This window comes from Halichoeres trimaculatus, unplaced genomic scaffold (assembly GCF_033239565.1).
Source record: "Halichoeres trimaculatus isolate MK-OKI-2021-1 unplaced genomic scaffold, fHalTri1.1 fHalTri1_scaffold_19, whole genome shotgun sequence".
Taxonomy (NCBI): domain Eukaryota; kingdom Metazoa; phylum Chordata; class Actinopteri; order Labriformes; family Labridae; genus Halichoeres; species Halichoeres trimaculatus.
In genome coordinates this window covers 10,260,481-10,382,376 of record NW_027437197.1, presented here as the reverse complement: position 1 = coordinate 10,382,376, position 121,896 = coordinate 10,260,481, and the positions used below count along the sequence as shown (strand labels likewise).

The following is a 121,896-nucleotide window of genomic DNA, read 5'->3' as shown; positions in this document are numbered from 1 at the left end:
GCTGTCGCCCTTCCACAAATGTTGCATGTGTCATCATGTGTGTTCATTACTGATGGCTGACTGAAGCCTCCTCTTCTCTGGTTTTCTCTGGCAGGTCTGCAGGGCAGCGTGCAGGATACATTGCTGGGTTAAGTGGCCCAGAATCTAATCACTCTAATGTCTGTGTCAGTCCTAAATCACACTCTCTGGCTGCAGTGAAACACTCAGTCTGTCCTTCAAAAGAGGGGAAGCTTTTCATGACTCCCTCCGTATTGTAATTATTCCAATTGGATATGAGCTATTGCACTTATTGGCTAGGGCAAGGCACCGGCTGCCTCCACTTCTATTGGCTGCCTGGACAACCCTGAGCTGCCTCCCATTGGTGGCCTGGAGGAGAGTGGGTGGAGATCTACCCCCATCCTCCCCCTGTGGCAGAGCGTGTAAATGTAAAGACTCTTTCTCTGCCTATTATCTGAGTGACTCGGGGTTTTGGTGTCTGCCTCCAAGCCTGTGCATGTGTGTGTGAGTGTGTATGTTGGAGGAAGAAGAGAGATAAAGAGAGAGAGAGTAAAGGGAGGGAGAGGCAAGCAGCGTTTCTTCTCCCCCCTTTAGCCTCCCCGTCTCCCTGCTCCCTGTCACTCCATCCTTCCTCCCCTCTCCTGGACCACCCTCCAGCCCTGCTTCTAGCCAAGAGCGAGACCCCCCTACCACCACCCAGACCACCCCAGGACCCTTTGACTCTCCTCACTTCTCCGTCCCACCTCTGAGCAGGTAAGACTCAGCTTGTTTTAGGCTTTTAAAAAGTACTTCCTGCTCTCTCCTCTTCTTTCTTCTTCTCCTCTTGTTTTGTTTTCAAACACTCAATTATCCCCAGCCCCTCTGTCTTCTCTTCATGCATATTTCAAGTTTTCCTCGCAGCACTTCTGTCGCTCAGAAAAGTGACACAGTTGCAGGAGATGGTATCAGTGAGGTCACTGGATTTCTCTTCCTCCTATGATATTCTGCTTTGATAACAACTTCCTCCCTCCTCCCTCTGTGTTCCTCCAATCTCTTCATCTTCTCGTTTCATGTCTTTGCCTTCCCATCCCCTCTGGCTTTTAATGTGTGCAAATTCAGTTAGAAAGTGATTCAAAGCTCTTGTTTTAAAGTCTGCCTGGAGCCCAAGTTTATGAGAACAACATGGTGTGTTTTGGGTATGGAAACGGTAGCTCTAATTGATTTCTTTCAAAGTGTTTGTTAGTTGGTAATGGCTATTTATAGGCGCTGACGCACCAGACACACGTGCTATCGCTAGGCTACTTCCCTAATGCCGGGACAGAACACAGGACCGTCCACTGGCTCCAGAACACATGACATTGCACAAAGTGTAATGACTTTACAAGGCAGTGAGTTGCTTGATTGAATCAAGCAATCGTTCCAGGAGAACTCCAATATTAACATGGCCCATAAAGCATTCCTGGCAACAGCCGAGGAGAAAGAAAAACTGCTTAGTTCTCTATCCGCACATCCTGTACTTTACCAGGAAGGGGAAGTGGATTGTGTGTGTGTCTTTGTGCATGTGTGTGTTTGTGAGGGAGACAGAGATACTGCTAAAGTGCTTTAGACATCAATACTGGCAGACAGGAGTTTTTAAAGCTACTCCATCATATCTGAAAACTGGACCTTACACCAGGAAATGTTTCTGCTGATGAGCTCTGATAATTTTCAAGAAGGTTTTCAGGGAAAACTGATGAAATTATATTGCTTTTAATCTAGTGTATTTATTTATTATGCTATTTAGACATGTGAACAGCACCTACATTCAAAATCCATCACTATAATCCATCACATTACACAACAGGTTTTCCTCCTCCTCCTCTTCAGTACCTGTCTTTACATGTAAACAGTTTGAATCATACAATATTATCAAGTTCTTCTGGGACTTAAAACTTCAAAAAGCTCCATCACCAACTGTGACCTTATCTCTTACTCATTCTCTCATTTAGAAAAAAAAAATCAGCATCTGTGACACAAAGCCTCATGGGAACCAGGGCTTCTCAATAGTGCTGCCTTGAGGGAGAGCACCAAAGGCTTTTATTTTGACAGTCTGAGTATAGAGTATCTTAGGGACTGAGGATAACACCCGTGTCACTTCAAATTTAATTCCAAACATCGCTTTCATTTTGCATATTTATGATGTTTACCACCATAAATATGTCATTAAAGAGCAGATTTATGCTATTGTTGGCAGCATTTGAGGGCTGGATCACGCAGGTGTCAGGTTGCTAGTTTATTAGGACGTGTAAATTGGCTGTCTCCACTTCCTGAAGAAACATGAAAGTGTTTGTCTGTGCTGCCCCTCTCAGATACTCAGCTGGATTGAAGCCAAAGACAAAATACCTCACCGTCCCTGTACTAATCAGAATATAATTTAAAGATATTATCAGAAAAAAAAAATGACATGACAGAAAGCTTTTAGACCTGAACACTAAGCCCAGGCTGGATGTAAAGTTTTGTTTCTCATGGATCAAATACAACAAGTGATGGTGAGAAATGTAGAAGTGACCTGCAACTGCAAAGCTGGAAGACTAACTTGGATCATTCACTCAGTTATAGTTTTTGAATTAGGTTCAGAATCATTTTCGCAAATGACTGGATGACAAATAGTCTCTGAGGCTGACAGATTTTGATACCAGGGCAACTCAAAGAAAATGGGGAATGTACCTGTTTATGGAAGCTGTCAACTATCAGCCGAGGCAAAACCTCAGCATCATGATATTAGAAAAACAAACATGGCAGCCGCAATAAGAGCATCTTACATCTAGGGCAACAACGAGTTTTGTTTTTTGCCAACAGGAACAAGTTAACTCCATGACTATGACCGCCTTCCACCCAAGCGGCAACCTCCGGTCTGAGAATATGAGACAATGCGGAAGTGCTAAAATCTACTGTTTCTGGAGTGTTCTCTTGAGGCTGGCTCCAGAAGTAGTGGAAGTCACATACACACCGAGCCAAAAAAAAGCAGTTTTCAAAGCAGAAATTAACCTATTTACAGCCCGGTTCAAAAATCGTCTCCTGTCTGACTCGCCAATTTTACTACCGGCACCCACTGTACGGGGGTGATTTTTTTTTAAATGCGGAGGATATTAAGATCGCAAGCTCCCCCAATAAAAGGCACAGCTGAGGGTCACGTGACGGCCGGCGCCCTATGGCTGTAGGCGAAGCCCTTGCCACTACCAATATGGCCGCTACAGCCGATGTGCTTCATTTTCCGTTTCAGAAACAGACGGGTGACGTCGGCGAGACTACGTCCATGTTTTATACAGTCTATGGTTCCACCATTCCAAAATCAGTCACTATTACATTTGCATGTCATAGTGGTAAGCCTGCAATAAGACACAGATTTCAGAACTGTTGTTGGATTTTGTAGCAAGTTGTCTTTACAAACCATCCACATCCTCACATATTTTGCTAAATCATTAAATGTGGGATAATATCAGTCTAAAACACAGCAGGAAGCAAAAAAAAAGTTTAATAAATATTCTTTCATGCATGCATCTCCATTACCACACAGCTCCAGCAGCTCTTTCACCGCCATTTTTAATGCACTTACAGCACATCAACTCTCCCAGCGTAAGCTCTCATAAGAATGCATACGTAAAATCCCTTGTACTATGAGATATTTATGAGCCTCTGCGATGTGGTTGCACACTCCTGCCCGTGCACTCACACGCCTTTATAAGCCACTGCTGTGAGCATAAGCCAAGCTGCACGCAGTTTGTGCAGACAATGAGTGTGGACCACCATGTCAGAACAGTTTTATACTTTCCCGTCATACTGTGCCACACGTGTCAGTCGAGGTTGTGATAGTAGAGGTGGAATGTCATCTGAGGAAAACACACAAATGAAGTGTTGAGAGCAGTATGTGAAGGGATGGGCTTTTGTTTGATGAGAATTGAGAAAAGGCGTTAAAAAACACTGAGGAGGAAATATGATTCACCAGTTATCAATGGGCTACATTCTCCAACAGTTATTTCAACGATTTCAAGAAAAGTTTATTCTCTTTCTTGTAATCCATTTTCAGTGTCTTCCTGCCTCTGCTGCTAATTTTCCATTTGGAACAAACATACTGTAAAAAGATGGATCACATGCATCCAGTACGCTCAGTCAGTCAGGCTTCCTTCCATGTCAAGCCAATGCTCTGCAAGCAGCTGGCCCTTTGTGCTTTGGCCTCTTCGAGCCTTTCCGGATCTCCCGCTGGCCTGGCTCGGGGCACGGTGTGTGCCGGGAGTTGCCGGGAAGAGACTGGCTCACAGTGAAGGAGGCCAATGGACACTGACTGACTTTTGTATCAGGGACTGTCACAGAACAACACCGTTATTGACGGGCAAATTCAAACTGTGTGATCTGAAAACAGACCAAAAATTTGTTATAATGATAATATTAAACCATAGTTTCATCATACAGAGCTTCAGCAGAAGATAGTGATGCTGCAGTGAGTATAAATAAAACATTGTGATGACCAGGATGTGGTCATGAGCTAGCTTTAGCTAATTGTAGCCTTAAGTGTTTCCAAAGCACAGATCAGGAAAGAAGTACAAGATAACACAGTTATCTCTTTAGACGAATAAGATCATCACAGCATGTGAGAGCAGAAGTCATGTGGTTTGAATTGACTGATTTTAATCAATGATTATGAAAAAACACTCATTAATATGTTTGATTATTGAATATGAGCACAAAATTTAAAAATTACATTTACAGTTGAGTATAATTGAATCTTAGTTTTGTATTGGCTTTTAAACTTTCATTTGGCAGTGAGTCACACAGTCATGTGTGCACACAGGAGACTGAATTATTTATATATTTCATTCCAAGGTTTTATTACATTGTATTTTCCTTTGATTTGTATGAGGAACAGGATCATTTTTCAGATTTATTTCATCTAAAGCATCCCCACAGTCCCAGTTTGGCGTTTTTAGAGTCAGATTTTTTTGTAAGATAACTTCTCATTATAAAAGTCACACTTTATAGCCCCTAGGTGGAAGTTTATTATTGTGAACAAGCCCCTCTCAGCATGCAAGTTTTGTGTTGTGCAGGCATGGCATGACACTCCTACACAATTTATGAGCCTGATTTGTATGCATACTGTAAATGTGATCACCTGATTCATTATGTTGACCGCCTGACTAGAGGCACAGCATGTAAGGGCTGCTAAGCTGGTGTAAAGAAATCGAAATTAAAAAGGGTTCACTGCCCCCAGTCAAGGCTCAATGCAGACCTTGATGGGAGCCTTTATGTTCAGGGTCACTGACGCCTTCATCCCCGCCTTTTTCAACATATCATGTCACCAGTTCTACAGCACAGGATAACAGAAATGTGTCATCTTAAATTAAACCATAGCAAGAAACATTTTTTCTCTTTTTTTGGTCAGCAAACTTACACATTTTTTTTCTAGTTTTTTCTCTCTTTTTTTGGTCAGCAAACTTACACATTTTTTTTCTAGTTTTTTCGAGAGGCCTTAGGACACCAACAGCGACTCAAATAAACAGCACAAAATTGCGAAAAATTTGGAGGCGTCATATTCAGTCTCCATAGCTATTTTCCTCCAAAAGTAGGGTTGCCACTTTTGAGGCTGAAAAATAAGGGACACCCTCAGCAGTGGGGTTGGGGGATGGGGGGGACGCGAACGCATGTTGAATTCAGGCAAAGTGGTGCTGCGTTCAAGGCAAACTCGAAATATGGGACAAATTGCGCCCCTAAAACGGGACGCAACATTTAAGTGCGAAATATGGAACGATTCCGTATTCTACGGGACGGGTGGCAACTCTATCCAAAAGATGTCTTTGTAATTGTTTCCTTTGCTAGTTTTTACGTATTGTCCCAAATAACCGGGTGCTGGGACATAAACACAATCAATGCTGAATGTTTTGGTATGTGACTTGTCAACAACGAACGTTTTGATTGGTTGTATGTGTACTAATCGCAAGCAAAACTTTGGAAAAATCAACCTCGGTCCGAAAAAATAAAAGCCACAATTTTGAGTTGCTGGTGTGAAAACTTGCATCGAAAAACTTTAGGTTTAAAAAAAATAAATAACGTGCAAAATATTAGCACGAACAAAGGGGCTTTACCCAGCCACATCTGCCATTTTTTCTACTTTTTCATTCACACAGATGTAGCCTGATCACTAACTTGGTAGATTTTTTCTCTTAGAAAGACTTTTTTTTTAGTAGAAAAAAAATGCAAAGATTCAAAAAAAGAAATAGGAATAAAGAAACTTTAGGTGTTCTTGAAATTATATGATGAGGTCTATTTTCAAGAGAACAACCTCTGAATTTGCAACACTTAACACTGTGAGCAACTCATCTTGCAGAGCGTCACAGCTAAGCAGAGGATGGTCAGTTCCAGATCTGGTTAACCATTAATGAGATTAGAAAAAGGTTGGTAAAGGAGGTTACCATGAGAGCTTTTCTAAATCAGTCACTGAAATCAAATAGCTAGTGTTTGATGTTATTTCAGCTGTTCATTTTAACCGTTTCTACTGTTACAGGGGATAGATTAAATTTTACGAGAAAAATACACTTCAAGAGTGTCGTACTAACTTGTCCATAAAATCTTGTACTGTGAAGACAGCTGCATTAATGCATGTTGTCTTAGATGTATGCTGCATTTAGCTATTACAGAAAAAAGTCTGTTAATCTCAGTAGAGGATGAGTAATGTTCCTCAGAAAGCTAATGAAACACAGGCACAAAGAGAGACTGCACAAGTGGTTTGTGCAGAAAGTTAAAATGATTGATTCTCTTTAGAAGTTGTTGCTTTGCACACGACACACAACTCTGTTCTGATTAACCGCATCAGGGGATATAAGGACAAGACCAAACTGGATGATACTCAGATCAAACAATGACCTGCAGTCTTAAATTTAAAAGATTTCTTTCAGTACATGTTTGAATAAGTTTGGTCTCTCCAGAAACCTGGCCTGACATTGCAAACTAAACAAAAATTCATTCTGCTCTCCTACAGCCACTCTGTGTCTTATATCTCTTACTCCTTCCTTCACACTCATGCGATTGGGAAGCATTTCTTCGTCACAGAGCTGGGCTGTAAAACTTAAAAAACAATCTATTCTGAGTCATAATTCATAACTGGATACGAGGGTTGGGGGTTTGAGGCATTGCCCGAGGCTGAAATTGAACACAGCACCTTTCTGAAATCTGAAGCTATTGGAGAGAATTATGATATGTGAAACCTGAGGGCCTTTTTGTCTCTGTGCAAAGCCAGTGGCTGATGTAATTCAAGCTGGCGGAGGGTTATGGGATCAATCAGCAGAGGATAGAAGGGAAAATGGAGAGAGGCTGGTGGAGAAGGGAAAGGTGGAGCAGCAACAGAGCTTTAACATTCCCTGCTGCTTTCTTAGCATCACTCTGGGTGGTGCAGTGTGGTCATAAATAGGCAGCCCCCCTGCCCCCTGTGTTAGTGCTATTTTTATATCCACTAATACAGGGGGGGTTAGAGAACCAGCTGTGTGCTGAAGTGACAAGGAAATGTTATTGTTGGCTCCGAGTTAAGAGAGCTGTAGCGATCAAAGAAGCATACACATACCCATGGAGGGGTGTTTGTGAAAGAATTAGCCCCGTGTTGTTGTTTTTTTATGAGATTAGAGTTTAAATGTGTTCGTTTATGTCACTGGCTGATATCCAATGGGACATGTGTTGAAGAATTTGAATGTTAGATCTATTTCCAGATCGTGAAATGCCATCGTGTTCTGATCAAACAAAATCTGGATTTGAGGTCAAAAGTTCACCATCAGGTCAAATTACTGTGAATTACAGGAGAGTAATCTGACAGGAATCAGGCAGTTTGACACTTTCTTTGCAATGAGGAAACAAGGGTTATAAAGTTCAGGTAGACTTCTAAATTCAAGACAAAAAATGAGACAGCAGAGGAGGGCGGCGACTCTGGCCAAACTGGTCACTCATCAGTAGACATGCACAGTCAGACATGAACACACAAAGCTCGGTTCCACCTGCCTGCTCTGCCTGCGCAAAGTGATCCCTGCTTTCCCCCGTAACACCTTTCTTACTACCTGGGATGCTGGCACAGTGCTGAGCTGAGACTTGATTCTATCATCACGCCCCCATAACATTTATACAGAGAGCAAGATGTTACAGGGATACAGATAAAAAAGGAGCTGTAGATTTGGATCCGCATTCTTAGAAACTGAGAATTATTATTATTATTTTTTTTTTTATGGCTCATAGATTATTTTTCTTTTTTTATATGTTGACCAAACTTTCAAGTCCCACTATTTTGATAAACTGATGTGTGTAAGGGAAAGTATCTTTGACGCTATACATGCTATACATGTGGAAATGACATCATTGCTTTATGTTACATGCTGCTAAAAAAATGTGAAATATGATCTCCTCCAGGGAGATGAGTAATTGCATCATCCTGTTTGAATTGATCTTAAACACACTAAACCATTAGTTACAAAACCTTTAACCTGTCAGGAATGTAACGGGATACTTGAAGATACATTAAAGATTGACAACCAGAAAGAAAAAAATACAGATATAGGAACTATAACCTTTAACCTGATAAACTTATATCACTTAACTGTGGTGTAATGAGTTTAAACTTGTATAGTATAAGGAGCTCAATTTATCATTGTCTTGGTTTATTCGCTAATATAACATTTTAACTTTATATGTTCAAATTTTGTAGATATTAAGGTTTTTAAAATTATTTAAGAAATAATTTCCTTATACACACACCAGTCTATGCACAAACAGATCATTTCAAAACTCAAAAAGCCCATCATGCATCTTCTTTTCCTGTATTCCACTTTGTAATCGAGAAGCGTTGTGCACACTTTCTCTGTGACTGCAACATGTGATGTAATTAATTATTTAAAGACTTGAGTGGGACTGTTTTTTAATTCCTGCACCCACCTGCACTCTCAAAAAATTGGACCACGCCTACCCATCTCTGCAGTGATTCAGTCCCGTCTGCAACACTGTTGGCAAATCTGTGTCACCATCCTGCGGGCGAAATAATACACAAGACCCCACATATGCTCCGTATCTCAGCATGTTTGACCTCTATGTTTCCTGCTGGTGTATACTATGCACATGTTTCATTATTTATGCCCTGTAAGTAATTCCATCATGATTTATTTATCCACTAATTACCACTTTTGTTCTGCATGGTGGCTTTCATATTCTGGACTGGAAGATAAAAAGTAATTTTTTGACTGTAAGTCAACGCTGCTACTGATGGTTGTTGACATTTTTTAGAAAATGATGATGATGGAGATGACTGTTACAATATCTGCTTCTATAACCTTTTGCATTGCCTCTGTGTAGTCTGTTAATTTCTTCTCAGAAATTACTTTTGAGAAAAACTTTTTGCTTGATAAAATTGCAACATTGGATTCTGATCATTTAATTTTCACTGTTTACAACCCTTCTTACAGAGAAGTCAACATAACACAGGCTGTACTCATTTTGCCAGGTCAAGGTTCTATTGACCTCCTTAATGTCTCACTTTCCTTGATGTCATAGTAGTGTCTTGGTAAGGAAGTAACAGAGGTGTTGCAGGGACAGGACGATGTGACTGAGTATGCAGGGTTGAACAGCAATGTATGACAAGCTGTAATCTCCAGTCTTGAGGAATGAAGCTAATGTGGAAGTACTAAATAATGTACAGGAATCCATATACACTTCAATTTCAATTTCATTTTAATTTAGCTGATCTTTTGGTAACACTTAGCATGTTTATACCCTGGTTCAGAAAGAGATTTTGATCCAAATAGACTATTTCTCCATCCGCACATGATTACATTTTGAAGATCTCATGTTGAGTGCATGTCTGAGTCTGTGCATATCAAGTTCTGGCTGATCTTGAGCTTCTCCAACTTTGAACACAATGTGGAACACCAATAATGTTGTTGGATCAATATAAAAATACAAAGGCATGACGTCAGTTGAGCTGCATTAAGGCCCTGACAGAAAAGTACCATTCGACGTCATAGGAAGTCCTTAACTTGATTTTAATGGTGGCCCTACCATGGCTCAAAAAGAAAAAAACAACAGATTTGGACAAATCAAGCACCAAGAATCAGCTGTTACTGCATTAAAAACAGTCTTTCTGATTAATATAATCAGTTACACAAAGTGTGACATGTTGCTGATGAATGCTCCATCTGGGATGTTTTTCACCATTTAAACTATGATTTAAAAGCAAAAAACAGAACTTGACAAAACAGATCCATTGGCACTGGGTCAATAATAGGACATTCTCCAGATGGAGACACAGAACAGGCTTTATTTCTGTCGTGCCTCGGCAGGAAAAAAAGCTGACTCGTTTGATTTTGTAATCAATGTTCATAATCAAAATCAGACTCTTTGACACTTCAGCAAACCTGGCAGCTGCTGCTGACAGACGGGTCTCAAATGTAGCGCAGTGGGTCATGAAAAACGCACAGTAGGCTGTATTTCACCAAAACAATGCAGATTACAGCTTCATTCACAGTGAATGTGGAATCTATTTGTAGAGCTGAGAGGCAGTGAGACTGAATGTGATGATTCACATTAAGTTAAAGCCTGCAGAAAATTCACTGTGTCCTCTTCAAAGCAAAATAAAACAGACGTGTCTGCAGCTTACAGTGAAAATTCACGTCTGGTGATGTCAGGGGAAAGTGTAACAGATATTCTAAAGCTCATCTCTTAGCTCGGGCTCTTGGCACTCGCCGCTGCCTCTCAGCGTTTTTGCTTGATTAAAAAGCACCCAGGAGTTTGTAAGCGTGTGGTAGGTGCGAGCGCACACCCTGACAGCTTAACATACTGATTATTCAAGCCTCTTAGGCTAAGCCACGGCACTCGAGTGATGAACGTCGACTCCCCTCCCTCCTCACACAGGCTCCATTTCTCCCTCTCTCTCTTTTATTCATTTGAAAGAGTGGAAGGCTTGTGACAGCTTGCAGAAGGCAAACCTGTTGTCTGGGAAGCAGAGGGGATCAGTGACACAGTGATTCATACACTGCTGCGGCTTTATTTAGACATAATCCACACAGTGCAGGGTCCTCGCCTGCAACTTCTTGTATGGATCTGGCTAGCAGTAGTCAGGCTGTGTTGTCCCATTCTGCGGACCACAAGGAAAGTCCCAGCAGTGGGGTTTAGTGCATTAACAGTTCTGATGTCCTCCAAGAGGGGTCAAAATACCACAGACCCACAAAGCACTGCTGTGACAGTGCAGCAAATTTCATCATGGTTTGTTTTTTCTATGGGTAATTATCCAAAGTATGTTTTCAGTGTGTCTTTTCTGCTCTGTACGCAGGTTAATTCACTGCTACAGTAAAAGCTTTTCTAACTTCTCTAAAGTTATCTTCTAACTTGTTCATATTATATTTATTTACTTTTTTAAACTAGTAGGGATTATAATTTATAGCTGGTGTATATTCCTCTCACAATCTTAATTGTATCCTGTTGTAGAGTGCTTCTGTATATATTTTATTCTATTCTAATGTATTCCTTTTTATTTTTATATTTTTCTACTGACTCCATCAAGTGCTGCTGTTAACACAACAATTTCCCAGTTTGGGATCATTAGAGTAATTCTATTCTATTCTATTCTATTCCATCCTATTCTATTCTATTCTATTCAGCTCACTGGGGCTGTTTGGGTTTCTATTTTAACGTGATGATATTTTGTATATGTAGTGTATTATGGAGTTGGTGTAAACCAGGCTGTGTTTGCTTCCAGCTGGCTGCTGAGGCCCTGACTGTTACCACTGAGCCACACCTGACCAACAGATTGGTCCCTGCTGGAGGCTGAGGGAGGAACAGACACAGCAGACACTTACCTAGAGATTTGGCCCGCTTCATGGATTATGTACAATGGAAGGGTACATAAAAATCCACTTTGTCTGTGTTTTATTAGCCTGAATATGGTATAGCTCTGCGACTTAGGTTTTCTTAGTGCTGCAATATTTTCCAAACAAAAATCAAGAGGCAAATCTGAAAAACACTAGATTTATCATTCTTTTTTGTTCTCTATAAAAAATATCAATGCTCTTAAAATGTGTTTATTCTTTTATTTTGCATCTTATCCTTGAAACATAAAGACAGATTTATCATCCAACTAGTATTACCAAATAGGGCATTAAAATAAGAAATAGGGCTGGAAATTCTTACTAGATATCAGTATTCTCAACAAGGAGTAGGTAGAAAGTAGTAAGAATCAGAATGTTGAGTTAAATGAAAAATACTCAAACAACTGCAGCAAAAGCATTTGGCAGGAATCCAGCGAATAACTGAATAAAGACAGATTTCTTTATTCCTGACCGTTGACCATGCTGTGAACTTGTAAGCGTGCCTTTTGATACGTCTTCGTCTTCAGTCCCTCCCATCTGAGTCTTCTTTTTTTTTCGATCCTCCTATCTTCAAGATTAAAGAAATCGTAGCTGTGCTCTCTGTTTCCCTGACACACTTTCCCTGACGACATATCGTCATTACTTCTTTATTTTTGTACTTCTTTTTTTTTTGTTGCAGATCCCAAAACATTCTGCAGGGGAGGTTGCTAAGTCAGCAGAAAAACCCAGCCGCGTGTGCTTAAGCAGATGTAGAAAAGAAGGCAAGTGCTTCAGGAGCTTGTGAAAACAGTTCCCGGGGTTGCTGCCGCTGGCGTGTGCTCAGACTCTGAGGCAGTTGGTTTGACGTGGGAGAGAAGCTGTAATGAAACGGGGCAGGTCTGAAAAAAAGAGAGCTTAAAATCCCATTAGCCCTCCTTCTCTTATCCATCCCCCATATGTACAACCTGATTCATTAATCACTAAAAAATTAAGTTGAACGGTCAAACACACGTCACCTTACAGTTGTGTCTCATTGGACACTCCTTTCCTCCTCTTTGTATCTTTCCACATTAGTGAAAAGGAAATGCTCTTAACCCTCCTTTCTTCCTCCATTATTCATTTAATGGAATACTGAAACTGTGTCAGTGCAGCTGTTCAGATATTGTAACAGGCCTGGTAGCAAGTCTCCTGCCTTGAGTCTTTCCTGTGTGCACGCCCCTGCTGTGTCTGCTTACCGCCTCTCTGTCATGTGTCGTCATTCCATGGGCTTAGAGACGTGACTTTTAGGGGTTTGGGTTTTTTTGGGGGAGGGGTGCATGACATCATGATTACCACCTGCAATCTTCTCACCACCCGTGATCATACTGCTGTTGCCACGCACAAACCTTGTTACTCCAAATTACTGGGGGGAGTCTCTACATGCAGCAAGAGGAAACCCTTTGAAATGGTGGGATTAATCACAGATGCAAGGACTTTATGCTACAAAACACCACAGAGTACAGAACATGTCACAAACATGTAAAATAATGTGCAGAGAAGGAAACCATGAAGGGGAGCTCTTCATTCTCTACTCCTTTTTAGGATTAAGTGGTTAAAGACTCTGAAACATCAAAGAGCTTTAGTGTCGTCTCTGTGTTATAGAAAGGCTCTTATGCTGAAGGTGTGAAGACGTCAAACACTGTTTAACTATGCACAATGTTAAGCTTCCCTTTCTCTCCCTTTCACACACACACAAGATGCAACTACATATTTTCACTATATACATTAAGCCTCATTCATGCTTGCTCTTTCAGCAAAGGGGAACATAATTGTGTGTTTCTGATCCTGCATAGTATCAATTCAGTGGTGCATGGGAAGACCTGGAGGTTTGGAGAGATTTGAACAATTCACCTTTGATGTGTTTTTCCATTCATTTACATTTAGATCAGAGCACAGGAGCTGCTGAAAGGTCTTCATAGGCTGTGACCTCATTAATGTGGTTAGATCAAACAACCTTTTATCATATTTTTCTGTGATTTAGCAACAGGATTCTGCATTGCAGGGTCATAAAGCCACAGGAGGCTATTTGAGGATGAGTGCTACCAAAATGGGAAACCTACCTTCTTTTGCATTTTTTTTAGCTTGTCACAGTTTTTATTAAATCTGACAATCGTTTTGCCTCAATTACATCATACAACTGGAAAAGCACTCAGAGAGTGCAGACCTCTGTCAAGCATATTGTGATTGTCACACAACACTTTAGTCCTACTTTAATGTTATACTCCCTTTCAGCAGACTGTCTGCTACAATTTGGTGTTAGCTGCAGGTTTGTATGCTAATTTTTTTACCTGACTGTGTTGAAAATTATAATGACCCAGTACACATTTCATATCCCGGATCTTAGTACCCAGAATATTTCCAGGATCTGGATCCTACTTTTACATCCGTCAGAAATTATGGTGACCTTGTCTTGTATTGTTTTACAGAGCAATCCAACCATTTACTGTGGAGTTATATACACATATGGTGAAAACGGCCCTATCTCACAATTATAAAGAATCCTCCAAAAAATCCTGGATCCAGACAGTGATCCAGATCACGTCCAAAGTGTAATCACATCTTCCTTGATCCATTTTGAACATTTCCTGAATGTTTTATCAAGATCCGTTCATTACTTTTTGAGTTATGTCGTTTACAGACAAACATAGAAAAAACTCTCCCAAAAATAAAACCTCCTCGGTGGAGGTAATAATTTCACAAATGTCTTCTTACCTATATGGTAGCACTTATATTTTAAAAGTGCTACTGAACAGTTTGCTTTTTGGCTAGTACCCCTTCTAACTTGTTATTTTAATGAAATAGTAGGACAGAAAAGTGAAGAATTGACACATTCTAAATGCAGTGTTTTGACATTAGTGTTTGGTTTGAACCAACAGTTCATGACAAGTATTCTTAAAAACATGGTAAAATTGACTAAATCTGCAGTATTCGATAGCTTCAGTGATGGCTTGATTCTCGAGAAAAGGGCCAAGCTCACTAATCTACCTTACCATGGAAAGGTATCTCAATTTGTCTCCACTTTTTTAATTTTAATCCAACCTATCCCTTTCAATATTACACTGCTTGGGAGTAGTTCCAATCCAGGCCATTTCTATTAATTTTTCATTTTGGCCATTTTCTCTTGGTTTAATAAATAGGTTAAAGAATCAGAGAGTGGTACTCGGAGAAGAGACAGGGACAGAAAGACAGAGGAAGCAGGAATGACAGCTAGCAAAGGGCAAAGAGTCAGAGTTGAACCCAAGGTTGCTGAAGTAAAGACCACAGCCTCAGCACATCATGCGCACTTCAATCCCTGAGCTTAACAAGTGCCTCATCCATGATGTTTTGATGGAGCACTCCTATATCACTAGTGGAAGAGATCTGTTTTCTTTTGGTTTAATAAAGGCTAACACTCTAGAAAAGGTTTTTAAAGAGATGAGGATGCTACAACAATCAGGGAAGACAAGGCGGCTGTGGTTTAGCCCCTAAGATCAAGCTCTAATTACTAGTCATGTGAGACTGTGAACCCATAATCATTGCTTGCTACAAAGACCCTATTTTAGAATACTGGTGCTTTTGTGTTCTTTTATTTACTTGTGTTTGAGAGAGGGAAAAGAGTGAAAAGTGCACGAAGCAACCAATTGTTCTTCAAGTGAGCAAAATCACTTTTAAAAAGAGGAGTTAGGTCAACATCATTTGATATGGAACTCTGCCTCATAGGGAGCGATCAAGCTCCATTTGCAGTGTTTCTTCACAAAAGACAGGTAACACAGGCTGTCAGAAAAAAACTGACTGGTCAACTGTTTGCTGCTGGTAATTAATCAGTTTTATTAAATCTGGCACTTTTCATCTGCAGAAAAATTGTACTAGTAAGGGGAAAAGCAGCTGTGCAGTTACCATGCACATAAGGCTGCATGTCTCATGATGCATGAAACTCATTTGGCTGACTGTGTATTTATAGAGAATCAGGATCTGTTAGACGGCTTAATAAAGCATATTACAGATTTCCACTTCCCTTTAATAAGAAATATATGAAAGTAAAAGAGAAATACTTGTGCTGGACATTAGTGGAGCAATGAAGACATTTACATCTCTCCTTCTGGAGACACATGCAGGATTAATAAGGCTCATATTCTCTGTTGCAAACGGTACATTAATGTTTCTAATGTGGAAATGAGGAATAACTTTGACTATAATTAGATTATTCTAATGGTTTACATAAATTTGTGCCTTAATGTAGACGATAGGCTCTTTCTTTGTCTGTTCAGATTGAACTGCTCTTCAGTAGGAAGAGAAACATCAAGTCTGTTCTTTTAACCAAGGGTAAATACAGTCAGGTGATCAATAAATAATGTAAATAAATAAAGATAATATCAAACAAACAAACTCTGGAAATCTGTTTGCAAATAAAGCAAGATGCTTGTAGGTTACATATCATCCAGCAAGAAAGAGACTTGAGACTGTAAATCTAACAAATGTTCATAAAACTGATTTAGCTGGCCCTGATAGGATGTCGATCTTGGGATAAATTGGTTGTGTAACTTTATTTATTGAACGAGATTCTCGTCACAGCTGATCACACAAAATCCTCATTGCAGTTTGCAGAAAACAGTGAGCTGCTGGTGACCCCCAACTGTTGGAAAGAGATACTGCACTCACTTTAGGTTTATAAATGTGGGAATCAGGAGGTAAGAAGATGACCGACAAAGCAAAATGTAGAAGAAAATCATCAAAATCAAACCATTGCATGTAATACAAGACAATACAAGACAGAAGAATACTGCAGAGATATATGGGTATTTGCATTTGTCCTAAATTGATGACAAGATTAGACAGTTGTATGTCAGAAGAATACAAACTGATTTCTCTCACTTTAGAGGACTGTGTGATTTGTATTTAGAGCTCATGTCTCACTGCTCATTCACACAGATGTCACATTGGATAACGTGATTGGAATGAATTGAAGGAAATGTGATTGATCTGACGGTCCATAAAGTGATCCTGACAGGCCTCGGTTTGAGCATTCATTTATCTTGACTGCCTATTTTTTTACATATTCAGTGGTCATTCAAGTTACATTCACACAAAACACATGGTCGTTGTTTTTAAACACAACACTATGTCTTAATAATTAGCTAAATATGGCAACAGTGTAACTCCTTGACACTGCTTTGCGTCCCAACAGAAAGATTTAGAACTAATCGTTTCGAGCTACTTACCCAATAATATTTATGTATTTGTCATGAGGCACAAACTAATAAACACAATTGGTAAATAGGGCTCTCCATGCACAGCCAACTTATTAAGATTCTGCATTTTAAAATATGAGAGTGAAATTTGAATCTTATTTGACATCTTCTTGCTTTCGCTTATCATGCACATCTTGACATCAGTATTGGTGTTTGGTAGATATTTCTTATTAGTGATTGGTACCTCCTCCCAAAACTCAGCCTATTAACCCCTGCAACATTGCCAAAAGGCACACAAGACAATGTGCAAACAGAAAGTATGTACATGTCACCTTGTCACCCCAAGCTCACTAACACATAGCAGAGACAGGCCATATTTACACACACACGCACACTTAACCCCCGCCACATTGGCTGTGATGAGCAGGCAGAAAGAAGGGCCGCTCTGGGCATAAATATGTCCAGCGTCAAGATATACAACTGGCAATTCCATCTCCAGTTGAAGCTTCGTCGATTGCTTTTTGCCCCTTCCCTGCAACTCATGCAGGCGTGCAACACACACAGACAAAACAGTGGCCTTGCACATGTGCACTCACAGCGTGGGCACATAATACACATGAGCAGAGGGTCAATTGGGGGATATCTAAGGGATGAAGGATGCAAACAAGGTTGTTCATCCTATACTGGAGCTTTTGTGCAGCAGAGCAGAAACCCACAGTCACAAGCCTGGTCTGGAGGAGAGACCAGAGCCAGTGTGCTTTGTCTTCAATCTCAGACATCTTTGAGAAAGACTAATTCTAAAGCAGTGATGTTTACAAATCATGTGAATATTTTTAACAAAATCATCCTCTCAGTTGTCTAAAAAAAATCCAAGCTCTTTGCAAAGGCTTCAGAACCCACATAGGTTTAAGCGCCACTGGTTTTGGTTGTAGCTCCACGTAAAGGACGTTAAAATGCAACCATACTGCTTTTACTGCTTGATACAAACCAACACTGTTGACAGACGGCTTCTTGTAGCATAGCACAGTATTGCAATATCTTAATCTAGACAGCAGAGATGTAGTCAAATGTGATCTGTGTGTGGTTAAACTAGCATATCACCTCCTGGCCCTAAGAATCCAGCTGTAACCAGCACAGGTATGGGATCACAAAGACAAGTTGTGCTACCTTTGTAATTGTAAGAAAGCTTTAAACTACTGTGTTTTTTTTTTTTTTTCAAAAAGCAAAATAATAATTAGTATTTGTTGACAAACATACTGAAATCACATTGATAGAAATTGCTGTTCTTGGTTAGCTTGGTAAGCTTTTGCTGCCAGTGTGGCAGTTTGATTGATGGGTTGATATTATTGTTTGGAAATGGCTGAGTCAATCTGATCACACCTCATTTATTTTACTAGAGGAAGAAAATATTGTGCGGAGAAATTACCCCAACACAGCAAGAATACCCATCCTGCCTCAGCCATGAAATAGACTATCAAAATGATGTCAAGTTTTGAGACTTGTTATAAGGGCCTGACTCATCTAACAGAACTGTTGAGTGCGCATTCACTGAAATGATATCAGAGTAACATCACTCTTAAAGTACTATGCAGAGCTGCCCCTGCTCAACAATGATTGCATTGAAAGCAAGAAATACAAACCTGAAGGTCTCATAGGACATTTACTCCTCTGAAAAAACTAACATGTCCCTGCAGGCTGTTTTCAAGACCAGCAAGAATTTGTCAGAGTGCAAATCAGAGTTCGAGGAACTTTACCTCTCTTGAAGGCAAAATGCAAAGTTTGCTTGATGCTTCAGATCCTTTATATTGTTTTTACCCCCAAACTGTGTGCAGTAACTGACAAATAAAAAAACCACCTCTGAAGCAGAAATCCCTGAAACGCAGCAGTCAAGAGAGCTGATGCACCCTCTTCAATAAACGTAGCGTTACTAATCCCCCTCACACATGACAAGGCCTAGTCATCTTACTCACAATGAGTGGTCTCCCTCTAAATGACTTCAAAGCAGAGTGTTTGCCACAACACAGACTTGACTGATGAAGCTACATTTCTGACAGAAGCAGACAGGGTTAACTAAACAAGCAATTTCAGCACAGCAGCATTTGCTAAAACGCTGGATGGGACCAGCTAAGCTCCTGTGATTGGCCTTTGTGTGAGAAAGTGACCACTTAAGTGCTGTGCAGCCCCTCTTGAGTATGTTTGGAAGCATAAGCATTTCCTCCGACTTTCTGCCTGCTCGCACTCCCCGTGTGTGTGTGTGTGTGTGTGTGTGTGTGTGTGTGTGTGTGTGTGTGTGTGTGTGTGTGTGTGTGTGAGTGTGTGTGTCCTTGGGAGGATGTTGATGTGTACCTACCTGCTCACTGGTGCATTAGTCCTTTTTTTGCTGTATGTGCATGTGTGTCAGAGTACATCTGTGTTTTGTAAAGAAGGATTGTTTGTGATGTGGTTTAGAGTTTTTGACGATTACAAACAAAATGGAGTGAACATTGTCAGGTTTACAGGGAAAAGTTCCTACCTCAAAAGGTGTCAACTATATACTCATGTAGCAGGCACATACTAAGGGGTTTAGAGCTGAAACGATTCCTCAAATGATTCGAGGTACTTGATTACAAAAAATACTCGAGTAATTTTCTCTGCCTCGAGGAATCATTTAATTTTAAAAAAGATCAAAGAGTGGTATTTCAAACAGAGCTGAGGCAATATTAAGAGAGTTTTCAGACCCCTCAAGTGACCTCTTATACAAAATAGCAACTAGCAACAAATCTAGCTTCTTTTCTGGAGTTTGAAGACTAATGGGTCATTCTACAAAATGGGTGCCATTTGGGTCCGCAACATTTGATGAGATGTACAAGGCACAAAAAATGTGTCAAAGTGTGTTTACAAATTTTGGAGCTACCAAAGCAAGTGCTCTTATTAACATGCTGTATCAGACAATTCTATTTCTGAAAGAGAAAAAATTTCATTTGAAGAATCACTGCGCCTTAACTAAACAAAAATGTATTTATCCGATTCCTCGATTAATCGATGGGATTTTCAGTAGAATACTCGAATATTAAAATATTTGATAGCTGCAGCCCTAAACGGGTTATTTGTTTATCTAAATTTTTGATATTGTGCAATTTTGCAATTGATCTTATGTGTAAATCAAGCGTCTGTCTGCAGTATCTCATTTTAAACCTTTATGTTTATCAAGTACTTTGGTCTATGTTTTATGTTTTGTTGAGGTTGATAAAGACTTCACAAAAATATATTTTATGGAACTAGAAACTTTTTTTCATTTTCTGTATTCTAAACCTGACTGCACTGTGAAAACATCAACATTAACTTGCAAAAACAAGAGATCTTCACATTCAAGAACTCCATCAAGCTGGCAAAGAGTCTAATGACTAGACACTACAATGACACTCAAATGACACAAAAATGACCCCAACATAAAGAGCTTAGTGATTTGAAAAACAGACCTGGATCAAACATTAGAGTTGTAATTGGTTACTGGCTTTGCTTGGTGTGTGGGACAATCATTTTGTTAGGATTCATGATGAATTTTTCTGTTTTCTCTGTTTGTAATTAAAGCTGGTCCTCTGCTGCTCCACTCATATTTCTTGACGTTAATCTTCAGTGTGTGCATGTTTTATGTGCTGTGAGACAGAGAGAAAGGGAAAGCAGAGGGAGAGGAGAGGTGCATTTGCCATCAGAAAAGGGCGAGTCCTTCAGTGGTTGGGGTCAGCGCTCTAATCTGAGGAGGTGAGGATATTGTGTGAGGATATTTAATGAGAGGATAAAAGCGGAAGGGGGAGATGAGTATTAGCCTTTTTAGATATCATTAAACATTGATAGTGTCAAGGGACTAGAGCACACTGGGGTCCTTTCATTGACTTTCATGCTGCGTGCTAATATAGTTTCACCTCTGGGGACCTCCAACCCCCCTCAGTTCCCCATCCTTAGTGCAGCGCTGAAGCTCGAGAGAAGATCAGATCTCCACCCCGCTTCTGAGGATAAGATTAGTGGCTCTGCTAGTGTGTGTGAGTGTGTGTGTGTGTGTGCGTGTTGTAGATTATATGAGGTCATGCACTCTCCCTTGCTCACTTCTGTCTATTGCTCATGATGTATGATACACATATATTAGAACTGTGATGAAACTATCAAAGGCTTGCAGAGACTTCCACATTTTAATCCCATACTTAATCCTAAGAGGCACTTCAAATACTTAAATGTTATTACTTAGCTTTTCATTTCCAGAGTAATATCTAAGGTATTTTAGACCTCAACTACCTTTGCTCTCTTTCTAACCTTTAGACCACCAAATGTTTCTAAAATACAGGATAAATTCAGTGTCGCTGTGCAGTTTGCTGATTTGTGAGTAAAGAAGGAACAGACTTGCGAGTAGTTTTCCAGATGCCTGCCCACATCCCCGGTATAATACACCTAATATTTGTACAGCTAATTAACTTACAGATTTTTTTCTATATCTATTATGTTTCCACATATTGTGAAAAGTGCAAAGGCCAACGACTGTTTCCTGAAGCTCAATGTGGTAATTAACTGCTTGTTTTTCTCCAGTTAACAAATGAAAACTCAGAATTAAGAGTATCTTCATTAAAAGAGATAAAAACTCAAGACATTGCAGTTGGTATTTTTCAAGACAATGATTTAATTAATCAAAATGTATTTATTTAGCAGTGATTCTTAATTTTTCTCGTACAATAAATCACTTTAGTTTTCGCTTTTCTAGCATTTACACTGTATTTACTTAAGCCGAGTCAAAAGAAACACTTGTGGCAACATTAGTGTTTTTTCATGGTTTAAAGCTTGCATATTTTGTTATAATTAATTACATTTCACCTACAGCTGGTCACTAAAAAAAAAAAATCAGCTGAATCCTGTATGTCATGTAAGGCACCAGCAGAGGGCAGTCATGCCATGCTAAAGGATAGAGGCTCATCAGCATTCATGGGCTCCAACACTGAGTATTGTATGTATGTGACAGTGAATGTGCTGAATAAAGGGTGTGGCAAGGGTCACTTACCAGGCAGATAGTGATGGAGGGGCTGTTACTGTAGAAAGCTGAAGTTTTCAAGTCTGAAATGACTCATTTCTTCTCATTTACAGGAACTCGTCTATTTTCCTCCCCTGGAGTTTGTCCTTCAGCAACTCACCTGCACAATGTAAGAAACATATTAACAATAATTCTAGCTTCATTCTGAATGTATCCCTTACATCATGCTTTGTGAAACTGTAAAAAACTGTATATAGTATTTCCTTGTTTCCTTTCACCAACAGATCTGCTCAACTTCCAACCTTCGACAAATTACTGATCATAAGGCTTCTGCGGGTCAGGTGCAGCCAAGTAAGTCGTGTCTCTGAATCGAAACACAGCGAAACACAGCCTATAATGAATGAAAGGTTCACCCTTTCTAAAGACTATCTGTATAATCAGAGCTATTTTTTTATTTGATTAAAACTTGTAGGAAATGTCATGCACAATGCAGGCTAATTGAACTTGATGATTCATAGTTATATTCTGTCATGCAGCATATAGCAATAACACACATTCAATTGTTTTAACTGTGTTAATTACAGGAAACAAAGCATCTTTGTAAATTTAGATGATGCCACTGACTCTTTACTTCAGGTTTAACTTAAAGTGATACTCCAGGATGGAACAAGTTGGGTCCTATCACAAGGTTTAGGGCAGAAATTACCCCTACAGCAGTGATTTTGTGCAGCAGAAGCCCAGAGTGCTCGCACCAAACACCCTGCTCATCTGCCGCTTTCCTCTGCACTCAGACGGGGCCATTTTTTACTTGACCAAAAACACAAATAAACGGACTCCCACCAGAAAAATCTGATATCGGTCTGCATTCACGCTTGATTTAGAGAATTTTCAGCGCGTTACTTTCACACAAAGATAAGTAAGGCTCTAGTTCTCATCGTGTCTCTTCGTCCTGGCAGACTACCTGCATTTGTTAATATCTGGCAGGCTGCGCGCGCGGACTGATAAACTAAGCGGCGAGCGCCTCGTAGCCAGCTGTGGCTCTGCAGCAGAGGTAGGGCCGCTTTATGATACAATGAGAACTAGAGCCTCATTTAGCGGTGTTTTTGTGTGAAAGTAACGCGCTGAAAATTCTCTAAATCAAGCGTGAATGCAGACCAAAATCAGATTTTTTCGGTGGGAGTCCGTTTATTTGTGTTTTTGGTCAAGTAAAATATGGCCCCGTCTGAGTGCAGAGGAAACCAGCAGAGGAGCAGGGAGGGGGTGTTTGGTGCGAGTGCCCTGGTCTTCTGCTGCACAAAAACACTGCTGTAGGGGTAATTTCTGCCCTAATCCTTGTGATAGGACCCAACTTATTCCATTCCGGAGTATCACTTTGATTGTAACAAAATAAAAACAATGAAAAGCGAGTCAATGATGTACAAAAAAAATTAAAGAAGAGAAAAGTTTGATTTTGCTCTCAGCTTTTGTCTCAGCAGTGGCAAAAAAATGCAGTCATGACAAAGACAGCAGGAGACTTGATAATCACAACTTTAGGAACTGTCTTGATATCATTAATACTGACAGCTGGTAATATTGTCAGCAGTGGTTAAACTGAACCGAGGCATATAGGGTCGAGTTCACACATTATTTCTTCTGACGCATGAAGTGATGATAATATATTTTTAACATCATTTATTTCCTGGCCGACTTGTTTCTCAATCCTTCATGTTATGAAACGACCCCTGTACATTTGGTTCAGAGAAGATTCAAAGTAGTTTGATTAAGAACTGCTTTTAACATCAACAGCATCAAACACTAATTGCAAAATAAGACTCTGCACGGGGAGCCTTCACATTTATTAAAAACATTTTACTATAGAGATCATTTTGGTTTAATTGCTGCTGGATGATATAATGTTCTAATAAAAGCCTGAAGGTGTCGGTGGCTTTGAGGAAACATCAACCAACCCTTTTACAACACATTGCTTTGGCAGTACATATTTATTGTAAGTTTAGCTTTTATCAGCTTCCAGAGGGTAAGGGTTGATCATCACACAATTTTGTCATCAATCTATTAACACAATCCATTGCCCACAACACTCAATTGATTCTAATTTAGGAAAAAATCTGTGGTCCTAAGTTTTATTATCTCACTCCTTATCACTTTAGGTGAGCAAGCTAAACGTTTGATACCCCCATTCTGCTGGAAGGCTGCCAGCCACAGGTCACATGACCTGGAAGAAAAAACCAAGGAGACTTTTTGGATCCCTCTTCGGTAAGTCAACTGTTATTTATTGCTATTGTTATTTTTATTATCATTATCACTGTTATTATCATGGACCCTGCAGTAAACATAGCTGTCTATGACAGAGGAAGCTCTCTTAAGAAAATTTAAAAAGACAAAGTGGTTCTTGAATAACTGGATGCACATTAATCTGGCAAAAGCCTTTTGGTATTCTGTGCACCAGCCTACTTATATGTATCTGTCTCTGGGCTTTAGCGTGGGCTGGCTCTCAACCTGAAGGGAAGTCCAAAGGCTGATGATCTGACGTTGCTCTGGTGTCCTATATGCCCTGAGAACACGAGCAGCGCTAACCTGGTGAGTAACGGCGCTCATTTGATCTGTCACTAGTAAACTGATGGGATTCACAGGCTTCCATTACAGAGAATTTTAAAGAGACAGGTGTCCTCGCTCGAACTTTTACACTTGATGATGGTCAATGCGGGCTGTGTTATTGCCGACAGCCTTGCTTTCCATTCATGCATTCTAATTGGTTGAAGCACAAGGCAAACTAATGATGTGGAAAACAATGGGAATAAATAGAGGGAGTGTTTATTGTTCATGTCGAAAAATCAAATAACCAAATAGCTGGTCATTGTTTCCATATTCTCCTGGCTCTTCTTTACCTTCCTTTAATAAAAAAAAAATAGGAAACAGCTGTACATTGAAGACCTTTACAGTGCAGAATGTGAAAAAAATATTCAGAGGCAGATTTCTCTTTGTCAGTGAAACAGCTTCTGAAATCTAACCATGGGTCAGGGGTTATACCAGGCAGGACAGAAAAGGTGACATAACGGCTCAAGGTGGAATGAAATAACATTACCCCCCCACCCACCCACCCATTGCCTGCTTTTGTACTGTTTTGAAGAACTGTTGAATTCAAAGAATGTGTTTACTAAGAGATTCATGGAACAATCTGCTCAAAAATGAACATTCCTGTCTGAATAGACAGTCAAACCTTGAGGATTTCAAACATTCCTCATGTCACATATTCCAAACTCAGGAGTGAAACAGTAAATTAAAAAGCAAGAATTCTGAAAGCACTGTAAGTTTTTAATCGTTCAATGCTACAAGAGATGCACAGATAAAATACCAGGGAGGTAAACAATTACATTGACTGACCTGGGTGTTATGAAACATTATTGCGTGTTAAGTTGTGAATTTCTGACTGGTTTCAACTGCACAAGAACTTTTTATTTAATTATCAGTAGCAAACTGTTGCTATGGTTATGGCTCTAATCATAGACTCCAGCAGGCTAACTGTGGTCATGATCACTGTGAAGGAAGTCTACTGTGGAAAGAAAAGGGAAAGAAGAAGTTGAACACTTGACGAAACACAGCACGGGGGTGTCTAAGGACTGATAATGGAAAAGAAAACGTCAACAACTGACAGTGACAAGGCCAATGAAATGAGGTGCAGCGCTGAGTCACGCAGTCCTTTTCATGTTTACTCAAGAGGAAATTTTCAGTTTAATATAAGCAAATAAAGTCTGAGTCAGCTTACTTTTAGAGGTGCACAGAGTTAACAGCTACAATAATTACATTTCCAACTTTGAGTGTAAGGGATCATTTTATCCAAGGTGAGCAGGAGCCCTCTGCTCTGCATTGGGATCCAACATTTATTTGTTTATTTTTAACATTGATTTCAGAATTCTCTCTTTTTTTCTACTGTAACTGTTTCATATGAAGAGTAAAATCACAACATTGCACAAGCTCAACTTCAAAACTACAAATAATATGATAATACCTCAGAGTAACTGGATACATTAACTTTGTAATTGCCTGCTTTCTCTCCCAAACTAATATGAATTCCTGTGAGTAATACTGCATAGCTTAAACTTTTTCTTTTCAAGTTCACGTATGCTGTCAGTGGAGCAGTACTGTGTTATTTGAAGGTGAAAACATCAATACAGCGAGAGGGAAGAAAGAAAAAAGTGCACTTTCATGTTTTTCTGCATGGACAAGTTGGTCAGTCTCTCAGCATGTTTGAATCCAAATCCTTTGAGCATGTTTGTACGTGCCTGCTCATCGACACGTTTGTGTGTTTTGAATATTAAATAGTTGCAGCAAAGCTTTGCAGATTGATCCTTGGAAGAAATATTTAAGCCCTGCTTCAGACTGATAGGACTGAGTCAGCAGATGCTGGCTTCTTTTCATTATCCTAAAGGGGAGAACACTGCTCGTCTTCTGCCTCTGGACATAATTTGGAGAGTACTACACACCTTACAGATAGATTACCAATTCTTTATAAGAAAGAAAAAGCAAAAGCAGAGGAAACCAAAGTATCTCTTAGGCTTATTTAATTCAAGTTAGAAAAACTGCTGGAATGCAATGCTGCAGAAGCTGCTCTGAACATTACTCTCAGGAGACTGAGTGGGGATCACAATTGTGGAGCCCTGCTGTGAGACCAAAAAAAGAAAATGTTGGACATTAATGCAGCTTACATTATTTTTCCATTTTCCTTGAAATTCTTGTTTTTGATGAAAATTGCAACTGGACTAGACTGAATGTGGAGGGATCAATCCAGAGTGCTGTGAGGCCCAGTAAGAACTGTGAAACTAACAGGCAGAAACACAGCTAACAGTCACATCCTGTTTAAATCACCTCACATGTTGTCGTCAGAGACCATGCTGAAATGCAGTGTTGAAAAGCAGGATGTACCATGGGTCAAGGGGACGGTATCTCTCTACCTTGAAGGTTAGCTGCTTGTCCCAAACCATCGATTCAACCACCTTCTCTGTGAACTTTTTTTTCCTCTTTCAAGTATATTTATCCTTCTTTTTCTCAAGTGCAGTTTTCTGTTTCAGAGTGGAAGGTTTAGGATTTCTGCTTCACATTTTGTTTGAGATCAGAATAGTAGGTTTGAATGCAGCTATACTTACACTACATTGTGAATTCATCATGCATAACATAAGTGGCTGTTGGTTATGGGGTGGGTGAAAAAAACAAACAAACAAATATATATATAAATATATATATATATATATATATATATATATATATATATATATATATATATATATATATATATATATATATATATATATTTTTTTTTTCCAAATCCAAATTCTTCATTTCAGTCCTTGTTTAGAAACTGGATTGCAAAAAAGTTACCACGTTTCTCCAGCAGAGGGTGAAATGTTCCTCTCTGACTCTTGCGATGTGCATTTTATGGAAAAATATGGCTCCTGTCCTAGTCTGTAGACATTATCATCATCACTTAACTTTTTCACATGGTCTGGTGTTAAAAAAGCAAAGTAAAAATTGTAAATATCAAAAAAGTCACTATTTAAATCGAATCGAGTCCCCAAAGGGACATCCCTGTGTGAGTTATGAGGGTTTTCTCTGATAATATCCCTGCAGTAAGCACAGCTGGCTTTGAGCTGGGACTTGAAACTTGTTTACATTTTTTTCTGAACAGGATTTTATCTGATTGATGACAGGATTAGTCTGACCCTCTTCCACAAAGTGAACACTTCAAGCTGAAACAAAGGTTAGGTTGAAGCTACCATAAAAAGAGCAGTCAACCACATTCATTCAGGGGTAGTTATAAAGGACACTCATTCTTAGCAATTTCATGCTTCACTTTGATACACCTGCTCACAGTGCAACCTGAAATGGCCTGTTTGACTGTTTGACTGCTGTGGTCATTGAGCGGGTCTACTGCGCCTTTCACGAAAGAGCTGCAGAAAGTTTTTTTGAGGTCTTTAGGATGAATCTGTAACTGTACATCTCTTTCTATTGCAGAGACAGTCATGTGTTCATGAAGGTTAGCAGGTCATTGAAGGGGGTGTGTTAGGTGGGTTTATACAACAATTAAATCCCATAAAGATTTAATTATAATCATAAATGAATCAAGTGTCTCTGATGAGTTTATAAATAGAATTAGTAATCTAGCAATCACTTCAAGCATGTCACAAAGTGCCTACACCCTGAAGAGCTCATGGAGACCAGAAGAGTCGGCACTCTGAGGGAACATCAGCACCAGATAACACTTAGATGAGAATCTGTTCATCGTTAGTCCCCTCAGAAGATGATTTGTTTTCTTCTATTTTGAGAAAACTTTTGTCTCACAACAGACTAAAGTTTAACCCACATCCATCACATGAGGCACTTCACGTCTGTCAAGCGATGCACAGACGGAATGACTCATGAAGACAGAGGAGCAGTCTGCAGAACAGAGGCGGGGTTATTCCGATTCACCGAGCAAATGTGTTAAAATTGCAGCTTTTCTAGAAAACTGACAGATGTCATTTTGGGTTGACGTGCATCACAACACAGCCAGTGTGGGCTTACATGGGCAACAAAGGACATGAATGTTTGAAGGACATTATGTGCCCAAGTGTGTTTTTAATTCTGTGCCAACTGACAGTGTCTGGACAGAAATTGACGGTGGTGCAAAAGTGTGTGTTGTTGATTATCATCATACTGTGGGAACTGTTTAGTCCAATCAGAAATGTAAACATCTGACCATCTGAATCCTAAGTTTTTAAAGCAGCACACCACAAGCACTTGGGTCTTGTAAAAACAGTTTAGTTTTAACAGGGTCATGTAGGCCTGTCACAATAATCAATAAATCAATTAACCAAACGATAAATGTAAAAACGTAAACGTCCTCGGTAAGTTTGCCAGCCTCGATAAACTGACACGTGCATGCACGTTTGTTTTCCTCCTCTCTTTCGACCAAAGAGGCTGAATGAGAAGATGGCTCACTACATCTATCTTTCCTAACATTGGGGTGCATAGGTTCTATAGCGGATTTAGCGGATTTATAGCGGAGTGAGCATCTGTCAAAAATGTGATCTTTGGGGTAAAGACGGGGCTGCTCGCACGTACACATGGAGAGGGCTGAAGCGAGCGTCCTGAGGGGTAAGGAGGAAACACACGCTAATATGAGTGATGACACGAAAGATACGGTTCTTAAGCCGCCTGCCACAGTCCAAGTGTGGGAATATTTTGTTTTTTATCAGAATGAACAAAGTGTGAGCTCATGAACACAAACGAGCTGATATATCACATTTGTTTGAAAATAGTGGCGACGAAGAAGAAGAGGGAGGTGCAGCGGAGCCTTGTTCTTTGACAATCCGCTCTTACTGAGGCTTTTGGTCAGCAAAGTAAATAGAAATAAAAGCGCCAAATGGTGGGCGCTCAAAGACAGCTACATTGCCTAAGAAATGCAGCCCTTCAATACGGTTGAAATCCAGAAATGTTAAAAATGTTTGACAGACAGTAGGGATTGACTGTGAAAAAGTACATGTTACAAACAAATCAGGAACTGTATAAACTCCCTTTTATTTAGGCTATAGTTTGTATCGGGTTTTTTTTGGGAGTTTCATTTTTTTCTTTAGAGACAGGGTTTATGTTTTATTGTTTTTGATTAGTATTAATGGTTTTCATTGACATGTATTTTTTTCTAGAATAAAAGAGTCCATTTCATTCTCATTGTATTTTTTTTTTTCTTTTTCTTCTTTGTTAAATTTATTATATTTTTTGTTTAAAAGATCCTGACCTTTTAATTACAGTTAAATACTCTTAAGAAAATAAAGTTTCTTGCTTTTGATATGATGTGCTCACTTTATTATCCCATTTATCATATAACATCAATAAAAAAAAATGGAAAAAAAATCTAAATAATATTGACAATAATATCATTTATCGGCAATAATATTTTGGAAAATTATCATCTAGCAAAATTTGTTATCGTGACAAGCCCAGGGTCATGCAACATCTTGGTGTGGCCTCCTGTCATTTCTCCCCTTCTCTGTTTTCAAATTAAGAGTCTCTTGTTATAGCAAAGTGTACTTTAGGTTTAGGCTAATTAACATAGTTCAGCTGTCATCTTGAGCAGGGTAACTTTAATGAACTTGCTGCTGTCTTACACTGTTTCTGTTAGAGCTCAGTTGTCATCACACACACAGACTGGATGTGTTGCTTGGTATCAAATACACAACTAGACAGGATGAAGCAAAGGACTGACCACAGAGTTGGTAGAACCAGCAGTGTCTGTTAGATAAATAACTGCTGACAACTCAGAAGGTTTAATTACACAAAAAGTCAGAGTGCAGCTGATTTCCCTTCACTTTTAGCTTTGTGTCTGTTCAGAGTGTCAAAGCTGCATGAAACAGCTGTAACTAACAGTTTGATACTCCCTATATTTCAATGAAAGGATACTCTTTCGTCCCAAAGACATGAACTGAATTAAATATTTAACTGCTGTCGTCTTATCAACTGCCAGGAAAAACTGCATCCAGAGCAAACTTTTTTTGCTTACTTCCCTCCATTAGCTCCCTTTCATATGGACATCAGAGAACAGTCAGTACAGCCAACATGATGTGACACGGGTCTGGGTTTTGAAGTCAAACTATTTCAAACATTTACCTTCTGCTGTCAAAATAGCTTCAAAGTGGATATTAAAAGGGCAGAGGCTGTCGCACGGTTATTTAAGTATTATCGCTCAAAACACATTTCCCAATGTATCATATGAAAAAAAAAGTCATTAGAGTAGCATCTGCTAAAAAGAAGCATCTGGCACTTTATTTTTCCTGCTCTTACACGTGTTCACAAGTATAATTACTCTATTAAGACTGAGGCAGGAAAAATATGCAAATGACAACTCTAAAAATAAGATGTTAGAATGCAGCATTTACTCCACAACAGAACAAACAAAAAACTGACAGAAACCAACGTCAGAATAAAGTTGTGTTGTTTTATTTTATGGCCTGATTAGCTAAGATTTGAGAGCCATCAGAGCCCAATAAGTGTCCTCATAAAATTCAAATGTGTCACAGACTATTGAGGCAACTTCACATAAATAGGTTTGCTCCATTGCTTTCTCTAACTATTGTTTGATTTGTTTTGATACAGGATGTAGAGGGTTCAGGCTCTACCAAGGACAGTGGGGATGGGTGGGGGGGGCAGCTCTCAATTAAAAAAAAAAAGGTTTATTTTGACTTTAATACCTGTGTGCTGTTCATTATTCTTGCTGCTGATACCATCTTTTCCTCGTAAACTGTATAATTGTTGTTTCAAAAGCAGTCATGGAATAAATGTTTCATTCTGAATGAAATTAAATTGACTGCCTGAAGGTTACCCATTACCCGCTAAACAAAAACTTGCCTCTTGAGTGATTTGTCCAGCTTTATTGTAAATCTGCATCAGGCTTCATGAATGCACCTCAGTACAGATTATAGTTGACCCAGTTGCTTCTTTCTGAACTCTGACAACGAAGTGAAAGCAAGGCCAATCAAAACTTTAATGATTGAGTGATGTTGACTCTGCCATACTTTACAAAACCTAAGGCTAAACAAAAAGAAAAACTCCTGGAGCAGCAGAAAACCATAAAGCTCCCCTCTGATCCCTATCCTTTTGACCTCTCATACTTCTTTCATATAGCTGATAACATGAAATTCACGTTACAGATACTGTGGTTATGACAACACTTAACCTTCTTTAAAAAGGTCAAAGTTCAGGGAAGCGATGTATGGAGAGGTAATAGCTTGATCCTGAGAGACCATGAGTGTTGGAAAAATGCAACATACACCAGAAATAGGAACATTGAATACAAAACATGAAGGCCATTTTTTATTTGTCTTTACGTTATTTACCTGGTTTAAGATGGAAACATTTGCTGTCAAAAAGATGCACGCCATGTCTCCCCCTCTCTTCAAATTTAAGTTAGGTATTAGGGTTTTATTTGAATTGTTGTTAATGGTTTTATCTTGGTGATTTTTGGGGACAGACACAGTGATACAAAAAACTTTTTTTAGTTAAGTTTTCAAGAGAATTGTTATAATAGCAGACTATGGCTTTGAGAGTTAATGAATCAAATGTATCATGCTGTGTTTAGAAAAGATGTGAAGGGATGGATGCTGACTTTAGAAGTAATTAGTTCAATCACAGTAATGTGGGTTTAATGCTGTGTTTAACTTGTACAAATGAAGATATAAAAAGGTAAATTAGATTAAGGGCTACATTATTACCACCTTTAATTTGTCAGATATATCAGTGTTAGAGGTAAAATGCACAACATCTCAGTGGCAATTCAGAATCCTCTGTGGGCATAAGCTGAGAGTAGCACTGAGCTAGCAGCTAGCACCTCTCATAGCCTAATCGACATGTCACTCAGAATAGCTGGGCACCCATTTCAAGTGTTAGTCCCCTCAACCCCCTCAGTGCCCTAAAGGCATGGTAATCCAGGGCACCCATCAAGCCTCCTGCCCATGAAAGCTCTCGCCCAAGCAATGGTCAAGATGTGATGAAAATCGCTAGACGGCTCGGGAAATTCTCGAATCTGGGTATTTTCGGGGTTCGGGGCTGAAGGCAGTGCCACGAGGTGTGACGTTTACTCCACATGACTCCATGTATTAGCCAATGAGTCATAGGGATATTTTGTTTTTCAATTCGCTTTTATTTCATCTTTTGTTATCAGCTGAAGAGGCGGCCATCTGGTAGGAGCATCATACAGGTAAAATCTATTTAAATATTCTAGTTCTCAGCCTTATTTGAGATAGTTTCTATATGGTGACCATTCCTTTGAATGTGCACCGTAAAAGTGTTGGGGAGATGATAATCCAAGAAGACAATCATTTTAAACTTTCCATCTAATTGCACTGATTGGATTAGTACTACATCGTCAATTCATGAGAAGCCTAATCACCAATTTGAGTTTGTCCCTCTGAAAATTTAAATGCAGCCTTAGTTTTAATGTAAATTATTAGAAGGATTAAGGCTTGAAAAAAAAAAAACGGATGCTTAAAAAATGTATTTGTAGACAGATAATATGCTGAGTTTTATAGCATGGGTGTGGGCTGCAGACAGGAAGGAAATTGCCTGCAAGTCTTTTTGTTACAAACTGGATAGTTTGAGGTCCCCAATTATTTATCGGCATGAAGAAAAGCCAAGCATTGTGCTTTTCCCTCAATTTTCCGACATGTAGAAGAAAGGGGGGAAACTGCCATCGAAGACTGTTTTATTAGCACGCATCAATACATCATTTTGGCTCACTAAGATAATGCTATGTGGCAGAAGAACAATGAAAGAGGCTGACAGCTCATGACTGTAATTTAGGTTGCTATCTCAACTAGGCCAACTGATCGAAGATGACAGGTTTCCAGTCGGCTAATGCGAGTAATAGGTCCAGCACAATGGCGACTGCAACAAAAGGCTTTCTAGTATTTTAGCGCATTTATTCAGCCTTTCCTATCCCCTTCTCTATGTCTATTTTTTCCAAACACATCAGTGCTAGCTGTGGCTGAGAAACCATAGTAAGTCTTACAAATTGCCCTGCTAAAGACATAGAGCGTCAATTAACCACAGCAGCTAGCAGGTGATGGTTAACCCCACAAAAAAGAGACAGTTATTCCTCCAGGTTATTATCCAAAGATATTCCTGGCAGGAAAATACACCTAATTGGTCCTTTGATATATGTAGAAACGCAGCATGCTACAACGGGCAGGAAAGCAAGGAGCGTGCTGAAATATGATGTCTCAATTCAGCTTTAGTTGTATTTAACTCTGCACAGAAATGTATGTTTTATGTTCTGCTGCTTTAACCTGCTCAACTGCAATGGCATCTTGAATATAAGCAATCTAGTTTCACTCTTAAATCTGTACACACCAATCTCAAAAAGCCCAAAACATAAACGAAATGGTATTTCTGGTAGAAAGTGATAAGGACAGGTGTTTCAGTCAGGTCTAGTATTTTAACTCACTGCAGAAAGATGACTTGACAGCTAGATTTTCAAAGACAATAGAATCAAGGACTAGAAATAGCTTGGGCTTGATTCAGCGGATGGGATATGTGTATTTTTCTTAATATTTTATCACGCGCTTTGTGGCATTTTACAGAATCCCACTATTTGTGGACTGATACAGTTTTCTTCTCAGTATGACTACATTCAATCAAAGCAGGTGTTTTGTCATCAGCAATGTGACGTCCGAACCAAAAAAAAGCTATGCTAGTTCAATTGTAAAACATTGTACTTCAATAATGTTCTTTTTCTTTTATTCCTTTCTGACTGCACTGAGTAAGCTTCAGATTCTAGTCTTAAATGAATTACCAAGGATAACTGCATCCCTAGAGAACTAGGTGTCCTGAGAAACAGTAAATGGACTCAAGGAATGTTTAAATCAGTACAAACCTGACTTATTCATGTTGAGAACAAAACTGCAAACCGGCTTTGACATTTCTGCATTCTTCTACCTGTACAGTTTCAAGCCCTAGTGTTTTCTCATTTCTCTTCTGTTCATTATCAAACAAGGTTTTTACATTGCCATCTTTAAATTGATTTTATAATACTCTCCAAATTATTGCAAATGGTGTTTTCAGGTTTTTAATGAGAAATTACCGTCAAGTTAACCAATAGATTTACACAAATTAGTTCAGAAATAGAAATTTCAAATACTACCAGACTTTTTTTTTTTCATTTTCTTTTTAAAGCTATACATCAGTGGTTCCCAATCTTTTTTGGGCTGTGACCCCATTTTGTCATCACAAGTTTCTGGCGACCCAAGACACCTAAAACAAATATTTTTGCTAAACAATTGTTTTTGATCATGTAATATATATATATATATATATATATATATATATATATATATATATATATATATATATATATATATATATATATATATATATATATATATAAGCAGGTTTTCTGACTCTGTGTCCTGTTTGAAGCGTAGAAATACTGAAATACGCGAGGTCACATGATCAGGTGACCAAGACCTGCCGGCTCCGATATTATATATTGCATTTTTTTAAACTTGTTTTTTTTTTTTAATTATTATTATTATTATTATTATTATTATTATTATTATTATTATTATTATCATAAGGGGAAATTTGTGGTGTTTTGATTTAAATAAAATCTAAATCCAATCATTAAAAAATATATCAGTACTTTTTTAATCTAATTTTTTTTTATCAATTGCTGGAAATTCCAGGCGACCCCATTTGAATTCCAGGTGACCCCACATGGGGTCGCGACCCCAAGGTTGAAAAAGACTGCTATACATTAAAAAGAGCTGCCAGCCACTAGAGGCTATCAGCAGAAAGGTTCAAACACATTTAGCTTTTGACGTCATTAACTAGCAGAAACTTTGAAGCCATCCCATCTAGTTGCTTGTTTAACTAGAATCATTTTACTTACTGCGTAAACAGGATGAAGGACATTCTCAGGACAATCATGAAGGTCAGCTGCATTTCAAATTGTCCATGTTTGTAGAGAGTAATGTCCCAGCTGAAGAATTGCGCAGTCACCCGTTGTCCACCGCTGCTACCTGGCTTTGACGTCATTACCTAGCAGAAAATTTGAAGCCATTCCGTCTAGTTGCTTGTTTGACTTGAATAATTTTACATACTGCGTTGACAGAATGAAGAACATTCTTGCAACATCCATGAAGGTCAGCTGCATTGCAAATTGTCCATGTTTGTAGTGAGCAATGTCCTTTCTGTGGAACTGCGCAGTCACCCGTTGTCCACCGCTGCTATCCGGCTCTGTCACCATGTCTAAATGGTACACTGTTTTAGCTGTCTTCCTTACCCGCTACACTGCAGTTTTCCAAGTCCGTTCGCGTTTCGAAAACTGAGACAAGTTTCCCGCGTCTCTTCGAGGATTAATTGATTAGGCTGACTGTAACAGCTGCGCATAGCTAATTATGTTCCTCAATGTAGCGTTTATGTTGTAACTCTGGGAGAAAAAACTCGCGAATGAGTTGATGTCAACCGAGGAGTCTTTCCGTGGGGCCACTCGTGGTATGGAGGCCTGAAGAGAACAAATGAGTTATGTGAAAAGTCAGGTTGTGTTATTGCAATGTTGAGAAGTTGGTGGATCCTCTTCACAACTAGCTCTCCTAGTACTGTAGTCAGGACGTTTTTTTAATGTTGAATTTTTTGCAATTTTTATTTTCAATAATTTCAAAATAAGGGGAGTATTTTTCCACATTTAAAAAAGTCTCCCTACAGAGAAAGCATTTAAAACAGTTTGTGTGTGGACGTTTTGTAGCTGTTAATTAAGTGTCTAACTATAGACCAGACACCACCGATGAATTAGCAACTTGAAACAACTTTGACAAATGCTATCGGAAAAATATAGTTTTAATCTTTCAGTACTTAAAAGGATCATGTCATTGAAATCTGAAAAAACACTTTTCACACATTGGTGTTAATGCTGTAATTTCACTGCTTGAAAAAAAATGCCTTGACCTGTACCTAAAACATTTTAGCCAAATTTCAAGCTGATCTGAACCAAACTGCAACTGTGAAATGAAAGTCAAAAGATGGATCACCTAATGTGACTTGTGATCATTGAACAACCAGCATTGTCACCTCGAGAGATTACAAGATACATTATTCAAGATCATAAGAGAATAACCAGGGGTGTTTGTGTACCTGCTGAAGTCCTCCACACAGCTGAATGGACATTAACTTCAGCAGGTAGCATAAAATATGTGGGTCTGTTGTGCCAAATGTATTTTCTGTCTTCATTCTTTGTTTGCTTTGTGTTAAAGCTTAGAATTATTCATAGGTGCAAACATTGCCTGAAGTCTGGGCTATATTTTCAGATACAAAGGGGGTGTGCATTTTCTTTGTACCAGCCCGAAACAACAATAGCCTAAGGTTGTGTCTCGTAGAAAATAAGCATTTGCTTGTGGATGTGAATATGTAGCCAAACAAGCCACTGAAAATATCCAACCAGCTGCAGCAAACATTGGTTGACAGGGGAGGAGATTTGTGAGAAAACCCTGGGGCCATTAAATGTCTTTAGAATGGGAAATTGACGAGGACAGAAACAGATCTATTGCTGGCTTAAAATGAAACTTTGTTTATGCTGTCTGAGTGAAATAACAATAGACAAGTGGTGAAGGAGTTACCCTAGAAACAGGAGGGACAGCAAATCAAGGCTGTAGAGAGTGTTACAGACCAAATTTAGTTTCTATTTCATGGACAATATTCTTAATCATAGTAAAGCATAGTGTAAAGATTTGGATTCATTGTAGTTTTGATCAATTTATCTGAAGTTCAGCTCAACAATTACAGGTGATATATGTTGATATATTTCTTTCTTAGTGGATCACTTACTTTTTAGCACAGTGTCCTTGCAAGCTGACTGTCTTTTCACTTTAAAGTCACAAGGGAAGCAAAGTTATCTGACAAACTGTGAAGAGGGCCCAGCAGGGAAAAGTGAAATGTCTGACTCATGGAGAACAGAAGTAAGATTTGTGCTGACCAGAATGGGGCTCAACATGCAGGTGACCACATGTTTCATGGAGTTTAGGAACTTGTGGCTAATGCATGGATGATTCCATATTGTACCCAAAAGATGAATGAATTTTTTTTTGTCTTTGGTAGGTGACTGGCTGGCTGGATTACCATCCCACTCCTTCTCCTTCTGAGGACATCCCATTCCAGGACAGTGCTTTGCTGTCACTTCACCCCAGCATGGAGCCAACCAAAGTCCAGTCAGAGGGTGGCCTCAATGTCACCCTCACCATCCGCCTCCTAATGCATGGCAAAGTGAGCAAATCTCTGGCTAACTATCCCCAAACTTGCAATACTTGCTTAGTCATGTCTGTGTAGAATTATCTCAGCTGCACTCCAAATTAACTTAAAATGATTATACGCTGCATTTCTGCAATAACAGTCTGGTAAATTGGTTTTCCTGACGGATCCATATTCACATAAGAGATTTCCAAACACTCCACCAGCTGTTTACCTGTTGCAGCCTCACCCAGCTGCCACTTTCATTCCACAAGAGCAACATGAAAAATGAGACTTAGATGGCCTTATGTTATCTCCTTGGTATGATGCTGCCCCCCCTGCTCCAGTCTCACTATGACCAAGAGCTTTTCGCAGCATGTGACACCAAACTGGGAATAAAAAACGACCTTGTCTTTCAGGAGTGAAGAGGCTGAGCTTTAACTTTAGCTGTGTTTGGTCTACAAAAGTTTGCACAGTCTTCTACAGTTTGACAGGATTTATTCTGAGGTTCAACTTGTGGTGCTGTTTGCTTTTCAGAAGTGATTGCTTTTATGCATATGAACATTTCAGCAGCTGGCTAGCAGCTGTTTTGTTAGTTTTCCAAATAGCTATCCTGCTCTTCGCTCAAGCCAATGTGGATGGTTATTTGATTCATGCAATTGCCAATTAAACAGACTGCTTCCAGACTTTGAGAATGATGGGTTTGTATGTTTGTTATAAGGTGTACTGGAGCAACTTTTCTTGCGTTTTTATGCAATGACTACTAAGGGAAGAGTCTGACACTCCTCAGGAAGTGGCTGACAGCATTAATGCCACAACAGATGCAACACAGAGGGCTGTGAGGGAGTGCCAATGCTCTTAGCCTGCTCTGCCCCTCTGTCTTTTTCCCCACTGTGCCACTCCAAGCTCATGAAGAGTGATTACATGCATATGGAGAGTATGGCCCTCAACACCAAAACACAGCTGAGAAACCAGTGCATGCCCCTGTAGTGTCTGCTTCATGACCATGAAAGCTTGCATGGCCTTACTTTTGAATTCAGAGCAAGTAAAAATAGCTCATAAAAATATTAATTTCAAGAAGGACAGAAGTGTCTTCAGGAAACTGTTTTTCATTCTTTATTTTTGTTTATTTGCAGGAAGTTGGAAGTATAATCGGAAAGGTACGTTCATCTGCATCAGCACTCATGGAAATATCATATATTAAACCATTCTGTTAAATTATTTTTCTTTTTTTCCTCCTTTTTCTTTTCTTTTTTTTACAGAAAGGGGAAACTGTAAAAAAGATGCGAGAAGAGGTAAATTCAATTTTCAAAAAGCAGTGTTTCCAGTGAGGAGATAATTCAAATGGAAGACATTTATTCCTGAATAACAATCTCAAAGCTGTATTGACTTCACTGACGGTATGTTGTTTATTCCAGAGTGGAGCAAGAATCAATATTTCCGAGGGCAACTGTCCTGAGAGGATTGTCACAATCACTGGACCAACAGACACCATCTTCAAGGCTTTTGCCATGATTGCCTACAAATTTGAAGAGGTTTGACGTGCTTATACCTAAACATCTTTGATAAAGTACAAGATACACATTTTTCAAATTGGTCAGCAGGGGGTGGCATCACTGGTTTCAAAAAAGTTGGTTGTATGCAAAAGAGCAGGATTGGACTTCTCATTTGAGAAGATGTGAAGTATTACCCATCATACTGTGTAGCTCGTGGAAATGACTGATACCTTGAGCTGCATTCATTTTGTTTGAAATCCATTGTGCATCTGTATAATGGATCATTTCAAAAAACAGTCTTTTATCAGCTTTAATAGCTGAACTAAAATTGTGTCCTTTCAGCCATCTGTCCTTTGGATCCTGTCTTTGATATGATTAATCTAAATGTGAACTATAGCACTGTGACTGGAACTAAAAAGGAGACCTCCTGCTGTGTTCTCTGTGACCAGAGTCAAATCTGATCTCCTTAATCAAGTCTTTTATTTCTCGCAGACTGAGCAGAAAAGATACACACTAGGAATAAAACCTGTGTTTCTGTCCCATTTACTGATCTTGCATTGAACTGAACTGATGTATGGGATAGTTAACAACAAAAGACTGTGATTTCTTTTGGGTCACACTGACTAAGTGTGAACAGTGTTAGATGTGATGTATCTTTTGGTTTTCTAGGACATTATCAATTCCATGAGCAACAGCCAAGCAACCAGCAAGCCCCCAGTCACCTTGAGGCTTGTAGTTCCTGCCAGCCAGTGTGGCTCCCTCATTGGTAAAGGAGGCTCCAAAATAAAGGAGATGAGAGAGGTACTAAAAATATTTATCAAACTATTTATGGAGAGACTTCAAATTCAAAACCCAGCTTGTTATGAATTTCTGATTACAAAACCAACAGAAAATAACTTGAAACATTTTTTTTTTACTTTTTTTTCCCTAAACTGAAATTAATTAAATGAAATCTCTTCATTAGTTTTGATCGATAGAGGTCTTTTCAGTCTACTCGTTGAGGCAGCATATTTTCAGATGTACTCATCCAATTGGAACAAAATGCTTATCCCAACCCTGCAAAGCAGCAAAATGTTTTTGATTCACTCACTGAAATTAACCTAGGGTAAAGGAAAGAAATACAAAGTGATAAAAATATGTGCTAATGGCAAGATAAAAACAGCATCACTTTTCAAAACAATGAGTATAATTTACATATTGATGAAAAGTAGAAGAAGCTTACAAACATAGTAAAAAATAGAATAAGTATAATTATAGTTTTTCTTATTAGCTAGAGTCTGCAACAGGTGTCTTCAGTTGAGCAAGGTTCATTGAAAAAAAATCAAATTAACATCCCAGAATACTGTCATAAAGAGCTATATGTACGTAAGGCTCTTCAGAATGCTGTATTTCTCCTAACTTGATCTTTTCAGTACTGTTCAGCTCCTCAAAATCCTCCTCTCTCCTCCAGTCCACAGGGGCCCAGGTCCAGGTGGCAGGAGACATGCTGCCCAACTCCACTGAGCGTGCAGTGACAATCTCTGGAACCCCAGAAGCCATCATCCAGTGTGTCAAACAAATCTGTGTGGTCATGCTGGAGGTAGAGTATGTCGTGATTCAAGGACTGTTTGTTATTTTGTATCAGAGCGTTCTAAAATCAGCTTTGGTAGTTTTCAGACATTACAGACTCATAACAATATCTAGGTAGCATGACAAAGAAGATGAACGTGGAGCTGATAAGTAAATGCTCCACTCCTGGTCCTTGCTGAATTTCTTGTGGCACTGACATTATCAACAATGATCATTTAAATTTCCCTTTCCTTCTTTTTTTTTTCTCTCTCACTGACCTTTAATTCTCCCTTCTCCTCCTCTCCTGGCCTCTGTGATCTGTTCATCTGCCCTTTCATTCGCCTTGGCTTTTTGTGTCTTCATTTCTGACATTACATTGACAGATTGATTTGAAGGATCAAAGAAAGTAATAACTGTCTGTGTCATTGCATTACTTTCACAGTTTTAACTACTATTGATAAATCTTGGACTGTATAACCTCTATTTAGGTTGACTCTGTGAGTGTGGAGTGGGCAGCAGCCAGAAGGCCTTTTTTCACTACATTACCACACTGCCTGTGATGCCCTTGCAGCCAACTAGGTGGGCTGGCCCATCTGGCATTTGCCTGAATTGCTTAAATGCCACTGCAACATTGGCTATGCTTCTGTTGAAGTTTGTATTTGTAAAGTGCAGCTTGTTATTTGCTCTTTCCTGGAATCAGGGAAAAGAAAAAGACAAGAGATAGGAGTTGGGTGAGCTGTAGCAGTATCTAAGAAAAGATAAACTAGATTTTTTTTTTGTCAGGAAACCCCTCAGCCCCCCCTGGAGGGGATGAAGGAGTACATTACAAATGCTCCAGCCCAGTTTTGAGTTGTAGTACCAATGACAGTTGAGTTGAATTTCCATACAGACAATCTCTCACATTGTCTCCATGACTTATTATATTCTCTGAAAACATTTTCTCAGAAACAGATTTTTGAATGGTTCTAATTTTCATGAAATGTCAAAAGAGATACAAGGTACATCTTCTGGGGCAGAGCTACGTGGTTATTGTTGTCTGTAAATGTCATCTTGACAAGCAATCTGCCTCGTAATAGAAGGAAATTTGTGTCTTGCTGTATGCTTATATTTTGCAGCAGACTTGGCCTCAGGGATAATTTATTCACATAAAGAATAATGAATAAACTCATCTCATTACTGTTCAGAGCTAGCATTTCATAAATTTCACCTGCCTGTTTTGTTATATAACTATCTAACTGTACGAAAACTTCTCCAGCATTTATCTGCGGATGTTATGCTGTTTTTAAATATTGTGTTAAACACAAACTTAAGATGATACGCCTCCATTTTCAGTGCAGTAGCTACAGGGGAAATGTAAACAAGCCCTCTCAACAGCCCTGTTGCTGTGCAGCAGCATAAATCAATAATTCTATGTCATTATAGTAAGTTTGCAAACAGTAACTCCCCTGCTTTCTCATTGAACAGCCTTCCTGCTGTCTGAGGGGATTTGCATGAAAAGCAAGGGACTTGGTGGTGCATTTAATCTGTGATCCTGAGAGTTAACAAGTGCCATGGGCCCTTGTGTTTTTGTTATCTCCATGAATAGAGACTACTAATACCTCAGAGCTACAGGGCCTCATTTTGTTTTCATGAACACGTTCCGGTTTTGCTTTAAAGGTGTCCGTACTTAAAACATCTCTCAGTAAACAGATACAATATGACCTCAGAGTGAATCTCCTGGTGTTGCTCTGCTGTAGCTTGATGCAGGCTGTCATGAAAGCATGTGGCAGGCTTTTCCCACACCAGACAAGAAGACACAAGTTTACCACAGATGTTGTAATGGTCATCTGTGTTATTTTATGTTTCAGTCAGTTTGCTTAGCTTGGCTTTAAATTTGGGAAAACTTGAATTCCTGCTCCATCCAGGGCCACAAATCACCTTGAAAGCTTACACATTACACATTAAGTTCACGTTAAGTTCCTATTCTTGGCCAAAACGTAGACCGCCACGTTACCCCTGTTTTAAGAGTACAATCTGATCCTTTTTTTCTTTTCTTAGGAAAAAAAAATGCTGACTGCTTCTCCTCTTTCCGTTTCTCTTAGTCTCCACCAAAAGGTGCCACCATCCCTTATCGCCCAAAGCCTGCCTCCACCCCTGTCATATTTTCCGGTGGCCAGGTAAGAGCTGAGCTGGTTTCTTCTTCATTGTTCATGCCTGTAGCCAAAATGAGACTTCTGATGTGCAGTTTCAGCTGCAACCTGTTTGGGGGTTTTAACTTTAATTTGCTGTTTCATTAGAAAAAATATATATACTGCTTTTGAGTTTACTTTAAGCAGCAGCAACCCCATTTTCTGTCCTCTATGGCATTATTAGGGCCTGTGTACATTTACAGCTTATTGTCCTCCCCTTGTGTTGACAGTACACACCACTGTACAGACCTCCTTCACTGTTGCCGACAGAGTTGTTTTCAGACCTCCCACCTTTGGGTTTTGGTAGGTGATGATGAAGTGACATCTACAAGCAAGGCAGTTTTCCAAATATTGAACCATGTTCAACTAAGAGTGCGGTCAACACTGCAACCAAAGGAAGCTGATGATAAGGATTAGACAACATTCGTTTTGCTGCAAAAAATAGGCTGCCCAAAAGACATAGTCACTATACACAGGCCCTCATAATGCCACAAAAAGTCTTGATTGAAGATAGGCTGATAGTGATACAGCCAAGTCTAGGATTAACACATGTTTCCAGGGCACATTTAATGCCACATGACCTGACTCATGTGCTGTACAGTCCAATACAAATGAAAACATGGTTGAAAGAAACTCTGTGCTTGATTCAAATGATGTAACTTGTCTCTCATGGTGTCACATGGGGTCATCTACAGTCATTGACCTAATCCTTGAAACTCATCATGGTCTACAGTCCTCTGTGGTCATTGTATGCGGTTGCTGTGAATCGCTGTGATGTAGCCCCACTTTCTTTGATACAGAATTAAATGTATTATACGATATATTGCATATGTTGCAATGTTATGCAGTTTCAGTTGGTAAGGAGATTTAAAACTGCATAGCATGTTTTTTTTAGCTGGATCAATCATAGAATTACCATGACCTGGATAACTGAGAACCTACACAGGCGGGCTAACATAAAGAAGAAAAAAAAACTAACAAGCATGTGCATTCTCAATAAAAGGTTTAATATTTAATTGCTGGGCAATGTAGAAACCATAAAAAACAGTCATTATGCAAATGATTTTTTTTCTGAATGTTTGTTCCAACAATAACACAACTGATATTTAATTAATGCAAAGTAAAGCAACAAACACTGTACATTATCATGTTGCAGATCTGGTCTAAAAGCTTTTAAAAGCATTTAAACTTTAAGAAAAGCATCTGAACCATTGGAATTTCATGTGTGATGATTGATATGATAGTTTTCAGTATGTCAGGACAACTGCAGTGCAAATTTTCAAGCTGCAGTGCCTGAAAGTAATTCATGATTTGCTAAAAATATTATTTCTGCTGTGTTTTGTATCTTTGCAGGCCTACACAATTCAGGGACAGTACGCCATACCACATCCAGATGTGAGTTTTGACTCTGTTTTCTACCCACTGAAGATCTGTTTCAGAAGTATATGTAATTTAAAACAGAAGGACACATTTGAGTCCATACACTGCCAGCTCTCAGGAGTTATTTAGAGGCAAATCATCAATTAAAACTTACAAAATCTCTGTCCTTTTGGGATTAAGGTGAAATAGAGCCTTACAACTGTTACCAGATCTATTAGATAACAAAACACTGCTGGTGATAAAGAGAAAGGAAAAGACAGTAGAGGCAGTTTTTGTTTAAGACACCCATTTGATTCAAATGGACCATATAGTCTCCATTAATAATCTTCCTTCATCTGTCCTTGTCGTGAGAGCATCTTCAGAGATACCTTGTGTCGTATCCACTAATTCAAAGTTAGGCTGTGATTGATGCCACTGGAGGTACTGGTTGACGCCACAATCGCTCAAGTACAGGCTTGACACTTTCTTCTACCCTCATTAAAACTCCTCTTAGAAAGGGAAGAGCATCCGTCTTTCGTCAGTCCTGATGGAAATGATACACAGCGGGGGGACGGATGTGTCCATGTCAGGTGGAGAGTGAGTTCTGTAACAGGCATGTTAAACTAGAGGTTTTCGTCTTCTGAGTCATAGGTGCTAACTTGAAGGAGATATGATAATTGCTGGAGCAATGCAGAATTTTTCCTGGTTTATGTGCTCTGGGGTGGAGTTATTTGTCATTGAGGTTTAAAAAGTTAAATTTGGAGAATATTAAAAAGACAAGGACATGGGGTACATCCCAAGTCTCTCTGATTTTTTCCCTCACTTGCACCCTCTCCTTGGCGTTATCTCTCTCAAGGGGTCCTGCATAAAGGGGCAAAAAGGAGAGGGTGAAGAATCAAGTATACTTGTTTAAAAGGACATGTTTTTAGCTAGGTGATGTAGTTTATCAAATATATATCAGTAGTTTAACCCCAGTTTTCTTCATGTATTAGCAGGACACACAGCTTTTCAGTCCAGTACTTTGAATATTAAGCTATTTTTCTTTAATGTGGCTCAACAGCAACATTTTGGTAACCACTAGCCACTCTACATTTTAAAGCTATTTGCTCACAAGTGAGAGACAAGATCTGGTTAGAAGTGGTCACTGGAGATGTATTTCAAGAAATGTGATTTTACAAGTGTGGACACTTGCGCTCACAGCTGCACACCAATGATCCAATTACTTGAGGTCTGAATAACCTCATAGTCACAAACAGGCAGCACTTTTCTACTCTTTAAAGAGGGGGCATTATGCTCTTTTTTTTTAAAGCTCTACACTGTCCCTCTGGTACCCCCATAGGACCTTTACGTGATATACAGCTCCATACAATTCAAATTTTTCAAGTTAAAGAAAAACATAAAAAGTCATATTTCAGCCATGTTTTGAAACATTTGAGTTGCTAATTTTTCATGGTTTCCTGCTCCCCAAACTCCTTTCACTTAGACTGGCCAGCCCTCTGGAGGCCTGTCAGAATCTCATGGGTTTTTTTTGAGTGTACTGTTTTTAGCAGTTCACAGACAAATTCCAGTTTGAAAATCTACACATCAAGTACAGACATCCAGCATTGCGATTTTACATTCATATTTGAAATATGACAATGAATGATAATTCCCCCTCTTTAAGCTCTTCTGTTCAAGGATTCTTTTTCTACCTCTGTTATATCTCTATTACTTCCTCCCAAGCAGTGGCATGACTGAGCTTTGACAGGGACGTATTGTCTGTTCTGGTCTCTTTCAAGGCCTTTTGTTGGTCTGTTCAGTGATTGCTCTTTCTCCTACATGATGCTTGAATCAGCTACGGCATCCAATCAATAGGTGATTAAGGAACATCCAGTAAGAGGTCAGTAAAAGGATTCCTTGATGCCTTCTCTCATCTCTTGCTTCTCAGGCCAGAGATAAGAGCATCTGATTGGCCTGCAAGAGGGCAAGTCCGAACAAACAGAAAACAGCTGTTTTAGGTCGGGGGCAGCGGGAATATCAAACAGCAGACTTGGGATTTACCTTAGTCAGAAAATAATCTAGCTACCTATACATTTGCAACATCACAGGCAGTCACCCTCTCTCTGTATCTCTTTCTCTCTTACTTTTCGTCCTCCACCTCCCTGTGTCATGACCTTCCTCTCCTCACTGTCTCTTCACTCGAGTTTTGTTTGGCTTCATTTCTCAGTGTGTCCTGTGTAACAGTAACCTCTTAGTTCTACTTTCCCTCCTAACCCTTCAGCAGTTGACCAAGCTCCACCAGTTGGCTATGCAGCAAACCCCTTTTACCCCTCTCGGACAGACCACCCCTGCTTTCCCTGGTACGTACCCACGAGTCCCTGTAGATAAACTCCTTCTTTGAGCATCCAGAGAAACTCTTTCCCTACCTTCCACCTTATCTCTCTTTTGGCATGACTTGGTCCCTGTGGTTTCTCTCCTTCTTTTGATTTTTCATGTATATTTTTCCCTCTTGGCTCTGTCTGACTTTATACCAGTGAAAGACAACAGGAAGTGACACTGGGCTTCACATTGAAATTATCTATTCAAATTGGATTATCACTTGGCAACAGGATACATCCTCCCTCTTACATATTTCCAGGTTGTTTCGCTTTCCATTAAGATAAAAACTGCCGGGGAAATAGACCAGCCACATTGTTGTATGATGACCAACTAAATGTCCTTGCAGCTGAACTGAACTGTTTCAAATGGCTCCATACGCCTGTATGTCACAACTCACATGTTCAATTGCAATGCATCAGCCAGCGAACTCATGAAGGAGCAGTGCTTGAATTTATTATCCTCCAGCTTCTTGTGAAGCAATGTGGCTTTATCCATAATACATGCAAGGATTTCAAACTCAGGTAGGCGACTTTGGAGAAACCAGTGATAGTAAGCTAGATTGTGAAAGTTTCCATGCCCTTCTTTCAGCTGACTCCCACAAAGAACGGGGATGTGAACAGCGGGAACATAGCTGGAAGTCCAGTTCAAGAAACATTATTTAAATACTACTAAAGGACTGCACCATTTTGCATAGTTGGTGTGTCCAGCTGTCTTTCTGTGCTATATTTTGGAAGTAGTTCTTTAGCTTAGGCTGCATGTCTATCAAACCCTGTGGATACTTCAGTCATGTGCAATGAGTATATGAGTAGAGGGATAGCAAAAAGGGGGAAGACTGGCAGGTAGACAACTGAATAATTTAATTCAGGCTGAATTGAATGGTTGGATAGGCATCTAGAGTCAGGGCACAATGTGTCATATTGTGACAAACCATGCCGACCTGGGGGAGAAAAAGCTCCAGATAGACTAGTCCATGTGCTTGAACATTGATAAAAATAGCTGCAACAAGATATATATTGGTGAAAAAAAAGAAAGGAAAAAAGTGCTCGTCTGATCCTAATGGTGAAGGTAAGATCATATTTAGACTAATCAAAGATCAGGATCAGGCCTTGCTTAGTTTCACCCTTCAGATTGTGGTTTTAACTGATCCTAATGGTGAAGGTAAGATCATATTTGGACTAATCAAAAATCAGGATCAGGCCTTGCTTAGTTTCACCCTTCAGATTGTGGTTTTAATTGATCCTAATGGTGAAGGTAAGATCATATTTGGACTAATCAAAGATCAGGATCAGGCCTTGCTTAGTTTCACCCTTCAGATTGTGGTTTTAATTGAACAAGTATTTGGATCCAGTTCAATATTTTTTTTCTGCTGGCACCTCACACATCAGCCTGTTTCCACTTTTTTTCTTTTTAAAAGCTCAAGTGATATACTCCACCATATGGCAGCTTTGTGGCTTTTTCTATTTTTTTTTTCCAGTAATACAAAGTAATGAATAAACACCTTCACACCATATAACTTTAAAGCAGAGCCATGGTTTGTTTTTCTTCTCAGGTGGATGGGCTTTAATTACCTTAATCACTTCCGGTTTCGGGTCAGCCACAACAAGAGAAAGTTTCTTTTCTTTACTTTTTTGTTGCCTTTTTTTTAAGGTATTGAGTTCTGTATGTACAAGTAATATAAAATAGTAGAATAGATGATCCTTCTCAAGAACATAAACTTATTGTTTTCCAGTTACCTTGAGGGACGTACAATGAAAATTCTAAAAGTGTTTTGATTGATACAGTAGAGTTTGATGGTTTGACAGTTCAACAAGAGGATTAATTGTACCATCACCCTCCATCTGAGAGCAAATTCCCAAAGCCTCCAAAACATAGACCTCAGACAGCTAACCTCGTATTCATTTTCAATGCAAAGTCACTTTTTTGAAGTTCTTAGTCATCAAAGTTTCCATCTAGCTAATAATCAAATGTTGGACCACCTGCTCTTAGTTTAGAAGCTTGTGACAAAAATATTTGTAATAAAATGTTAAAACAGCATCAAATGAAGATAAGTTTTACAAACCCACAAAAGCCAACAGCTTAGTTGTTTTACTTCACCACCAGTCTGCGAGTAAAGCCAAGGGAAATCCTTGTTGGCTGTAGCTGTGTGTGAAAAGCTCCTAAATATACAAGCAACATTAAGCCCTTTTTTAAAATCTTGGAAATAAAGCAAAAAGACTCTCTTCCAACAGATCAAAATATGGTATTCAGAGGTTCCAACCCTGCTTAAGTAACCTCTCAAAGTCCAATCTTTTTTTGTCATTGCTCCCCAATTCAGGTTTGGATGCCAGTCCACCAGCCAGCACCCATGAACTCACCATTCCTAACGATGTAAGTAAAGCCTTTTTGGGATAGCTGACTGAAGCAGGGTTGAGATATTCAGTGCAAGACTTGGACTTGAGTTCAATTTGAGTCCCAATTGTGACTGGACTTGATTCCAAAGGTTCAACTTGGACTGTAGGCTCATACTTGTACTTGGACTCAAATGAACTACAACGCTGTACAGCATGTTCTAGGAAAATAATCAACTGACTGTATCAGTCAACTGGCATATCATGTATAAATGGCACATAAAGACTGATTTCTGTCAAGGTCTAATGTCCTACTTCTTGTGTTTACATGACTATGAACAACGATCCAATCAACAGACATTTTGAGGATGGCTCTTATTTAATTAAATCATAAAAGAAACAGTTTCACAAAAGAAGCCTACGCTATAAAAATAATCATGTCCTTAAAACTCATTTAATCTTATGAGAACAAATGACTGATGCCATTAACACCATTGATCTTTCTAATTTCATTTCTTACCGCTGGCACAGCAGAGAACCCACATCTCAGCTGATTCTTTGACCATGTTACCATCAATCACACTTAATTTCCTGAAGGATGAGATTTGAATTAAAACAAGACCATTTCATAAGCCATTATAATACTTTGTATCATCAAAACATCTTATAACATGTATTAAACGATATGAAGCCAACACTGAGAGTTCCTGCCAACAGGTTCAAAGATTTCTCCTCTTTTTTTCCAGCTAATAGGCTGTATTATTGGACGCCAGGGAACCAAAATAAATGAGATTCGACAGATGTCTGGGGCACAGATCAAAATTGCAAACGCTATGGAGGGCTCATCAGAGCGCCAGATCACCATCACAGGGACCCCCGCGAACATCAGCTTGGCACAGTATCTCATCAATGCCAGGTAACCCTTTAACTTTTACAGCAGGGATGTAGCACAGCCCAAGAAGATCCAAGAAAACCTCAACAGCGATTGTTCTGTTTGAAAGGAATAAAAAATATCCCTCCAGTTTCATTTTGACAGTCCTGACACTAATACTTTGATGAATTGCCAGAAATTGCACAATGTCTGTCATGCTTTGACAAGAGGCAGATATGTCCATGAATAATGTGGATATTCATGATATTCTTGTTTCTTTCTACTTTTGCTACTTATTTCCAACCAAGTGTAGACATTGAGATGCATTATGTTTGAGCCAGCACAAGGAAGTGCCTGATGAGAGCACTGCCTGCTCTTGAGACATGCTGCGGCTTTGTGAGCACAACCTGCAGACAAATTTATTTAATGATCTATTCAAAAATATTTTAATGTGAAAAACCTGCTGTAGTTCAACAAAATAAGGCCGAATCTTCATAATAACTATATAAAACCTCACAAAAAGTATTGCCTTGTTCAGCAGGTTTGACTGAAATCTGAGGTATTTTCACATTAGCCATTAATGGCAATAATTCATAAGCAAAGTGTTAAGTTGTGGGCTTGATAATAAAAGCCTTGATAATACTATACCATACGTCACACCAAACTACAGAGGAATATATTTTCCATATGAATTCTTAAACTATGCACTGCTTCTTTCTCCATATTCTCTGGATTTGTTATCAACAAAGGGAATAAATATATCACCCAGAGCCATATGGAAACTGTCCCTCACTGATGTCCACGAATGCCTAACCTCAAAGTCAGGTGTTATCTGTCCAGAAGCTGCGCAGAAGCCACATGCTCCTTAAATGGGACTTTATATTTATGACTTCTTCAGAACCTTTCAGGCAGCAGACCTCTGAAAAACTAATGGCTATTACTTTCCCACAATCCCAATGGCAGGTTCAGGGACGTGGCTGCCATGTGGAATGACCCCTCATCCATGACTACATCCTGAAGTCACACCAAATCTGGTTCTATTCACTGAAAGCTAACATCCAAACCAATGTTTCACAATTACCCTCTATGTGTTATCCCATAAAATAACCCTTAGATCCCTTTTGTTTTGTAAAACTCGTCAGTGTTAGCCAGTGGGAGACCTTCAGTAAAAGCCAGATTAACACTGGGATTTAATTGAAATGGATGTAGCCAGTGTAACCTTTAAAGAAGAGTTTGACATTATATGTGACATGCTTTGGGTAAGGTATGAAGATCAATTAATTGATCAGGGGAATGGTTAGCTTAGCTTATCTTTTGCTAGAAAAAGGAGTAATAACTTACTTGGAGTGGTCCAAAACCAGTCAGCACCTCCAAATCTTATTAATCCATTCACTGATCCCATCAGCTGTTATCATCAACATAAGGCACTGCATACCCCTGGGAACAGAAGTCTGCTTATCAGGAGTTCCAGTTAAGCCAGCATGTTGTGGTTTAGGTTAGCAACATCACCACTATAATTTCTTGATACAGCATGTCCCCCAGGATAGCACCTGTTTATCATTTTCAGTAACCAGTAGATCTTAGTTCAACAGTGGACACACAGACACTTCACTCTGGCTAACTTAAGAAGATTAAACCTGGAAAATAAATTTGTTTTCATGCAATTTGCACAAATTTTATGATTCTTAAGTTTCCTCAAAATGCTAACTTTGTCAGGTCTATCCTAAAGGGGAAAGAAAACAACTTTTATAATGTGGGTTTGCTGAGCAGAGGTCAGATCAATCATTTCCAGTGTATTTCAGGAATTCAGGACATCCAACTTCTTGTAACACAGCTTGGGAAAGATTATGTATCAAGGTAAAACTTGGGATCAAGAGCCATTTGTTAGCTAAACTTGCAAAGAGATTTGTTAAATATTTTCAGATTACTGCTAATCCATCTGTCATCAAGCCAGAGTGCATCAGACCTGCTTTTGCTCACCATACAAATACCAAATATCAACATATACCAAAGCTTGGTGAAATACACAATAATAACACTTGATATTCTGGAAAAAAAAATATATTCTTGTAAACAAATTTGTTATTTTTATCCAGAATCGTGATTGTGGTTGCTTGGCACTGTTGTATCTAATCTAACAATTATTTCCCACATCACAAAATATACTAACGAGAACCTGTAAATGATATTTCTATCAGGAATTAGCTTTGTTCAGGTTAAGCTAAACAAGCCCAAAAAGTGAAGAGTGTATGATATTAAATATAGCCAGAGTAGGCTTCAATCAGAGGGGAGAAAGGAGCTAAGCTAACTATCTCAGAGGTATTTATCTTGTCTAACTTTCTGCAACAAATCAAAGCATATGTTCATTAATGTCAAACTATTCCATTGAGTATTTAATTAGCATGCCTCGTTCTGAGAATAATTATGTTATTGTCATTACTATATTAGACATTTGCCTTTCAAGTCCTTTTGTTTCAATGTTTTGAAAGAATAAAATACTTAAAAAATGCAAAATCAGACAAAAAGTCAAAAAATGAACCCATGCTACCACTCAAGCAATGCTTTTTGAATGAAGAGTCATGTGGTGACTCAGACTCTGTAGGGAAAAACTGTGGTTTTACATCGGATCACTTTTATTTGCTTTTTTTTTTAACCACTGCATGGCTTCAGAAAGAGATAAGAAGTGCATGGTTGTATCAACATATTTTAGATGTTTAATGCTATAGCAGAAGGAAACAGCTCAACTTTATGTCAGTTTTGAGGCTAAAACCCCCTCCCTACAGGTGTCAGCCAGTAATGGATCACACAGCCAGCCATTGCAGCATAACTTTCACTTCAATGGGAAAGTTCTCCTTTCACAGCTGTTTTATTTTCTCTGTCTACCCTTCCCTCCTTCCCCTTCCTCCTCCTCCTCCCTCCACCTCCCTTGAACTGTTTTAGGCTGACGTCTGAAGTCACTGGAATGGGCACTCTCTAGTTTCTACCCATCTTCCCTCAGTGCATCACATGACCCTTGAGCAAATGGCATTGCACCTAGTTTATTCTTTTCTCTGTGTTTGACTGTTCTTATATTTGAGTGATTTTAACTTGTATAAGTTATAGAGTTTCCTGTGAACATGTGTATCTGCACAGTCAATAGGATTCCTCACATTTATCCACAGCTTTGTTGCTTCACATTCTGAAAGGTTGCTTTACTTTTTTGACCCTCTAGTACCTTTCATGGCATCTCACACACTGCAACGCTTTGTTTTACCTCACGTTTTGTCACTTTACCTTTACTTTTTGCACTGCAGGCACCTGTAAGTGAATGCAAAAGGCTGTGAGGCTACATACACATTTGTATTGCATATTAAAACGAATGCAAAACCTGTGTCAATAAGATGCCATTATCATACACTTCACACTGTTGCCATACTTGAATCAGTGCTGTACTGTGTGCCTGTGTGTCTTTGTGTTTGATGATCACAACAGATTTGTCTGCATGACACACAAAACCGTCCACATTTGATGTTTACTTTAGCATCAAACAGGTTGAAACAAGACTGAACGGTGAATGCAAATGTATCACACCATAAACAGTCAATTTATGAGTGTCAATCTGTCTCCTATTTGAAAACGACCCCAAAGGTGCAAGTCAATAAACTTCCACTGAAACGCACACATATCAGTCTTTTATGGGTTTTATATGAGACGTGACAGAAAGATTGGGTTTGAAAATGAAAATAGGCAACTGGCTGCAGCGAGGAGTGAATTCAAAGATGCATGCTATAAATAAACTCCACTTTATTCACCTATACTCCACCAAGATGTAATCATGTTATTCATGCTGCCACCTCATAGCAAATGGGCTTGACAGAAATGTCTAAGAATTGACTAATGTATATTTGCCGTCACACGTGTCTAATTTAAGTCTGCCATCTTTCTCCGTCAAAGGAGGTTAAAGCTCCAGAGAGGCAAGGGTCTACTAGTCAATAATGTATGATTTCCTACACTGTTCCCCTGGATGTCAAACACACACTTTAGTAACAACATACCCTAAGAGGAATGTGACGTGAACCACGTAAGCATGTATGACACATTGGAAACGTATGTCTTGATGTATGTATCTACAACCTGAAGCATTTTTACAGGTTATATCAGTAAATCAAGCTAGATGAAAGCCTTACTTATACATACATGTTATGACCCTCTCTGCAGTTGCCATGTTATACATCATCTCCTTGGTTACATCTGGTATCTGTTAAGAGAAGGTGGCCTCTCTTACTAACACGTTCAGATACCCAAGCTAATAAAAGCTGAATGTATTACACAATATGCTTAAAAAACAAGTATTTATACTTCTTACTTAATTAAAATCACTTTTTAGGGTGTCTATTCTGAAAATCAGGTCAGAGGATTAGGGGGAGGAGTGATTCATTTAGAGAGCAGAATGCTTCGTTATCAATGGGGTTGAGTTTTTTAACATTCAGGGAGGTGGAGATGACCCAAATTCCCTCAGTACTCCAGTTTATCACACCAGATGCATAAATGGTTTGTAATTAAAGGGTTGCCTTAATGAAGATCATACATGAAGAATAATCAGTATTTATCTTTCACAAGCAAACATGACATTCTATTGATTACAATTTCTGTTTTCAGCCCACCTTACTTGAATGCAAGTACTCAGAGTCTGATATGCATAACTTTGACTGAAGATAATATAAAAGAGGTTTTGGGGGATACAATGTGCAGTTAAAGCACAGTGTCATATTATTCGACATCGGTCATGGTTGATTTATACATTTTCATTGAAACATGGCTGCTTTACACCAACATGTTAACATTTTCACATGTTGACATATTTACTTTACACATATAATCCTGTATGTCAGAGCTCATCTGGCTGCATCCTGGTGTAGTTAAGATGATCAAACTGAGGAAAAGCTGACAAAGAACTTTTTTTTTCTTAATTTTAAATTAAAGTTCATTTATTATTTACAGAATTGTGCCATTTAAATACTTCCTGTCTCCTGTAAAGTGTGCATACCAGTTGTTTAAAGCCTGTAAAGGTTGTGTGCAGGCAGGCTAACCATGATGCAACTATGCCACTATGTGAACATCTGTTGCTTTTTCATCATCATTGTTTGGGTTACATTTTCATGGCTCATTCCCAGTTCTGAACACCTCTCACCATGCTACTTTATCATTTTAGTCATGCATTAACACTTTTTGGTTACTGTGCTAGAGCAGCAAAAAAATAAAGTGAAGCACTATTTGATGCTTATTGAGAACACTTGTCTGGTAAGTTTTATCCTTTGCCTTTGGAGGTCTGTATTTTGGTTCATTATTTATGGAGGCTGATTCTGAGATGTTTTGTAAAAAGAAGAGAATAAAGTTTGTGTTTTTCCCTTGGCCTGAGACTTTGTCACTTTTTTTTCTGCAAAGTTAACTTGCTGTGATTGTTCTATATTGAAACACTTTTTCAATATGACATGAGATACTGTAAGATCCTGTTATAAAACTGTAAGAAAGGGCAATGCTAGCACCACCTGCTTGACAAGTTATGTCACAATGCTCCATGTAAAAATAATGTAAGTGAAAGTGTCAGCACTCTCTGCAAATATAATCTCAAATTCATCAAAACACATGTATTAATATACACATCAGAAGAACGCAAAGAATCATTCATTATGTTCCCTCTTCCTGCTCGCTGAGGGAGAGCTGAGTCCATTTGGATTTGTTTGTAATCGCATATCTACAACAAAAAAAATTGGTTCTACCAGCCACAAGCTACAAGAACTTAAAGTGTCTGTTAAATCTACAGGACTCTTGTTAATTATAAAGACAGCACCATATTAGCAAACTAAACTGTACCCTGTCACTGCAGCTCATTGAACAAAAGCTCAAAGCATGTATTCAAGACTTAAATGCCCTTTTTGAAGAGTTTCAAATTGAAAAAGAAAAAAAAAAAGGAATAACATTCATTACTCACCTGGAAGCGGTGATGTTAAGAACCACCACCTGGTAATGTTGACAGTGAAAAGTGAGTTTGTGCTTATGATCAAATACTTGATCCAATATGTGTAAACAAAAATATTTACAGCCGTTTTCATAACATCAAATTATTGTAAGGGACAAAACCTGTGCTGCAGTTTTGCTTCAGAGCAAAGGCATGTCACCGACGGTGAAAAGTGATTTTTGTAAACCATGCACTTGGACTTTGGTGTCTTTTGTAGATAAAATGTGACAAAGTGAAAAAGGAAAGCTTTGATTTCATTCAACAAAGAGGACGAGGGATCATACCTTGAATTTCTGACATTTAAATCTAAACTATGTGAGTTCAAAGATCTGTGATTCATTCTGATTCTCAGGTCTTTCTTTTAGCCCTGCACACTCCTCCACAGAACAGCAGGGTGACATTTCAGTCACAGTATCCTGTGTCTCTTTAAGTGAGAGCTGTTGTAACGAATCCTGCCCCTGATAGAAAGATCACACAGCAGGAGGTCAGTTAGTTATTACAAACACACAACTTAATGACCATAAAGGGGAGAGAATAGCAACATTACATCCCTGTAATCCCATTCACAGACAAGCTTTATAGCAATTAGGAAGGCAACAGATTTTTGGCTTCATTTCCCCAAAATTATCTGAGATTGAGTCATGCTCACATAGGCAGTGGTTTCCCACAGAGCCAAATGTGCGGATGCTCTTGCAGAGACAGTTAAAGGTAGGAGGGGAAGTGTTTATATCCGATTTTATGATGCATTTCAAACTATTATTGTCAGTTTTATATTGGAGTTTTGTTTTTGGCTACTCAGTCACTGTTTGGGCAACAATCTGAGGAGAATCGAGAATTAATTATGTGTAGCTCACTCAAAACATACTTTGAGTGCACTTTCATACTTCTGAGATTTGTCTATATCAGCCTACAAATGAGTTTGGTTTATTATGTAATACCACACTGTAACATTTGATTCCAACTCGTGGGGACACAAATAGTAACAATGTACCATGAAGTACACGTTTACCTTTCCGGAAGTAAAAGTAAATGGGACAGATTCTGACAGATGCTTGTGACATTTCAAGTAGGCTGAAGCTCATTGTGAGACACAGGAGGATTGGTTAGACATGGCTTACTTCCAGCCAGAGTTGGGCACATTTCACATTTGAAACAATACATTACTGATGCCTGGTACTTGGCAATCAGTATCGGTGCTCAGCGGTACCAATTTTCTGTACTTTTGTGTGTTTTTGTGGTAATAAATGTCAATTTTTTTAATAACAAAATCTCAAAGTTTTTCAATTTAATATATTTCTTTCTCATTGTATAAACTTGTACTGCTGTGGTCATGTCCAGCATGGAAAATCACCTACTCTTCAACTCCCACACAGTCACATGGTTGTGTTTAGGTACCTAAACACAGTACCATTTGATTTTATGTGAATCAGTACTTGGTACCACAGACGGAATTCGGTCGGTACCTATAAAAGTACCTTAGTCTGTACCCATCCCTACTTACAACCATAGACTGAAAAAAAAAAAAAAAATGGACGTCATCTTGCTTGTCTTGAAGTGAGGTCGCCACAAAAACTGCTCCCCCTGGTGACTGGCTGCAGCACAGGTCAAAAAACCCTGGCTCTCCAGCCATTCCAGGTGGGCTGTGTTCAAACTTCAAAAAACAAATACACCTCATAGAAATGTTTCTCATGTCCAATTGTTGTGGTGATTTAAAGATATCATTTGGCTGTCTTGTATTCAAGTCCTCTTTTTTTCTGAAAAGATTAATTTTCATTAGTAATAAGAGGTTTTGGGTAAAGTTTAACAATGATTGACAGCTGCCATTCTCATGTATTTTTTTTCGGGGATCATGAAATATGTCGGCAGGTAGAGTCAAGAAGTGACTAGACTCTCGAAAGAAAAAAATATATATATTATTTTTGCCACCTGGCTCCACTCAGATTCTCCCAGAATCCCTCACAGTCTCCGCTTTGCAGACTCTGGCTGCACAACAGCTACAATGGCTGCACCTGTGATGGGGAATTTGGACTTCAAAACTGTACAATAGCAAATGGCAGAGCAATGCTGTCCACTCTATATACGGTCTATGCTTGCAACAGATAAAGAGGCTGACAAAAACAGGGAGGAGTCTGTTGTTTGCTGATTACAGCTGGTGCCTTTGTGTCATGCTTGAAATAAGGCTACTTTGTGTACACCAGGATTCTATGAGTTAAGGTGCAGAGAGTAAAAATGCAGGGAATAGAGGAGTATATGCTGTTATAAAGTTAAGAAAGTTTTAAAAGTTACCACCACCTTGATTCTTCTCTCAGCTGCTTAATTTCCTTGCAGTCTTAAGATTATTTCCTTTTCTATTCAAGCACATAATAATAATGCCTTCCTTCCTCCATCCAGACTCCAACAGACTATGAGAAAGTTAACTATCTAATGATCCTAATGATGGTAATAGCTCAGAATTAAAACACACTGCATGGGATCTATTATTCTCTGCTTTTTTTAATTAGCTCCATTCACCCCAGTTTATAATTTCATAATCACAGCCAATTATCCTCTAAATCCACAAAATATGTAAAATAGAATAAAAAGGGTCAATAGTGTCTCCCACTGTTAGCTTTCCTCTCAAAGAGTGAAGGATGTTGGTACGACAGAGCCAAGTTCCTCCTGGCTTTCAGCCAGAGTGTGTGTACAAAAGAACAAGCCACTGTAGACCTTTTGTCCACAGGCATGTTGCAAATTATCATCGACGTTCCTCAGGGGTGGCATGGGGTCACCTTGTTCACAGCTCGACCATCAGCCCACACTGCGACTTTCACGGCTGTTAGACATGTCGGCTTTTAACCAGCTGTTGATTATGCTCCCAAAGTCCCTGATTGCATTTAGGAGCACATTCACAAGTCTAAAGAAGGAGAGATAATCCCTGAATGAAACAACCGAAAATCTTTACGGAGAAAACATGATGACCCAAATTGTATGTTTGGAGCTCATTGTGGTCTCACAACATTCAATAACCTCATCAAGACTGCTTTGTCTTCTTCTTGTTTTTTAGTGGTGTTAAATGAGGGGTTAACAGGAAAGTATTTATACAACACGACAGGCTTATTTACAAAGACAATGACCAAAACAAAATGACTTTACCTCAGTATCTCTGTTGAAGTGAAGGCTTTAAAGAGGGAATGTTTTAGTTCAGCCTTTGTCTGAAAGGCTTTGTTTAGATGCTGTCTCTTGAGGCTTCCCACTCTGCAGACCTCCTTGCCTCTGACTGGCCAGCCCTTTGGAGATGTCATGCTGTTTTTTTTTTTTTAACCATTTACAACCATTTTCACACATTCAGTATGAAAATCCAACATTATTACTTGGTATCCTTGTTTGAAATATGGGAGAGCATAATACCCCTCTTTAGATTTTGATATCAATTTCAGATCTCATTTTTCTGAGCTAACCAACACCACCTGTCCAGACATCTGAGCTAACTGAAGTCTCCTAAAGGTAAAATCTCAACATCCAAGTCTTGTGAGATCAGACTCACTGACCACAGTCTTTACTGCATCATAAGTCCTGTGTTTTTCCAAAATGTTTGATTCAGCTAAGTCTTCTTCACAGAGTTTAAAGCCTGTGTATGATTACTATCACACACTGATAAAGGGTTTAGACACAGAGTGCCTCTTGTATGTAATATGGATGGACTTGTTTTTATTTTACACCTACAGGCTACAGGTACCTAGAAGTAATCACAAAGCAATATTCAAGTTATTATTCAGATTCATAATGAACAGCCTGTGTGACACAGCCTGATTTGCTCTGGTGTGTTTGGTCCCTGCCATCTGGTCAAACACATTGAATAAACCTGTCTCCCTTGTTGAAGCTTTGCTGCTAAAAGAAATCAGATGTTCTCGTGTTTGGCTGGAATGAAAACAGCTAACAATTATGAAAGGCCCTGCTGAACATCAAAAAAGCTAAATCACAGGTCTATGTCTATCTGCTGCTTTCAAAGACATAGATATGAACCCATTTAGAAGTCACTTCATGTAGATACTGAGGTGCCTAGTAAGCACAAAATGCTTGTAGTGATTACTAAAAATAACACGAGATAAAGGTGTGACACCAGAGGCTAAAAATAACAAGGAACCAAAAGCAAGGCAGCTGACAGACTACACACGATGAAAGTTACAGTAAGAAAATGACAACATAAAAGACGTTTGAGAGCACTGTTGTCATCAAACTGTGAGTCCAAGTAGTCCAGGTGGAGTAAAGAAAAATAAATGTGAAGATAAATTAAATGGGGCAAGATGTATTTTGTTGAATTATTTTTTTGACAGTTTGGACATTAGCATTGTGGGTAGAGACTTATGTTCATGTCATGTGACCTGGACCAAGCTATTGAGAAGGTTTCAGGTATAAAAAGTGTAGAGCTAAAAACAGTAGTGCTTAAAAAGGTAAATGTTCTGGCAGGATACAGATACTGGACTACTCAGGCGCTGTACCGTCCTGATGATCAGAGCTGTTTGTGTTATTATACAATCACAAAACTCTAACGCTGGAGTGATTTCTTTCATTATTGACTTTTTAAAGATCAGAGGAGCTTATCCCCTGGTGGTAGTGTAGCTTTGAACCCTGACTGATTGACTCATTATTCTTGCTTCACTGGTCTGGGCTCATAACAGTAGTACAGTGCTTTCTCAGTTGGATAAAGAACATACTGGAACAAGGATGGAATGCTGAAGACAGAGTATGTTCAGGTTTTTGCTTTACGTTGGGTCTGACAATTGTAAAATTGCTTTTTTTTATAATTTAAACACATATTGTTGTCTTTGTATTTCAAGTTCCTTGGGTTTCTCCTGCACTTAAAGGGACTGTGAGGGGTTTGAAAGTGATCTTGAAAAAGTCTTCCTTCTAGATATATTCCTGATCATAATCCACACTTTAAAATGAGATTATCAGCGCTAATATTGCTGGTTACAGGTTATTTTAAACTGCTACTTCTTAGCTCCTGGTTGTCCAGGGTCGGACTGATTCACAGCACGTCTAGGTCTCTATGACAACACCACGTCGGCTGACGAAGTTGAGTAGTGAGAAGAGATAAAACAAAGATATCCGTTTTTTTTCCTCTATTAAAAACAATTTCTGTGACTAATTTTGTTGTGACGTGGACACAGGAATCTAACTGTCAGACAGAAAAAGGACCAAACTAGGGATACAGCCTGAGCTAAAGGCTAATTAGCCTTTACCTTGTGCTGTATCACTCTATAACTAAGGGCTAAACTGTTTGTGATATTGTTCATTCCAACCCACAGTCAGCAGTTATTCTGCAGTGGTCTGTTCAGGCTTGAGTGTCTATCAATAAAATGAAGAGGGAGGTTACGTTAGCTTTGCTTGATGGATGACTGGCAGGACATAGCTAACCAGGATTCACTGAGTTACAGACATGCGTTAGAGCACCACGCTTCCAGCTGCGCTAAATATAAACGACTGCAAAACTACTTACAAACTGACAGTGTTTACTTCTTGTCACATTAGCCTACAGATATGTCAGAGCACCAGGCTAACATAAAGCCAGCTGCTACAAAGCTTGCTCAATGTCACGTTTCAAACCGTACGTTACTGTATCGATAAGTTCCTTACCTCAGCATGTTGTATCCAGTAAAGAGTTGTCATGAACAAAGAAAATTTGTTTCGATCTAAACTCCATTTAATTTCTGAACAAACACACACCTCCCCAAAAGTAATTTACAACAGTGTGCAGAGACTCTGGGCCACAAGGTGGTGAGGGAGTGAATTAAAACAGATCCTCCTAATAGCATCTTTAAATTTATGATTGTCCATTTAGGGACAAGATCACAACACTGAGACCACCTTGAAGAGATAACTTTGTTTTTTTTTTTCTCTTTTCTTTAAATAAAGTCGTATATGGCACTTGTCAATAAGTGTATTGGATCCCTCAGACTCTATAAGACATTCATTTCAGGGAGCAGAAGCTATGCTATCAGCTATTGAGGATAGTATCAGCTTAACCATTTAGTTTAGCTCACCTCAGGCCATTTCTTACACTTACTTTTGTGTAAGCATTTTTCAGTTCTCTGTTCACGAGTTATGCTACCACTTTGTAGGATGAGACACCTTTTTTTAAAGTTTGAACTCGCCCTTGCTGTTAAAAACTAAACAAAGCATGATGAGTCAGAGAAAGTGAGAAATGATGGAGAAGAACAAATGCCAAAAATTGGATAAGATCAAAGGAATGAAAGCAGCATAAAGCACTGAAAAAGAAGAAAAAGCCAAACATTTCCAAAAGCTTTATCAGAAATCCATAAATAAAACAATCTAACAAGTTTTATGTGTCTGAGATTACCAAAGAGAAATCATCCTCAGTCACAAGTCGTGATCCAGAACAAACCAGGTGGGCTCCATAAGTAGACTTTAATGGCTGAGGTGAGGGATGTACCGTGGCAGCTATTGGAAATGTTTCCAGAGCAAGGCCAATCAAAGGCTTTAAAGTGAGCAATAAAAAATCAAAATCAATTTGAAATCTAACAGGACGGTAATGAAGGGAGGCTAACACAGAGGCAATGAGATTGTGACTGTCCCTGTGATGAGTGCAGCAAGGCTTTTTTCACCACCTGGGTGAAGGTGCATTGAAATACAAGCTGAGAGGAAACAAAAACATGTTAATCTGACAAATAAATGGTCATTAAAACAGGGTTTAACAAATACATCCAATTTCATTTTCCAGCAAAGAAATCTGAATCTACTTTAGGGACTTTTCTGCTGTAACAAACTTCAGGCCAAGAATTTCTCTTCCAGAATCAGAGTTTCATAAGTGTTTACCATCCAATTAGGAATATGAGAAGCAAGGATGGAGTTGATCGAGTTGATGGGGGAAACATCATCAGGAAGTCTGGTATCACATTATGGTAACACAACACGCCAAGTGTAACCCTTTCTGGACAAAGCCCATACCTGCTAAAATGTTAATGAATAATACATCTGGGCAGCTGTTTGGTCTCTTACCAGCAGTTAACAGTAAATTTGACCAGCATTGGCTAACATCGACCTACCTGAATGTAAGAGCAAGACTTAATCACTCAGTATTGTGACATCATAGGACTTCTGATCCTACTACAATAAACACTAACATGATATTAACCAGGAGCTGCTCTGAATGACTAAAACACACTAAAATCAATGTCTCCATCTTCCTCTGCTTAAGAGCCTCTAACTGTTCCAGCTTGAGGAATCAGGTTCACTACAAGGTGTCAATACGACAAGTCAGATAGAATGGCAAGATTAGCCCATCAACAAGGCACAAAGGTGTCCTGGATGTCATTCAGCTTTCCCTGCCTTTGCAGTCAGAATTGGTCACATTCAGACACAGAGATACAGAATGCAGGCCAGAGACCAAAAGAGCTTGTGTTTACTTCTCACCAGCAAGGACAAACATGAACTGATACACAGGAAGCAGTAGGATATAATTTTTTCTTTAGAGAATGCTACCCACACATGTTCAGGGCAGGATCAGAGAAGAGATAAGAGCAGAGAATTGACCGGATAAATGGGCGGTGATAGAGCCTGGGCGGAAACATGAGTCATCCATGGTTGGAAACTGATCCCGATTTTTTTTTTTTCCGTTCCCAATGAAAATCATTGGAGATGTTTTCTGTGTGCAGAACGTAAAGGTCAAAGTGGGCTTTTGCAGTAAAACAAGTTTATGGAGCTTTGTTTATGTTGGTGTGGCTTCTGAGCAGGAGTGTGTCCAGCCTTTGACTGGGGTGGGAGGGTGGGGCACACCGGGATGGACATGAGTTAAAAAACATGGTATTAAGGGAACATGCAAATATGAATTAATCTTTTTCACCAACTCTGTAGCATTGAAGCCTGTGTGCTTTATCCAACAGCATGAAGAGCCATACAGTGAACAAAAATCAAAATCAAAAATTAGTCCTTCTAAAGTGTTAACAGTTATGAAAAAACACATAGTGCTCATCTTCAGAGCTCAGTTTCAGTGCAGCAGTTTACACACATGTCTTGTAATCCTAAAGCTTTCATCCTGTGTTTAGAGACACTTGAATCTTGAAACCCTGACATCCATGTGGGAGTCTTTTGATTTGCAACTCCTTCAGCCCACACAAATGATGCTCTAATTTGGAGGACTGTCTGGGCATCTCTGTGCCTACGTCAGTTAAAGCTTCCGTTACTCGGCCTTGTTGTACTCCCAGTCGAGCTTTGGGGACACTGTCTGACAACAAAATGTGTTTTCAGTGTGCAAAAATAACTCCCAACTGTAATAAACAGAAATGTCTCTGAATTGAAGCAGAGTTGGAGTCCTTTATATCTGACATTTATCAAAAGCATGGTCCAGGAAAATGAGAACTATGACAGAAATGTGAGGGAGGAGTTCGGAGGAAATTATACTTTCCCCTGAGAGCCCTGTTAAATCGTCTTAGAACCAACTGTTCCTCATTCAGCGAGAAAACTACACTCAAATAAAACAGCGGCAACTTACTGAAACAACAGCAAGATAAAGATGAAGATGCATTGTTTGCATTTATGTGTCCATTTCTAAATTGTAACAAAACTAAATTAAATGATACATTTTAGAAAGTTTCGTGGTTCAGTAACACACATATATCATGGCAGAGAATTCATTAAAGCAATGTCTGCAGGATGAGTTTTATAATAAGTTAAGGTCTCTTCAGGGCAATCCTTGATAACATTATGGAGAAAATAACACCAGCCATGTCCTCAAAGTAGGCCATTTTTTCCTGCCATGAAATTGTCCTAATAGAGTTTGCCAAAAGGAAGATGTCCATATAGGTGCAGAAAATGAACCCCAAACTACACACTTCATTAAGCGGAACTGGACAGATACTGGGTCATCTGAATGCTCTCTTTATCACAGTTTTGTAGCCTGTGGGAAAAAAATAGAGCAGATACTATTTGAACACTTTATCATTTGAATACACCGAGCTCTCAATGCTGAAATTTTCTTAATTAGTGCAAAACAAAAGATATCAAGGTCTGTGAGGACAACTGTAATTGCATAGAAAAAAATACTTGCTGTGAGAGATTGATATTTATTGTTGTATTTTGATACCCCTGTGACATTTTTTTTTTTTTTTTTTATTTGTTTTGTTTAAGTTAGAGATAACTTTTAGGTCAAAGAGGTCTAATTTGACATTCTGGTATCTCTCAGTGGATGTTTCTGACAAACTAAGGTTACACATAGTGGAAGGACAAAGACATAAAATAAATGGAGAATGAATAAAAGGATGCAAATCCTAAAAGGAGGCAGAATTTGTGATGTTTCATTTCAGGATAAGGACATACAAAAACTCATTATACAGGACAAGAGGCACTCCCAACCACCTTAACAGTTATCCATACTCCATCAGCTGATGTTTACTTACATCCTGCAGAAGACAGCATACAGTTAATGTAAGTTCCAAGTAAGACACGTGTTTGATTGTATAATCTGTAACAATTCAGAAGCTGAGCATCATTTATAACAAATAGAAGAAAAACACACTGTCTGGTGATTAATCATGCTCTGCTGATTTACTTCATGCCATGCATCATCTCACTCTGTGCTTTATTATCAGCCGTCCTGGTCTTGATGTATTACATCAGCTCATCAGGCGGATACAGCCCACCTCCTTACACACGTATGCTGTGAGCTGCCAATGCTCTGTCGCTGCAAGTGTGATGGATCGTTGCAAACTTAAGGCTCCACTCACATGAATCTCGAGTCCCCCTCCGAAAGAGATGAATTCCCTTTATGAAAGGAAATAATAAATAATCGGTTGGACAGTAAGCAGGGAAAACAGGGTTATGGTGAGTGGTTAGCAGACATGAGTAATTTCTTTCGTTTTTTTGTCCTGAAGCATTTAGAGATTTATTAATGGACATGTGGACGGTATGATGAGGGGAAAGGCCTCCTGCTGACAACAGGTCATGTGTTCTTGGCCTGCTGAATAAATTCATCCATGCCAAAACACACACTAAATTACACACTGTGTTTTGTCTCTGGTTTCAGTAACAAGTGGTCATACATCATGAGGCCTTTTCACCTTGCTTTTGGTAGAGTTGGATGAATGTGTTTTTTGTTGGGAGATGTTATTAGCTTTCTAAGGGGCAATTACACCCAGGGACTGGTCATAATTGTCCCAAACTTTAATACAAATAGATGATGGTCATTAGAAACACATCAGCAGGGCGGTAATCATGGGACGAATGTGGAATAGTGCCATCTTCTACACAGTAGTCTCATTGAATCCAAAAGCATTCAGGACAAACATGCTTTTCAGAGGAGAAAATATAAATCCTGACAAAGAGGAAGCTCCACCGTGGCTTCATTTATAAGGATAAATTGATATGAGGGTAAACCAAGTGCTGTTGTTCATCGAGATGAATAGCGATCCAGGTTTCTCTGCCAAGTGACTTAAATTGATTGAGGAAGGTGAGCATAAGTTGCTGACTTGTAAAAAAAAAATCCCTGCTGCATCTTTCTGGCAAAAAATATGTGGTGTGTCTGCTGCCGCCATCACAGTTGTGCTCCAAATATATGACCTCTTTTTTATCTAACCGCTACACTTCTCTCTTTGTCTGTCTTAGAGAGCGTATGTTTCTGGCAGAATGAAGCTACCACCCTCATATGACCTTTTATCCACTCAGACAAAGCAGGGTTCGTGAATACGGGTCTTGTGAGAAAAATAATCAAGCTCAGCAGAAATATCTTGAGATAAGGTCTATCCTCCAGCTGATTAAGTTGTCACTGTATAATGCTATTGTATTCTACTCAAGTACATTTGGATGCATTAATTCTAATTTTGCATATTTATAGCAGCTGGAGTTGTCCTTTGTTTGGGCTGAGTGAAAGATGGTCCGGAGATGATTAGTGATTGTGTGGAAGGAGGAAGCAGACCAAAATAATGCTGTGTGCCAGTCAGAGCTGATCAACTCTAAATGTAAGTGATTCATCCAGTTTGGCTCTTTTCTCCACCCAGCATGATGACTCCCAGTTTAACTCGCCACTGTCTGTGGGTGTCGGAAGAGCTTCAAGTGGTTTCACAACATCACTTAAGGACACATTTACACTAAATATCTCTCATGTTTGATGCTCAAGAGAGGAATCACAGTTAGTAACCATTTTGGTAGACCCCAAGGATGTGGGTTGAGACAGTATTTTCTGATGGAAAGTCTCATCCTGCTCTCTTCTAACAGCCAAATATTTCCATGTCTGTGTGAATCTCTGCTAGAAATGTAGAAAATATGAATATAAAAGAAGGTTGTTCTGGCAGGGTGCTCATCTAACGCCTGCCAAACAAATGATATATACAGATTCAGTGATCTAGTTGCATTTGAGGATGATAAAGAAGCATTAGTCTGAGTTTTGTGTGTGTGTGTGTGTGTGTGTGTGTGTGTGTGTGTGTGTGTGTGTGTGTGTGTGTGTGTGTGTGTGTGTGTGTGTTTCATAACCAACAGGAAACTCCTCATTGGACTGAAGCAGTGCAGAACATGTGTAATCAAGACTTTTCTTCGTCCACTCCTGGTTGGTCACTCCTCTATCATGTGACCCCTTTCCAAAAGAAACATTAACATTGATGCCAAGCGGCAACCCTCGATGTAAAAATATGAAGCCTATGTGAAAGTGCCAAAAACTGCAATTCTTAAGGCTGGCTGCAGAAACACAGGAAGCCACATAAATACTGAGCCAAATAATCTGATTTTTTTCAGCAAAGACAAACCTGTTTACAGCCTGGTTCAAAACACAACTTAGGCCTGAAAAGCTCATATTTCTATCCATACAATTTACGAGGGGTAGATTAATTCATAACTTGTTATTTTCAAAGTTACTGTAATTAAACATTTTGCCTGTAAAAGAATATGGCTGGTTTGACCAACAAGTGGGCGCCCTATAGTTGTCTGCAGAGTGGCCTAAAAACTGCCTCATTACCTTGAGTCTTTATGGGCAAAGTCTTTATTTATGGACTCCATACCTGCATTACTTATAGAGACTACATTTTTAGTCTCTATGAAGGTAGTTATATACGTATCCAAAATGATAATACATGCTATTTTCTAATATACTTAATGATGCTGTGGTGTCAGTGTTATGACCCAAGTAAAGTGAGGATAATTCTTAAAAATAAACTGTCAGTGAGACATCACATGACTCTCTGGGAACTTCATTATCCAACAGAGAAATTCATTTTTCACACAGCATGACGTGCAGGGATTACCTCATCTGCACCGAGTAGATAGGTAAATTAAAGAATTAAAATACTCGCATCTTAACACTTGCATTCTCACTCCAAAAACACCAGTGTCACTACATCCTGCCAAAAATGGGAACAGGATAGAATCATTACTCAGTTGCAATATCAGCAGCTCTGTGCTCCTGCAGACAGACTCCTGTCTATCAGCAGCCAGTCAGTTCATTAATATGCCCTGCACATCGTCTGCAACCTCAGATAAATAGAAAAGACACAAAAAAGTAAAAGAGATGGTATCATCATCAGAGCTTTATATCTTGATTTGTATCTATGTCTTTCAATTGTTGTTTCATTTGCAGGTTTGTTTACATTTTGGCACTTCTTGCAAGATGAACTCTATGACACATCTTTAATGACTGGTGTGTTTGACAGCCTCCCAATAGTTTTTATAGTGCTGATAAAAAGGTGCAGTTTGTTTCACCTGCCTGAGCTAATAACATTTCCCAGGTGAAGACACTGAATCATGGACTCCAAATCTTGTCTGTTTATTTTTTAAAGAAGAGTAAATAAATTACAACCAGCATAGCTAAACTTGAAGTAAGGGAGTTATTTTTTATACTTAACAAGATGTGTCATGCATCCAGTGGTTACCTCTTTGTGAAGGTGTGAAAAATATCCCTTTAAATTCAAACACATTTTTTTCAAAAACACATTTTTTTCTCCAAATAATCCATCTGTGATGAATGCTTCAAATTATCAAGGGTCAGTGTGTCTAGACTATCAAAATGGCAAAGAGGATATTGTGACTCAAAGCTCACCCTCAACTATAATTAGGAGTCTTGTATTGAACCCTGAGATAAGTTCATTGATACCGCTGCAAATAAGCTTTTATACCATTCAGGGGAAACGCAGAGGGCTGAAAACACAACTCTGACCACTGACACTTTAACATTGTGTAATGTGTGAAAAAGCAATTGTTGCCTGACACATTAATCTCATCAACTTCAATGTTTGTTCAGAGCCAAGATTTTTTTTTGTGTGTCTCTTTATATTTCCTCCATAGTTCAATGGTCAGTTATCTTCTGGTTTTCATCCTTTAACACTTAAGATAGCTGTCTCTAAAGCTCCATGGTGCTCCTCCTGTCAAAAAGTCTGCACACACCCAGAGCTTCTTCTTCTTCTTCTTCTTCTTCTTCTTCTTCTTCTTCTTCTTCTTCTTCTTCTTCTTCTTCTTCTCCAAACCAGTGTCGTTGTGGACCACAAAACCCAAAACTGCCAATAAAACTTATAACAATTCTCTCTGGGTTTCCAACACAAGTGATTTACCACTCAGTAAATTGAGCGTGGTTTATCCATAATTCCCATGACTCTCTTTTTACTTAAGCATGACTGTGAGGGCATTAGGAGACAATTTCATGGCTAATTACTAATATAATGTAATTAAATGTACCCTCCAAAGACTGATGAAGTGTCTTAGTGAGTATATCACAGGACCCACAGCCCCACAGTAACTCTGAAGTCAAATTTATAACAGTGCAAAACACGACATCTAGTCCAGGTGATGAGCTATTCAGTGTACACAATTTATCACACCAGCTGGCTCCATGAACAAACTTTACTCCTCTGTAGCTCAAATGACACCTGGAAAATTGGAACCAGGTGACCTATATTTGGATCACAAAGGAAGAGCAAGCAAAATTAATCAATCAATTTCAACCTTTATTTGTAATGTCTTTCTTTTAACTGAGACCCCACACCAAGAGGAAATGGCGAGTCTTATCTTTTAACCCACCATTGACAAATGTTCTGTTAACAGACAGAAACCTCAAGCAGAACCAGACTCATGTCAGTCAGCTGTCCACCAATACTTTTGTGGCTCCGCTCTCACTTGTACGGGACACTGCCTTTCTTGTCAAAGCTGCCTAGTTCAGTCCCCTTCGCATCCTTCCTGTATTTATCATGGCCCTTGAGTCAGGTTATGACATAGCTTAAAATAAACTGTGAGGTTTGTATTCAATTCACTTTTCCCAAACAAACTTAATGACATTACATCTTGCCTCTACACTTCCAGATAGATTTTCTTTTATTAAATTCACATAAAACAACAAATCTAAATTCTCTACAGCATGTGGAGTCATGAACACAATCTGCCAAGGTTACAGGGATGTGACCCCATTTGCCACACTTGCAAATTATACTCGCTGTGCTATTGACACTGCACAAGACTTGAGTCAGTTTTATTACAGTTTCAAACAAGAAATAAGCTCATGCCTCTTTTATGCAAGGTTAAGATGTATTCTTTACAATATTCTCAACAGATTCTTGAGTTTTTCATCTTCTACAAACACAAAGTTGGAGAGAAATAAAAAAAAAAGACAGTGAAAAACAGCACCAGCCCTGTAATTAGGGACAGTGTGGATTAGTCATTGATGTGTAAGACTGAACCATGCTTAATTAAGTCACTGAAAGTCATGTGGTGCTAACTTACAGTAAAGTCAGGAAAGTACGAACGCTTAGTATGCCATATTTCACTTTGGAATTGACTTCCAATAAAGAGTAATTATCAGCAGTGCTGGACTCAAACTGGCATCTTGATCCACTGCTGTGCATGTACACTGCTGCTTGATTCACCGTCTGATGCAGCACTTGATGTGATTTAAGTAATCAATGTTCATCTGACATGGACAAGGCTATGAGGGGGTCTGTTTTGCATGAGAACCGATTTCCTATTTCTAAAATGGCATTTGGATTGCAACGAATAGGAAGTGATTAAAGTATTGAATTGGAATGATAGATCTATATCATTTTTATTGAATGCCTTTATCAGCCTTATTTTGTCAATACACTAACCCAGAGTTGGTCCAGGCACAAGATCTTTAACAGACAAAGCAGTTGTCATGTCGGTCTTGTTTTGCATCCAGGAACGATTTCCAGTCTAAATGTTCGCATTTAGTGGAATTGTTTAAGAGTGGAGCGGGCGCTCAGGGGAGATGGGAGGTACAGGCAGAGGAGGACAAACAGGCAGGCAGACAGACAGACAGAGTGTCAGGCGGGGGAACTGGAGAACGAGGAGGACTGCCAGCAGAGAAGCAGAACCATTCCACGCGCAGCCGGGACTCCTTCTGGCGCCTCACGCGCGCGGTGCGGAAAGAGAGAGTCGCGTGGTGAGTCGGACAGGTGCGGCTTCTAAATTTCTCACTGAGAGATCAACACGACTGACAGCATCAACAAGTGTGAGGACCGGACATGAATTCACCATACGCCAGGATTTATAACTTCCTCCTCTACTGCTTTTAAACTTTACATTTGTTTTTTGCTCCAACACAGAGGGGTAGCTTGATGTACTTTTTTGATGTACGAGTATTTTTTTTTTTGAAGATTTTCCGATGATATGGATGTTACGGGACCAAATTACAGCTGGTCTATCTCCGCGTTGGCGGAAAAGTCGCATCATGTAAAGGCACGAGACGGACTACAGAGTGTTCGCTGTTTCTTTTTTTCCAGGTAAGTTTGACAGATGCTATTGAATTCAGCAGAAGCCTTTCGTTACTCATGTGTAACCTATTTTTAAAAAAAAATCATTTTATCTTTTCTACCACGAGTTAATACGGTTTAAAACGCAATAAAACTGATTCACACTAAGATAAATACTTACCATGCAGGCTCAAAGCACATTTTCCACATTTTTCATTAACTTTATAACTTAATGTTTTATTTTAAAGCAAATGTTTTCTCATCAAAATTTTCCCCCAGAACTAGAGATAACCTTTGACTGAGTTTCCTAATTTTCAGCTCATTTTTTGGATCCAGCCACATTTTGCAGTAAAATATAGATTAACTCAACGTGTCATATTCTTGAATAGTGTTTTACATATCTGCAGGGGTGTGTGAACCACCCTGTGTGTGTGTGTGTGTGTGTGTGTGTGTGTGTGTGTGTGTGTGTGTGTGTGTGTGTGTGTGTGTGTGTGTGTGTGTGTGTGTGTGTAGTAGCCACATCTTGACCACACCTTATGCTGAGCTTAGACTGAGGTGAACATGAGTAGCTTATTTAACACTCCTATATAAAGGTCTGCATAGGTGTGTGTGTGTGTGTGTGTGTGTGTGTGTGTGTGTGTGTGTGTGTGTGTGTGTGTGTGTGTGTGTGTGTAACCCCCCCAAGCTACGTCATCCCTGTACTGAGACAGAAGTGAGAAATGAGAAGAAGAAGACACAGGGCTCCATGGGGAGGATGACCTCGAACACAGCAAGGGTCTCATTGTGCGTTCATCTGAGCCCAGCAGAGGGTGAGCAGTGCTAAAGTGTTGATCCTCCTGCAGGACATGGAGTAAATTTGAAGCCTGCAGCTATTCTTAACATGTGCCCCTGAATGACAGAGGGAGCAGTCCTTAAAGTGAGGAAGCTGTGCAGGGAGAATTTCCTCACTGCAGGAGTCAAAGATGAGGAGTTGTTTCCACTGTGGTGCATTTTTCTCAGTCTTTGCTGGATGAATGTAATCATATTTTATATTCACTTCATGCACTGGTATCAGAGTATAATTTCATGTAACGTTTGTAGTAAACAATGCAGAATAAAATTACGTTGTCCAAATTGAATGAGGGAATGCTGTCCTGCTGGTTTTATGAGATTTGCGAAAGTGCAATGGATTTTTCTCAGTAATCACATTATGCATTTGTAAACATTGTGGGAATCACATTTACTCAGCTCAGTTTTAGACGACAAAGGCAATTGCTGTTAGCTTAGTGAATGACTTATCTTAGTAGGGGTCGGAGGATGAATATGATGCATCTATTTCAATCTGCCATGAGGAGCTATTATTATGTTTTCTGCTAAAGAATAACACTTATTTCCTTTTTTTTTTTCAGAGCACGACATGCCATGTTGACTTCAGTGTTTCTTGCAGCACGCCTAACTCTCTAAGGCATTTACAGTTCTGAAAATAAACCTGGGATTACTGTTCCCTGCTGGAATATGCTCAGTGAGCTGCTCAGATTTTGGATGACCTCTTTTGAAGTCTTTTCCAAAAGATTATCTGAAACTTTTATAATAAACTGTGGGGATATGCTCAAGATAAGCCCATGTGTTGAATAAATGGATGATTTAGGAATTTTTAAAGCCAATGAAGCTGCAATCAACAGTATTTAATGCACAGGAACTAGAGAAACTATGATTTCTTTTGCCTGACAGGAATTCAAGGAGGCTGCTGCTGAATATGCAGAACTTTGCAGGTCATGAGAAGCCCAGAAAGTCCCCTCTTTGTCATCGCTTTGCCCTCCTTTGGGGGTTACTGTATGGATTATTCATGGAGAGTGCACTGGTGAAAGCTTGCCCCACAATGTGTCATTGTGTGGAGAAGGGCGGCATGACCGTGGTCCAATGTGTGTCTCGTAACCTGGAGAAGATCCCATCAGATCTTCCAAGAGATACAGTTGGTTTACTTTTGGCATCCAATCACATCACTCACATCCCGAGCCATGCCTTCAAAGACCTGCACTACCTTCAAGAACTGGACCTGTCCAACAATGACATTGAATCAGTTGACGTCGGAGCATTTCAAGGCGTTTCTGACAGTCTCCTTTTTGTGGATCTATCGAACAATAACATCCAAAGTGTCCCTAAAGAGGCATTTGCCCGTCTACGAGCAAAAATCAGCTTCTCAAACAACCCGTGGCACTGCGAGTGCACACTGCAGGAGGTCCTGAGGGAGCTACGACTAGACCCAGAGACTGTAAATGAGGTAATCTGCCACACGGCTGTGCAGGAGGAATATGCTGGAAAACCAGTAATCCAGGTGTTGGACTCAGGGATCAACTTCTGCAACTTTCACCACAAAACCACAGATGTAGCCATGTTTGTCACCATGTTTGGATGGTTTACAATGGTGATCGCGTATGTCATTTATTATGTCAGACACAATCAGGAAGATGCTCGGAGGCACCTGGAGTACCTCAAGTCACTGCCCAGCAGCTCTCAGATTAGCAAGGACTTTGACACCATCAGCACTGTTCTCTAGCAGGGCCAAGTTATTCATACAATGTTTGCAGCTGCATGTGTCCTTACGTGTCGCTCAGTAAAACATGACAAGAACCTGTTGTAAGACACAATCACTGAGAGGTTTTCTGATACTGTTTCTTTGTTTTCCATTTCCATCTGATGAGTTTTGAATACAGATCTGAAACTGCCTGAGACTTAAGAAATCACAGCCACGGCAAGGGATGTTGATTATTTGAGGGTGGATTAATTGATTAAGAGCTTACTGGAAAGGACATTTCAGGTTTTTAATTTCTCATTACATTGAACAAATGTGGTTTCATTATATTCAGCCATCAGGGAGGGGTTTTGAATTTAAAGCATTTTTCAATGTGAATCAGCTGGCTAAACAGAACCAAGTAAAAATCCCAACCAAACACCAAACAGGGGACCTTCAAACAAGTGGAGCTAACGTTAGCAGCAGCTATAAGATAAACCCGGACTGCAGAGACATATGTGCAACTAATAAGAGTTTCACTAACACTACATTTTTTTTGTTGCTGTAATCTCAAATCAGTTCTTCAAATCAGTTTGTTGCTTTGGAATAGTTGATGGCCCTCAAATGGCAACCATTATATGTCCACTGTGGCGGAGGTACACAGCTGATGAGTCAGATGTTGCATTTCATATGATATCCAAGACATGTCTTAACACTGTTGTTTAATACTGAGCCTTGTAGGTACTTAACTTGAGGTCTGAGGACCAAAAGGGTCATTTGGACAGTGGACGAAATTTGTTTTGTTTGAATATTTGCCTTTTTTTTTAAATTCTCACCCTGTGAATGTTTCTCCACATAGGGAGTGGGTGACATGACAGTGAAAATAAACAAAAACTCCCCTTAAAAATCACATTTCCATGATATGACAGATCAAGACTGAGGATAGATGTTCTCCCTCTAGTGTTGATCGTCAGTGCGGTTGAATTTAGACAGAGACGAATGGAGACAGCTTCTGTTACTATGTATTGATTGACTTGTTTCCCTTTGTTAAGTCACAATGCCAAGGTAACAGGAACTTTTACTAGATGCCGGAAAATATGCAACAAAACAAGTTGTTAACATTCAAGATAAAACAGAGGACAGATGGTGCTACACATGCTGCTCTCATGTGTTTGTGGTGTGTTTGGACAGAAGCTATAAGAGCCCTTCAGCACCCCCTGGCAAGGTCATGCAAGAAAAGGTGTTGTTAGCATGTGGGCATCATTGAGGCACTGAAGGCTTGAGGTGAAATGTTTTTTCACACATTTTGACTGATAGGGCAGCGTTCTGCTGAATGTGACAGTAAAGATGTATACAGGAAATGGCCTCCTAGTTCACTGCCTGGCAGGCTGGCAGTGTCAATTGTGTGCGCCCAGCTCCTAAAGGAGTTTGTGGTTTTTCAACATATTTTTTATCTATTTTTTATCGATGACTTCCTTTTTTTTCCCCAAAAAATATGTAAATAATGATAACAGACCAACATTAGTAAAACACAAGATGTGTTTTTACTCTTAAACTTAAACTTTGTTCTAGGTATCTTCTATTAAACTTGAAATTAATGAAAATGTAAGCACATCTATAACTCAAGGACTCTTGGTTCCAGTATTGGCCATTTATATAAATGATTATTGTGAAGGTTATTAGTCAGTTAACAAGCAGCTTTATGTAGCTTCAGTGATCTCTGAGGCTTCCAGCTGAATGAGGGCTCTGGTAATGGGCAAACCTCTGATCTGTTTTTCAGTGACACTCACATTGACTGCTATCACATTCAGATGTGTTGAGGACATTTGAAAGATTTTCTCTGACTGTTACCAATTTCAAAAACATTTTTTTTTGGCCTTGCTGTGTGGTTCTCAAACTTTGTGACAGTACAGTCCTTATTTAGTTGACAGGTGTTTTATGTCTCTGCTGCTTTGATCACCATCTTATCTTAAAATCATGATCATAATAGGCCTACCTTTGATCTACTTTAAACTGTCGGCCCTTTCATCCTCCTGGCAACGTAGCAATGAGTGACAGCAGATCTGAGTCAGAAGGGGTAAATTCACTTTATAGATAAGTGACCTGTCCACTGTTTTGTATTATTATTGGCATTTAAAGGTCTTGACCTCAACTTTAAGATGTTTCCATTTAAAAAAAAAACGTATGTCAGGGCCTATTCAAGTTAAAAGTAGTTCACTAGTTGAAAAAACAAACAAACAAAAAAACAAAAACTATACTTGTTCTTTTTAAGTGATCATTGCAACATTTTTATGATTGTGAGAGTAGATACAATGGAATTATCGCATGACGGGTGGAAATCCCATCATGGTAGTTTGTAGGTTGGTCCAGTCAGCACATCTTGCATGGTGGAAGTTTATCATGCAGCACACGTTTCAGGAAGCACGACTGCATTATCTATTGAGGTATGAATTGAAACTCCTTAATGCCTTTTTTCCTGGATAGTTTATGTCTTTATCAAGTTGACTTTTTGTTCCTCTGCCATGCAAACCAGGTGCTATAGGTGCAGCCAACCTTTTTATATTTTCCAGACTGGACCAGGTGGTTAGGTGGCATAACATGAACAGGCAGACAAATTGTTCAAATTGGTTGGAAAAACTGGTTGATATTAGGTTAAAAGTTGTACAAGAGGAAGTGAATCTGGGTCCTTTTTTGAAAGCCATGTGTCATGAGTCATTCTGTTACCTGGGCCCACAATAATTTTGTGTTTCAGGCACAAGAGATTTTAACTTTTGTCTTTGAAACTTGTGCAGAATGACATGAAAAAGGGAAACAGTTGTAAATGTTTGGCATATTCATAGGGTTCATGAACAAACATTAAACATCTGACATGAACAGCAAATGCCAAGTTAGTGTCTGTTTAAAGCAGGTGTTGGATGTATTTGAAAAAAAAACATGACTGCAAAAACCCTTTTTAAGGCACACATTTCATAACCTACTTTACACAAATAATTCAGCCCTTAATCTGCTCAACTATAATTTTGCAGAGTAAAAAAATCTTGAAGTTCAAATTCACTATAGGTTAAAAAGTCTGTTAAAAGATGAGATAAAGTATCAAACTCAAGGTGTTGGTGAATCACAGAAACAAACCACAGACTGCTGATTTTACTTGCCATAATAACTGTATTGTATTTGTAACAAAATGTTTGTTTGGTCAGAAACTCATTTATCTTCCAGTTCTGTGGAGTTAATTTGTTGGTCAGGATTTGATTGTGTCTAAGTGCCTCCTCTCTGAGACTCCTCTCAGCAAAACACAATGTGCTGAGTCAGACAACTGCATCACAAACCCTCCACCTGTCCAGTCTCTTCATAATCGAATTCAGATACAACTTTCTTATCTGTAGCCAGTTTTGTGTAGGACCGGGGACCTGAGTCACAAACGTGTGGTGAAGTTTAATCCTCCAGATGGTTACATTTTTCCAGAAGAATGAGCACCAAAAGGCAGAGAAGTTTTCAGATTGGTTTAACTCATTTTTTCTGTGTCTGATGACTTGTGGTATTGTTCTCCATACAGTTTTCACTGTGTATTTGTCCATACAGTTTAGATAACTCATGATGTGTTATTTTTTGAGGTAGCGACTTGTTTTTCAGTCTGAAATTTACCACATAGCCTGTTTATTGTAGGTTTAACTGTCACAGGATAGATGTTGTCTCTTTACAGTTTTGATCTGTCATAATATGTTTGTTCAAACCTGTGTGTAAACAACTTCTGAAGTCATGCCATCTGTGATGTTAATTTGTCAGTCTCTTTTCAAAGTCTTTGGACATCTTTATGAGCTGTAGTTGGTCTTTGAGCCATGTGTTTCTGTGATGGGAATTAAAGGGCTCAAATTGCTGTGTTTGTAAAGTTACTGTGTTTTTCATTTGTTTTCTGGATTTCTAGAGGAACTTTACCAGCATTTGAAAATAAAAAACCTTTTCCCAGCTCTGTAGTCCTCTATTTTTGTATTGTATTTTTTGTGGTCAATAAAGGGCCAATTACTTTCTAACTTAAGACAGTGATATGTTAGCTTTACTCTCTTTTCCGATATTTTCTGTAGCCTTGCCCTCAGTTAATTGATTTACACCTTAGAGTTCAACAAAAGACTAAGCTACAGGGGAAAAGAGCAGCTCTATTAAACCTATTATCTCTGGTGTAGGCTAAAAAAATAAAGGTGAAATTTCGCCAAAAGTTTCTGGCTTTTTAGAATTTTGGTGATTTCTTTGAGCCCAGAGAGCTGGCATCAGCATGACTAATAACCAATCTCACATGCGGTTGCATCTCTCCATGCAAGGGTCCAAATAATCCTCGAATGAGTGGGCAAGCTTTTGGCTTTTTCAGCCAGCAGTGTGAGTGCACAGTGTGGAGATCGATAAAAGATTCATTACCAAGAGCAACTTGTGCCCACCGCATCATTTTAAAAGGCCACTGCCACTAAAGCTGTGTGACCTACACTGTAGCAATTATTTCAATTGGTGTTTTCCTGAACCTTCAGCTCTGCTTTGTTTGTGGAGACAAAACAAAAGTGGGCAGGCTGAATTTGCAGAGACAAACAAGTTTCACCACCCATTCAAGTACTTTTCCTCTGCAGCTTTCTTATCAGAGCCAGACGTTTCTTCTCCCAGGAAAAGCCTCAGCCATGTACCATCCGTATTGGTGATTCTGAAACTTACTGTTCTGAGCTGCCTTTATTATTTCTTCCAACTATTTGCACATACAGCTAAAACACAAGGTTGAGGAAGGATTGCAGTAGAGGAAATAAATGTGCCTGTTTCTGTTGAAGTCAGTATTCTTTATGTCGAATGCTATTGTTAGGCTTCATAATGCTTCTTCAGCAACTGCTAGGTGACGTCAGCGAGGCATCATCTGTGTTTATCCGTGGTGAAAAAGTGGATAGGGTGCAGGGATTTCAAAGCCATACTTTTGCTTTAGGTCAATTCCACCCATGTCAGACCCAAGTAGGGAGCCACTACGTGAGTGGAATAGCACTCAGTGGTTGTGATGGGTGGATGATGGAGGGAGAGATAACAGTGGTACTGGCAGCTACTAGTTTTTACCACAGACTGGAGCTAACGCTGTGGAAAGCCCCAGTGGTAAGATATGTAATGCATGAATGTAATGACTGTAATGTGAGGCATGTAATAGCTGTGTTATTACTACTTTCAATGGTACATGGCAGTTCAAATTAAAAAAAAAAAAATCTATTTCTTTTTATTAGAGAAAAAACAGACTTATTGACAAGGTAAAAACATGATTTTCACCATAATGGACTTGCTTTTTCTTCAAGTGATTTTGATATTAGGGTACTTCAGCAACATTAAAAGTAATTCTGACTGCTATTCCATGTAATTGAATCATTATTATCCATAATAATAGACCACCTGCCTAAGACCAGACCCCCCTTTCATACAGTAAGGACAGCCTTGCCTTGATGAGACATGGACTCTAATGGTCTGCTGTGCTATCTGGCACCAAGGCATCAAAAACAGATCCTTTAAGTCCTGTAAGATGAGAGGTGGGCCCTCTATATCTTGGTCGCGGTTGTGCAACACATCACACAGATGCCTGATTGGACTGAAATCTGGGGAATTATGAGGCAAAGTCAACACTTTGAACTTGCGGTCATACTCCATCAGAACACTTTTTTCCCCCCAATACATACTTTTTCTGCAACCCATCATCATTTGACCCTTTTCAAAGTCACTCAGGCCTTTTTTCCCCTGCTTCCAACACATTTACTTCAAGGACAAAAAACTCATATACTGCCCAGCATACCTACCGGGAGTCACTGTGAAGAGATCAATGATTTTCACTCCACCTGTTAATGCTCAGATGTGTGTTCATATGTGTTCTTATGTCTAAATATATTTTTATATTTTACATCTATACCTATGCCATTCAGATCCTTTGTTATGTTTTCAGTCTCAACCCTCTTTGCTAAGTATCTTCTTGGTATTCTGCTTAATTATCCCCCTTTTAAGCCCCCCTCCCCAGCATGGATATGATGTGTTATTCTCCTCTGCTGTTTAACATGTAGAACAACACATATGTCTGGACAGTAACCTGTTTGTGTCCCATTCTGTTTGTTCATACTGGTTGTTTGCCCTTTGCACCATCTGTTCACTGACATATCATTAACATGTTCATAAAAGCCCCCTGACTTCTCTTATGAGGAACATAAGAGAAATCCAAAGTTTTTCATATTCACCTTGATGTCCACTTTCATTCAGAACTATATGAGCAAGGTCGTATATTTTTCTCAAAATAGATTTCTTTTATGCCTCTGTCAATTTAACAAATTTGAATATAATACCCCTTCCATGGAAAACAGCAACAGCAACAGCAACAACAGCAACAACAACAACAACAACAACAACAACAACAACAACAACAACAACAACAACAACAACAACTATAACAACAAAATAAAAAAGTAAATAAGACTAAAATTACTGATTGACTCTTCCTTTTTCTCCCAAACCAAAAAGCAAAGTGCTCCTGTTGCTCCTGCTCCTCTGCTGCATGTAGGTGGTGCCTCTGCTGCTGATGATGGCAGAGTGCGTTACCACTGCAGGCTTTCTCATGACTTCAATAAGTTCCAAAAATCACTCACCCACCAGTGAGGCAGTTTTCACAATCTTGTACTGTGCAGGTTTAGTTTAAAAACACTCAGCAATTTAGTTTGGATTTACGTATTTGCTGATCTTGTCCAGTTAAAACAAAACAAAACCAAACAAAAAAAATAAATGAATTAAAAACAAACAAACAAACAAACTGTTTTGGAAGTGTGTTACTTTTCCCAAAAACAAAACCCTGAGGACAGGAGTTGGAAATCAGCAAAAATTGCACTTAACATGAAATTCGGGTATACCGGCAGGTGTCGAAGGAAGTCAGACCCCCAACAGACCAACAAAGGAACTTGACCCAACACACAAAGGGAACTCCCACCCAAACTTTAGGGTAAAAAAAAAAATCAATAGAAATATTGCATAGAAAGCCAACTAATGGTGTTGATCGTTGATCTAGCCTTCAGTTTTCTTGAACCTTAAAACACGCTACAACTGTAACAAATGGAACTCTGTGGTCCGGGGTTACCAATACACAAATATATAATTCTATTTTAACATAATATTTAAATGGAGGGGAGGCAAAAGTCCTGAAGGCAGGCATGTAAGTGTGGCTCGATGCCATAAGATGTTTATTTTTGAAGAAAGGAAATGTTTTCTTGTTTTTTTTCCGACCTGATCCTTTAAGGATTCTGAGGGGATTACACACAAAGCAAAGATGGCAATTTTCTTCTAGCACTTAGGGTAAAGCACTTTTGAGAGTGTGTGGAGTAGGTAGGTGCTGAAAATTGCATTCCATTTACCATCCATTCATTTGTTTATACTCAGAGCCATATGCCTTAATTAACAATGCAATTAGTTTATGCTCTGGGATGTGCCCATTAGATGAGATGTGTGGTGAAATTGTGATGTAAAACACTCAATATATCAGTTGGAATGATCATTACATGTTGGATCTCTTTATAAATGCTCTTGGAAGCAAAAATACAACATACTTAAGGACGAGTCTGGATCTCTAGTGTCTAAAACATTGTGTTACAAAAGCCTGTCTCATCAAAAGCCTCTGCAGAGACTACAGAAGTAGCCCCACTTGGCAAGGAGAGTTATTTTAAACTCTTCTGTTGGTATCTATTGCAGGCTGCTGGTATAACTAAATGGGATATCATTGTAAAGGAACTTGGCTGACATGATTCATGAGTCCTACTGGATTACATACATGAAAACAGCATCTACATTTCCCTTTGGCTAGTTCTGAAAATGTATTGGCTGTGTTTCATTCTTGAGTCTTATTGGTAAAAACCCTGTAACAATGGTGGTTTAGTGTCAACAGCAAAAGCAACGCCAGGAACGAACAACAGTACGCCATGCCAAAGTGTTCTCAATAAATGTCGTTTTTGAACCCCACATTTCAACAAAATAAGGCTCCTTCTTCAAGTGGTCAACCTAAGCACTTCTCTAAACTTCTGTCCATATATTTCCATCTCCTCTTGTGGTGCACTTTTAAATACTGTTGGATTAATATTCAGCTCCATGATGCCTTTGGCTACAGAGGGATACTCAAAATGATGCTCTGTGCTCCCTGAAATCACCTCACTGTGTTAGCGTGTAATGAACGAAAAATGCTGCTGCTCAGGAATTGAAATCATCAGAGATTTAATCTTCCTTCAGACAGCACCAGGCATTCAAAAATTTAATTCAGGAATGACACGTTTTTCTGAATGTATAAGTCAATTAAGTGAATTTCACCACACTTTAACCTCGAACTTAATGAATAAGCACTATTAATGAAGGATTTTAGTTTAAGTCATCCTGAATCATCTCTTGCTTTAACCCTTCCTGCAGCAGTTATAAAACTAAAACTTCAAGGATCTCATAGATTCAGACTGTGTGGGCTACTTGAAGGGCACAGGCAGCAACAGAGTCTGCAAGAGGGTCACAGTTTGAGTCTGTGCAATAGTCTGTGTAACATGTCAAGCTACATCAAAGTGCCCTTGGGCAAAGCGATAACCAGACACTTGTCGAAGTCTGGTTGACTTTGGGGATTTGTTCAGTTTATGCTGAATCATTTTAGAGATCTACACTGCAGATGCTGTCACCCAAAAATAAACAACAACAACAACAACAACAACAACAACAACAACAACAACAACAACAACAACAACAACAACAACAACAACAACAACAACAACAACAACATAAAAAAGCATCATCAAAAGAAAATTTAGTTATTATCCCAGGGGTTGTGTGAGTTTATTCAGTTTTGTCAGTTTTACCCCTGCCTGCTCTCTTATGTGCTACACTGTACATTTAACAAGCATAATTGGTGCAGTCCCTGTTGTTATTTCCTTTGAAAGGAGCACAACTCAACATAATTTGTGCCCATAATTGGATACTCGAGCAGCTTACTATTCTAAATATCATACTGAGAGATGAGGTCTCCGTATGCAGCAACATATCAGCAGTATTCCTAAGGCAAGGCCCCGGCTGTAAGAGTTTAAAGGGAACTTTTTTCCGTAGGGTTGTGTGAGGTATTTGTACACATTTGGTGCATACTAATAAAAGAAGCTGGTCTGCGCCCTTTGTTGAGAAACCAGCTGGAGAATCAACATGAAAGGGAGGCTATCAACCGCTGCAAACAGGGTCAGCTGCGCAGTGTAAGTGTACGCTCTATTTAGTAATCGGTCAGCACTTTGGTCTGCTGTCGGAAAGTTACTTTAAGATGTATTTAGGGAACACCGCTTAAAATGTTTTCCTGAGCTGTTTTGGTCTTTAGAAGTCCTGCTTGGCCAGAGGACAAGTCCACACCACAGTTTCAAAGTGTAGTCATCTTCACACATCATCTATCAGCAGGTTACCTGAAAAACATGTGGTTGTAACTGTCTTTCATTAATCTTGTTTAGATGGGAAAGAATCATGTTTTCCCTCAAGACCAGCAGTTTATCATTACAGCGTCTTTGAAAACTTCAACCATTATTTCAAATCCACAGCTGCTGCAAGGAGAACATGTTCAATTAACCCCAAACAGACCTCGACAGCATCGCTGGGAGAGTGAACAGAGCTGCTAAGATCCAGTCACCTTCACTCGCATTTTTTCACACTTCGTTAGGTAGAGGCTTTTAAGAAATTGGTGTGCTAATGTCATGTGTAACTTGATTACACTTGATTTCATGAGAGCTTATACTCCTGCCTATATATGATGAGGATTTGGGACCAGTTTCATGTTAGGTATTGATTCTTATACTCAAAGTATGATTTGCTTCTTTGCTCAGTCTCACAAAAAATGAAAATACACTCAAACAAAGTTATTTACTCTTACAGTCTCAGAGGCTCTGCAGCAAAGTCACTTTCTTCCAGCAGAGATTAATGGCAGGCTATTAAATGCATGTAAATGTTATCCATACATGAGTCCAGATTTTCAGAGGTCAAAGGACCCAAATCAATACCAGACTCTTAATAATCTGATGTCAGAGAGCGACAGGCTACGCAGCATAGTAAATGTGATTTTCAGCACAGCCAGTAAATTAGCTGACCTGCCTCTGTGTGATGTCTAGTTTATAGACTTTTCAAACAGGGACATGCAGAGCTGTGGCAAAGCCAGGACCAGGCGACATGTGGGGACATCAAAGCAACTAAAGGAGCATCAATCACCAGACAGCACAGCTACAAACGCTCCACTAAAGCATCTTTTTAAAAAGCAATTTACAGCTTCTGTGAGGAGTTTAAAGTTAGTTGTGAAGCACACTGAAATGAACAGGGGTCAGACAGGACATGACATAAACATTGGCAGTTAGTTTTCAAAGCAAGTATTTATATGACCCCCAAGAAAAGTGAGGAAGTAGGATAGGGTTCTAATAAGAACATCATTTTTGTATCATGCAAAGTATTCAATTCACTGGGAACATTTTGTCCAAAGTGTCACAGTTAAAAAAAAAAAAAAACAAGTATAAAACTAATTTAATCCTGAAAGTTTGATAAGAAAAGTCATATATAATGTCATTTTCATACTTTAAAAAATAAGGATCTGAAAAATAAATGAATTAAAATGGCTTCTCATCTGTGAATAAATGAAGGTAGCTTTAGAAAAAATGGTGCAGATACAGCAAAGAGGAAAGGAACAAGTTGTTTCTGTAAGTTGATTTTTACATGTTTCTCGATAACAGAGGGTTGTCTCTCCATCAAAAAGTTGGCAGTTTGATTCCCAGCCCCTGCAGTCAACTGGTCAAGGTCACCCTGGTAAGGACAATAAACTCCAAACTGCTCCTGAGGCAAAGCCAGCAGCCTCTATTACAGGTGTGTGAAAGTGCCTCTGGAGTGTCACTACTGACCTGTTGGACACTTGAAGTAGTAGTCCATGCAATCAGTGCCTGACAGGGTGAATGGGACATGACATGCCAAAGCCTATTAAGAAGTCAGAAGACAGAAGCTCTAAATAAGTGCAGTCCATTTATAATTCACTAAATCATTCTTTTGCTGAGGCATTTACTCAGATCAAAGCTGTGGAACCCTTGCAGCCTCTGCTGAGAGTGTGAAAGGGTATACATGACACGCAGTTTACATGCGAATGGGCACCGGACGCCAAAATAAGAGCAGTCCATTGACTATTTTAATATTAAACAGAACCATTATAGTAAATTCTAAATTGGTGCTTTGGCTGTAGCAATTAACAAAAGTCAGACTGTTTGATTCCAGAATAAAATAAAAGGACAAAATGTCAAACCAAGGTTGACGGACAAGAAATTGTTCTTACTCAAGGGCTTACATTGCACCTTTTCATCTGTGATATAAACATATATCTCTCTCCTTGTTGTCTATTTCTGGACACCCTAAGGCATGAACTGTGGGTATGTCATAGTTAAACATCAGTAGCCCAACAGTTTAGTTTTTAAACTATAGGATGAGGTCCTCACTGTGGAAAAACTCCAACTGAAACAACATTTAAAGAAAAATTTGACACATTAAAAATATGTAAATGCATTCAATTTGTATTTCTTTTACCTGAGTGTTAGTCTGGGATAATGTGGGTTATGCGGTTTGGAATCCCTATAAGGGGCAGGATCTGGACCAATGGAGTCTTGCTTCATTACTTTATCCTGCTACCACCTGCTTTTTGGAAATCTTCAGTGTTAGTCCGTAATTTGGTTCTTGAACAGACACTCAGAGAAAATAAATCCATTGGTGGTCTTTAAAAAATGTAAAAAATGTTCCTGGTATGATGATCTCACCTTTTGTTGTATTCCACCAACCTATTCCTGACGAGTAAGCCAAACGTATACACCCTGAGTGGTTGTATCCATGCAAAGCTCTTTTTTTTAACAAAGTAATTTAAGCACCATGACAACACGTTACTGCTCACATCTATTAGGCATTTACTGTTACCTCTAGCATGTGCGTTTGGTTTATAATTAAAGAGGGTTGGCATGTACAAAGTATGTGTGGATCATAATAGAGTTCCGAATGGAAGGCTTTTCTCCAGTGCCTATTCAGAGCCTTAATGGTATACCTGACAAAAGAATGTGGTCAATAACAATCTCTGCTCATAGTCCAGTAAAACAACATGCTCATATAATGTGAACAAGGAAAGGTGGTCACTGGCTAAGTGAGAGTAAAGAGGAGTAAACTTTTTTAGACTCAAATTTTTTAAATTAACAAAAAAATATTTCCAACTTTGGAGTTGAATATTATTATTATTATTATTATTATTATTATTATTATTATTATTATTATTATTATTATTATTATTCAGAAGTTATCTTTGGCCCACCTCGGCATATAAAGCTCTGCAGTTATGCACAACATAGTACTTTACTTATTCATTTATTTATTCTAATCTAAACGGCCACAAGGGGTGGTCTCTTCATCTCGGACCAGGTTCTATTTCTTTAGTGTGTGAGCCACAACACAAGGTCACAGGACCAATCTCCCATAACAACCCTTATCTTTCTCTGTAAAGTTGTCCTTGTGTAAAATATCCACACACTTTCAACTGTGAGGCCATTAAACAGAATCAGACACATTCTTTTCCTTTTCAACAAAGACCTGCAAGGGTCATCTGAATAACCTCTCAGAAATAGGGTGAATTCATAACATTGACTTCCACAAGGTAATTACCTTTCAGGGTCATCTTTGCTTTTCACAGAGTGTTTTTACCAAGTGTAGCTTCGAGAGCAGAATACATGCTGGAGAGACATGAACAGCACTAAAGCCTTGGTTGTGTAAAAGTTTACTAAGTAGGTGAAGAGTTCATATTTACAACAAAATATAGTTACTTGATAAGCCTTAACACAGTTTGGATGGCCAATTCCTATGATTGTGCAGGGTTTGCATTTTTTAACCACCTATGTTTTTGAAGATTTTAAACAAAGAGTTTAGCTTCATTTGACAAAGACAGGAACATGGCTTACCTGACCAATAGGTGGGCAACTTGTAGCTGTCAACCAGACAGCTAAGTCCACCTCATATCTGTCTCTTAAGTTGGTATGAGTATGTGCATGTAATTCAGTGTATATTTCTGGCATTTAATAAGAGTAATCTTTGGAGCATCTTTCAAAAGAGCTCACAAACATAAGACAGACAAAGGTCAGAGCTGGAAAAGCAGTATGAACAGACAAGCTTGTCCAAAAGGTAAGGCAGTCCAGCATAGATAGCTATGGATAAGAGAATGGATTTTGGGGTTTTCAGAATATGGTCACCCTATATCTGGCCAACTGCATGAAATGACTTGGCAGGTTTACATACCAGTTAGCAGCTAAGCAGATGGGTAGGCAAGCTCAGGAGACAAGGACTGAATGGAAGCCTGAGCATGTCCGGGAAATGACAAGTCAAGAGAGTTGAAGGTTGACAACATAAACTGTACCACAAACCAAGGAATACACCACTTTTTCTTATTTCCAGTATGAGTCAACTGACCCTTTCAAAAACTCCATCTCATGACTGTTTTTTGGTGAGCAAATGTGGTGATACTTCCCAGTGATGCTAATTTGGTTGGGTGACTAACCTTGGCCAGACAATGTTCCATTTTATAATCAAATTATCATCAGATTGCAATCTTTCCCAGCAGCTGTTGGCCTCTCAGAGGTGGCCTTGAGGATTCAGAGGCACTGTGCCTGCTTTGCATCGCGCCAGTGTCCATCAAATTAGGCCACAGCAGAAACCCATCCCACTCTCTCCCCTCTTGACACACTCTGTTAGAGCTAGATCACACTACGAGCTGTATCGGGGAATTTGAGAAGGCAGGTCCTCTGCTATCTGTTTGTTCCATATGCATATTTTATTACAATACAGCCAACCACTGCTTTTGCTTGAGTGCATTTCAGTGCATCGGGTTATTTTAAAGACGTGATTGCAGCATTAGATTATTTTGTGTCTGTATGCAAATTAGCAAATGTCAGGATGGCATTCAATTGTTCTCACTGCTGTGCTCATTGGAGCATGTGAGAGTATTTCTAAAAAAACCAAAGATGATAATACTGTCCTAACTTTAGTGTCTCCAGTGTGAGAAGGTGAGAAATATCTGGATTGAAAATGAAAGAATGTATCAGTAGTGAATGTAGTATCTGTCTGTTGGCAGGGCAGTCTATCACTGCACCATTTAATCGTCTTTTATCTCAAATAAGGTAAAACACTTCTTCTTTTCTTTTGTCTGGTCTAAGATACTCAACCATCTACTGGGACACCTTTTCCTTTGCTTCTTATAATTACCAGAAAAAGAACCAGAACCCAGCCGCTGAAGTAGTTCACTCTATTGACCATACTGGCTGAATAAGACACCAAAAATCCCCAGTGAGAATGATAATGATTGGTCCTGCTACCTCTCAATGACCACAATGATTACTCTTAAGTGTTGCTATGACGTTGGGATCGATCTATCCAGATATTCATCATCCAATCACCTCTGTGCTTTTTGCAATCTGAACAGCTCAACCCCCTTTGAGAACGTGAACAAAGCATGGGGGGGGGTGCTATTTTTAGATGCCCTGCTCCTATAGATAAAGGGCATTTAGAGGACATGAAGCACTTTTTAAACACTTTTATTTATATTTCATTTCATTTGTGACCTTTTAGACCATCTTGATCAGGGGTGCCCAAATACTTTTCAGTGAAGGGCCAAAAAGTAATCAGGATGGAGGAGTGCATGATGTTAAATTTGCCTATAGCATAACTGTGCATAAAAACCATTAGGCATACTGCTCTGGAATCAACACTTGTGTTCCCAACTATTTTTCAACTTTCTCTCATCAGAGTGCCACTGCCTCATACGTTCCATTCCAGCCATGACCCTGCGTCCTCTCATTCTCTGGTCATAGACTTCCAGATTTGAGCTGACAGGACTAGCGCCACCCTGTTACCAATGTATCAGTGTTAATTTGTGGTCAGGAAGAGGAAGTGCAACAATACATAATGAACAATGAATGAGAAATTCAGGCCGAAAAAAATCCCTGGCGGGCCAACTTTGGCCAGCGGACCTCAAATTGGACAGCCCTGATCTAGATGTTTCTTTTAAGAGAAATGTTTTATAAAAAAAATCAAGCATTGTCTCAAATCCTTGAATGACCATTTACTGAGAAACAGTTCCACATAAGAGAGACCAAAGCCTATGAAAAATTGAAAATAAAGTTTGATAAATTAGACAAGCTGTCCAACACTGCTGCACCAACATTGAAGTGAATGAAACATGGTGTTATTCACATCAGCAGTTGCTGTTCAGACCTTGGCAAACAGATGAGCACAAAGAAAAGATGTCACTTTGGCTCTGATCTCTCATTTTCCGTACCTCGAACCCTCAAATGCATGCATCCCATCCCATGATTTGATTCAAAGCACCAAAGAAGATGATGCTTGATATCTTACTAGCTGAAAGGAGTGATCTTGTAACCTGGGAGGCTACTATTTGCCAGCTTTACACGGAGACCATGTCTGAATAGAGCTCATTTATATGTATAGTATGTAGTGAATGCAGTTGTACACACTTATTGCCATGATTGTATTCTAGGAATGAAAGTTGTGAGCAGTGCAGTGTATTGGGACATGGTTTATGCTGGAGTAGTAATGAGACCACATAAGCAATCTTATTCTGTAGTGTCTAGGTTATTGCTGTTCCTGATTCTGAAAAGATGAAAAAAAAAAAAAAAAAAAAAAAGATGTCCATCTTAAAAGTTACAGCTCCATGATATATGACAATCACTTTTTGACTTCTGAGGACTATACCTCTGTGAAGATATACACTACAGCGAAGAGATTCTAATGTTGCATATTTTTTAACATGAAACAATACAAAAAAGTTGCAGAGAACTTCAAAATACATAAATTTCAGCTCCAAGCATAGATCATAAAAAAGCGGCTGGTGCTGGAGGTCATTACATGCTTTCACATCAAACTCACACCAAACTCCAGAAGAGTGACTAGATCTGTCGCTAGTTGCTTTTTTGACAAAAGTCACCAGATGGGTCTAAAAAGTCGCCAAATAAAGCGAAAGAAGATGCTAAGTTGGCACCTCTTTCTCTGTCTGTCTCTGTCTTGTGAGCTGTGCCACAGAGAGACCCCACAGGCCAGGAGCACTTCCATTTAAGGCTGAACTTGCAGCGTTTCTGTGTTTGCATTTGGTTTCTGGTTGTGTGTGTGTTTTTTTTTTTTTTTTTTTACTTCAGCTTCATTTCTGTACTTGCTGCATGTTCGATGTTAATGCAGTTGTTTTGCCTTCTTGAAATGAATTTGTTTCCTTTGCAGTGTGTCTCAGTGGCTGCATTTGCTTTCCATGTTTTTATTTGCTTTTGAACGTGCAGTATTTCTGAATACGATGTGCGTTTACCATTGTGTACATTTTCTCAGCCATTGCAATGCATTTGAACCTTGTTTGCCACCATAAACAAGGCAAAAAGCAAACTTAAATAATGATCTTCTCTTCAGATAAGATTAGCATACTTATTGATAATAGTGGAGAAAAAAATCCCCCAAAACAACGGATATATATTAATAACATATAATAATAATAATAATAATAATAATGATAATAATAATAATAATAATAATAATACAAAAAATAAAGTAACCACAGACATTGTTTAACCTTTGGAAAAAGACAGCATATTAAACGTGAGCACGTAGTATTTGGATGAAGAAACTGGAATAAGGAGGCCATTCAGAGATCTATTTGTGTATCCATCCATTCATCGCCCTTGCTACAAGCAGCCAAATATTGATTTAATATGATCTCGAGTTAGCCGCAACAGGCGTGAAAACACACATTTTAATATCATCATGCCCATTCATTTTGCACTCCATTAAAGCTTGTGATGCATGGCAAGCTGCTCGGCAGTTTGGAACATTTCCATCCTGAGCAGCACCTGCAGCTGACCTGCTTCTCTGCCCCATTTGGCATGTCCCCTATCGTTTCCAAGGAATAAAACCATGAGATTTGTGTCACAACAAAACTGCTCCAGCATTTCTGGATAAAAAGGAGGATCAATCACAGGCCAGGAGCACTTCCATTAAAGGCTGAACTTGCAGCGTTTCTGTGTTTGCATTTGGTTTCTGGTTGTGTGTGTGTTTTTTTTTTTTTTTTTTTACTTCAGCTTCATTTCTGTACTTGCTGCATGTTCGATGTTAATGCAGTTGTTTTGCCTTCTTGAAATGAATTTGTTTCCTTTGCAGTGTGTCTCAGTGGCTGCATTTGCTTTCCATGTTTTTATTTGCTTTTGAACGTGCAGTATTTCTGAATACGATGTGCGTTTACCATTGTGTACATTTTCTCAGCCATTGCAATGCATTTGAACCTTGTTTGCCACCATAAACAAGGCAAAAAGCAAACTTAAATAATGATCTTCTCTTCAGATAAGATTAGCATACTTATTGATAATAGTGGAGAAAAAAATCCCCCAAAACAACGGATATATATTAATAACATATAATAATAATAATAATAATAATAATAATAATAATAATAATAATAATAATAATAATAATAATAATAATACAAAAAATAAAGTAACCACAGACATTGTTTAACCTTTGGAAAAAGACAGCATATTAAACGTGAGCACGTAGTATTTGGATGAAGAAACTGGAATAAGGAGGCCATTCAGAGATCTATTTGTGTATCCATCCATTCATCGCCCTTGCTACAAGCAGCCAAATATTGATTTAATATGATCTCGAGTTAGCCGCAACAGGCGTGAAAACACACATTTTAATATCATCATGCCCATTCATTTTGCACTCCATTAAAGCTTGTGATGCATGGCAAGCTGCTCGGCAGTTTGGAACATTTCCATCCTGAGCAGCACCTGCAGCTGACCTGCTTCTCTGCCCCATTTGGCATGTCCCCTATCGTTTCCAAGGAATAAAACCATGAGATTTGTGTCACAACAAAACTGCTCCAGCATTTCTGGATAAAAAGGAGGATCAATCTTATGATACACCGGAAGATTTATTGATACGGCCCTCAGCTTTGGGAGCAATAAACAAAGGGTTGAACTATAGTGCCAAGTTCTAACCCATTACAAAGTGAAAGCAGAAGCGAGGGGGTTTGCCTGCTCTCTGTTTTCCCTCTGGGAAGATGAGCAGCTTGTGATACCTACATATGCCAACCATCGAGCCCTTTTGTGTCTGTGGGGATGGTTCATCACTGAGAGAAATTAATCACACCTACCGCTTCTGACTTCACCTCTATTTCAGGGGCAGGAGAGTCCAAAGAGGGAATCTGTAGAAAGTCTTGGCTCGTATCACTTACTGGCTGAAAGAAAATGGGAGTATGGGGAATTTTTCAGGATGCTCTATCCTAATACGCTCATTTTATGTCATGAGTAAGCCTCTTTACACCATCCAATTATAGAAAAGTAGAAAACAAGATGGTAGTGTCTCTGGTTTACTGAGGATTACACAATGCATTGTGAAATGTATTTAAATCTGTTTCCAAATTGGGTAAATATTTCTTGTGCTATTAACTGAGACATGACAAAAATCATGAAAGCAAATTTCCCTTTTTTAATCTGCCCTGGTTAAATATACTAAGTCTTGTTGTGGTAACAGAATTGTGGAGTTGCAGCTACAGCGAGCCCAATCTTTAAATGGAAGGATATACAAAGCTCAGTGTGCTGGCTCAGCTCTTCATGTTGCCTAATGGTCTGATCTAATAGAGAACAAAATGGCAATGTCTTAACAATAAAACGCTTGAGTGCTCTCTTCTCTGGTCCTCTTCCTCGAAAATGGCTAAATTATGAGTAATAAAACCAAGCTATAGCCTCGATAACTAAAATATGAAGCTTGGTTCTGTTCCTCAAGTGGCCACTTGAGGCTGGTCCTACAATCAAGTCATTCCCATCGGGTTCTATGTTATGTTGGCCAATTTCACAGAAGAAGTAAACCTTTTTATGGCCCAAATCATCTTTGGTACGAGCAGCTGATTTGTATGACAATTAAGAGTGAATCTTCTTTTTCTTTTTTTTTGTAACTCACCATTCTGACATAATATCAAGTCCACTTATGTTTGTAGTCATTTTGAGTCTGTCTGCTAATTTTGCCCATGTTTACATTGCATTAAAGAAGCTATAAGGAGGATCTGTTTTAACTGAACTCCCTCGCCACCTTGTGGCACAGAGTCTTCGCAGACTGTCATAAATTACTTTTAGTGAGGCGTGTGTTTGTTTTGGAACTAAATGGATATTAGATTGAAACAAATCTTTGTTCAAGACAACTTTTTATCGGATAAAATGCGGCGAGGTAAGGTATGAATTAGTACAGTTATGTAGCGCTACAGTTTAAAACGTGACATCAAGCCAACGTTGTAGCAGCTGGCTTTATGTTAGCAACATCGTCAGTCTGGTGCTCCAACATATCTGCCTGAGCTAAAGGCTAATTAGCCTTTAGCTTGGGCTATATTACTCTCCTGTTTAGCTTTCTTCTGCTCTTCTGTCCTTTTATTGTCTGACAGTTAGGCTCATGTGTTCACCATCACTCCAAAATTGGTCATAGAAATTGTTTTTAGCAGAAAAAAACACAGCTCTCATTTTTTTTCTCTTCTCACAATTAAACTTTGTCGGCTGGCGTTGTCATAGAGACCTATACGTGCCATAAATCAATCCCGCCCTGGTCAACCCAATCAAGAAGCTAAGAAGTAGCCATTTAAGACAACCTGTAACCAGCAATATTGGCACTGATAATCTCATTATAAAGTATGGATTATGATCAGGCAGATATTTAGAAGGGAGACTCTTTCAAGGTCACTGTCAAACTCCTTACAGCCCCTTTAAAAAAAGAATTAAATCAAAGGATTTATAAATATCTTTCAGGTTGTGTAAATGACTACTTCTATGCAACAATGCTCTACAGCCTGTTAACAAGCCAAGATGACAGATGGCAACTTGTAGTGCAGCGTGGTTTTTCAGTATCTTTAACAAGACAACAGAGATTGAGGTAAGTGGGTGTGTCAAGTTAAATTGGCATAAAACCACTCGACCACAGCAGTGTGAATCCAGCACAGGCACAAACTGCCCTGCCTGCAGTTCTAACTTGTTAGACATTGAAACCATTTGAAGCATCTTAAAACAGCTAACCAAGTCAGTGCTCATGTTAAAACCTTCGCCTGCTTTCCTCGAAGAGCTGAAGCCTGCAGTTTGAACAGCATGCCAAAACTCTGGAAAACAAAACAAGCTCTCAAAGATGATCTCAGAATGAAAAGCAAGAAGGTCAATTTACCAACTTCCTCTGGGAAAAAAAGTTGTTTTACATAACAAAATCACACAATAAGGCTTTCTGGCTGCAACTGGATATGAAAAATCAACTCCGATCAATGCAAAGACCAACAGGATTGTTCTAGTGAACTGGACGCACAGTTTCAGATTCAAGCTGATATACAAGGAGCTAACAAAATCACAAAGTGAAAGCTGAACACAGAGCCAACAGTGTTGCTGATTTTTGGCTCAACAGGGTTCTTTTTGACACACTAGTGTTGACAGACAGGTCCCCGTTTTTCTGGAAAATAGAATGAACAAATGGTGCATTGGCCAGTACCCCAGAGTGATGGTATCTTATGCCAGGTCACTCAGTGAGGCTCCACCTGTGGCTGAATTTTCCATTTCCTCAAATGCTTCCTTTTTTATTCTTCTGCTGAAATCTTTCTTGATGTTTAGGCTTTTTACGTGTCAGGAAATTGCTAAAATGCTGCTTCCCTGGTGCAGAGTTGACATCCTTGGTTTAGAAATAAATAGAGTCTGGTGTTTAATGTATTCTGACCATCATGCAGAGTTGATCTCTGGACATTTCTCAGCTAAAGGAATATTTTTCTCACTGACAACATTTCACTCTGAGCCATTACTGCAACTCATGCACTGTGACTGGTAGAGTGATGTGCTTCTATTCAGATCAGCAAAACTTTTACAGGCCTTACATTCCTACAATATTCTTCAATACTAAAATGTCCACATGCTTTAACTTTCACCTCACAGGGAAATGTTTCTTTTCATATCCTCATGTTTTCTATCTTGGTAATTTCAATTTGTCATCATGAAAATTTGTGTTATCATATTATGTTTCTATATATGAAGTGGACCCTGCTGTGTGCAGCACCATTGCCCAAGGCAAATTTGCCCTCCAGGTTTATACCTCCTTATCTCATCTTACTGCCTCCGTAGATACTGACACAGCTGCATTACCCATTAGAATTAAATCAGCATGGATGAGAGGCTAAAAGTAGAATGAGCATGGTGTCGGTGCCAGAGCAATTTAGCTGTGTGGTTGCAAAGTAGGTGTCATTAAAAACATATGTCTGATGAGAAAAAAAAAAAAACAAAGAAACAAACAGTCTGAGTCATAGTGTTGATGGTAGCATTTCCATCTTTGATAGCAGGAAACAGAATCAGAGGGGGAGAGATTGGATGGTGGAGGAAACAGCTTAGAAGGCAGGATAATGATATGGAATAGTACATGATGCACACCTTCAGTCACATGTTGAAACAGAATAAATCTAGAGAATAAATCTGTTTCTACTTCATTAAGTAAAACATGTAAAAAGCATCATCATATAATCTGAGTTTAATCCTCCCTCTCGCCACCTGGGTCATCGATTTCCCTAACCTCCAAACTGAGGGTATGCATGGGTCAGAGTTTGCTCGCTGGTGCGCACAATTTCCCATCGAGTTTCTCTTTTATAGATCACAAACTGAGCATGAAAGGTGGCATATGCCATTTTCAGCCCCTGTTTGTGCATATGCAATGTTTATAAATGAGACCCCAGGTCGAGGTTTTTGGCATATTGGAAATTTAGTTGGCTGAAAAAAATACTCTTGCACTGGGGAAAGAAGAGTCAGACACTAACTTCCCAACTTGAGGGCTTGTGTGTTTCTGATTGTGCCTGCACAAAATGAAAGTGTCCTCAGGCAGGGTTGAAATGAATGCACTCACACTTAACTGCTCGTTAACGCAAATTTCTAATCAGCCAATCACATGGCAGCAACTCAATACATTTGGGAATGTAGACATGGTCAAGATATTCTGCTGCAGTTCAAACCCAGTATGGTGCCAGATGGGCTGGACTGAGTATTTCAGAAACTGCTGATCTATTGGGGTTTTCAAGCACAACCATCTCTAGTGTTTATAGAGAATGGTCCCAAAAAGAGAAAATATCCAGTGCGTGGCAATTCTGTGGGCCAAAATGCCTTGTTGATGCCAGAGGTCAGAGGAGAATGGACAGACTGGTTCCAGCTGATAAGAAGGCAACAGTAACTCAAATAACCACTGGTTACAACCAAGGTCTGCAGAAGAGCATCTCTGAATGCACAACACGTCCAACCTTGAGGCAGATGAGCAACAGCAGCAGAAGACCACACCAGGTGCCACTCCTGTCAGCTACGAACAGGAAACTGAGGCTACAATTCACACAGGCTCACCAAAACTGGACAATAGAAGACTGGAAAAACGATGCCTGGTCTGATGAGTCTGGATTTCTTCTGTGACATTTGGATGGTAGGGTCAGAATTTGGCATCAACAACATGAGAGCATGGATCCATCCTGCCTTGTATCAACGGTTCAGGCTGCTGCTGCTGGTGTAATGGTGTGGGGGATGTTTTCTTGGCACACTTTGGGCCCCTTAGTACCAACTGAACATGGTTTAAAGTCCACAGCCTACCTGAATATTGTTGCTGATCATGTCCATCCCTTTATGAGCACAGTGTACCCATCTTCTGATGGCTATTTCCAGCAGGATAACGCTCCATGTCATAAAGCTGGAATCATCTCAGACTGGTTACTTGAACATAACAATGAGTTCCCTGTCATTCACCAGATCTCAATCCAATAGAGCACCTTTGGGATGTGGTGGAACGGGAGATTCGTATCATGGATGTGAAGCCGACAAATCTGCAGCAACTGTGTGATGCTATCATGTCAATATGGAACAAACCCTCTGAGGAATGTTTTCAGGACCTTGTTAAATTTATGCCACAATGGACCAAGGCAGTTCTGAAAGCAAAAGGAGGTCCAACCTGGTACTAGCAAGGTGTACCTGATAAAGTGGCTGGTGAATGTACACACACACACCAATCAGTTGTAACATTATAGCCCCAATCCTTTGCAATACATCTGCTTTTCTATTTAAAATAATTTCCAAAGACTCTTGATTTTCAATTCTTGATAAGTCAGAACCTCTTTTCTTTATCAGAAAATCTCTATTTTATTCTGTTAAATCTGAAGGTGATGATTATTCCTCATATTACTGTAGCACAAGTATTCAACTTTTAATAAATTGATTGGGTCTTGGCTGGTTACGGATTAAATAAGCAATATGGAAACAGGCCCTGTCTTCTCCTCAAAGGCTTTATGGAAATGAAGCAGATGTCCTTGATCATACAATTAGAAGAGATTCTGCATGCTGCTCTTGGGAAGTCAGCTTTGCTAGTTTGCTTCTGCATCCATACCAATCTGGATCTGATGCTCTCCACACAGATCCTATCAATCATTCAGAGAGCATACCAGCTCTGCAGCCTGTTAGCTTGTTATCCGAGCAGGGTGTCGGTATTAACGGACTTTTTGAGCCACAGCACTTAGAATGCAAGAAAACACAACACGTGTTTACGTGTTACTCTGCTTGTCTTGTTCTCGGCTAATCTCCAAATCCAGCTCATTTCGGAGAACAAACAAAAAATTCTGATGCTTTCACATTTGTTTCTTCCAGGAGGGCAAAAAGCTGTTAAACAAACAATCACAGGGAGTTTTTAATCAGCAGAGGCCTTTGGGGTAGAGTTTCATTTCTCAAGTGATTTAAACCTTAATACATTCTGCTCAACTGGGAACAATAGTAAATTTGCTCCCTCTTGGAATTTACATAGAGGGTTATGTCAGGAAGGATGCTGAGTGTCTGTAATGAAGTTAGTGCACTAAATTCTCAACAATCTGCAGGGTAAAGCCATCCCATCATTTTGTGCTTTGCTGTTTAAATCTCCACCATGCAGCATACTCTTACTTATCCTGAACTCCACTGCACTACTCTTAGCATGCAGAATTAAACTTTCTCAAAGAAAAGTGCTTAAATCAATGCTGTGCTAAGTTAATAAATTATAAGTCAGTGGAGAAAATCCTTCCTCCCCACCCTGAAGCAGGCCGCCACAACGTCACAACCACAGGTTTGGAGTCGTATCATGTCCCCGTGTTACAGAGCAGGAAGTGATGGAGCAGCTTTGCTTTTCACTTGGGGAAACACCACCTTCTTAGCAGTCCAGCTGCAGAGTCAGGGGAACTTTCCTCCATGCACATTCATAGCCTGAGATGGAGTTCAGGAAGTCCAGTTATAGACAGATTATTGTGCAGGCCGGCATCACAAAGAATTATTTCCTCTCTGGCAGTTGGCAGAAGAGGACTCAGATAGACCGTCACCTCTGCTGCAGAAACAAGTTAATGTTCAATTATATGATAGTAAATTGAAATGTGCCCCTGCCACAAACATAATGAATAGAGATAAGAGTTGATCCCTGTTGTGGCTCTGTGAGGCTGTACTTATCCACACAGTAGTCAATGTGATTACCAGTTTCCAGTACAAATATAGCATTACCTTCAACATCCTGATCTTTTTTTCTGTGTGCACTGTAATGTACAGTTTGCTGCTCACAGATACAGATAAGGAGCCTTATAAACAAACATACTTAATCTATTATCCAATTCCACTGTTTTACTCTGTATAACATACAAGTTACTTTGACCTTCAAAGCTACTTTAAGAACTATTTGTTCAGACTATCCAAGGTTGACTGCTTGGTTGAGGTTCAAGGTCAGTTTTAGTTCACACACAGATGTTTCTTCCAATGCACATGGAAGCAGATGTGTGTAGCACTGCAGGAACATCTATTCATCCATATATTATTTATACCACTTACCCTGTTTGAGGTCATTGGAGGGTTAAGGAGCCAGTTGATGTGGTCACATATAGCCATAAACACACACAAATACTGGCATATGTCTGCAGAACTACAGCTTAACCCTTGGGGAAAACTGTGTCATTTGGAAACTTTGGTGCCAAAAGTTCAGAGGAAACCTAGACTTTTTGAAAAATTTATCCTGGGGTACTTTTTTTTTTCTCTCACAGAAAAGACTTGCAATATTCTTTCCTTCTTTCTCTTTTTCTTTTTTTCTTTCTTTCTTTCTTTCTTTTTCTTTTCTTTTCTTTTTTTTTAAGAGTAAACAAGTTCCCTTCCCCCAAACACATCTGTCTCGGTTTCTGCAACAGTTGGAAAAATACTCTGACTTTCAATTCAAGCCAGACATAGAAACATGTCCAAAACTTAACACCTTAAGGAAGGTGAGCTATTAGCATGGATATAAAGTCACAATGCTGGATCTCCATACTTAATGTGTACAAATTTTTCATTTATGTTTATGTTCATATATTGTGTGAATCCCAGAATTTATCTTTAAACTGTTAAAAATGGTCAATTTCAAAAATTGCACAAGACCTTAGAGAGGAAGACTTTCTGCAATTAGTTCATCACATAGGGACCATCAGATTGGTTTATGACATGTTGGAGGGGTGGGCCTTAAACACTGAGGTTACTCTGCCTCTGGCAGCCCTTAAGAGAGCTGACGCCTGTCAGACAGAGGCCGGAATAGGACTTTTCTAAAACACCAGAGTTAGAAAAATTGGATTTTTTGAGCCATAAATTATGCATACTGTAGAAACAGAGACAAAAGAAAAGCTTTAAAAAGCCTGTGAACATGTAAAAGATATTCTGGGAATCCAAAATGTCCTGCAAGATCACTCCTATGTACTGCAACCCAGTGACTCTCTTACTTTCTGGCTTTGTAGACTTTTCCTTGAGTCTTAATTATCCACAGATAATATTCAAAGACGTGTCAGTGTACCTCAAAATAACCTTGCTGATGTTATCATTATTAATGGCAAGTCATGCACCTTTCTCTCCGGGCAAGGGCTTGTTCACCGTGTGACATTGTCTATCACTTTGTCATGATTCCTGTCTTACACTCTCACGTCACTTTGTTGCCTCTGGTCCATCTCTGGTATTTTAAAGAGAGCACAGCTGCAAAACCAAAAGTTAATCCGTTGCACCTGGCAGGGTTTTCTTTCCTTTTGCATGGCCTTCACCAATTACCAGAACATCATCATATTAGTGCATGCTCATAGATTCATAACACAATTACAAAGTTTGGGAAAAATATGGCAATTAGCGATAAACAACATTGAATCCTTGGGTTTCCTGATGTCCAACACTACACTTGAATGTCTAAAAATAACATCATATAGCACATCTTCCTTATCCAAGGACAAAGCTTTTTCTCCATCTCTTTAATCCTTATGGCCCATCTCGATACTAAAGCTGTTACACATTTTTAATGTAAGGAAAATATAGATGCCTGGAATCTTTCACGGTTCCCTTTGAAGAACACCATTAAACAAATGTAGAACAGGTACCCACTGCACCTTTCTGGCCCTTCTTTACTTTAATCCACAGTGGGAAGCTTTATATTGATTTGATAATGGTGACCTCCTAACATGAGATCTTCATATCCCGTTAGCACCCTTTGTGGCTCTCGCCAAAGCGTACAGTAATGTAATACAGACCTTTAATCACATGTTCAAAACATATGAGAGCAAGACATTTTCTGCAGGACACAGAGTGATGAGAGTATATTTTGATTTGTAGCTACATAAAAATATATGTATATATATATATATTTAAAATACTGAAACCTTTTGAACTGTGATGAAATTTCATTTAATTTCACATTCTGCACGCCAAGAAGTATAAGAAGTGACACTTTTTAATTCATCTGAAAATTCCTCACAGTCTTTTAAGTCTGAAGAAATATAAACCACAGCCAATAAACAGTATATTTTCATGACCATTGATGAAAGCAGCATTTACATAGATGGAAAAAAAATTGTGACCAGTATAGACTTTGTACCCTCTGCAGCAGAAATATCTCTTTGTTAACTCAGTCTAATTTACTGAGCAGCTTTGTGAGAGGAGAAACCCTATGTGTGCTCTGATAAGATTAATAGAAGAAAGCAGACAGGAATGGAGCACAGAGCAGGCACAAATTTCCAGGGTGAAAATGAACAGATTTCCAAAATAGTCCCCATAGATGCAGCTATTTATGTGAAGAAATGAACCATTACTGTATCTAATTTGTGGCAAATTGATCCTGGCGACTCGGGCTGTCATCCACCCTCCTGCTTGTGTGTTTAGTCTCCGGTTTATACTTTGTCAGAGGGGAATAGAGCTGGGAGGACAAATGTGTCAGCTCAGTGCTTCTCTAAGGCCCCGGTCATAGAAGAGCTATGATGAGGAGGAAACCAACCGAGGAAGGATTCACTCACAGTTCTAGTGACAGGGAGCTCTGCGGACGGACATCAGTGGGGAAGCAAACCTCCAGGTTTGATGTGGAACTAAGGAAGTGAAGCCAGGAAAAAATGATTGAAGTTTAGATAGGTCTTTTTTTTTGGTAAGTTGGTTTGCTGACCACCAGTTGAAGAAATGCTGAAATGTAGAACTCTAACAGTTGATACACCATCAAATCTAATAATATTTCAATATGAGTAAACAACTTTGAAAAAAAAATGAACCAGTTAATGAAGCAAACAGTGTCAAAAGGAGAAACAAAACCCTAAAATCATGCTGTAAAATCTATCTTCCTCTCCTCCCAGACTTTAATGAGGGAGTAGAAAGAGAAAGGAGTGAGTGGAGAGAAGCCAGAAAGAGGACGGGGGAAGCAGAGCCAGGGCAGGAAGCCTAATGTAGTATTGTGATGAAGGATTTTGTGTCAGGGCACTGTTCTTATCTCCATATTTCATTTTTGATTTGATCACTTCTCTATGATTCTTCAGTGGACTTTCAATCATATACAGCCCCAGAAAAAAAAGGACAAAACAAAGGACAAAAAAAAAAAAAAAGATGGATTTGTGTCTTTGGAAACTGCACTCTTAACAAAAGAGTCCTCATGCAAGAAAGGCTACATTGCACACATGTGCACATGAGTGTGCATGTGGATTATGGGATGTCAGCAGAACATAAAACTCATACCTGTCACAGCTATGTACAGAACATGACTCTGCCACAAATGTTAATAGCTAATTCAGCTTGGTGCTGATGTTTCTCTCAAATGTCCAAATGGTCTCTTGACCATAAAGCGTCAATTTGATTTGATGTTTTCAGGTTGAAAGACATTATGTAGAGTTAAACTAGACTGATGGTAACCCATTCAGTCTCCTTGCTCATGTCCTGGGTGTAAATGCTGTTGTTGCACTTTGACTTTATGCAGAGAACGCAATCTATCAACTGGAAGGTGACAAATTTATGAAACATTATAGATGCAGGTACCTTCAAATAGGGCATGATGGGTCACTGTATGTGTTGATGAGTATAAAACGATATCACAAATCACTGTCACCAAATCATAAATCAGCTGAGTACGTATTAAGTATTATTGATTTTTCTTTGCAAGATTTGTGCTTATCCTGACACATCAGTGTATAGTGTAAAGGGGGGATGGTGGTTTTCAGCATTTCTCTCAATGATAATCATCTTAAGTCAGAGTCCTGACAAAGACAATATATCTAATTTGCCAGTTCCATTTTCCTTGGGAATACAACAGACATGTTTTTATAATGCATCTGGATAAACATTTGTTCATTTTAAGCATCTTGATGGAATATGAAAAAAGAGATGTGTAAAAAAAAGAAAAAAGAAAATGTACATACAACAAATGATATTTAATATATCATCAATACGCATGGCTAAACAGGTACACAGGCTGAATAAATAGGTGGTAGTAGAAGTGGCCGGCTGCAAGTTTAGTGTCTTAGTTAGTGGACCGGTACTGCATTAGCATCATCTAGTGGTAGATATTTATGACTGCATCTTTCTTTGTCAAGCATCCTGTTTGCTGAAAATGGATTGTGTGTTGGCAATATTGTTGACAAATGACGTTAGGTTTTCTTTTTGGAGAAGGAACGAACCTACATTTGGACACACTTAAAGAAAACTAACAAGCACACTACTTATTTTAGGTCACTTAAAAGTTTTCTTAGTATGCCACAATTTACCTTTACTTAACTATTATCCAACCGTGGTACCTTGCATAATGTTCCTTTTTAAAATATTTCGTGATGATGATGATGATGATGATGATGATGATGATAATGATGATGATGATGATGATGATTATTGTTGTTGTTGTTGTTGTTGTTGTTGTAATTATCATTTTTCTTTATTATCTGAGGCTATTGAGGCAAAACGTAAGCTTGATTGACGGATAGAGATCCCTTTTGGCCTCGTGAGACATTTTAAAGGGAAAGGGGCGGAGTTTCACCGAGTTTGAAGACTGGCTGACAGCGGAGGAGTTGCTGGGATGGCAGTTCGGTTGGCATCTTGTTCGTTTTTAAATTCTAACAAAAAGAAAAAAAAAGCTAATGATCAACAAAATTAAGAGACGCTGTTAGGTAATCTTTCTTTTGATTCCATCTCTTAGCCATGCGCTCGTTGTTTTTGCCGTTACTCGCGCTGATATTTCTCCAGAATGGAAACGCGTCTGCAGAGCTCACTCCGACAGGACACTCCGTGCATATCAATGACGGGAACTTTTCAGCCGGCGATCACATGAAACAAGAGTCTGTTCAGGTCCAACAACAAGTGCTCGAGTCTCGATCAGGTTTGTAGCTTCAAGCTGTCTTCATCACAGGATGGTTGGCTTTAAATATACAGCAGTGAACCTTTGTGCCCCTGGAGTATTAAATTTACGCAGGAAATATGATAAAGTAAGCGGGAAAAGAAGGATAAATGTTGACTTTTTACATCGATCAACCTTCTACTGAAGTCTGTTTTTTCTAACAGATTAAATATGGCCTCATTTTGTCAGCCCAGACCATCTGTATCAGGATTTGTACACAAATCTACTGATCTGTTCATGAGTCATAAGTGGTGTGGGCGCTCACTGCTGACGCTTCATGAGGAACGGTTTCTCCATCTGGCCTATTTTTACTGCATCAATACACAACACGGCAGTCATTTGTCAACTACTTGCACACATCTTTTGACAGTGCACTGCTATATTTTCGTGTTAAACTGAGAATCACTTGACCATTTCGACAGATAAAATTATGCCGAAAACCACTCCCTGCACACTGACTCTTTGTGTACATTAGGATTTGTATACCTCTTCTCTCACCCACTTTATCTCTGTTGGCTCTGTTGATTGTCAAAGTGAAATATGTTCTCCATCCCTCTCTACGGAGTTCATCTTTCTCTGTCACACATGCACACACAAACACGCAGCTGTACTCCTTCTCTGACAGCCTCCTTGTTTACAGCAGCGTGATGAAGAAGAGCTGAAAGAGGGATTTGTGACCCTGTCTTCTTATCAACAGATTCATGACTAATTCATGCAACTGTAGGAGTGCATTACCATCTGACATCACATGATCCTGTACTCTGAGATGTTGGCTGAAATACTTGGGAATGCACCCAGGCAAAGTGTTGTCCCACGATCACCCTCTTGCCCGCATGTTGTGCCAAACCTCCCCCTCTTAAACTTCCTTGTAGCAGATCAGCCATACAGTGGTAGAGAGTTTAACTCTTTAAAGGAACACTTAACCCTTTTGACACACCCTGAATAAGGAATATTAAAAATAAAAGGTTGATATGACCTCTTTCCAGACCAAATAGTCATTTTCCCATGCTTAGGACTGTGTTCTTGTTGTTCCTTATTAATGGGCAAAGTTCAGTCCTCCCCTGCCAAAACTGTTAAATCTCTTAATCTGTTGTTTTAATTTGACTGCAACATAACTATGTGTTGTTGAGGCAGTCACCCCGTGTGTCCCAAAGTCCTCCCCCCTCCAGCTCCATCCTAAGCATCTTTTGTCTCACTTCAAATTTGATTCCGCTGACTCGTGCTCAAAGGCAGACTTGGCCCACATATCAAAGGGTGCACTTGTGTTTTTCCTCCATCAGTGGAATTTGTGGCCTATTTCCAACACGCACACACAAACACACACATGCACACGTTTGTGTTGAGGTTGGGTGGGAGGGACAACAGAGATAAGTCCCTGTGGGACCATCTGTTTGTGCTGTATGGAGGTCTCACAAAATTGACCAGTCATCATGTTTCTGCTCCTTTCTGTGGGCACTCTGAAAAAAAATCTCTGTTTTTATTTTGCCAGTATTGTACTAAATCACAATTTTAAATAGCCTCTAAAGTACAGTTAGAGTAGTGTAAAACTCAGTGTAGAGTTATGAATCTTAACTTAATCACACAAGGATGCACAAGTTTTTGAATTGGCATATACAGCGGTAGTATTTTTTTTTTTAACATCATTTTGTCATCACATATTTGTCAGTTATAAGCTTTAATTAAATCAATACTGTTGTTTTTTAAAGCATTAAGACTCTTTTTCTGGCATAAACCTTCATAGGCAGCTCCAGTTAAGGAGTGTGCCCCATGTTGTGTTGATATGTAACAAGCTCTGCTACTTTTTTTTTCATTACATCATTCTTTATGATTTAAGTACCATGTATTTCCGTGGTATTTTTAAGAAAACCTCAAGATGTAATGTCAGACACCTGTGATGTATTTGCTGCACATTAGCCGTGGATCAGTGCAATATTAAATACTACCTTAGCCATTGCTTTAACACCCCTGCATTTTAGCAAAGCTTGCCCAAAGTTGGCTGAATTACAGCTTTCTGTCTTGAAGTATCGCCTTTGTCTTTAGCTTGTTTTTGTGACAAAGTTGTCTATGAGAGACCTGATATGCTTCCATTGTAATCAGAATGAACATTGTGTTGGAGCTAAAGAGAATGTGTACAGTGGGTTCATTACACATGTCAAGACAAAACATTTGCAACCCTTCCTAAGCAACTTATATAATGTGAGCAAGCAAAAGATGATCACCTTTTCAGGACTTCAGTGCCCTGCAGATTTACATCCCAACACAAACTGAAATTATTTTTTGCCAAAAACAAAATGCTGATTATGATAAACATGACTTCTAGTTCCCACATGCATCATCATGTCTTGATCCTTGTGTTGCCATGTTCATCGAGACAAATGTTTGTAAAAAATTTGATTAAAATGTACCTAAGAAAACGTCTCATAGAGCTTCACTCAGTGCAAATGCAATCCTACATCAGCCCTCTTATGATATCAGGATACCACATCACGCACTACATAGCATCTCTGGGTCATCTGCCTCAGTGGCTCAGACGGCCCATTCCAATCCACTTCATAAACCTCTTTGTGGTGAGGTTCAGTCCGCCAAATGGGGAGATTATAGTAATCTGGCACGAAACACCTCCACTTCAGATGAAAAGAGCCCCTTCTCTTAGGTTTGTCCGCCAAGCCAGAACACACAGCAGAGACTGCCTCTCTCAAAACACACATCTTCTTGTCACTCTGCACTACCCTTAAGTGTCCCTGTGAGCCCACGCTAACCCTGCTCCTTGTGGATGTTCGTTTTAAATTGTGTCTGAAATTGGAAGTAATTCTCAGCAGCTGCTCAGATCAACAGGGATTGTAAAGGCCAATAAATGTGGGATGATCTGGTTTTGGCAATTGTTTTTGAAAAAAAAAAAAAGATTTTATGTGTTTCTGTAAAGCTTTGGCAGAACTTATAATGGAGGGATTAAAGCAATCAGACTGGCAACAACATGAGACTATTGCTGCTATTGTGTTGATTTGTCATCATTAGAGAAGGATGCTCACAACATGAGCAGTGGTGGGATTGCTTTCTGAAAGATTTTGTAGCTTTTAGCTTCTTAAAGTGAATGTTTTCTGGTGGGCCTCTGGTGAACACAAGGTTTTTGCTCCAATCATATGATTTTTGTATTAAAAAAGACTGTAAGAATTTTCACTTTTTACGCTACTTGGTAAGGTACATGGAGAAAGAACAGGTGGACAAATGTAATTCTTTTCTGTAAATAATCCTCATATTAGTCAATAATCGTTGGTTGCACAGTCAAAAAAATATCCTGTACATTCTCCTTTCTCACCATATGTTGGCTGATTATTTTCCTGTAAATTCCAGCTGCTTTAATAAGTGTCTACCTATGCTGGTTGTTTAAAACCTCCCCTCTGACAAATAAAGTGGATGAGGTGTGAAATTATCATGTGGCACTAAATGGGATCTCCTCAGGCAACTTTGAAAGAAGTAATGATTGGAGACACATCACTAGAAAGATGTCCTGTTAGCTGTCTGTGTACATCCATCTGCTATCTGCAGCATTATTCTATCTCGAAAGCTAGCTTTGCTGTGCTAATTGGGCAAATTGACTATTTGTATTTGTATGTTCTTTTGATTAATCTGGGATTAATTAATTGACATCCTTGAGGAATCCTGCAAATTACTTTTTCCTGTTGAGTTGTCAAAGTGGTTTCATCTAGGTGAATTTGTACAACAGTCTGTGAAAACATTTACTGCATTAAATGTGTGAGCATAGTAACAGGTACACTGGGCAATAATTCAGCACATACTATAAGAAATACTACTACCCGGGGGTTCAAAGTGTGTGTGTGAGTGTGAGTGTCAGCAGGATGTGACTGAGATTGCATTATATTATAGAGTAATATCCTGTTTGGGAAATCGACCATACCTCCACTATTTTCTGTGACTTGAACTTGATTGAACTGAAAATTGATTTGTCAATCCAAAAGCAGCTTTAGAAACTCTGTCCTAACCTAATCTTTGTTTTTCTCTCCAGGTTACACCTTTAACCTAAAGGTTCAGGTCAACAGTGTGCTGAGCCGTCAGTTTCTGAGCCAGGCAACAGTTGAGGTCTACATCAACTACACCAAGACCAACACAGGCCTCACTGGAGCAGACGGGGCTGTTTTGCTGAGTATAGCTTACCAAGATGGGATGCCTATCACCATTGTGGCGAGCAAAGATGGCTACATGCACACACTGCTGCCGTATAAAGCAAGCAGGATGCCATGTAAGATTCTGAATGTGTGTGATAAATGTTAACACAGTTTAGCTAAATTTCGGCAAATACAAAGCAAAATAAAACACGAAAGAAGAAAAGCTTTTTAAATTCCTTCCTTTGAGTTTATAACTGAATTTTAATTCCCATTTCTCTTACTGTACTTTATATTAGCGTGGATCATGATTTGATCTTAAGCAGCATATCGTGTTAGTATATGTTAGTAGGACAAATACTATATGATATCAAGGCTGAATTTTGCTTTACAACATAGAAAATCAAATGTTGATCATTGCCTTATCCGAAGGATCTTCTTTTGTCTGTCATGCTCAGCTGTCAGCTGATGGCAGCTTTTCATTTGTAATAATTGCCAACAATTATCTTGTTCAGTGTGACTCTAAAAGCTGTGAATCTACTTTTGCTGTATGTCTCACTTTTCTGATTCATGTTGCGTGCCTGACCTGATGAAACCCGCTGTAATACTGCACTCTAGTGGTCAAACATTTGATTTTTGAGTGATTCTTACCCTCCCTGTTTTCTACAGTGTTTTCATCTGTGACTATGTCACTGTTAAGGCTGAACCTGGGGAACATCTGGCTCTTTGATGATTTGGTCAAAATCACTGGAAAAACTTCAGGTACTGAATCCTTAGAGATACACTTTGTAATAAATATACTTAATTCTGCTCTTTCTGTTCTTCAGTATGGACAAAGAACAAATCATATGAGCCACAATCATATATTATTATTACTACATATTTTATTTTATTATCAGTGACTTACTCAGTGTTTCTTATTTTCTAGATTCTTCATCACAGCCTGTTATTCAGTTTCCGAAGAGCCTCCTGAATCTAACAGACAGCAGTAATATCACAGCTGTTCGAGCCTTTCTGACCATCCCCAAGCTGCCATCCCAAGATGAAAACTTCCTAAACATTCAGGGCATCATGAGCACCAAAACAGGTAAACAGGTTTGAGTTTTAAAATCACCCTCAACAGTCTAATTATTCAAATATTTATTATTTTGTGACATAAAGTTGACTTAAAGCACCTCTACATACAGAGGTTAGATGAATAGATGATGAAATAATTATTCAAGTTCAGGGGAGGTTCAAAGCTTTTATGTGTAAAATAGGCCCTCTAGTGGTGGTAACAATTAATAACACTGTGGTAGATCATCATTGGCTGACCTGACAGGTGCCCTCCCCTGTTTTTTTTTTTTTTTTCAGGATATGTGCGTGTGGATTTGAGTCCAGTGGCAGCTGTCAGTGTGCAGCTTTTCTCTGGAGACACAGAGTTAAATGTGAGTGGGCCAGTCCAGATCAGCCTCAGTCTTCCTGACAGCTGTGGACTCCAGAGCTCAAACAGCGTCCCTGCATGGTTCTTTAACCGCACCACTGGTGAGTAAAAACCACAATCAGGAATCAAAAGATTTTCATGTTTGAGGCACAGAGAGGGTCTTTCTTGGCCTTATCATACACATGTAGCTCAGCGAAAGGGAAGTGGTAGTTAGTGTTTTGTCAATGGAAGCATTTTATGATGGCTGCTCTTGTGTCTCTGAGCTCATCTTAACTCTGAAGAGATATCATTTATTATGGAATACAAGATTAGTGTTAAAGAGTTCTGATGTGATTTTTGTGTCACACAGGTGGATGGATGAGAAAGGGACTGGGGTCAGTGGAGTCAGTGGAAGGAAAACTCATGTGGACATTCACAGCTCCTCATCTGGGTTACTGGATCGCTGCACCTCTGTCCCCCACCAGAGGCAAGTGATCAACCCAGCATTGACTTTTTGCTGAAACAAAGATCATCAAATCAAAACAGTTTATTCCACATGGCTTTATCTCTATAATTTTACAGTGCTTTCTGTTGTATCCAAATTTTATTTTCATAATCTTATTTCCTGCTGCTTCAGGTTTCTTTGGACTTGATATCCCCATTGACTTCATCTTGCGTCATTCATTTGTCCTGATGGTTATTCTTGGGGGAATTCTCCTTACTATCATCTGCCTACTGGTCGGTTTGTTGTTTTGTCGGAGGTAAATGAGGATTTCATGGTGTTTTACTCACATTCATGGCATTTAGAGCGCACTTAAAGTTTCATCTCAGCTGCTGGAGAATATCTCAAACTTTATTGTTTACTTGTCAAAAGAGATATTCTCAATGGCCTGCAATTTTTAATTAAGGTTCCTTGTTACCATTTATCATTTTCAGTTATCTATCTCAAGCATGTTTGTATTACCTTATGAACGATATCTGATTTCCTGAAATATGAATTCCATTTGCCCCTGATTTTTTTTCTTTTTCTTTTGGCCCAAGTTAGGATGTTGTTTCATTTTTGCATTGATTATGCATGTTTAATAGCTGCTCAAAATATTTGCTCTGACAGGTTCAGACAGAACACACATCAGTCATTCTTATTAGCATTGTTACATTTTTTGACAAATTTCCCATCTCATCTACAGAACGTCCTCCAGGGAAAGAAAAACAAAGGAAACCTTCCCACTGATGAGAAAAGACCAAACCACCTCAACATGTGATGACAACATTTTGGGAGTGTCTTCAGAAGACCCTTGTCGTCACACTGATGGACTGAGTCAGTCCTTCACAGAGAGGGGGGATCATCTTCAAAATGCTTCTGTTATCTCAATGCACAATGGCAATGTGATCGCCAACCCTGGTGCAGTGGCCATTGCTGTGGAGTGCAATGAACTGGATTTCAACAACACCTCTCTGACAGAGAATTTGTTTTTCTACAACCAGCCTGTCGCCATTCTTCACGCTCCAGCGTTCTTCCATTTGGACGAACAACCAGAGCAGCCCCAGTGGAGCAAGTCGGCCACTCTCCCCCGTGCTGGGGCTTCAAATGGTGCTGCAGCTGAGCCGCCAAGAAAAGACAGCTTCACACAGACTCTGCCAAAAGGTCCCTCTACTCCCCAGAACCAAAAAGCAGAAAATGAGGTAAAGCTAGGGGCTCAAGAGAGCTCTGAGGTGGAAACGACCACCAGCCCATCCAGGAGTCACATCAGTCTCCCAGAGTCAGCTTCAGTCCCTGTGACGTTGAACAAAATGACAGGCAGCAGACATTCAATGCATGCTTTTGCCGATCTTACGAAAATCCCCTCACTACAGCCTCCTCGGGCCTGGTTTGTTTCACTAGAGGGGAAGCCTGCAGCTGAGATCCACTACGCTGTGACCGAGCAGCAGAGGAGGCGAAGACCAGCAGAGAGCAGAGAAACCAGTTTAGACTCAGGGGTGGACATGAGTGAACTGAACCAGACGTCTGGAAGAAGGGCTGTAACCCTGGAGCGCAACAATACTTTTGTTAAAAGTACATCCAGCAGTAAAAACACACAACCACAATAAAAAAGAAACAACTCTTTACACCTCCATGTTCACTTTCCACATTTTAAAATAACACTCCCAGAGTAAGCTAAGAGTACAACCCCATCTCCACTTCCAAGTTAGTCCAGCCAGACCAAGTTAGCTGTTTATAATTCTCCATCATTCCAGGTCCCTTTTTGTCAACCTCTATAACAAAAAGTGTCTAACGCTTGATTTCATAAAAAGTAACGCTCAGACTACCATGGATGGTTGTCATCTTAATAATGTCATCTTGTCTTTGTTTTGAGTTCATGTTTATTTTGTTGTGAAGTGAATCTTTTTGTTATGTTCAATAAAAAGTGACTGAGCATGGCGTTGAGTATTTTTTAGCAAAAACATATAAAAAGTGGAACCATGTTAAAATGAAACAGGCCATCTCTTGATTTATTCCACAACAGTGACACTTTGTGTGAAGAGTAGCAAAGCAAACCAAGCAGTCCACCAACGATCACTAAAAACTACCTGGAGGAGTTTGTGCCTGGTGGTAAAGCAGATTTAAATGCTCTGTGATGCATCTCTATGACCTAAAACAAGTACAAGAAGACTGACAATTTCGTATAAAGACGTGTAACCACTGTAATAACAGCATGTTAAAGGAAACCACTTGACAAGGAAGAGAAAGAAAGATCTTCCTTTTGCCAGAAAATAATGATTCTTAAAAGTAGCAGTAGTAAGAGTATTTACTAAAGCAATAAGGTACCACTTTGTCCACAGAGGGGCACCAGACACAGAGAGTTCCTGACAGGAACTTGCAGTCCAGATGTGCAAACTTGAAAAGTTCTGTATAAAAGTGACTAGTACTTTTCACAATAACGAAAAATCTTCGCCAGATGAGGGTGAAGGGGACCACTGATATTGTAGAGTGGCCCTAGTGTTAGCTGTACACATTTACACTACGGTGGCACTCGTGTATAAATGCACAACGGATGCACTTGGATCGCTGGAGGCGTGCGTCAAAACGGCAACAAGTTGCTCCTTGATGTCTATGATTCCTCTGCTCTGGCATAAACCATGGCTGATCCCCCTTTGCGTAAATTCAGATAAGCTGGGATGTAGCAAAGGACCAAGCCCGTTCGCACCTGGTCTTAAATACTAATAAATGCTCAAAAATGAAAACTCATATACGGGGTTCTTTCCGACAGCTGGACACAGACATTTTCAACGCAACTCTACTATGCCTTTTATAAATATTCTTACATAACCATGAGTTATGCTGCCTCCCTCACGTTTACCCCGCCTTTAACGCAGCTACACTAAAGCAATAAGAAAGAGGAAGTATAGCGGTCTTAACTTTATGCGTAAAGCTGAGCGTAAAAGTTTACTGGAAGAATTTTGTTTCAATCGACCTAAAGTCTGAAAAAAAACAAACAAAAAAAATCGTGTTCTGATCCAGTTTTGTACTTATCAGGCTTTTCTCAGCGACAGCACGATTACCTACATCCTACAGGTAGGCATTACTGTGTAAAGTATGGAGTGAACTGTGTTTGAGGCTCTGGAGTTAACGCAGGATTGATTGTTAAAGTTATTGTTTCTTCTTAAATACAACATTTCATATCTTAATCTAGGCTATGAGCTTGTTAGGAGATTTATAATATGTGAAAAATAAGCATTTTGGAGAGGTAAACCGTCCGATTAGGACAAGATGTGCGCAAATGCGTAAGTAATAATAATGCAATAAACACAGTGAGAGGAAAACATTAATCAAATCGGAAATTGAGAGAGGACTTTTACTGCAATTGGTAAATATGGCTGATATGATATAGAACACTTTTATACATGCCTCACGTATATATAAATTTCATAGACACGTTTACTTTCGATTTCGAAATACTTCCTGAAACACCTTCAGGGACAGTACTTGCACTAATATATGACTTATTATCGTTACTGTTTTCAATTCTTTGCAGATCATGGACAAAAGGCCAGAAGGTATGTGGCTTCATTTGATCTTTGAACGTATAAAAAGTGGCCTTTGTACCATGGTACAGTCCAAAAGCAACCCTTCGGCATAGATGAGGGTATTTGTGCACATGGAACACATCAAACTCTACCCAGAGTGTAAATTAAATATATTTAGATCAGTCAAGAAGAGTTTGTGTTTCTCTCTGAATGCAATAAAAGTTTGTGAAAAACTGACAAGCTTGTCATTCGTATCTGTAGGACCAGCCCCTCCAACAGCTGTTGCTGATGGGTCCAGTATTGTAGCAAACAGAGACATATAGGACATAACAACAGATTCCCTGAACATGAGGATTGAGATAGAGAGTGATCCAAGAAATACACCTGGTAAGGAATAATGTTCCTCGTGTTAAATAAAAAAGTGATTTGTAAATTATTTTTTGTGCCTCAATGGAAGATGTAACAAATTTCTATCTCAATCTTGCTTGAATTATCTATCTATCTATCTATCTATCTATCTATCTATCTATCTATCTATCTATCTATCTATCTATCTATCTATTTATTTATTTTTTGGTAAACATTAAAGTGTTCTTTTTTTGTACAGGTAATTCTGTTAGACCAGTTCCCCAGGCAAATATTTCAGCCAGTGACAGAAGTGTCGTATGGACCGATAAAATATCTGGGATCAAGGCTGGCAATGTTGATTTTTCAATATGTTTGAAAAATACAAAAGTGCACGCAGGTAATTCATTGCTCTTTCCAAAAAACACTCATTCACCATACAATGTTTCAGTAAAATCTGGGAGAAGAGATAACTCGTGCTTAAAATTTCTCCCCTCACAGATCAAGTTGATGAGACACCTCTGCCTTCCAGTGAGGTACAGTGCAACGCACACACACATACACACATTCATACACACAGGGTCATAAAAACACAGTTTAAAACAAACTGTGATGTCTGATTTTTTTTTTTTTTTAATCTCAAAGTGGATAGCAGGGGGTTTCATTCCCTTTTTAGTCAACTTGGTCATTTCCTACTTGTTTATTTCTTTTGGTTTTTTTTCTTTAAAGAGTTCTGGAGGATTTTAAGTTTCAGAGGTACTTGTCAGTGATGGGTGTGCTACCAAGACTTTTCAGAATTTATTGCTTCAAATTAACTTAAACTAAACAAACAATGATCAGATCATATATGTGACTTATCAGTTTATGAGGCACATTTAAGCTGACTGGTACAACATAAATCAGCTGATCAGTTTTCTACAAGTGGAAGAAAATGTTCTGAACAGTATGTTATACAGTTACACGTATGTGTACGGTGTCAGTTTCTTAAATTTAGTTAATAATAACAATAATAATAATAATAAAAATAATAACAATAATAATATTTTTATTAGAGTTTAAGCAGAGTTATTTGAGTTGACCCTGTTATTATTCAATTAACTAGTTTTTATACTAATTCACCTGCTGGTTTCTGAACAGAGGGGCTGAAATGTCACCCTCTGTTACTAATACGCAAACTATTGACAAATGCCTCTACAGTCCCACTTATCTGGGTTAATTTTACATGAAATGTATCCTGAGAACAAAACCTGCTCTGTCTCGCAGGGCCCTGCTGTGAAATTCATCACTCGCCACAAGATGAAGCTCATCGACTGCCTCGCGGCTGATTCCTTCACCATCCTGCAATACGTGCACACCAAAAACATCATCACACAAGCAAAATATCAGGAGATAAAGAATATCTCTAATCCAAGAAAGGCCGTTTGTGAAATTATTGACGATGTGATCGGTAAGGGTCAGAAATCCTGCTCTCTTTTCTTCGAACTTCTGAAGTCCGAAGCTAAGATTGATGAGACTTATCCTGTGCTCCAGGAAATTACAGCAAATATGTAATGGGCTGGAACCCCAGTCATGTTTTATGCTCTAAGTAGATATTTGCTTTTGTTTCTGATTTCATTCATTATTCACTTCCCAACAATTTGTATCTTTGAATTTTACTTTTTCACTGATTTTGTACTCTGACATCACAAATTTCCCTCATTAAAGCTGATCTTTTCTTATCATTTATACCTTATTCTGACAGTTTGTAAATTAAAATCAGTATTTTTCTCATTACTTATAAAACTTATTTACTTATTTCACCCCCCCCCGAAACTCAGAATTCTAACAAAAATACGCTTGATCATGATTTTAAATCAACACTCTGGCACTTCAATCGAATGAATCCTCACAGAAACATGCTAGAAGTGTAGAAAATTGGATAATGAAAAAAAAATCAAAACAGATGTGATGTAACCTGTGGTCAAATTTTGGTATAAGCTGGAATAACGGTGTAAATGTTGTGGCTGAGACGGCTGCACATGATCAATCCAACCATGAGAGGTCCTTGTTGTACAAGTTAAAATATAAACCTTTGCAAGACACTGATTTTGCAGTACACCTTTATTTTATAGTTCTATAATGGCACAAGTCAATGTTTCTTTAAGTTTTATTAATAAAGCCCCCATGAGATAATTTTGACAAACAGGCTTTTATTGATTTTCTAATCATTTCTGATTCTGGTTCAGTTCAGACTCCTGGGATTAAACCTGGTCAAATCAGCCCCTTAGGCATCCCTTAATGTTTTCTCTTTGCAGAGGTAAAGCATTGTATATGATGATAGTCAGCTTAATTTTAATGGAAAAAGTTGTCTTAACGTTTAATTAATACCTTGATTGTGGTGCGTAGGGTTCAAACTAGATCATTCTGCTCATGTTACATTTTAAATGAATATGAATATTTGAACTCGCTCATCCCCTCAGCCTGTCTGTCTGGATAAGAGGCTTTAGGTACCTGGCTGTGGACCAAGGAGCTGTGTGGAGTAAGAGTGCAGAGGAAATGTGGCTGAAGGGTCCCTCTGGAATGGAAACAGTCTGACGCACTTGGTAGATCATAAAAAGGGAGCGGGATTAGCACGAGCCTTTGGGGGACAGAGAATGACAAACACACTCACACCTCCCCAGAACTGTGCGCACAATTCACTACAACATATTTCTCCTCTATTTTTATGGATACTACCTCTCCTGAGGCTGAGGCACCCAGCTGTGAAAGATTTGTGAGGAGAGCTGCAACCATCGCAGGGTTTGGGGCTTGGTTTGTTGATGTGCCCTGCACCTCAGAGATCAACAGTAAACCACTTTGACTTTTGTCTGCTGTCTTTACCGTGTATATGGTCAAGTTTTGTATAAATGAAAGAACTCCCAATTGGTTTAGCCTTATCAACATCTAATACTTACTTTACCCGTGGTGCAACTTGACCATGATTAAGTGGAAAGCAGAGGCAGAGATTAATATTGCTGTAAAGTACACCTTAATCCTGCCTCACTGTGCTGTGATTGACAAATTCATTGGTTATTAGTTAGCATTGGGATCTTTCTGCAGGGAAGCCTTTCATCCCAGGAATACAGATAACCTCTGTATGTGCAAGAAAAGGTCAATATTGACCAATTGTGGAACAATCAATCAGAATTTATTTGTAAATCAGCACCCCCCTCCCTCAATTTATGTGTGTAACCAAGTTAGGACTGGTGAGGGACTTATGGTGTTAGAAAAAATTAAAAACCAACAACGCCACCTTGAGATTCTCATCCAAAGAATGCTAATGGATATCCTATTTAGTCTACTGACCCTTCAGAGGGTTTCCTCTTTAAGACACAGGTAAGTTCTACTAATGAATACAAAGGCATGTATTTTTAGAAAAATATAAATATGGACTTTATTTTTTCACAATAGGAAAATGGTTATTCTAAAATGCAACAATGATAAATTACTTCACTCATCAATAGACAAGTGCAGCAACAATTGAGAGGTCACAACCCAACAACAGCCAAAAGAAAAAACAATCATATGGAAAATAGAGCTGCACTTCTAATTGAGAAAAACAAAACAACAAAAATCAAGAAAAGTCTGACCAAATAATTTTTGCAGCTACATGAATCCTGACTGTCACTAAGCAGCGTCTCTTAAAACAAAGAGAAAAGAGAAACTTAACCCAAAATGAAGGCCAAAAACAAACACTCATGTAACTAACAAAACAAGACTTTGCCAAATGATAGCGACAGTAAAGCTCAATTAAGGCGACTCAAGGTAAGGTCCCATAAGACCCATGGACATGTCTTTGGTTATAATAACAAAAGACAAAAAAAAAAAAAAAAAAAAGAAAAAGAAAAAAAAAAAGGAACTCAAGAACACGAAAAGGGACAAGGCAACAGAGGCAAAATGTAACGAAAAACAAAACATATAGCCCCTGCCAAAACACCAGCTCTAGACATTCACTGTAATGACAGATGCTACAAACAATTTTGTTACCTCGGCTGTTCAAGACCTCACAACACTCCACCGGTAATGGCTCGACACATCAATCGTCGGTACTTCAAACTCGCCGAAACTCCGCAGACCCCCACACGAAACACGGTCCTGGGATTAAACCATTTTAGTTAGTGAATTGTAAACTCGTCTGGCGCGAGGTGACCTGCAGCACAGCTCTTACCTGCTCTTTACCCGGAAGTACAGAAAGCAAGTGAGGAGCTGCTGCAGGTAGCCCCCCAACAATCAGGACGTCAATCATCAGTTCCGTCTACAGCCGCGGAGCATAACCGCTAACTAGCTGGGCACATGTGCAAGGTGAAAACATCTTAAAATTGTATCGTACAGCATTGGGACTGCCTTTTAAGAAAGTTCTGAAAGGACTTCATTTATAAAAGACCTCAGATACAACTAAACCAAGAAAGACCCCCCTCTCTCTGGTGAGTAAGCTATGACTTACTTTTCCCAGCGTTGTGTAAAAGATGAATTACCCTGTATGTCTCAATAGGGAGTTTTCTCAGGCCCCTCTCTGGTCTGGAGATGGTGCTCCCTGATATGGTTTTTATTATAATGTGTGCTTAATCCATGATACTGAATATGTATCTACATTGACTTCTTCTTTCCTTGACTTCCAAACCTTTTCACATTAAAAAAAAAAAAAAAAATCAGAACATTTTTTGAGGGAAGCATGGTGTTTCACACTGGTATTAGTGCTCACCCAGGCCTGCTTTCTGAGAGGAACATGGTGGCACCAGACATGAGAATACATTACCATGCCCTATTGTTCTACTTTCCCCCTGTAGTCCCAACATGGGGGACATTTTTCACATGCCACTGCACTGCCAGGCTTTCGAAACACGAACCCCTACCAGGCCAGACGGCGAATGCAGCCCAGCAGTGAAAAATAGAGTATCTGTTACATGGGCAAGAGGCCAGCTCGACAGTATTTGTTTTAGCAGCAGGCCATTAGCAGACATGCTTGTGTAGTTTATTTACAAGTTCTCAGTAATGTTAAAAATCCTCTTTAGCGAGAGAGATAAGGCTTGGACTCATTCTGCATGTGGGTTTAATCTTGATATCAGACTGCAGCTAGTGTCACAGAAATGATGCTGAAACTTGTTTATTTCATCCTTTGTAGACTTTTTGGTTGTGAAATGCTATTGTAATATTCGGTAATTGCAAAGCCGCTGTGTCTGATTTGGGACAACAGTACCCTGTAGAAACACCTGGGAATTCTCCCTTGGCTTGTGGCAATCAGTGGAGAGATAAGAGAGGTTTTATAAGGAGGATGAAGTCTACCTGCCCAGCTGGGTCTTTGCTCACTGAGGGTCATCATCATCAGTCGGCTTTCTTTGTCCACCTTTGTGCAAACTTTTCGTCCATGACTTTCTGCTCATCACTCATTTTCTTTACCCTAAAACAATGGCTACCATTTCCTTTCTGTGTTGGACCAAGAGCATTTGTTTGTCTGTCCTTTGATAGGTCTAGTGTTTGTCTGTAGGGAGTCTGACTTCCTATGACACCTTTCAGAATACACCAGGCCCCATATTTCTTTGAAATTCACACTCAGTGTAGTTTTTCTCAGTTTTCCCACACTACAGCCCCTGTCCTTCAGGTTTTGTTTTTGAGGAAACTTAGCATCCTGTGTTTTGCTTTATTGCTCACAGTAGTACACCATTTTTACTTTCAGAACCCTCTATGTTTTGGACATATGAAACAATTCATTTTCTTTGTAACTCATAGGTTTTTTGGAATAACCCCAACACAATCACCCTCTGACTAATGCACACACACAGGCAGAGAACAGCGTTCCCCCCAGTTGTCTGAAAATAGCAGTGCTTGGTGTAAATGCATTCAGAAATAGCCTCCAGTTGAAAAGGGTCAGACACGCTACCCTGAGAGATAGTTGGGTCTCAGGTGTCATCTCACTTCCTTCATTTTGTTTGTCACATATATATCTATAGAACTGCAGGGCATACAGGATCTCATTCTCATACATTAGATTAGGGTGTGCACTCAGTCCTAGTTCCTGCTGGTCAGTTTAAAATTAGCCTGTTCCCCTTTAAACAGCAACACAACTCACCCAACTGTGTTATCTGTGTTTTTGCAAACATACAATTCACTTATCTCTATCACTCACTTTTTACATCACAACCCAAATGACAAAGCTATTTATATCCATGCACAAGATCATGTAGGTTAATTGCACAATTCAGTCAACAGACCTTTCTTTGTATTAGCCCATTGCTTTTAGGTTTGACTTATTACAGCAATAGTGTAGTGCATTCTAAACTGGGGCTCTTAAAGTTCTCCAACCATGCACTGATTTTAAAATTTCTAGAGAATAATCAAAGAAAACAAAAGTGGAATGATGTGGATACTCAACAGCAGACAAAGCAGGGAAATGACAGACCTCTGGATGAGATTTATAAAACATGAGTACTTAATACTACTGTTGGCCTACTTTGACATGTGATAAGGGTGTGGGGTCAGGATGTTGAAATCTGAAGTCATTCTGGGAAATCTGAAGCCTCTTGGCCAGATACAAAATACACAAGTATCCAAGCAGGAAACTCACAGCAGCAGGTAGATGTAAAAGCAAAACCTTTTGCCTACATTTCTCCATGTGCAGCAGGGTTTGTGTGTGATAAGCTTCTGTCATCACAACTGAAATAAAAAGTGGCTCTTTGGCTGGATACACTGCAAAACTTGAGACTGGATGAGCTTAAATTAAGCTATCGATTGACAAGCTCTGAGGCCTTGAATAAATGGTATTATGTTAAGCAATATTTCTTACACTAAATTTTCGCAGTTTTTCAGACTGTACATAGTCATCTGTTGTAAACATGCTCAAAAGGGTCTGTTCAGGTCATCTCAAAAGCATCTCCCAACTGGTTCATGACACATTGAAGAGGCTTCAGACACCAAGGTCTGCCCACAGAAAACTCAAAGTAACCACTATTGTTCGCAACTTAGCTCAACTCTGACAGGAAGCACAGAGTGCAGCTAAGGTTGAGCCACAGTCAGTTTGGGATTGAGTCATGCAGTAAAAGGTGAGCTCAGGCTAAAAGAAAATGCTAAAGCATTTAATGATATTAAAATGATGAAGAGGAAAAGAGAATCATGATCACAAAGCATCTTCTGTCTAGCCTTAAAGTCAGTACTAACTTTCATAAAATCCATTTTGATAGTTGTCAGGAAGTCTCTATTAAAGTCATAACTTATAGACCTCATGATTGGCTTGAGGAAAAGTGGAAAAAAACGAACGAAATCATTATTATTGTATTGGCCCTCGCAGGAACATGGACATCTCAACGTGACAGGGATCCATTTCAAAGTTATCAAACGTGTTTAATCTGAAGAAAGATGTAGACTTACCCACTAAACAACATTATAAGGTTAAACATGCACTTTTATCAAGGCTTAAACTTTGTACAGCAGGAAACAGCATCTGTTACAGTCAGATATCAATGTAACCGCACAACCCCTGTGCTCATTAGTGCTTGTTTCAACATTTTAGTTTCAAAAGACAAAGGGACTCTGAATGATGGAACAATAGAAAGAAGTACATGTGTTCTGCAGACACAGAGGATCAAAGATGGCTGATGATAGCCTTAACTCCAAAATTGATTTATGATGGTGGTCTTTCTGTTTCAGCCTTTTAGAGCCGACTGACTTACCATCAAACATTTGGCCTTGCGTGGACAGAGCGCCAGTGTTGCTTATAATGTTTTGCTGGAAGTGTTTCAATATTTATTTGGCTTGGGATGCAAATGCTGAACAGCTGTTTCTCATGCTGTTCTGGTTCCAGTGTATGTCACAAGAACTGCACACTAAGAACACTGGTCTTCTTCTTGTCTCTCTAACAGACTTTGTGGAGTGTTACCACCAACTGTTTGCAGATAGTTAATGTGTCACTCTAACTGGGGGGTTGTTTATATTGGAATTGGATCTCTGCTTTAGTGTTAGTGAATTGGGGGTTAAATGTGTTTTGCTCAAAATAAACATATCATGTTCAATTTTGTTATGTTAACACCACCAGCGCCTCATTTACCTATTTAGTTGGTGCAAAAGTCTTGAAATCCTTCTATGAATCAGGCCCTGTGTGTTTTTTCTTACCTTCAGACTCGACTAATCTTTTTGCAGAACACAATGGCAAACATGCTCATTAATGAATCAGCCTCGGGTGTACATTTTTAGCTTTGCTAACCTGGTATCTGAAGGTC

General features: G+C 39.2%; 4 protein-coding genes across 11 annotated transcripts; all 4 read left to right on the top strand.

Annotated features, from left to right (window-relative positions):
• Positions 1–426: 426 nt before the first annotated feature.
• Positions 427–55,269, top strand: pcbp3 (poly(rC) binding protein 3). Of its 6 annotated transcripts, XM_074694251.1 has the most exons (17): positions 427–750; positions 22,130–22,185; positions 22,301–22,367; positions 24,164–24,269; positions 24,495–24,593; positions 37,629–37,793; positions 38,894–38,917; positions 39,020–39,052; positions 39,176–39,292; positions 39,923–40,054; positions 40,704–40,832; positions 42,883–42,957; positions 44,323–44,364; positions 46,589–46,667; positions 49,001–49,053; positions 49,760–49,929; positions 50,848–55,269. In XM_074694251.1, the coding sequence occupies exons 6-17, from the start codon at positions 37,719–37,721 to the stop codon at positions 50,900–50,902; spliced, it is 984 nt and encodes a 327-aa protein (XP_074550352.1). In that variant the 5' UTR covers positions 427–750; positions 22,130–22,185; positions 22,301–22,367; positions 24,164–24,269; positions 24,495–24,593; positions 37,629–37,718; the 3' UTR covers positions 50,903–55,269. The 6 variants fall into 6 exon arrangements, with proteins under 6 accessions (XP_074550352.1, XP_074550353.1, XP_074550348.1 ...); XM_074694252.1 differs by lacking the exons at positions 22,130–22,185; positions 22,301–22,367; positions 24,164–24,269; positions 24,495–24,593; XM_074694247.1 differs by lacking the exons at positions 427–750; positions 22,130–22,185; positions 22,301–22,367; positions 24,164–24,269; positions 24,495–24,593 and adding an exon at positions 35,353–35,469 and having other exon boundaries at positions 46,592–46,667.
• Positions 55,270–71,189: 15,920 nt separating this feature from the next.
• lrrc3 (leucine rich repeat containing 3) lies at positions 71,190–77,882 on the top strand. Of its 2 annotated transcripts, none has more exons than XM_074694175.1 (2): positions 71,190–71,586; positions 72,945–77,882. In XM_074694175.1, the coding sequence occupies exon 2, from the start codon at positions 73,292–73,294 to the stop codon at positions 74,090–74,092; it is 801 nt and encodes a 266-aa protein (XP_074550276.1). In that variant the 5' UTR covers positions 71,190–71,586; positions 72,945–73,291; the 3' UTR covers positions 74,093–77,882. The 2 variants fall into 2 exon arrangements, with proteins under 2 accessions (XP_074550276.1, XP_074550275.1); XM_074694174.1 differs by lacking the exon at positions 71,190–71,586 and adding an exon at positions 72,192–72,365.
• A 25,535-nt stretch (positions 77,883–103,417) lies between these two features.
• On the top strand, positions 103,418–111,667 carry LOC141808400 (protein FAM171B-like). The gene is made up of 8 exons (XM_074694971.1): positions 103,418–103,777; positions 107,820–108,053; positions 108,586–108,678; positions 108,845–109,003; positions 109,270–109,440; positions 109,689–109,805; positions 109,956–110,079; positions 110,506–111,667. Exons 1-8 carry the CDS (start codon positions 103,600–103,602, stop codon positions 111,404–111,406), a joined length of 1,977 nt encoding a protein of 658 aa, XP_074551072.1. The 5' UTR covers positions 103,418–103,599; the 3' UTR covers positions 111,407–111,667.
• A 1,016-nt stretch (positions 111,668–112,683) lies between these two features.
• Positions 112,684–115,345, top strand: LOC141808756 (uncharacterized). 2 transcript variants are annotated; one of them, XM_074695458.1, is made up of 6 exons: positions 112,684–112,871; positions 113,332–113,353; positions 113,603–113,710; positions 113,931–114,068; positions 114,170–114,204; positions 114,932–115,345. In XM_074695458.1, exons 3-6 carry the CDS (start codon positions 113,671–113,673, stop codon positions 115,217–115,219), a joined length of 501 nt encoding a protein of 166 aa, XP_074551559.1. In that variant the 5' UTR covers positions 112,684–112,871; positions 113,332–113,353; positions 113,603–113,670; the 3' UTR covers positions 115,220–115,345. The 2 variants fall into 2 exon arrangements, with proteins under 2 accessions (XP_074551559.1, XP_074551558.1); XM_074695457.1 differs by having other exon boundaries at positions 113,585–113,710.
• Positions 115,346–121,896: the final 6,551 nt, after the last annotated feature.

What these genes read in the sequence shown, in the direction of transcription:
- LOC141808400 (XM_074694971.1), top strand. Translation starts at nt 103,600, where the DNA reads ATGCGCTCGTTGTTTTTGCCGTTACTCGCGCTGATATTTCTCCAGAAT. An exon ending in AGTGCTCGAGTCTCGATCAG is followed by an intron (nt 103,778 to 107,819) that starts GTTTGTAGCTTC and finishes TTTTCTCTCCAG; the next exon opens with GTTACACCTTTAACCTAAAG. An exon ending in CATCATGAGCACCAAAACAG is followed by an intron (nt 109,004 to 109,269) that starts GTAAACAGGTTT and finishes TTTTTTTTTCAG; the next exon opens with GATATGTGCGTGTGGATTTG.
- LOC141808756 (XM_074695458.1), top strand. Translation starts at nt 113,671, where the DNA reads ATGAGGATTGAGATAGAGAGTGATCCAAGAAATACACCTG. An exon ending in TGATCCAAGAAATACACCTG is followed by an intron (nt 113,711 to 113,930) that starts GTAAGGAATAAT and finishes TTTTTTGTACAG; the next exon opens with GTAATTCTGTTAGACCAGTT. An exon ending in AAATACAAAAGTGCACGCAG is followed by an intron (nt 114,069 to 114,169) that starts GTAATTCATTGC and finishes CTCCCCTCACAG; the next exon opens with ATCAAGTTGATGAGACACCT.
- pcbp3 (XM_074694246.1), top strand. Translation starts at nt 35,440, where the DNA reads ATGAAGGACATTCTCAGGACAATCATGAAG. An exon ending in GCCTCCTAATGCATGGCAAA is followed by an intron (nt 37,794 to 38,893) that starts GTGAGCAAATCT and finishes GTTTATTTGCAG; the next exon opens with GAAGTTGGAAGTATAATCGG. An exon ending in AACTCACCATTCCTAACGAT is followed by an intron (nt 49,054 to 49,759) that starts GTAAGTAAAGCC and finishes CTTTTTTTCCAG; the next exon opens with CTAATAGGCTGTATTATTGG.
- lrrc3 (XM_074694175.1), top strand. Translation starts at nt 73,292, where the DNA reads ATGCAGAACTTTGCAGGTCATGAGAAGCCCAGAAAGTCCCCTCTTTGT.